General features: G+C 38.8%; 1 long non-coding RNA gene and 1 pseudogene across 3 annotated transcripts; one reads left to right on the top strand and one right to left on the bottom strand.

The window, feature by feature from the left end:
* The first annotated feature begins 6,664 nt into the window (after positions 1–6,664).
* LOC139016788 (thioredoxin-dependent peroxide reductase, mitochondrial pseudogene) lies at positions 6,665–7,443 on the top strand (annotated as a pseudogene).
* A 42,264-nt stretch (positions 7,444–49,707) lies between these two features.
* LOC139016789 (uncharacterized) lies at positions 49,708–121,970 on the bottom strand. 3 transcript variants are annotated; one of them, XR_011472727.1, is made up of 6 exons: positions 121,912–121,970; positions 120,698–120,736; positions 106,357–106,432; positions 93,650–93,789; positions 85,420–85,524; positions 49,708–50,046 (listed from the first exon to the last, which is right to left on the bottom strand). It is a non-coding gene; the product is annotated as an uncharacterized lncRNA (long non-coding RNA). The 3 variants fall into 3 exon arrangements; XR_011472726.1 differs by lacking the exon at positions 49,708–50,046 and adding an exon at positions 82,365–82,590; XR_011472725.1 differs by lacking the exon at positions 49,708–50,046 and having other exon boundaries at positions 84,475–85,524.
* Positions 121,971–144,179: the final 22,209 nt, after the last annotated feature.

The following is a 144,179-nucleotide window of genomic DNA, read 5'->3' as shown; positions in this document are numbered from 1 at the left end:
AAGGAGCTCAAGAGAGTGTACGGGTTTGGGACTGTTGGGTGTATATCCATAACTCTTTTATTTACTTCTCGGAGGTCCTGTACTGGCCTGTAGTCGTTTGTCTGTGGCTTTTTAACCGGCAGTAGGGGAGTGTTCCACGCGGACTGGCAGGGGACTAACACCCCCAAGCTCTTCAGTCTCCTGATATGAGGCTGAATTCCCTTTCGTGCCTCCTGAGGCATGGGGTACTGCTTGATTCTTACTGGACCTTCTCCTGGTTTTAGTTCTACCAGGACTGGGGCCCTGTGGGCAGCCAGCCCCACCCCCCCTGTCTCTGCCCAAGCTGTTGGGAATTCTTGTAGCCATTTGTCCATACTGCCCTCTACTGGGGAAGCCTTCTGGTGGAGGCGATACTCATCCTCTAGCCTCATGGTCAGGACCTGAATGGGGCGGCCCTCCCCATCGGTGACCTGAGGCCCCCCTTGTCTGAAAGTTATCTGAGCTCCAATTTTGGTCAGTAGGTCCCGTCCCAATAGTGGGTAGGGGCATTCCGGTATCACCATGAAAGAGTGGGATACCCGGCCCGTTCCTAAATCTACTGTTCTTCGGGTAGTCCATGAATATTGGCTTATACCAGTTGCCCCTTGCACCCAGGACTTTCTGTTTGCCAGTTTTCCTTGCGGGGTGCGGAGGACCGAATGTTGTGCCCCGGTGTCAACAAGGAAGTTAACAGGAGTCCCCTCCACTCTGAGAGTTATCCTGGGCTCGGGGAGGGGGTCCGAACCCTGACTCCCCTAATCACTCAGTTCACCCAGCTCTAAGACCTTAACTCGGTCGGTCCTGTCTCCCTTCTCACCGGCCTTCTCCGGACATTCTCGAGCCCAGTGCCCTATTCCCATGCAAAATCTACACTGATCCTTCCGAAGCCCCCGCCTCCCTTCTCGGGTGGTCTGCTTACCTCTTCCTTTATTGCTTGCAAGCTGTCGGAGGCGACAGTCTCGCTCCTTGGGGGAGTCCATGGTCGTAGCCAGCAGTACTCTAGCCAGGTCCCGAGTTTGCCTACTGCTAGTGGCAGCCACGACGCGAGCCTGCCTGTCTTCTGGAGACTCTCGGTTATTGTACACCTTCTCTGCCACTGCCAGTAAATCCTGTAAACTCTTCTCTCCCAACCTATCTACTTTTTGTAGTTTCCTTTTAATATCTGCGGCCGATTGGTTTACAAAGCTTATGATCACAGCTGCCTTGTTTTCAGGAGCTTCTGGATTCATGGGGGTGTAGGTGCGGTAAGCCTCCATGATCCGTTCTAAAAAGGCAGCTGGAGACTCATCCCTTTCCTGCTGAACATTCCCCACCTTGGCCAAATTAGTTGGCTTTCTAGCAGCCATTCTGAGACCCTTCATTAGGGTCTGACGGTAGACCGAAAGCCTCGCCTTACCCTCTGCCGTGTTGAAATCCCATTCAGGCCTAGTTAAGGGAAAAGAGACATCTATTTGGACCTGGTTGGCAGTTGGGTTTCCATCCACGCCTGGAACCACTTTCCGAGCCTCATTGAGGATCCTTTCTCTCTCTTCCGTCGTGAACAGAACCTGTAAAAGCTGCTGACAGTCGTCCCATGTGGGCTGATGGGTGAAAAGAACAGAATCCAGCAAGTCAATAAGCCCCCCCGGCTTTTCAGAAAACTTAGGGTTTTGTGCCCTCCAGTTATAGAGATCGCATGTTGAGAAAGGCCAGTAATGATGGGGCTGGTTGCCGTCCGCATCCGGGGGTCCAGCGGCCCGTAAGGGCAGGGTCTTGATGGTGGAGTCGGGTGCTGCAGCAGACAGTTCCCGCTGAGCTCTCTGCCGGGTGAGAGGCGGGCCTCCTACCGGAATCTCGGCCACTCCCAGAACTCCGCCCCCAGCCCCTCCCAGAACTCCGCCCCCAGCCCCTCCCAGAACTCCGCCCCCAGCCCCTCCCAGAACTCCGCCCCCAGCCCCTTCCAGAATTCCGCCCCCAGCCACTCCCGGCGTGGAAGGATCGCCCCATGGGCTATATGGGGGAGGAAAGATTAGTTCTTCTTCAGTCCCCCCTTGCAGGACAGGATACAGGGGGGCTGAAGGCTGGGTAAGATTCTTCTTTTTCTCCTCCTTTTCCGTTCTCTGCAAGGCAAGAATGGGCTTCGGCCCAGGAGAACGTGGAGGTAGGAAGGGCCTGAGCCAAGATGGTGGGTCTTCCACGAGGTCCTGCCAAGTAACAATGTAAGAGAGTTGACCAGGATGTCCCCCCCTAAGTCGGGAGACGACATCCCTGACCCGTCGGATGGTGGGGAGGTCGAAAGTCCCCTCCGGCGGCCACCCGACGTCAAAGGTCGGCCACTCCCTGGAACAAAAAGTCTGCCACCGGTCTTTCCGAACCTCCGCACTGAGGTCGCTGGCTCTTTCCCTTACCTCTTTAAAATGGTCGACCATAATGCTTAAAGGAGTAATTTGAGTCTGTCCCATAACGTCTGTCCAGTAAGTCCACAAAATAAAACCAAGAAAACACAAACACAAACAACAAACGGGCCCAGAAATGCAGTCTTCCAACTCCATGGACGCAGAACCAAAACAGGCTTCCAATTCCATGGAGGCCAAACCTGAAAGCTAGACAATGGCCTTATGCCAAACCGGCGGAAGCTACCCGCCTCGTCTCAAATCCGCCAGAGGAATACACATCTCTCATGAGGGGGATACACATCCCTCATGGGGAGCAGAACGTCTTCTAACTCTCCCCGGCCTGTGGTCGTACACGGCGCGTCCGCCAGACCCCTCAGGCACTTAGATTCCAGAAACGAGCTCACACAGATCACACAACGACACAGACACACGACACAGACACCTACCGCGGTCAGTCAGACTCACGGATGGGGAGTCCCTCGATGGTCTTGGGAACCCCGGACGAGCCCCCAAATGTTATGCCCAGATTTCAAGATTCCCAAGAAGCCACCAGGGAGCCAGCCAGTCCATGCAAAAGCAAAGAGTCTTTTATTTTAAGCCCGGGCTTAGCTCCTCTACCTTCCTTACTGACGCAGCAGCAGGTGGCAAAGAGAAAGCAGTCTGCTCGAACCAGGGGTTTTATAGAGGGTTGGAGTAGGGGCGGGAGAGGGGGCTGCGCCCCCCGCCGATTGGCCAGGTGCGAGCTGGTGACCCATTACACAGGATGTGGTCATAGCGATGGCGTGCACTTCCCTTGATTACCATTGGTTAGTCCAGAGAAATGGTGGGTGTGGCTAGCAGAGGCTCCTTCCGAGGGGGAAGGAGCCTTCGCTGAGCACATGGTTCCATACAAAATGGAGGTCCCTTAATGGATGGGAAGCCAGCCACTCGGCTCCCATGCAAGGCCTGCCGCCGTGGGCGTCACCGGGAGGCGGGCCGCCCACCACCCCGCCTGGCCCTTGGGTCTCCCGCTGCTCGGCCCGAAAGTGACTTGGAGGCCGAGGAGGGTGGCCCGGGTCCTTCTGGGCGTCCGCGGGCCTGCACCTATCTGGTCAGGCGCTGCCTCGGCCATGGCTGCCCGTCATCCTCCCTGCCGGATGCCTGCGGGGCCACGTGCCCCGCCGGCCCTTTCATATCCCATTCACTAATCCATTCAAATATATAAATATCCTCGAGTAGTATACTAGTTATAACAAGTTTTTGTTTTCTCAGATACAGTGTATCTCCTTTTGTGCCCTGTTCTCTGCCCCAGAAGGATCATCTGTTTTACCATATGAATGGCTTCTTCACCCCTGGCTTCCAATTGGATTCAATCTCAAGATGTGTTAAAAAAAAAAAAAAAAAAAAAAAAAGCAGGAGGAGGACAGTAAAGTTGAGGATCCCTTTCTGTTTGGTTTCCTTGGGATGACGATGTCCCTTGTAAGGAAGACACAGCTCTTCTCTTCTTCCAGGCTCCAGTAAATACTTTATCCTCTTGACCCTTTTGGTTTTAGGGTAAAAAATCTTCCGTGTTGCTAGACCTGGGGAACGAAAATATCCCTTAAGATCCCCCTACCTGATCAGACCTGTTAAGTTTGACCTTCATTAAACATTCCTTGAATTATCTTAAATAGAGTAGGCCATTCATTTCCTGTTGGGATCCTAACTGATCCAAGAGCATTTTAGTCACAAAACTCCACTGTAATTGCTGGAATACAGCAGAGGAAAAACCAACACAATAAAAATGTCACTGCTCCTTTAAAGAAAAGCCCAGCCCAGATGGCTTCACTGGTGAATTCTAGCAAGTACTTAAAGCAGAAAACAGAAAATATGAATAGACTTTTAATAAGTAAAAAGATAGTTTTATTAAAAAAAATGAATGGCTTAAAAGAAAAAAAATAGTTTGAGTTCTTTATATAATTTGGAAATTAACTCCTTATCAGATGTACTCATACAACTTAACAAAAGGAAGATAAACAACCCAATTAAAAAAATGGGCAAAGGACCTAGGTAGATACTTCTCCAAACAGGACATACAGATGGCCAAGACATATGAAAAAATGCTCAAAGTCACTAATCATCCAACAGATGCAAATTAAAATGACAATGAGGTATTCATTCACATCTGCCAGAATGGCTAGAATCAACAAATCAAAAACAAGTACTAGTGAAGATGTGGAGAAAAGGGAACCCTGGTACACTGCTGGTGGGAATGCAGACTGATGTAGCCATTATGGAAAACTGTGGTGTTTCCTCAAAAAATTGAAAATCGAACTGCCATTTGAGCCAGTGATCCCACTTCTAAGAATATATCCTAAGAATTCCTAAACACTAATCAGAAAGGATGTGTGCACCCCTGTATTCACAGAAGCACAATGTACAATAGCTAAGATCTGAAAACAGCCCAAGTGCCTATCAGTAGATGAGTGGATAAAAAGCTGTGGTACATCTACACCATGGAATACTATGCAGCTGTAAAAGAGAAGGATCTCTTACCTTTTGAGACAGCATGGAGGGACATGGAGAGTATTATGCTGAGCCAAATAAGCCAGTCAGAGAAAGACAAGTTTCACATGATCTCACTTATATGTGGAAACTAATGAACAAAATAAACTGATGAACAAAATAGATGCAGAGACATAGAAGTCTGAAACAGAGTGATGACTCTCAGAGGAAAAAGGGTGAGGTGGGAAGAGATTAACCAAAAAACTTATATGCATATACACACAACCCATGGTCACAGACAGTAGTGATGTGAAGGCCTGGGGTGGAGCAGGGGTGAGATGGGGTGGAAGGGGTCAATGGGGAAAGGGGGGGGGGGGGGCATTTGGAATACTTTCAGTAATAAAGATACTTAAAAAATTAGTTTATGAGTCTTAGTAAACTAGTTGTGCTGGGCTCTGATTGGGTTTTTAGTCTTGGCTGAGCTCACACATGCATATGCAGTCAGCTACTGGTGGGCAAAATTAGGCTGGTCTATGATGACCTCAACTGGGAAAGGTCATTTCTGCTCTACATGGTCTCTCAATCTCCAACAGGCTAGCCTGGGATTATGCACATGGCAATGAGGCAAGATTACATAAAAGAAACAAGCATGGTTCTCTGGTATGTGAACTTGGAAATGGCACATCAATTCTGCTGCAGTCTGTTGGCCAATAGAGGTTATATAACCACCAGTTCTCTTTGTTTCTGCTCTGGGTACAGGAATACATGCGGATCTCAGAGCTGGTTGCTGATGTCAACATATTGGATGCTTGGTGAGAATTCCATGTTAAAGTAGAAGTATAAATGATAACTCTGTTACCATATCTATTTATTTTTTAAAAAGCTTATTAAACAACCCCGATGTACCTGAGGAATATGGCTGATTGACATAGAATGAATCATTTTGTCCATGCAATTACTGAGAGATTCTAATCCAGAAAAGAAGTTGGTGAGTTTTAAATGAGACACAACCTTTCTTGCAGTGAGGACATATTTGTAGATAATATCATTTGCCCATATGCTTTCAATTTCTGAACATCTGGTCAAAATCGTAGCTATTGCCCATGAATGCATGCTCCTCTTTTTCTAGACTAAGTAGATCATGAGATATAAAGTTGAATTTATAACCACTGGCAGGATTTTCATTCTGCCCTAGTCTCAAATAAGGCTGTATAATTGCAGTAGTACCAACCCAGCCAATCTAAGCCTATCACAGGAACCATTTGTCAAACAAAACTTTAAAAAAAATTTTGCTGCATAAATATTGTAATAGGCAATGTCCATGAGACTATATATATGCTTTGAGGAAGGTGTGACAGTATATAGCACAAATGGGTTTATGGAAGTATAACTATATGCAAATGAAACTGTTTTTTGGGGGGGAGGGGGTGGCGTGTAAGTGTCAGGACTTGTTGAAGCCTAGTTCTATAAAGACTTCTTATATTTGATCAAGGAATGCTGTTGGGCACCCAGTTCATACTGAGCACAGGCCACATAAATGTCTCTGTTCCTTAGTGAACTGTCTCCTCAAACAATCTAAAAAATTATGGTTAATTTTCCATCTTTTGTCATCTTTGAAGCTTGACTTGAAATTCAGCTGTGAGGAAGAGCAAGTGGCCCCATGGAGAAGTTCCTGTGAAGAGACATAGCCATCAACTTGCTTCGTATGTGAGTGCACCATCTCGAAAGTGCGTTCAGACCCAGTCGTGCTGCTCCAGCAAATGCTGTGGAAGACAGAGTTGTCCAGGCCACTCCCACCGGCACTGAAGATGGTGGTCGGGGTGGGAAGGTTGCTCTGGTCTACGGTTGGCAGACATGTGCGAGCCATTCCTTGGGGCATCTCTGCCTCTGCAGCCCTTAAGCCTGCTGCTTCATGAAGAACAGGCTTGACAAATGTATTATGGTCTGCTTCCCGTCAAGCAAAATTTGCCTTTAGCACCAGTTCCTCATACAGTTCCCCATGCTCCTGCCACCACCCAGCATGCAGCCTATTTGAAGAGTACAGCCTTTGTTGAAAGAGAGTTCAAAGAACTAAGCCTTGGTGACGTTAAGGGGAAGTATTTGGTCTCTTCTTCTATCCTCTGGATTCCACCTTTGTGTGTCCTCCATAAATTACTGCTTTCAGGGACAAAGCCCATGAGTTTCATGCTGTGAACTGGGAAGTTGGGGCAGTTTCCGGGGATTCCCACTTCAGCCATCTCGGCTGGAGCAACACACAGAGGAAGAAGGGCGGTTTGGGCCACATGAACATCGCACTGTTGTCAGATTTGACTCAGTAGATTTCCCGAGACCACGGTGTGCTGCGAGAAGGTCCTGGTCTTGCACTAAGAGGTCTCTTCATCATTGACCCCAAGGAAGTCATCAAGCATATGAGTGGCAATGACCTCCCAGTGCGCAGAAGCGTGGAAGAGACCCTCCGCCTGGTGAAAGCATTCCGGTTTGTGGAAGAACATGGAGAATATGCCCAGCAAACTGGACCCTGGGTTCTCCTACGATCAAGCCTCATCCGACTGCTTCCAAAGAATACGTTGAGAGGGCAAAGCAGTAGATCATCTCACGTGCACCTGCAGCTTCTCAAAAGAACCACAGGCAAGCTCATTTTTGGCATTTCAAGACAATTATGTATAGAAGGCAAAAATCAATTATGTTTGCATTCATTAATATTTCTCTAAATGTTTTGGGAGTTTTTTGTTTTATAACATTGGCTAAGGGTTTCAAAACATGGTTAATTACTAACATGAACCCTTTATTTAACTTTTGATGGCTAGCTAGTTTAGAGACGGCCTAGTTGATCTGTTTCTTTGATCATGTCTTCAATGGGAAACACTTCTTAGCCTTACCTGAACCTCTGTGTACACCAGTGTAGGACAAGTACCAAAAGCCTCTGATAAGAATCCTGAAATTTTCTTTATGAACTTCTTTGTACTAAACTGAATTTTTTAAGGTAACAAAGATCATAGCCTTAAGTTTTTAGCATCAGCAGTCTACTTTAACTCTTGGAGTGGAGACGTATTTGATTAAAACAAGGTGAATCATGTATTTGAAAAAACAGAGTGGCAAAGTGACTTAACTGATCATGTATTCTCCTCATCCCCAATATTTGTAGCTTAGATAGTTATTTTGCCTATTTTATTTGTTAGCTGACTTAGTGTCCGCATACATTTCTAGACATTGATCGAAGGTAATGATAGAAACTATTTATTTAATGCAGGATTGCCCTTTGAAATCATTGTAATTATATTTTCTGAAGCGCTCAATGTAAAGCTTATAATGCAAAAATAAATATATTAAAAAAAAGAGTTGTCCAAGCAATCCCTGTAATCTCGTGAGTGGAGGGCTAAAACTAATTTTGCAATATGTTAATTATGTCCAATGCTATTTTGAATAGATTTTTAACCAAATATATATATTTAAATATTTTCACTGATCTATGATTCTTGGTTCTGAAATTCCTGCATGTCATCTGCATGATATACAATATCAGCCCCATAAGTGAAAAAACACTCCAATGAAGTAAACCTAAATAACAAGATTCAAACTAGAAAAAGTCATGTGCAAGCCAGGATTTTTCAAATATTTCTTGTCATGGTGATGCTCCCAGCTCCTTCCTTGTCCTGGAGACCCAAGGGTATATATAGTTCCTCTCTTGGGCATAAAAATATCTATAGGACATTATAGTACATTTAGGTACCAATGATGTATATTGAAGAGTGGATCCAGCTGGCATGCTCACAATGATCGAATTGTATTGCTCTTACTTTAATAAAATACATTGCTCCATTATTAACTAGCAATAAATAATGCATTTGCTTTCTAGACATGAATGAGAGTCCTTACAATTCATATTCCAGGAAGGCCTGAGAAATTGGCTTCTAATCCATATGGAATAACACACTGGTTAATAGCTTTCAGGATAAATCACAATTTACCTAGAATATAATCTTTATATATTTGGATGCTTCAAACTAGACCAAGGAGAAAATCTGAACTGTAAGTCTCAATTAGAAATATGGGATGGTGCTATGCTGAAAATGGTAGTCCTTGACCTACATCTGGCACTAGAAGCCAGTATGATTAATTTCTGAGTTGAATTAAGGACCTCTTATTGGGCAAGGCCTGCACTAATTTTAGGTATGGAACAGTGCCAAGTACCCTATGGACTACAAAGGAAGGAAGGAAGGAAGGAAGGAAGGAAGGAAGGAAGGAAGGTAGGAAGGAAGGAAGGAGAGAAAGGAAAGAAAGAAAGAAAGAAAGAAAGAAAGAAAGAAAGAAAGAAAGAAAGAAAGAGAGAAAGAAAGACATATGATGGATATACCATAAGGAAACTCCGCAGTCCAGAGCAGGAGCTCTGTGATCACAAACTGGGTTTGAGTCCTGACCAAGAAGCTACTAACTGTATGAGCTGAGGAACGGTCATAGGTTTAAAAGCTGTTTTACCAAGTTTCTAAAAAGAAGTAAAGAAATAACTTGCCTTCTAAGAAGGGCTGTCGTGGGATGCAGCACTCAGTCAGATCAGGGCTCCGTGTCTACTTCCCAGATGTTTTCATACCTGGTCGGTGAGGCTGGTGGCCAGGGCAGCCATGAAGAAAGTGCACTGGACTCCAGGCCTCACAGAGAAGCTGGAACGGTCCCCAAGGAGGTAGGCCACCACCGGGCAGGATCTGGGTGGCTCCAGCACTGGCTTTGAGCAGGCTCTGGCCTCCTGATCCCTGGGAAAGGCACCCACAGAGCCAAAGCCCAGACAGGGTGAGGTCTGGCAGATGGGGCCTCCTCCATGGTCTGGAACATACTCAACATGAAGGGACATCAGGTGCCACGCAGCTGCTACCCACAGCTGGAGGTCCAGATGCTGGGAAGTCATGAAGGGGTTGGCCAATAGTTGAGGCCCCGCCCCTTGCTCTTAGATCTCTCTCTTCCAAAGCAGGACTTTCCCTGTGCACCTTTCTCCATTGCCATTGCCATGGAGACATCAGAAGCTCCTGGCTGAAGTTAGTTCAGTGTGTGCCAGAGTGCCAGAGTGGGAAGCAAAGGAGAAGCTCTTCCAGTTTCTACTCTATTCTCGGGCTCCTTTGGTGCACAACTGGCACCAGATGGGCAATTGACTTTCTAAGTTTGTCTATCATTTCACCACCATTGTCCCTTGCCTGGTGGCTGTCATTCAGTGGTTTTCCCTGTTGGCTGTGATGGTGCCTGCCTGGCCGGTACCACCCCACTGCTCTGGCACCTGCCCTTGGTTCTGGTCACAGGTTATTCTGAAGCATAGTAATCCCTCCTTTGGAAAACTGCTATTTGAAACTGCTGTTTGAACTACTCTGTTATTTTTAGACAGTCTCTTATTCTGTAGGTCAACTCTGTTATTTTTAGATAGTCTCTTATTCTGTAAAATATAACTATGTTTTTAGCTTGAATAATAGAAAAGATAAACTTAATTGTCTGACCTTGCAAGCTAGCCATCTAACATAATGGACTAATACGCTGATACTGATGCCAAGGTTACAGGTATCTGTATAGATATGATATGTACTCAAGGTTACAAGTTGTCTGTATAGATGACAGGTGTTTGTTAGATATGATACATACTCAAGGTTACAAGCTATCTCCAAATTAACTTACACAAAGAACTAGAAGGATATAAAAAGGAAATACTCCTTCCTGTGTTTGTTCAGAATTTGACAGAGGTAATCTGCTCTGAACCTGCGTGCAATAAAGATGACTCCTAACTATTGGCTCATTAAGGCATCTTGTCCAGCTCCCTGATTTGCAATACAACAGTTCCACCAGGATCCTGCACCTTTACCATCTGGCCTTTACATCCAGCCGAAGAGACTGTGTCCTCTCCCGCAGCCCATGTGCTCTCTTCTGGGGACCCTCCCTTGGTGAATGGGAAGGACCCTTCAATGAAGCCTGCACTGTCTGCTCCTAGTGCCATGATGTTTGGACACTTGAGCACCATTAATATCCCTCCTCCAGGGCACAGATTTTCTCTCCCACTTTCACCACCTGAGCAGGTAGTCAAGACTGTGAAGCCTGTACCACCCCATTTCATTGCCCAAAGGAGATGGAGGTGAAAGTCCAAGAAGAGCCCTTAAAACAGATGGCAAAGAATGAAAAGGATCCCATAGAGACCATGGACAGGATGTTTGGAATAACCTTCAGAGCAGTGGGGAACTACCACTGGCTCCTGGAGAACAAGTCTTCACTTCCCATATGGGCAGTCCTGGGCCTCTGGACCTCAATGCTAAGTACCCCCAAGACAGCTTGAGATGTACCCACGTGCTTTTCCTCTGAAGGTCAGGTGGTCGCAAGCTCATAGAGCCCTATGGGAGATGTCCTGCCTCCTCTGAACCCTGACCCAACCCCACGCTGCTCCCTACAGTCAGAGAGATCCACAAAGAAAGTGCTGGGCGAAGACCATCCACCTAGCTTTCCAGCTTCACTAACGTTGGGTAAGGAGATGCTCCTCCACCAACGAGCAACTTTCCAGCAGGAAGCCCTGCAAATGCAAAATGTTCATGTCGCTTTGGCTACTGCTGCCACCGCTGCTGTGGGATCAAGGTGATCTTCCCCCACATCCTAAGGCGCCTTGCCTTGCTGTTGACAGAAACCTGGGCACCTTGGAGAACACTGTGTCAGAGTAAAAAGACCTTGGAGGACAAAACAGAGGTCATGGCCAACAGCAGTGCCACTCAGCCTGCCCTTCTTCCTCTCCATCTGGCTGAGTGGTTGCAAACACGCTGCCCCTGGCCACTAAGATTGGACAGGTCCCTGCTACGACTACCAGCTTGGATGACCAAGTTGTCTCTCCCCAGAACCTGTTTGTCCCTTTACCTTCTCTGACACCAAATATTGCATAGGAAACAGATAAAGCCTCTTACTCTGCTCTTACTGCTCACAGTGATTCTCTTCATTCTAATCATATTTTGGAAATTCTACTTCATGAGAATGCAGGTTAATCTTATTCCATTATAACTACAATATGTCCTATTTCTGACCTCCCCACACATCCTAGGACCTCAACCTTCTCCTTCCAGCTACCTTCCTGCCAAAAGAAATCACTGACATTTCTGAGATCGCCCCTTCTTTTGTCTTATCCATCCCTCTCCAAGTCCCTTCTACCAGTACCCCTGTTTCTACTGCCAGCATGACACCTCTGTAGCTGTCCCTTCCACTATCACAGCCAAGGTACCTGCCAATTTGGCATCTCAGGCTTCTTTAGATCTTGACATCAATAAAATAGACACTACTTGCTTGTCCTGTGCTGTAATAAGCGTATCTTCTCCCAACCCCAGTATGAGATTCCTGTTATTTTACCAAACCCAATATGGTGTGAAGCACCTCCACCAGCCCACCTGCATTGAAGAACCCCTGTTCAACCTCAATCCATTCCAGTGGTCCCAAACCATAGCTCAGCCCGCTTTAGGGAGCCCTGATGGTAAGCAGAAGAGAAACTCTTTCCACAGGGCTCCTGTTAGCACCGGACTGTCCCTTACGAGTTCTGCAGTCACCTGTGCTGCAGGAAACACCACCTCTGCAAACTTCAACCAGGCCATTGGCACAGAGGCTGTTGACACGACTCCTCTCTCCCAGGCTGTCCTTTACCATTCTTCCCTGGTATCCGGGGAGAATCACTCCTCATTGTCCACGGCACCTCCTAATTCTAGCAACACACCACCCAGGGGCAGCATTCCCTCAGCTGATATCTCTACCCATTTACCTAAAACATGAGTGAGCAGAGGGAAGTGAGTCTCCAATCCCTCCTTGGACTCAGGAGCAACCTCACAGCCCACCCCTGGGGCCAGTGCTGGGCAACAGACTAAAAACCCTTTAATGTTGGGAAAAGTGATCGCCTCAGCACAAGGTGTGGGCCCAACTTCTCCTGCTGGTCAGCCAGCCAGGGGCAGCACAGCACTCTCAGGGAGTGCAGGTTTACAATCGCCAGATACCACATTTGACACCACTGGCAATGCTCCGCTGGCCATTGGTGACAACCCAGGATTCTCCCCATTGACACGTCCATTACTGCTGGTGTTGGAGTTGCCACCAAGACTCCTAACCCTGGGGGCAGCAGCTCACTGTTTGCAGGACACGGGCAGGCCCACTCCTTGTTAAGGTTCCTGCAGCTCCCCTGGATGGTGGAGCTATGGGGCCAGTGTGTCCTCTCCAGGCCCCACTCACTCACAGGCATTCAGAGCCCTCACCTTCAGAGATGGACTTAGGAACTCATGACGCTGCGGGACATGGAAACTGACAAATGCCTGAATTAAATGACAAAGTGATCATTCTGTATCTGAAAAGTAGCATGTGGGATGTGGAATTTTATATTAGGTTTTTTGTGTGTGTTTTTTTACTTGCCTCTATTTCCCAAGTTTTCTATATTGAACATAAATTGCTTGTGTAATAAAAAGGTCATATTTTTCAGAAAGTGGCCAAAAAAACCCTAGTTTTTTTTATTTGCATTCATCAAAAGATAATATCCTGATCTAAGGAATTCTACTACTGGAAATAGTAGCCACACTCCAAACTTTCCTGATCAGCTTACCTCTACACATAGTCTGATAGCACACTTTAAGGCTGACTTTGATAAATTAGGGGGAGAGTGGGAATAGGAAAAAGGGTGTGACATCACCTTTTTAACAGTAGTAGTTGAAAGAGCTGAGATGTCTAGGCTGGATCAGAGTCTTTTTGTCCACCCCAGGCCCACTTATTCAGGGATACATAGCATCAACATTAGAGACGGACTTACGAAGCACCACTTCTATATCTCACGTTGGCCTCGTAACCAGGGACCCACACTGACGCAGCCTGGCTGCTGCAGGAGGAGGAGCATGCACCAGGCCAGTGCTTGGGTACACTGCTGGATCCACCTTAAAGACGGTCCCCTGGAAGCCACCTGTCCCGAACACAGGCGGTGTGGTGATGGGAGAGGATAACATCATTCCCATGCTTGGAGGTACTAGTGCTCACACTTGCCATCAGTGCACCTGCGGCCCACCTGGACATAGGAAACCTCCTACACTGGGAACAGCCACCACCGTGGAGAATACAGGTATGTCACAAGATATGTCTTTATCAGTCCACAGGGGGCTCTCCTGCCTACACCACATCCAGCACTGATGCAAGTCCTAGCACCATCCCCTGTGTTTAGACACACTTGTAGTTGTACTTTATTTCCCAGGCCCTGGAACCACCTGTGCAGCATCCAGATGATGCTATGGGAGGGTATAACATCCCTCCCACGATGGGAAGACCTGTTATTGCCACCTTCCATGTGATCTTTGTGTCAATATTTCAAATCTTCAAGACTTTGTAGTAATTGGGGTGCAATTTTACCCCCCAAAGAACACATACACACTCTCACTGGGATGTATTTGGGGTGTCTAGAAGAAAGAATGGTATACATTGTACTCAAAGAGGTCTAGAGTAGCATTTTGGTAACTGTGTCTCAATGTTAAGGCACTTAGATTTTACTGAAGAAATAGTGAAAATGCATATTTGCCAACTCTAGCCACAGAAGTCCAGATAAAATAGATCTGGAATAGAATCCAGTGTGTGTACCTTTAACAATAATCACAAATATCCATGAACCTTACTTAAGAGACACTATTATCAATTTAGGAGCAAAATAGCATACCTCCCAATCAAGCTTTTGTTAAATAGTATCTGTCTTGGAGTCTAAAACTTTACTCTCCAATAGCTACCTAAAAAGAACCCACAATGCAGTCATTATGAATTGGAACAATGTTGGACACCTGATTATTTTATGAAACCTAGTTTCATGAGAAATTATCTGTGGCCAAAAGCTAACCTAAAAGGGAAAAGGGAAAACAACATAATAATGGGGGAAGAATACCAAGTGCTGTGTGATTCTTGTCATTCTACCAACCAGATAAATCGCTCCTCCTGGGAAGGAGTCATTACAAGGGTGAAGCTAGAGGTAGAAATAGCATCTCCATTAATTCCCAAAGGGAAGAAGTTTGCAATATAATAATCCAAAAAATCTGAGAAGAAAATTATCCACAGCCCAACCCTCTAAGGTGTCTACCTGGATGACACACTTTTAGAATACCCACGGGGAAAAATATACTCTGTCCTTCATTCCAGAAATAGTTCTATTTTTCCTACACAGCCCCAAACTCTATTTGTCCAAAATGTACTCACCTCTTCTCCCTCAAAACACATTCCTCCTCCTGTTTCTTAATCTTGGAGAATGGTGCCATCTACCAAAGATGTGGTGTTCTTTTTTCTCAGTTCCTTCTTTTTCTTCATGTTTCATATACATTTTGTAAGTGCTACTTCTTTAATATCTCTCTATTCCCACTACAATTACCTTGGTTATCTTGATTATTCCAATAGCATTCCAGTGCATGCCACTGCTTCCTATGCTGTACTACACCAGGCCACATGTTTTGACCAACTTATCATAATATTTAAGCAGCAGATTGAAATTGCATACTTAAGCATTGATCTCACACATTGCACCGTAAGCACTGAGAAGGTAGGTACTTTGCCATGGACACTATTATTAACATAATTACTTTTCCTTCTTATGTTAGACATTTGTAAACTCATCTTAATTTTTATTTCAATTCTGAAAATGATATAGGATCTCATGAATTATTTTAAGTAATGACAGCTCCATGGATGTACCATATTTTGCCTGCTTATCGATATTAGCTAATTTACTCAATTATTCCTCTTGTAACTACTTTAAATCCAAATCACTTTAGTCATTAGGCAGGATATAAATAGATTAAATAATAGAAACATTAATTCAACAGAGAGACCTGGACTTCCAGACAGCCTGCAATACCTTTGGCAATGATCAGTTTCCTATAAGTAACATGTGGAGAATTGTTAATCCTGTTCAGTGTCTGTCTGTGAGGTTCTATGTCATTTTATACCTGTAGTTTCAGTGATAACGTGCTTCAATCCAATTCCACTCTTAATTCTAAGGTATTAACACATTTACCCATAGAATGCTATTTTATTTCAAGTTTTACGGGTTTGATCTTTTAAACATTATTAGTAAACATCAAAATTATTTTTGACCTCATCATCTTTAAGAGGCACTTCTAAAAGTACCGATGAGTCATAATATTAAAAAAAAGAATTTTAAAAAATTGCTTGAGATAAGCTTATAGGAATGTGACAATAAACTGAATACAGTAATAGATTTTTAATTCATGTTATTTAGCAATATTTCTGGGGCACTGCAAGGGGAAAAAGAGCAGATAATTGGCTGGAAGGATATTCTTATCTTTCTTGAGTTCCTGCTTCAGCCATAGTATTCTATTCTGTGAAGCTTTGTGGTGGAGAGTTGAAACTGTTTTTTAAAAGGACTATATGATTTCAGATCTATGTAATTGTTGATATAAGGAACATCCAAGCCTGTAGAGATTTTTTTTTATAAAAGGTTATTTGAGCCAAACAGACAATATATGCCAAGGAGCAAGATCTCAAATGCTCCATAAAAATAAGTTTTACAGCTTCTTTTATGCATTTGAAATTAAAGAGAGGGTGCAAGGAAGATTACATGGAGGTGGAAAGAAGCAAGATGGGGATGGGATTACAAACTAGTTAACAAGATTATGTGATCTTTTGAGGGTTGATGCCCCCTTTGAGGAGTATTACTTCTGGTGTTTCAAAGGTGTGTTCACTTAGTCAGCGGTTCTCAACCTGTGGGTTGCAACTCCTTTGGCGGTCGACCATCCTGCATATCAGATGTTTGCATTACGATTCATAACAGTAGCAACATTACAGTTATGAAGTAGCAACGAAAATAATTTTATGGTTGGGTCACAACATGAGGAACTGGATTTAAAGGGCCAGAAGGTTGAGAAGCACTGACTTAGATGCACAAGAATAACGGTCAGGGCTGGCTTGGAAAGTTTCCCTATAGACTTTATAGGTCATGACTAGCCACCACAATCTGCCCAGTTAGGCATTTATGATCAGGTCCCTCTGTGAGGGTCCTCCCCATAGAACCCCTTTTTCATCAACATAAGTGTTAGAAGCTTTTTATTTAATCCAGGGGATCGTTCCCAGTTTACTTTTCCTTAGCAATCTTATCCACATACACCCAATTCTCTAACTATAGTCTTTATTTTCTTCTTCAACACAAAGCCCTGATTCAAAGTATGCAGATGTTTTATATAATTACGAATATGCCTCTTGTTTTGTTTTGTTTTGTTAATCCTCACCCCAGGATAATTTTCCCATTGATTTCTTTTTAGACAGAGTGGAAAGGAGGGTGAGAGACAGAGAGAAATATCAATGTGAGAGAAACACATCGACTGGCTGCCTCCAACACGTGCCCCCACCTGGGCTGGGGATCAAGCCCGCAATCAAGGTATGTGCCTTTGACCGGAACCAAACCCAGGACATTTCAGTCCGAGGGCTGATGCTCCAACCACTGAGCCAAAGCTGCCAGGGCTGGGGCTCATTTTTTTTAACTGGAGTTTAGTATAATTAATCACTCCATTTGCAAATGTATTACTCATGCCTACAGAAGAGCCGGAACCTTGATACATAACTCTTTTTTAATGCATTTATTGCTATTTTATGATTCATATTTTTGATCTTTTATTATTTTTTCTTCTTCTTAAAGAAGACCATTTAACATTTCTTGTAATAATGGTGTGGTGGCGGTAAACTCCTTTAGCTGTTTTTTGTCTTGGAAGCTCTTTATCTGTCCTTTGATTCTAAATGATAGCTTTACTGTGTAAAGTAATCTTGGTTGTATGTTCTTGCTTTTCATCAGTTGTAATATTTTGTGCCAATCCCTTCTGGTCTGCAGTTTTCTGTTGAGAAATCTGCTGACAGTCTTATGGGAGCTCTCTTGTAGGTAACTAGCTGCATTTTTCTTGCTTCGTTTTAAAGATTCTGTCTTTGTCTTTAACCTTTGATATATTCATTATGATGTGTCTTGGAGTGGGCCTCTTTGGGTTCCTGTGTTTGGGATGCTGTATTTCCTGGACTTGTATGTCTATTTCCTTCATCAGGTTAGGGAAGTTTTCCGTCATTATTTCTGCAAATAGATTTTTAATTCTTTGGACTCTCTCTTCTCCTTCTGGCACCCTCATGATGTGAATGTTGGTGAGCCTGAAGTTGTCCCAGAAGCTCTCTAACTATCCTCACTATTTTGGAATTCTTCTCTTTTTGCTGTTCTGATTGTTTTCTTTTTCCTTATCTTCCAAACTGCAGGCCTGATCCTCTGCTTCATCTACTCTATTGTAATGTGTTCCTTATTTCAGTTAGTGTATCCTTCATTTCTGACTGGTTCTTTTTTATGTTTTCTACCTCCATTCTTATGTTTCCTACATCTTTGTTGAAATTTTCAGTGAAATCAATGAACATCCTTATAGCCAGTGTTTTGAACTCTGCATCTGGTAGATTGCTTGTCTCTATTTTGTTGAGGTCTTTTTCTGGAATTTTGTTCTATTCTTTCATTTTCAACATGATTCTTTGTCTCTTTATTTTGGTTGCCTCCGTGTATTTGTTATAGGTAGAGCTGCTACATCTCTCAGTCTTAGTAGAATGACCTTATGTAGTAAGTGTCTTACAAGGCCCAGTGGTGCGGCCTCCCCACTCACTGAGCTTGTAAATCTCAGCTGGGGGCCTGGTATGGGGCTGAGACCCCTCACTCTTCAGTGTGGACCTCTGCAGCTAAGCTAGCCCTCTTGATTTTTATCTACAACACATGGGTGTGGGACCAGCTGGTTCCACATCTCAGCCCCTTTTACCATTCTTGACGTGGCTTCTTCTCGATAGTCTTAGTTGTAGGACTTCTCCTCAGCTAGATTTCAGGCAGTTTCAGTGACGGTTGTTTTGTATCTTAGTTGTAATTCTGATGTGGTTGTGGGAGGTTCCAAGTGTCACCTTTAGCCACACTGCCATCTTGACCAGAACTTTCATATAACTCTTTTAAAAAGTTATGGAACATTCTTATGTCATTAGTTATCTATTTGCTGAATAGTATTGCAACAGAATAAAACCAAGTTACAGGGTGGGAATATCAAGTATACACAAAAATTTGAAAAAGATAGCATAAAAATGAAAATTTAGGAGTTAACTCTAATTTAATCTGTGCTGTGGATCAATCTGGAATGAAAGGCGTACAAATTGCATTCTAAGTACTTCTGATTCTCTTAATCAGGAAAACTTCAAGAAACAAATATCTCAAGATAAATTATACTAGAGAATAGTTGTTACCAAGCATCTGGCAAAATAACTAAAGAGGCTTATTATCATTAGCAAGATTTTTAAATCTACATTTTAAAGCCAATTAAATGAACTCAGTCTTAATCTGCATGATCACTACTACTCTATTATCTATTTAAGAAGATAAAATACAAGAACCAGTGTTTCCTGGATGAACCAGAACATTTCCAGAATGATAAAACGTATTCCAGCCCACTGAGTATAAAATTAGATTGCCGAGTGACTGTGGCTGGCTCAGATTCTAAGGTCATGATGATTCATAACTAAAGCCAGGCTTTACTTATGAATCTTAAATTAGGTGAGATAAAAAACCTTTTGTAGTACCATGTACTATGATTTAAGTTTTATCTCCTTATTCTTACCCAGAAATTTTTATTATATACCATGAAGACAGCTTGCTAGCTAAGCTGACTTTAACTGATCTTGTACTCACCCTATGAGACCAGGGAGGCATCTTCTCAGTGCCCTTAGTTCACAGTCATGGCCACGCTACTGAGTCACACCTTGTTTTACATTCTCTGTTAGTACTGTACTTCGTAGGCAGTAAAAAAAAAAAAGACAAAGCCCACTATGTCATTTTGTGCATATGTGCATAACTAACCACAATTTTATTTCAACTCCCCTATCTCCTCCCATGGCAAAATACGTTAAAGTACACTTTCCTCATTTTAGGCCCTCTTTATAGGGCAAAAATCTCTAAATATTTTAGTCAAGGCTACCACCATTATATCCTAAACATGTTTAGGTATGAGAAAGTATTACTATCATAGATCCTCCTGTTCTGCTAAGATTTTTCATCGATTGTGGCCCAGTGACATCACCTGTTCCTCAGGCTTCTGAAACTTGGAATATTAATATTTTAGTAGTACAAAACTTTGATTTAAAATTTTCCCTTGTCCGTGCCAAGGTCTGGGGATAGAGAACATGCTCTGCAGGACTGAGAACTTCAGAGCCCAAAGCAGCAAAAGCAAGCTCCTTCCAGATTTATCTCTTTATTTAGGTTTACCTGGAAGAAAATAAAAATCTAGGCTTTTCACATGCATAGCTTTCTTGTTTCCTCTCATTTTTCTCTCTCATTTTTCCTGTCATCCAAAATATTCCATCCCTTTAATCTGATGGAAAATATAGATGTCAACATGTAAATACACAGACACATATTGCTTATAACAATAAATAATATTTACACGAAAATTATAAGCCCCAGATTCGAATAATAAATTTATTTCATTAAACAGTCCAGGGTTAAATGCTGAGCTTTGCATTATATAAGATGGGCCAAGTGTGCTCTGAATAAGATTTTATATTAATAGAATGTTAAGTGTGATCCCTACTTCATTTTACATATCAACCTTCAATTATATTTTCTTAATTAATTTTAACCATTTTTTACTATGAGATTTTTTTCCCCGTGGAAAATGCTATATTTATGTACATAAGAATGACAGCTGCAAGCCCCTACCAAAGAATACTTCACCCCTAGGAAATAACTTAGTAGCAAACTCCTTCCTCCCTCGGCACTATCAGTGCAGGTTGAGGTGAAAGGTTGGGCTTCCTAGCTCTGGGTAACCTTTCTACTCTAGACTTCCAAATAAGTCACATAAAAGGAACTATTGCCAGAACTGAAGTCCAGTGGGAGCTGAGGTGCCTGGTCATTCCTAGAGAATCTATTATGAAGGTTAAACAGGAGCGATATGGGGTCCTAAGGACTACTATGTTGAAAGCTGGCATCACGGTGGGCACCCAGTCAGAGAACTGGATGTTAGTCATGTGTTTATGGGTGGCTGCATACAGGTTGTGCATTTTCTTCGTGATTGGTGCCCCATCTGTAGTCCAGCCCGTGATAGCAGCCTAATACGTTGCACTTACATCTTTTTCTGTGGTTATGGGTCCAGACATCAAATATTTTTCTAAAAGATTATCTGTGGTTCCACAAAGGGAACAGCTGTTCCCAGGGAGGTAAGACAGATGACTTTGCTCCAATCATATATCCTTGATTTTTTAAAAAGAATAACAAGCTAGTTACAAGTATGGTGGCTCGAGAGTAACATGTTTCCAATCCTGTTATTACCCAGAAAGAGGTCCCTTTGCTGACCTTGCAGACACAAACAAGTTCAGGTCCCCTTGCTGACCTCCCAGATACCAAGGGTTCAGCAGACAGAGGTCATACTTGCAGCTGTGACCTGTCTGTTATTTGCCTTCTTGTAAGGGCCTCACTGTCTCTCACACACCTACAGAGACTTCCCATTTCCAGGGTTCCTCTCAGACCTCGGCTGGACCTCATCTAAAGGGTCAAAGCAGCCCAAGGTGTTGAGCAGATAAACTGCCCAGCAGGGTGTCCAATGGACCAAACTGTAGTCATTGGATTTCGGGGCTGAGATGAGGAGAATCTGTTTTAGCTCTGTGTGCATGCACAGCTACTCACTGATGATAGCCATGAGCACAATGCACATGGCTGGACCAGCCACCAGGTCAGTACCAGGGGGACAGGGAGCTATAGAACCAGCAGCCCATGAGCAGAAGAATTGGACAGTGACAGGGACATCCAGACTCTGATTTCCTCACCAGATGAAGTCCAGCAAACTGGGGCACAGGTGAGGGAGATGAGAAAGAAGGACACCATGGAGAGCCGGCCTATAGAGGTGGAAAGCCCAGGATCTCAGTGTGGGACGTCTGGTCTAGCAAGGGTCTGCTGCACACCAGCTGGTCCACCAGAGCCAGCCCAGAGAGACATAACAGACATTTAGCATGAGGACAATCTGCGACAGGATCAGCAGCATGTGCCATACTAGCTGTGGAGCTGGCCCATCCAGGCCTGAGTCAGCAACGCTGCCCCAAAGGCTCTGGGGCACCTGATCACAGTGACTGCCTTGAGGATCAAAGCCTCACGGGCGGCCCTGGAAACAGTCCTGACACACAGGACCATGGAGGAGAGGCCCTACTGGCCTAGAGAGGCCAAGCTCCAGTGACTTTGGCTGTCACAGTGGCTGCTAAGAAGGAAACCATATGGAATTTTAATGTGTCTTTGGGTATTTCCTTCCTGCCAATGAATTGAATGGACTGCTCCTATCATTTTAAGGAAACTGATTCATACTTCCATGTATCATCTTTTGAAGGTCTTTCTAGAATTTTAAGAAATACCTTGATTCCAGTCAAATGTGACCCAATATGCTTTCTTGGGCTTGAGAAAGATGGATGATAACCAAAAGTTTGATTATAGTAGTGGGTGGGACAAAATTCTTGGAAGACTACGGAAAATAGATTATTCAAGGTCATTATAACTGCTTTTAAAGTGAGTTAAGCTGTATGTTAGGCACTAAAATAGGTGGAAAATAGAGAATTTTGAGTTGATAGCTCTATCCAAAAATAGTTTTTATTTTTTAGAAAATGTTCTAAAGAATCACCGGGCAGTGTTTTACGAATACGAGTTTGGATCAAAGGATTTCTGAGAGAGAGTTTTTAGGGGCCTGTTTTTCTAAGGAGCTTCCTGATGGTACTTACACAGCCATTCTGATTAAAAAAAGAAAAGAAAAAAGAATAGAGCAGGCATTTGGGAACCTCTAGTTAAGAAGGCTATATCTAAAAGCACTCAAGTATACTTTGAGTTTCATTCTTACATGTAAAGAGCTTGGAAATCATCACATAATCCTTTTAAGAAAAAGCCGGGAGAACTGAAAATCAGTGCTATCGAGGACACTTCAGAGCCCTGAGGTTGCAGAGCCCCAACTCTGTAGAAAGAGGTGCATCCAAGATCTTACCCAGAATAGAAGGCACTACAACACTTGTGGGGTAATTTTTATGGAAGGCTTGAATGCCAACTAGTGTGAGAGGGACAAAGTCCTCAAGACCACAGTCTTGGGAGAGTCTAATACTCCTGCGGGCTTTGCCTACAGGAATCCAACCAGCTCCTCACCATGAAGGTCCAACAAAGATGCTTTCACACTCTGGTAGGGAGTAATCAGTGTCGTATATGCCCACAGCCTTCACGATAGCAAAGGCATACTCTCCAGGGGAAAGGAGTTTAGCAGAGCTCAGTTCTGATCCAATCTCTGAGCCCTTAGAGCCTTGAGATTTTTAACTAAGAGGGGAAACAAAAACAGAGCCAGCAGTGACACCGTAGCTAGGGAAGGAAATAGGTGGCAGAGGGGAAAAGCTGTTCCACTGGAGAAAGATATGTGAAGATCACAGCTATAAAAAACAGGTCACTAAAATAATGAGATTTAATTAGAAGATTAGAGAATGCTCCCCCTCCTCACAATTTACTACCACGCCAAAGTGAAATACAAAGAGAAAAAATGAACGGGAAAAAATCAAATGGAGTATTGAAGGACTTTGGGACATTTTCAAAAATGTAAAATATGTATAATGAATACCAGAAGAGAAAAAGGAGAGAAAGGATCAGAAGAAACATTTGAAGTAATAATAACTGAGAAGTTTTCAAAACTGATGACATACACCAAACAGAATAAATACTAAAAACAACACAAACATAATAACAAAACAAAACCAAAACACTACAGTGAAACATTTCATATTAAGATGAAAACAAATTTTAAAATAGGTCAGAGGAATAAAGTCATCTTACCTTTGGATGAAGACATAAAAGATTCCAGTGGACTTATTAGAAATCATGAAAGAGAAGACAGAGTGGAATGAAATATTTAAGTATATGTAGTTATAGGTATTTAAAGTTTTGAAAACTGTCTATATGTATTGAAACTATCAAAAGAGAAGGAGAAATTTAAAAAAAAAAATGTTCTCATACAAACAAAAAACTGAGGGAATCTTTGCTAACCAAACTTGCCCTGAAAGTCTTAGGTGTTCTAAAAGCAGAAAGAAAGAAATATAGGTCAGAAACTTAGATCAGCCGAAACCGGTTTGGCTCAGTGGATAGAGCGTAGGTCTGCGGACTGAAAGGTCCCAGGTTTGATTCCGGTCAAGGGCATGTACCTGGGCTGCGGGCACATCCCCAGTAGGAGATGTGCAGGAGGCAGCTGGTCGATGTTTCTCTCTCATCGATGTTTCTAACTCTCTATCTCTCTCCCTTCCTCTCTGTAAAAAATCAATAAAATATATTTTTTTAAAAAAAGAAACTTAGATCAACATAAAGAGAAAGAACAGAAAGAAGTAAATGAATTAAAATAAAATACTTTTTATATTTCTATTAATTGATCTTAAAGTTAACTGCTTGCAGCAAAGGGATGAAGAAAAATATATTATGCTTACACTAAGTAAATCTGAATTAACTATATCAATTCAAGGCAAGCAGACTTATGAACAAGAAGGTTACCAGGGATAAAGAGGGGCTCTATCCAACAACTACAAAGTATACATTTACTTTATTCTTAAATTCACATGCAAATTCACCAATAGGGCCATAAAACATTGACAAATTTTAAAATAGACATTATACAAATTATGTTCTCAAAAAAATGGAATTAAAGTAGAGCTCAAAAACAGAAAGATAACTGGAAAATCTCCAAATAATTGGGAATTAACCAGCATACTAATAATAATGTATTGTCAAGGAAAAAATCATATAAATTAAAATATTTTGAAGTGAATATAAAAATACAATGAAAAAAATCTGAGATGCAGCAAGAGCCGTGGTTAAAAGAAAATTTATAGCATGAAATAAGTTGGAAACAAAGATGATATAAAATCAGCAATCAAAGCTTTCACCTTAGGAACTAGAGAAATGAAAATAATTTAAGCCCAAAACAAGTGGAAACAAAGAAACAATAAAAGAGTAGAAATCAGTGAAATTTAAAACAAGAAAATGTTAAAAAATTAACATAACTCAAAAGCTAATTCTTTGAAAATTTCAGTAAAATTGATAAACTAGCTGGGCTAACAAAAGATTAATCTTAAAAAATGTTTTAAAAATATATTTGTATTTACAAAATGTTTTGAAGATAGTACAGTTTCCATATGTGTTATGCCAGCCCAGGCTCCTCTACTATTAACAGTTTTCATTAATAAGAGCCATTTATTACAATTAATGAAACAATATAGACACATTATTATTAATTTAAGTTCATGCTTATATTAATACTGTCTTATTATTATCTAGGTTCTTTTTTTGTTGTTTCATGATCCAATCCATAATAACACATTTGTTTAACAAGAACAATTAGAGATTATGCAATTGTTATATTTCTCAAATTTAATGTCCATCTCAAATTTGATGAAAAACTTATACTTTCTTAATTAACTAGAAATGAATACTACTTTGAAGTATTCTACATATTATTTATTTAGAGATCTTTCTTAGTTTGCGACTCTGCTGGTAGATTTAGATATTTTAAGCACCCACATGTATATTTTGTTTCATCAAAAATTGCATTTTAGTTTGAAATATCAGTTGTTGTTTTTTTTAAAATAAGACAGTTATAACTGTGAACTCAAGCTAGCCCAGAGATTGTCCTTAGAAATTACACTTTTAGTTTATTTTGGGGAGATAATAAGACTGAAGACTTTCAGTAAAATCCTTGCCAGGATTGCAGAGCTAGTTAGTGGCAGAGCCCAGATCTCAGGACTCTCAGTTCTGTGCTTTTTTTCCTCTTCACAGCATTGCTAATTTTCCATCTTTATCTCTGGTCTTGTTTCTACATCCTTAGGTATAATTTAGAATAATTCCTCCATAACTTGTTCCTGCATAACTGGGAATAAATTAGAATAGCATTTGAATAATCTATAAATATAGAACTTTCTAAAAAATTTACAGCTGCAGAATAATTTTGAAATATAATACTTTTAAAGGTGTTTAGAAATTAAATATTTTTCAGAAATTTTACAAGTTTTCTTTGGAAAATGTATCATTTTATTTTTATGGCATCTTTTATAGTAAATCATTACAATACAGGCTTGATATTTTTATATTTGAATTATTATAAGCTATTTTAACCAAGAGATGGCCCATCTGGACTGACCTAATAGACAGTAATGGCTCATTTGTAAGTTTTATAACCTAAGGGTTTAATATTTCACGGCAAACACTCTAATAGACTTTGGCATAAGAAAAATATATGGAAGAGTCAGATGACTTTTTATAGATTTTTAAGTAAATAACACTAATGTAAAACAATATATACTTCAGTACCAAAAGATTATGTAAATGTTGGAGTTCTTTTTCAACGAACTGCTTGAATTCCTATCACACTTAGAGCTTCTATCACAGTTCCCGTTTAAAAGAAGCTGATATGTATATGGTAAATGATTGTTGAGCATATTTGCTGAAGGGAAAGATCATTTAAGCTCCATTATTTCATGAGTTTCCATTTCTTTTAAATTACACTCATTATAACAAATGTTTCATATAAAACATCTAATAGATTGTGTCAAATATTGTTTTCATAATTAGCATATTATAGCAAAGTGTTTACTTAATTTTAAATATTCTTTTTCCAATTACTTATTCTGGGATTTTGATAGCATACTCAAAGAAAGAGTGGGCTGATAGCACTGTTATACTTTGATGTTTTGGAGTGATGAGGAAAATAAGACATTTTTTTTTGGGGGGGGGGAGACCAGCAGCTTGACTCTGTACCTAGTTGATTAGTATCCCTAATGCCCATTCCTGTTAGCCTATAGTCTAGTCACTGCCACTTCCTTAATTATCTGGTCTTGCAAGACCTGTTTACCTAAATACTCACATTTTACAGAGGCCATAAATCATGAACAATACAAAACCCCTGGAGGGGGTTATCAGCGCTGGCACCAGGCCAGGCCTTTAGGGGTGGTCTCACAGCCCCCATCCCAACACACAGGGCTTTTTGCAAAGCCCACGGAAGGTCCAGAAATCTGATCCCTATTTGGGGGACAAAGAAAGCAAAGGGTATAAAGAGAAAGCTTCTTCCATATTGGTGGGCTCAGGATTTGGAAACAGGCTCCCCTGAGTCACGTTTCTAGTACATCTGGAAATAAATGGGTTTTTCCTGTATCTCTGAGTACTCCTGTGTGTGTGTTTTCCAGTCGCCTGATAAATTCTGTAACAGGAGTTCAACTATAATGTAAAAAATATTTATCAAAATTAAGATTTCATATACCCTCTAACAGCAAATATATTATTTGATTTGTTTCATTATGATAATTTACAATATCTAACTACGGTAGAGCTACACAGAGGTGTGTGTGCATGTGTGTGTGTGTGTGTGTGTGTGTGTGTATTAGTTTTAAACCAATATTAGTATTGGTTTAAAAGAATACAGAATATAAAATACAGAAACTCCACATCTATTTTTACATAATTTTACAAAATTTCAAGGTATATTGTTAATTAAATAAGTCAATATACAGACTACTGGTTATAGTGGGCTACTTTTGAGTGTATAAATTTGCATACGTATATAAATGTATATGCATATATGCTTATACACACCTAAATATTTTTGAAAGCACTATCAAGGACTGACAACAGTTTTTGCTTCTGGGAGAATAATGAGAAGCCAGGGTCAGAGTTACAGTAATGCATTCCATGCTGGATGCATTACTGTAACCAATGGACAAATAGATAAAATATAAATAAAATATAAAAAGTATTATACACTTTAATTGCTGTCATTATTATTTAATCTATTTCATTTACCTTCAAATAAAGTATTGAGGCTTTATTTTGTTTATCTCTTCATAAATGCAAAATATATATTAAAGGCATTTCTTCCATTTTCTATTCTAGGAGAAGTGCACATCTGAACTGCCTTTGTCCTAATTGTTCTTTTCCTATTTTCACGTTAGTGGATTTAAATTTCACATTATTATGTAGCTCTGAGTTTAGATGGCCTATTTTTCCCCCTTTACTCTGTAAACATTTGAAAATACAGCTGGAATTATTTCTGAAAGTGGCATTGTGATTTTCTGGACTCATTTACCTTTTGAACTTGCTTTTCTAAGAATGTTCTTATTTATTATTAGCAAAAATCAATTGTTTGAAGGTGATTTCTTTAAAAAATAATATAAATTTTCCCCTCTGCTTACATTTAGGGAATCCTCACTCCAACTTGCCTCTCCATTCTTGGAGTGCCTTGGGTGTCTTTAATTGTTATCTATACAACTTCTACTGTATATATAACATTTTTATTCTTATTTGATTCAGTGGGAAAGTATCAGTAGCCATTTCTAAAAGACATCTTGGTTAACTTATTTATCTAAAAAGCCAGGATTGTATGAAGATGTTGGTTTAATAGTAGGAAAACAATTTCTTTATTCTATTTGAAGCCTTCTTCTCTCTCTCTCTCTCTTTTTATCTGTCTCCTTGATATCTGAAGGAAGATTTAGTTATGTAAGCATAATTCCTACTGAAACAGGACTTTTAGGGGAACATAGGCAGGTTTAGGGAATTTTTAGAATTGGGGTCCATGGAAAAACACAGGGCTACAGACTGGGAGAAGGTACATTCCCATAAGACAAGGGAGCAGCAACAGGTACATTTCCATAACACAAGGAACTGGAAGTAGCCAAAAAAGGTCTATATTTAGAAAATAAAGAAGAAGGAAGAAAGCCCAGAAAGAATAGGAGGACGTGAGGGAGGAGGGCCTCAGGAGTTACTATACTAATAGTAACTAATTCCAAAGGGAATATTGACCAATCAGAGGGGTTATAAGGACACTGGAACTGCAGCCTTTATAAACCATGGAAACAGGAAGTCTGCGGTTCCCTTTCCCCCTCCCCATGTGGGAGTCCTGTTCTGTGGGACTCTTTCCCTCTCCCCACGAGGGAGTCTGTACCTGTCTGTCAATAAATCTCCACCTTTGCTATACCACTTTCTGTCCGTGGATTCATTGTTTGACTTCGGCGGACAAAGAATCCGGGTTCCAGTCCAAAAATTCCGTATCACTATCTCACAATTTTTAAAAGTACAATGCCAGTATTATCAAAGGCATGATTGATCTTCTATTTCTCTCTTTCATTTTTTTTACATGGGACATCACCTTCATTATATTTTATTCCCATTACTTCTCAAGCAGACTTTCATATTTTGCATTATCTATATATTTACTATAAGGTACTTGGTTTCTTGAACATTCCTTTTTACTTTATTGAAATACTAGGATGGAGGATATTTGAAGAATAGTGTTTGTCTCATTATTAAATATAGCTACTAACTTATATAGGTAGCTAGTTTGTACCCTAACTAATATAAGAAAGTGACTTTTTGAAGTGAGGTTCTGCCTCAGCAAAAAAAAACAAACAAAAAAAAACACAAAAATATGTGATGTTGATGGCAGAAAGTATATATATATATTATAACTAACACTGGTGATTTTTAAAATGACAATCTATGTTTGTAATGGCAAAGATTTACTAAATCATTGATGGCAATAATGGAGAAAATGTATTTGCTGGGTTAGCCACTTCAGGGGAGGAGACTAGAAAGAAGACTTAGAATAAAAACCTTGTTAGGGTGTGTTGGCCTCTATGGCCCTATTTAAAAACATGTTCCAAGAGGTAGTTTAACACATGAACAGAGGCCAGTTTGCAGTCAGAGATGAAAGGATAAAGGGTCTTCCAGATTCAAAGGCCACTAGTTCTAACTCCAGTAATGGGACATGAGAACTAAAGTTTTGGTAAAATATCTCAGTTGGACAATGTGTAAGAAAGAAAGCAAAGAGTGGGGGCGGGGGAGGGGGCCGAGTAGGAGAGAGGAGAAGAGAGCGATCATAATTGAGGATTGAGTTGAGGTGGGGCTCATGGCAGAAAAATAGTGCAGATCGGAGACCTGTGATTGGGAACAAACTTTTGGTATGGTTAGTGGTGAATGCAATACCAGTCATTTGTGAACATCTAAGTAAAGGAACCATAACTGAACTAAAAAAGTCTTTGACTGGGGACCTTTTCAAACTCTGTCCTCCCATTTAGAGGCAATTCAATCCCAAAGATGATGTCAGAAACAGCAAGAGCTCTGCACAGCACTGTGCTCTGAGTTACTCTGAGTCCATATATTCTTCTAAATTCTCCTCGACTATGTCAAGTACCAGAGCAGGTCCTTCTTGAACCCCGCCCACTGTACTAACTGCTGGTCTGAGCCCCTCTGCCTGGGCTGGACCTTCTTGGACGCCTGGTCTTAGATGAAGAAACCATGAGAAGTTGTGGGTGTATAAGACCAAGTCTATATTGCAGGAGCCAGTGGCCATATAGCCATCAGATAAAACAGTCCTTCACAGCAATCCCATATAGGCAGCTGTACACCGGCTGCTAAATACTTATCTTTCCCACAAGCAGCATCAGCCTCTGTACCCACAGTTATCATTTAAGCAGCCGCACGCTGCCTCCACACTCACCGCCTCACATTGTAGCGGTATCTGAGCTCTATGCTTCGGCAGCTTCTCTAGCCTCTCTGGCTCAGCAGCTTCTGTCTCCCCTGCCCGGCACACTGGCTGGTCTCTGTACCCCCACATAGTAACTACCTCTGAGCTTCTCTCTCAGCACATCGGCTGGTTAACATGGTAGCTACTAGTATATCTGAGCTCTCTATGAGCTCTTAGCCTTACAACGTAGCAGTACCAGGTCTCAGCTCCATCTCTCCAGCACACTGGCTAGTCAATAACATGTATCATACTCCAGCCAGTTGTGAACAATGACATCAATCATTTGGGTTATGGAAGTGCACAGTGACTGTGAGATTGTTGTGCTTGCTGTGCACCTGCACATAGTCCTTGGATGCCCTATGTATGGTATGTTGGCCTTGAACATTCTGATTATGAGTCCCAGGCTCAGAGTGTCCTTGACCATCCGGTGCACTCTAAACAGGGTCCCCGCAGAAGGCATGCTCAAAATATTCACTTGAGATATGGCCAAGGAGAATACTGGATAAGGAGGAATTTCCCGAAGTATAGAGCCAGGGATTGTGGCAAACAATGGGCAAGAGAATTTCCTCCAGAGGAAAGATTCAGGCCCTAGTAAATGTTGGTGTTCATTTTCATTGCTACAAACCTCAAAATGGGCTTTTTTTTTTTTTAAAAATATTTTATTGATTTTTTACAGAGAGGAAGGGAGAGAGATAGAGAGTTAGAAACATCGATGAGAGAGAAACATCGATCAGCTGCCTCCTGCACATCTCCTACTGGGGATGTGCCCGCAACCCAGGTACATGCCCTTGACCGGAATCAAACCTGGGACCTTTCAGTCCGCAAGCCGACGCTCTATCCACTGAGCCAAACCGGTTTCGGCAAAATGGGCTTTTGTTAAGAACTTGAGTTTTAATTATGGTCAAATTTAAAAAGTTGATTAATTTATATTTGACAAGGACAGTCATTTCAAAAATGGATCAAAAACTATATATTATTATTATTATTTCTTTATCATTTGCACTCCAAAGTGCCTGTATTATCTATTACAAAGCATGCCCTTTTCCCTTTTACACAATAATACACAATAATATGAATATTTTGATGCATAAACACACACATATGCACATATACATCCATATACATTTCTCTAAGAATATAGCTGCATCTATACATGTTGAGAATTGTAACATATGTGTACAAATACATGTTGGTCTCCTTTGTATAAGGTAGCATCAGAATATTTTGTCGACTTGTCATAGTGCTAAGTATGAGGAGAAAATTATCACTAACAAATAAGATCTCAGGGAACAAAGTTGGTGATCACATATGGATAAGATGGGAATTTACCAGTGAAATGGAAATGTACAAACATATGATACTTTTTCTATACTAGATACTCTGCTTTGTGTTGAGTAATTTTACACACAATAACTGAATCAATGAGATACACATTTAAATGAGCGAATAGAGACAAAATAAATTTCTTTCACTCTTGCACTGCTGATAAGTAATTGAGTGAGATTTAAATCTAATATTCAATTGGTGCAAGAGATACTGAATTGACCTAAAATAAAGATTGTACAGGATAAAAACCACCTTCAGGAAAACCAGGTTATTTGAATCAGGTACAGAAGTTACTTAACAATCATTATTTAAGTAAAAAGTTGAAGTTATTTTTATATTTCATCTTCTTATTACTATTTTTGTAGCCTGAAATTTAGATAAAAATACTGCGTACTAGCAACTATTATATTCATTTTTGAAATAAATTTACCTTTTTAAGCACCATGGGAATTGTGATTTAATATGCAGTATTTTATTTTGTTTGGAAAGATACTGAGGCATATGGCTGATTGTGGTAGCTTTTAAAACCCATCTATTACTAATCTAAAATTGGAACATTGGGCAAATTGTTAAAGGGATCCTTTATAGATGATGACTAATTCTGTGAATGATTTTGTAATTCATTAGTCTAAATTTTTTAAGCATTGCCTTCTAAAACATCATGTCTAGGTCAATTATTCTTGTGTGACTTTAATGAGATTATTACACTATGTGCAATTCAAACACCAGCTAACTTAGAAAGTATTTTTAAAAATTGGCTCAACCACTGATCCAAACCAATAACAAAATTTTCTTTTCATGAATCTAATGTGATATCCCAGACACATCTATTAGATGAAATAATACTTTAAAAAAATTACTTATCTATATGAAGATACTATAAAGTGTAGGGCAGCAATATAAATACATAATTATAAAAAGATAAATATTAAATGGATTATATATACAATGATTTTATTGCTACTTAAAATATTATTGTACTAAAGCAAAAATATAAAACCCTATTGTTTTAAAAATATTTTAATGACATATTTCTGTTAGTAGACATGAAAATTTAAATATCTGATTATATATAATCTTTTAGATTATTTCAAGTAAATTACTAATTGCATAAATTTCACTAAAATACCTAATATTCTAGCACATAAAATTAAGTTTAGAAAAAATATCTCTGCACTATAATATATCTCTCAGCACCTCTAGTGTATTATTTTATTTTCTAATGATAATTACTTTGTCTAAAAAATCAGGCTTCTAAATTTGAGAAGATAACTAAGACTTAGTTTTTAAGTAAATGTTTCCATTAAATCATTTTAAGTTTAAACACAGAATACCTAATGCTCATTGAAGACTTGAGATTATGCCTTAACATAAATTTTAGACTCAACCAAGCAACATTTGAGAAATATAATAGATGTGTATGAAGCAATAGTCATCCTATTTGCAAATATTTCTATTTATATTAAAAAGCATTAGACCATAAAAATGTATTTGCAATTATTATTTTTTATAATTATTATTTTTTATTGTCTAAAGTTTTACATATGTCTCCTTTTCTCCCAATTGATCCCCTCCCCCATCCTTTCCCAGTCCAGGCAAGCCCCTACCACCCCAGTGTCTGTTCTGTGTCCATTGTTTATGCTAATATGCATGCATATAACTCCTTTGGTTGCTCTCTAACTCATTTGTCTCTAGATTGATATATTCTTGTTCATCAAATTATATTGATCATTATATCCCACATATGAGTGAGATCATGTGATATTTATCTTTCTCCGACTGGCTTATTTCACTTAGCATAATGCTCTCTAGTTCCATCCATGCTGTTGCAAATGGTGAAAGTTCCTTCTTTTTAAGAGCGGCATAGTAATATTGTTGGGAAATAATGTACTTTCTAAGAAAACATTGTTAAAATAAAGTAAAAGTGATGATGATGCTAATAATGACATAGGAGTAACTAGGGAGGTTATCTGAGTATAACTCATCAGGTTTTGCTATGATAGCACTACCTAACAAATTCCCTTGAAATCCAGTGGGTTTTAGCAACTGACATTTGATAATTGTTCTCGATCTCTGCATTTTTGACTGTTTCTTTACTTAGCTATACTGTGATTTGTTAGGATTATTTCTCCTAGTTTCAGCTGGGATAGGCGATAAGCTGAGTGTTAGGATTGTCTGTCTGATGTATCTGCCCACTTTGGTAAACAAACTGAAGGAGCACCTCTCATCTGGGTCATGGGACTTTCATGAAAGAGGGAAAGAATGAAAGAGGAGAAATAGAAACATGCAATGACTCTATTTCTGCTCAGAACTAGCCCACATCACTCCAGATCAAGGGACTTCTGTGCCCTCATTAGGAACCTTTCTACCCTAAGTTATTGCCGGGTACAGTTTTGTCAAATTTTGTTATGTTATTATATACTAGAGGCCTAGTGTACAAAATTTGTGCACTGGGGATAGGGTTGTCCCTCAGCCCAGCCTGCACTCTCCAATCTGGGACCCCTTGGAGGATGTCCGACTGCCAGTTTAGGCCCGATCCCTGCAGGGTATATGACTGGCAGTCAGACATACCTCTCACAATCTGGGACTGATGGCTCCCAACCGCTCGCCTGCCTGCCTACCTGATTGCTCCTAACTGCTTCTGCCTGCCAGCCTGATAACCCCCTAACCACTCTGCTGACAGCCTGATCAACACCTAACTGCCCCCCTGCTGGCCTGGTCGCCCCCAATTGCCCTCCCCTGCAGACCATCTTGTGGCTGTGGGCACCGCCATCTTTGAGGGTGGACAGTCAATTAGCATATTCCCTCCTTATTGGCTGTGGGCACTGCTATCTTTGTGACAGTGTGAGGGTCAATTAGCATATTCCCTCTTTATTAGATAGGATGGGTTGAAAACTTTATCAACAGAAAGAGTCTAGTGCAGTGGTTCTCAACCTATGGGTCGCGACCCCTTTGGCGGTCCAACGACCCTTTCACAGGGGTCGCCTGAGACCATCCTGCATATCAGATATTTACATTAGGATTCATAACAGTAGCAACATTACAGTTATGAAGTAGCAACGAAAATAATTTTATGGTTGGGTCACAACATGAGGAACTGTATTTAAAGGGCCAGAAGGTTGAGAACCACTGGTCTAATGGCTGACCACCATGTATCTCCAACATCAGTGCCACATACTTTAGCTTTTGTTCCATAGCTGGAAACTATTTCTGTATTAGTCTGGTTTTGTTATACATAACATTCAACTGACAAGTTAGACATTTATAATAGCTTATATTTATATTTTGCTTCAATGTCTAACAATTTGTTGTTGTAGATCTCTACTGGGCTTCTCTCTGCTGGACTCTGCTGGACTTGGATATAGGTTGCAAATTAGGTAAAACTTTGCTCCACATGCTTCCTCGCTATGGGAACCAGGATGAAGGAGCATATCTTTTATGAGACATGTTCTCGTGGTAGAAGTAAAAAAAAATGGAATTGGGAATGAAAACACACACAGCCTCCAGAAACCTCTGCTTGGTACTGGCAAACTGTTCTGTCTGTATTTTACCAGTCAGAAAAAAGTATCTGGCCCAGGCAAAAGTTCCTGGAAAAGTATATTCCCACCCCTCCTACACACACACACACACACACACACACACACACACATTAAATCATGGCAAGAGGAAAGATGAAAAGAAGAATCATGAATAAATAATACAATCTACATACTGAATAAACTAGATAAATATCCTTGCATTTTTATGCCCATCCCATTAGTCTATTTCATTTAAAACAATAAGTATGACTGCAAAATTATTTCACTAATTTAGATGACTAATCAAGTTGACTCATGCTGGCTTTCCGTTTTATAAAATTAGTGTTATGCATGTAGTCTTGTACACAAATCAGCAAATCATAAATTTTAAACATAGTTTTTAATCTCCACATAATATAACAATGCAGAAAAGCTTGTTGTTTCTGAAACTTAAAGCTTAGCAATCATTATTAAATAACGATTATATTTATAGTGATACATATTAAAATGTATGAGAATACAAAGTTCAGGTAAATGTTTTTGTTTTTTTTAAAATATATTTTATTGATTTTTTACAGAGGAAGGGAGAGTTTTTTATAGAGAGTTAGAAATATCGATGAGAGAGAAACATCGATCAGCTGCCTCTTTCACATCCCCTACTGGGTATATGCCCTCAACCAAGGTACATGCCCTTGACCGGAATCAAACCTGGGACCCTTGAGTCTGCAGGCCGACACTCTAACCACTGAGCCAAACCAGTTAGGGCTAGGTAAATGTTTATAGCAATGTTCCTTGAGTGGCTGATCAGTTTCTCCAACTGTATAATATAATGTGTTGGAAGATAAAATTACTGATATTTTTAGCTTTTTAAGGGGTAGTAATAGGAGATTTGGGAATTTTTTTTTATTATGTTATTAGTGTATACATAAGTTCACTGAAAAATGAAGCTATCTTTGCCTACATACAAGTGTCATTGATTTTACCACCAGGGAAGAATGTGTGCAGTAATTTCACTTTTTATATTTCAGCTTTTGCAAAAATTTAGCAATGTTAGGAATCAGAGTAATTCTGAATAATTCTGAAACTAATCTATGCTTAAGAAGTTAGAGATGTCTACATGAGACGGTTTTCTAAACTAATTGCTTTACACTAATTTTGTGTGTGTCATAAATTAGATTTGATTTTGTTAGAAACTAAAATCCTTGTTCATAAGAGCAGCTCAACAACACTTATTAAGCAAACACAATGGGGATAAATACTATACTTACTGCCTTTTTAAAAAATATATTTTATTGATTTTTTACAGAGAGTAAGGTAGAGAGATAGAGAGCCAGAAACATCGATGAGAGAGAAACATCAATCAGCTGCCTCCTGCACACCCCCCACTGGGGATGTGTCCGCAACCAAGGTACATGCCCTTGACCGGAACCGAACTTGGGACCCTTCAGTCTGCAGGCTGACTTTCTATCCACTGAGCCAAACCAGTTAGGGCAATACTTACTGTCTTTTAAATGTATACCAATCTTAAGAATTCTAAAATTACATAGAATATTTTTATACCTATTAGTGACTAAGCCCTAACCATTTATTTAGGGAAGAGTTAAGTTAGTGATCCTCCAAAATGTGCTCTTACTTCTTTCTGATAATGTGAGTGGACTATAGCTCCCATTTCCCTTGCAATAAGATGTGACTGATTGTTGATGGAAGATGAGCAGAAGCGCTGAAAGCTCATGTAGAACAGAGTTGTCTTGTAAACATTAACTATTAACTTAGAGCTATTACATAAAAGTGAAATGAATTGTCTGTATTTCTCAAACTCTGTACTATGGGGTGTACATTAACACTGGTGAATCCATTATGATCACTTAATTTAGCAACAGAGTATGGTAATTTTGATAGTGCCTTCTTATAATAACATATATAGAGATGTTGAGATAGAAATCCCCTCATCAAATGTAGAACCTTTCTTTTTTACTTTTTCATCATATGGGTTAGCTAATAATATGTTTTTTATAATAAAAAGATGAATCTTTTTTTACATTATTTTGCAAAATTACGTAACATAAAAGTACCACTGCTAAGTTATATATGTGCAAAAACATATATTGGTTTTGCTATTTCTCATTTAAAGTTAAAATGAGTCATTCCAAATTTCTTTTCATTTTCATTTTTAAAGTTTATCTTTTCAGGGAGCCATGTTTCAAAAATAGAATTGAAAATTCAGTAGAAAACTAATAACATTCAAAATGATATTTGGAAGTTTTATATAAAAGTCTGAAGGTTCTTGTTGATAAGAAATGTACAAGATTAAGGACTTCATTCTTCCATGTTTAACTATGTCTTGAAATATAATTATTTAAACTCTGGGAAAGATAATTGTTAATTATGACTTAATATAATCTATGTTTTGCATAAAATGGGTTCTTCTCTATAATTTAAGTCCAGAAGGACATTTTGAAGTAGGAGGGTGATAGGCACTGACATAAAGCATAAGGATTGAGACAGATTTCTGCACAAAACATTTGAAATATATTAGTACTCTTTATTCAAGTATTGACTAAGTATATTTAATGTATAATTTTGATGACTCTTGATGTTTTCCTCTAGTTCAGATGTATACCAAAATATGCAAAGTTAATTCTTATACACTTGTTCATGAAGGTCAATTTGATGAAATGGTAATCATTGCCTAGAGGAAATATCACCATTGATTGTCCATAGCTTGGATTCTTCCAAGTGCAGTCCTGAGAAGCACAGGTAAAGAACTGGGGAAAGTGGGACAGAGAAAAGCCATTAAGGAAAGTATTAATGAGTTCGTTGCTCCTAAGGGCAGCTATGGCATAATCCTGCTGGGGTGTGGTGGCCAGCTGAAGAACATCTACACTAATAAAAGAGAAACATGCAAATTGACCATCCCTCCTCTACACCCACCAGCCAATCAGAGCGAGTATGCAAATTAACCCAACTAAGATGGTGGTTAATTTGCATACGCAGACGCAGAGCTAAGACTGAAGACAGCGTAGAAGGAAGCCAAGCGCTGCAGAAGGGAGTGAAGCTGCAGAGAAGCAAGCGGGGGAACGGAGATGGGAGGGAAGCAAGTGGGGTGGCAGAGACGGAAGGGAAGCCCACCGAGGCAGGCTTCTCACCCTTCTCTGCTTCGCTCCAGCCGCAGGGAGCCCTATTCTTTCAGGAATAGGCCCGAGGAAGCCCTATTCTTGCAGGAATCTTTCTGCAATAGGACTCTAGTTGTGAAATAAACTCCAGAACTGTCTTATCACAGGGTGGGTAGACACTAACATTTACCTATCAGCTCTCATCCTGCATTGGTAGAGAGTTGCTGCCAAGGGTGATACCTGCACGCTACCGAATTGCATCAGATGGTGGGGTATAAGCTCCGTGGGTGCTGGAGAAAGCCCTCAGGCAAAAAGGAGGGCAGATGTTAAGAAGCTTAACTGCTTCAAGTTAAGAAGCAGTCAGCATGGTGGAAACTGACTGTAGGGACAGGTGATATCAGGTAGCCCATGGCAAATGTCCTGGTTCAATAGCTTCTGCCACACTCTACTTTCTCTCTGTGTTTATGTATCTACTCATCCAATATTTATGGAACACCTTTTCTTAGAGAAAGATCTGCTCTAAATGCTTGGAAAACATCAGTCAACAAAATAAAATCCTCACTGTTATGAAAATTTTATTCTAGTGGGGAAGACAGAGAAAAAAAAAAACCCAATGATTATATAATTGTGTGATAGAGAGAGTGAAATTTTTAGGATTTATAGTAAAATTGCCAACTCCTGCCTACCCCTTCTCAACGCCTGCAAGCAACTGAGAGTAACAAACAGAAAGTTAGTGTTCATTATGTCAGAATTTTGCCTTGTAGATACCTGAAAATGATAAGAAAGATTGTATCTTGTATTAAAGAGTCGAATTTTTATATGTCAAGGATACTATAGAATGACTAGTGGATTCTCTGAGATGTTTGATTAAATAATTAAATTCTTATTTGACTTTGAAATAGTGATGGTATTTTAAATTTTATTTTGTTCTTGATTTAATCTACAAAAATTCTTAGCATTTTTGGAATGAATAATATTTGAAATATGTCAAGTCACTAGAGCATACTTGGATTAATGATATATCTTTTTTTCTCAGGAAATATCATAAACTATGTACAAATATACATGTTTATTTTTGTCTCTAGCCCATAGCATAACACCTATCATATAAGATGCACTACATTATCTATCCAAAATATATACACATGGATTTATTTTAAGCATTAACTTAATATTGTGAAATTGTTATTTGAGCATTTTAATTTTTATATTTGGCACCAAACCATCTCTGCATATGTTTTTATCCCCCCATGTATTTAAATTTTGAAAGTAAATTAGCAATAGAGTCCAAAGAGAGAAGAAATCATTCTAAAACTTAATTGAGAATGTTCTGCAGTAGGACTGTGTAAGTAAAACTTTGAATATAGTGGTTGGTAGTGGTAAGCAGGCCAAAAAAATAGGCAGTTTCTAAAATTTCCTACATAAAGTATATTTCTTATATACAAGTACCAGAAAATTTATGAGATTAATTTCTGAAATGTATGTGTGTTAAGTTGAAGGAGTTGCTGTCTTCTTTTGATTGTTTTTCTCCAAACTCCCCAAAAAGGAAGAATCATAAGCTTTCAAATATATAGTGAAGTAGAGACTGTTCCCTCTAGGAATAACTTTAATAAAATAGTGCTATATAAATATAGTCTCTAGTGTTTCTTCCTCTCTGAAATAAATGGTACAGATTGCTCTAAACATATTAAACCACTGATAAACACATAGTAGTGTATTAAATATGAATAAAGGTTCACGAATTCCAAAAGAAATTACTAAATCTACTACTACTACTACCTCCAACCACAATTGCTAGTACCACACACACACATAAAGAAGAAGCTATAGTTAAATTCTACAGCATAGGCGGATCTCAGAGACATTGCAGGTTTGGTTCCAGGCTTCCGGAAGCCGGTCCATCCTTGCTGCTTGACACAGTCGCTTCAGGGAAGAAACATCTGCACAGCATATGTTTCAAGGGACCTGGCATACTGTTCTTAATATGTTTGCTCCCCTTCTTAGCGCTATGTGTTCTAACCAGGGCCACCTCCCCGAGAAAGGTTGTTTCCCCAGGTAGGGATGTCTCCCTGGAGTTAGGAATTAACAGGAGTAAGGAAGGGAATAAATCAGTAAAACCCCTTAACTAAATCAGTAAAACCCCTTAACTAAGTGCCAGGTGGGTAGTTAATACCTTAACTATGAACAATCATGCTTAAGCTACATAATCTTTACTTAGGATAATCTCCTTCAGTTACTTCCTTGTAGCTTAACAGAACAGTAGAGTAGTGACCTTGGAATGGAGATAACAAACTAGCCCTAACCTTTGGAATAGAATGGATAGGATTAAAATCAACAGAACTAGATGGAGATGGGATTTTTGGCAAAGGTCAGATAAGAAACTATGGACATGAAACAAGGAACTGTAGAAGTTCAAGGGAAGACCCAAAACATATGATGATGTAACTATAGAGGCATGCTTATAGGATCAAATGGTAAACATACAGATGTAACAGGGGAATAATGAGAGAATATAGCTATGCTGATGATCTGAATGCTGTCTCCATGTCCTTCATTCTTTGCCGACTCCGTCCACACCTTTGGGAACCCCTGGACCGCTGGGGCTGGACCCTGGCACCAGGCCACAGAAGTAAAGTGAATATAGCAAAAAAGGAAGCCAGATGCATTGTTGGGTCTCCCAGTGCATATAAAAGTTATGTTTTCATTATACTGTAAGTCTATTAACTGCACAAGAGTATTTAAAAATCAATGCACACACCTCAGTTTAAAAACAGTTCATTGCTAAAAGTGCTAACCATCATCTCAGCCTTCAGCAAATCATAACATTTCGCTGGAAAGGGTCTTGTCTTGATGTTAACGGCTACTGATTGATCAGGGTAGTGTTTGCTAAAGGTTGGGGTGGCTGTTTGATAGCATTTTACCCACAGAACTTCTTTCAAAATTGGAGTCAGTCCTCTCAAATGCTGCTGTTTCTTTATCAAGTAAGTTTCTGGAATAGTCTAACCCAGTGGTTGGCAAACTGGGGCTTGCGGGCCACATGTGGCTCTTTGGCCCCTTCAGTGTTGCTCTTCCACAAAATACAGACTTCTGAACATGGGCCATGAAGTTTCAGTTGCACTGTACATGCGCGCCCGCATGTGGTATTTTGTGGAAGAGCCACACTCAAGGGGCCAAAGAGCCGCATGTGGCCGACCACTGGTCTAACCCCTTTGTTATCATTTCAACAATCTTCACAGCATCTGTAACAGTAGTAAATCCCATCTCAAGAAACACTTTTTTTTCTCCATAAAAAGGAACTTTTCAACCATTAAAGTTTTATCATGAGTCCCTGGTCAGGTGGCTCAGTGACTTGCAGTGCAGGCCCATATAGCAAAAAGGTTGTGGGTTCGATTCCTGGTCAGGTCACATAAGTTGTGGGCTTGATTCTGGTTGGGGCATGTATAGGAGGCAAATTATCAATGTTTCTTTCTCACATTGAGTTATCTATCTCTTTCTCTCTCTCTCTGTCCCCCTTCCTCTCTCTCTCTCTAAAATTAATAAACTTACCCTTGGGTGGGACTTTAAAAAAAGTTTTATCATGATATTGCATCTATTCAATCCCATCTTCAGGCTCCACTTCTAATTCTAGTTTTCTTGCTGTTTTCACCACATCTGCAGTTACTTCCTCAACTTCTTCCAAACTTCTGTTAATGCCGATATTTTGATATCTTTTCACAAATCACAAATGCCCTAAATGATATCTAAAAAGGTGAATTATTTGCTGAAGGTTTTCAATTAACTTTGCCTAGATCCATCCTGAGAATCACTATCTATGACAACTATAGTTTTACAAAATGTATTTCTTAAATAATAAGACTTGAAAGTTGAAATTTCTCTTTGATCCATGGGCTGCCGAATGGATATATTTTTTTTCACTGAGTAATATCTTTTTATTTTTTCTGATATTTTAAATCTTTTTTGTTGAAAGTATTACAGATGTCCCCTTTCCCCCCATTTCCCTCTTCTAGCCCACACCTGCCTCCCCCTACCCCAGGCCTTCACCACACTATTTTCTGTGTTCATGGGTTATGCATATATTGTATGCATACAAGTTCTTTGGTTAATCTCTTTCTATCCACCCACCCACCCTCAGATATTTTGTTAGCAGGCATGAAAACAACATTAATCTCATTGTAAATCTCCATCAGAGCTCTCAGGTGATCAGATGCATTGTCAATGAGCAGTAACACTTTGAAGGAAATATATATTTTTTTCTGAGCAATAGTTCTCAACAGTGGGTTTAAAATATTCATAAACTGTGTTGTGAACAGATGTGTTGTCCTGCAGGCTTTTATGTTCAATTTACAGAGCATAGGCATAATAGATTTAGAATACTTTCCCAAGGCCCTAAGATTTCTTGAATAATAAATGAGCATTGGTTTAAACTTAAAGTCACCAGTTTCATTAGCCCCTAACAAGAGAGGCAACCTATCCTTTGAAACTTTAAAGCCAAACATGACTTTTCCTGTCTAGTTATGAAAGTCCTAGATAGTATCTTCTTCCAAGATTCTGTTTTTTCAATATTGAAAATCTCTTGTTTAGTGTGGCCACGTTTATTATCTTAGCTAGATCATCTGGCTCCACCTTGCACTTTTATGTTATGAAGATGGCTTCTTTCCTTAAACCTCAGGAACCAATCTCTACTAGCTTTGAATTTTTCTTCTGTAGCTTCCTCAATTCTCTCAGCCTTCATAGAACTGAAAAGAGTTACCTTGCTCTGGATTAGGCTTTGGCTTACAAGAATGGTTAATCTTTTATCCAGATCACTAAAACTTTCTCCATATCAGCAATAAGGCTGTTTCACTTTCTTACCATTTATGTGCTCACTGAAGTAGGACTTTACTTTCAAGAACTTTTCCTTTGCATTCACAACTTGGCTACTGTTTGGCCCAAGAGACCTACATTTTTTTTGGCCTAACTCGGATTCTAACATGCCTTCCTCATTAAGCATATTTATTTCTGGCTTTTGATTTAAAGTGAGAGATATGCACTTTTTATTTCACTTGAACACTTAAAGACCATGGTAGGGTTATTTTGTTGTTCCAGTTTTAACATTGTTGTGGCTCAGAGGATAGGGAGGCCCAAATAGAGGGAGACAGATAGTGGACTGGCTGGTGGGTAGAGCCATCAGAATATACACAACATTTTTTAAGTTAACGTCTTACATGGTCGTAGTTCATGGTGCTCCAAAACAATTAAATCAGTAACATAAAAGATCACTGATTGCCGGAAACCAATTCCAGCATGCACAGCAGGGCTGAATCTGGGAATGGCTGATGGCATTTCCCCAAACCTGAAGAAGATACATTAAATTGATTTCTTGGCTGCCAGACAGCTCAGGGCATCTTAATCTACATGTTATTGCCTCCTACTGGCCAAACACCTGAACAGCCCTAGGCTAATTCTTCCATTTCTGACAATGGACTCTGTATGAAACCCTGACCCTTTGAATTGTATATCTCTGCCTCACCTCAGCACAAGTTGTGTTAATAAAAAGCACGGGGTCCTGGGACAAGGAGACCTTAGACCTTAGAACTTAGACCTGAGACATTAGAACTTAGAACTTAGTTTTCTTTAAGCTAAGCAACTCTGACCCCCAAATGCCTTTCCCTTTCAAAATTATGCTTCATCTCTGGACTCTAATTTAATCTATTCACAACCTTCTCCAGATTTCCTGAACCCTTCTTGATGCTGGAATAAGAACCCCATCAACTGATCACAGATCACCATAACAATGTAGTAATAATGAAAAAATTTGAAATACAGTTGCTAGAATCACCAAAATGTAACACAGACATGAAGTGAGCAAATGTGGTTGAAAATGGAAATTATAGACTTGCTCAGCAAAGAGTTGTCATAAACCTTCAATTTGTAAGGAAAAAAACCATATTTGTAAAGCAAAGTGAAGTGCAGTATGCTTGTTGTTAATGTTTTTATAAAGTAATTATAATTTGATAATTTCAAATGTGGATTATTTAAAATAGTTATATACTATTATAATTGATTTCAGAAACTACAACACAAGTACAAAATCATGGTCAAGTAAACATGATAACTACTTTCTAAAAATCATGTCTATTAGTTATATAATTTTACAATAATAATTGTTAAGATGTATTCTTATATTTGCATAACATTTTTATGTTTATGTTCCTAAAATGTATCTACACATATTTACATTATATGATACATTATAGAAAAAAATAGCACATAATTAGAGATAATGTGTTTCTTAAACTACACTCATGTTCATGTTCAATTGAAAATGCCTTTAGATCCTCAATATAGTTTTCTATAGATTCGTTTTTAATGACATAAGATTCTGAGAACAGCCTTCCTTCTAATGGTATTCTCACTCTAGATTCCCAAAATAGAGGCCTACAAGCAAGTTAAAATTTTGCTACACAAATGGGTAGCATTATCTTATAGGTCAATGATGGCTTCATTTGTTTCATAAGCACTGTGATAAATATGAGAAACTGCAGTGTGAAAAAAATGACTAATTCTAAATGTTAGTGTAATGTTTATTGGATATATTCTCACTTTCCTTTCTTAGATATATCCTCAACCAAGGTTGCAATCAGTTATCAAGAATGCAAAAAGGAACAGCTGATTTCCAAATCTATAATAATAAAAGGGTAATATGCTAATTAGACCTGACGTCTTCCAAACGTCATTCCAGATGTCCTTCCTGACAAAGTCGGGGCTGGAGGGAAGCCAGTGCTAGCAGCCGAGAGAAGGAAGAACTACTCTTGCAAGAATTTGCATGCATTAGGCCTCTAGTATTTAAATATTTTAATATTGTTTTCATCTCGTTGGTGAAATTTACAAAGGTGATATAAAATGGTACAATTAGTATAACAATAAAGTCTATATGAATGATCTTTTTATTATATCCCAACCTGGTCAAAAGTTTAGATTGAATTATTTTTTCTTTCATATAATCTGTGTTTACTATGATTATAGTTTCTAGCCTTGTGTCAAGTACTGAAAATGCCATGAAATAACAAAACAAATGATTCTTCCCTTTTAGTAGTTAATTCCAGCTTAAATTAATAAGGCTGGGCATAGCCATCATGGCACTAAAGCTTATTTTGTGTTGATGGATGCGTGGTAGAAAACACACTATTTGTGTCTGAGATGAAGAAGTAACCAGGAGAAGTTTCCTTTTTCTATTCTTTTTAAAATTTCTTTTGTATTTTTCTCTTCCCTTTTCTTCCACCCCTCCTCAGGCTTTTATCTTCCCCCTTCTTGACTCCCTCCTTACCTATCCCCTCCTTCCTTCTTACCTTTGCATAATTCTATTATATTACAGTCAGGTAAACAAGCTAGCTCTTGTTCTACTACCTTTGTCTCCTTCTTCTTCTTTTTTTAAAATTTAAATTCTTTAGTGTTTAAAGTATTACATAAGTCTTTTTTTTTCTCCCCATTGACTTCTCCCCGGCCACCCCCACACCCCAGCACGTGCATTCACCCCAAGCCCTCCCTACCCCCTCCCCTCCCCCCCCCCCCCCCCCCCCGTCTGTGTCCATTGGTTTTGCTCATATGCATACATACAAGTCCTTTGGTTGATCTCTTACCCCCTCACCCTCTGCCTTCCCTCATAGGTTGGACAGTCTGTCCGATGATTCTATGACTCTGGTTCTATTTCAGTTCCTCAGTTTCTATTGTTCATATCTTTGTCTTCTAAGAATAACACAGATAATGGGTTCAGAGAGGTTACACCCAGTTCATTATCCACTGGCAGTTTTTTAAATTTATCACTCTAAAATAGCACTGGGTCAGCCCACTGCTGAATATACATATATGCCACATTGTTAACTATACAGAAATAATCTTCAACTCCTACTAGATATCACTTAAAAATGCTTTGGTACTCAGGCTAGTGCCTCACATTCACTCCATAACATGATATGGAGAGGGGGCCGGGTAAAGGAGAGACCTGCTTCACACACACACAGAATAGGAATCACATAGTGACTATATTAAAATATGAGTTTCTGTCTGACAAGTGCAGCATTGCATTAGTAATTGGCATATGTACATTGAACCGAATTGAAGGGCATTAACTATCCCATAAATTGTTATTAAGCACTGAACGTATGTGGGGTCCTGAGATGGATAAAAGAATGTCATAAATTCTTTAATTCTCTTTTCATTGAAAGTTGGAGTGTATTCTTAGTCTCCTTGAATCTGCACTGGCTCAAGACTTTTTTGACCAATAAAAGTGACACTTTTTGCTTAAGTTCTGATACAACCAGCAACTTCTGTCTTAGCCTCTTGGAACACTGAGTCACCATGAAATATATCCAGCTACACAGCTGGGGAGACAATTCGGAGAGGCCTTAAAACTACACGGAAGAGGAATCCAGCTGAGCTCAGCCATCAGCTTTTCCTTCCCAAGTGCCAGCCCGATGAGTGAAGCTATCCTGAACCATCCGGATCAGCCAGGCTGCCTGCAAAATACTATTACTGGGGAGTGAGTGCCATGCAGAGAAGAATAATAAATCCATGAGCTGTGGCCATATGTATGACTCACAAAATAGTAAGACATATTAAAGTGGTTTAAACACCTATGTATTCAGTAGCCTGTTGTTTATAAGTAGATTAAGAAAGGATTATGCACTACTGACCTGAGAAAAATGTACATAAATCTTCTAATTTTTATATGACTACTGCACAGTTTCCAAATTATTAATAACATTTCATAGCTATCTATTGTGGTTGTGACTTGGACTGGGTATGAGTTGAGGAGAGGGAAGGGGATGGCACTGAATGGATTGTTCCCTTTCTTTGTAATTTTAGAAAGAGGAACAGGGTTAAGAAAGAAGTACACATCTATACTAATAAAAGGATAATATGCTAATTAGACTGGGAGACCTTCAGGAGACCTTCCGGATGTCCTTCTGGACAAAGCCATGGTGGTGGGGCTGAGGCAGAGGCGGTTAGGGTGATCAGGCCAACAGGGGAAGGCAGTTGGAAGCAATCAGGCTGGCAGGGGTTGCCAGTAGGGGGCAATCAGGCCGGTGGGGGTGGGGGGCAGCTAGAGGCAAGGAGGCCTGCAGGGGGTGGTAGTTGGGGGCAAGCAAGGGGGAGCAGTTGGGGTCAAGCAGGCCAGCAGGGGTGGGCAGTTAGGGGCGAGCAGGACAGCAGGGGGGACAGTTGGAGGCAAGTAGGCCAACAGGGGGGCAATTGGGGGTGATCAGGCTGGCAGACAGAGTGGTTAGAGGCGATTAGGCAGGCAGGCAGGTGAGCAGTTAGGAGCGAGTGGTCCCATATTGTGAGAGGGATGTCTGACTGCCCAGGGGGTCCCAGATTAGAGAGGGTGCAGGTCGGGCTGAGGGACACCTCCCCCCCCCCCCTCAGTGCATGAATTTCATGCACCGGGCCACTAGTATATAATAAATGAGGTGTCAGAGGAACCAAGATGGTGGCATGGGTAAACACCGGAGATTGCTGCCTCGCATAACCACTTCAAAAATACAACTAAAAGACAGAACGGACATCACCCAGAACCACAGGAGGGCTGGCTGAGGGGAAATTCTACAACTAGAAGGAAAGAGAAAAGCATACCGAGACTCAGAGGAGGCGCAGTGCAGAACTCAAATACTAAGGTGCGGAGGTGTGCACAGAGCGGGCTGGCGGCTGAGGGTGCGGTTGTCTGTTTCAATCAGGCGGGAGTCTCAGGCTCTGAGCTCCAGATCCGAGCTAGTCTCTAGGGACCCAGACTCAAACGGGAGAAGCGGGACTGTCTGGCATCAGTCGGAATTCAAGGGCAGCTTTCTCTCTGAGGTTTGCAGTGGTTGCTGGGACTCTGAGAGGCAGAGCCCCTGGGGACGGGACTGAGAGCAGCCATAACTGCTCGCTCCGCCCGCCCTGTAGATCCCCTGGGACCCGCCCCGCCCAAGCCCTGCACAGAAGCATTTGCCGGATAGCCTCAGGCACAGGCTAGATTAGCACAGCCCTAGGGATTCAGCACAGAAGCTCTCCCACTGCAGACACAGCTGACTCTCATAGCCAGTTAGCCTGGAGGGCAAATCACCCGACAACAATTAAGGCTTAACTACAACAAGACTGTGCACAAAGACCACAAGGGGGTGCACCAAGAAAGCATAAAAAAGGTGGAGACAAAAAAAAATGACAGAAATGGAGGATATAGAGCTAAAAAACGCACTTTTGAGGGCTTTCAATAATTTGCTAGAAACTGCCGATAAACTTGATGAGAGCCTCAAGAAATCTAATGAGACCCTCGATGTTGTGATAAAGAACCAACTAGAAATTAAGCATACACGGACTGAAATAAAGAATATTATACCCAATAGCAGACCAGAGGAGCGCAAGAATCAAGTCAAAAATTTGAAATACGAAGAAGAAAAAAACACCCAACCCGGAAAACAAAAAGAAAAAAGAATCCAAAAATATGAAGATAGTGTAAGGAGCCTCTGGGACAGCTTCAAACGTACCAACATCAGAATTATAGGGTTGCCAGAAGATGAGAGAGAGCAAGATATTGAAAACCTATTTGAAGAAATAATGACAGAAAACTTCCCCTACCTGGTGAAAGAAATAGACTTACAAGTCCAGGAAGAGCAGAGAACCCCAAACAAAAGGAATCCAAAGAGGACCACACCAAGACACATCATAATTAAAATGCCAAGAGCAAAAGACAAAGAGAGAATCTTAAAAGCAGCAAGAGAAAGACAGTCAGTTACCTGCAAGGGAATACCCATACGACTGTCAGCTGATTTCTCAACAGAAACTTTGCAGGCCAGAAGGGAGTGGCAAGAAATATTCAAAGTGATGAATACCAAGAACTTACAACCAAGATTACTTTATCCAGCAAAGCTATCATTCAGAATTGAAGGTCACATAAAGAGCTTCACAGATAAGGAAAAGCTAAAGGAGTTCATCACCACCAAACCAGTATTATATGAAATGCTGAAAGGTATCCTTTAAGAAGAGGAAGAAGAAGAAAAAGGTAAAAATACAAATTATGAACAACAAATACATATCTATCAACAAGTGAATCTAAGAATCAAGTGAATAAATAATCTGATGAACAGAATGAACTGGTGATTATAATAGAATCAGAGACATAGGAAGGGAATGGAGTGACTATTCTTGGGGGGGTAAGGGGTGTGGGAGATGCGGGAAGAGACTGGACAAAAATCGTGCACCTATGAATGAGGACAGTGGGTGGGGAGTGAGGGGGGAGGGTGGGGTGGGAAATGGGAGGAGGGGAGTTATGGGGGGAAAAAAGAGGAACAAATGTAATAATCTGAACAATAAATATTTAATTAAAAAAAATAAAATAAAATAATAAATGAGGTGTCTCTTAGAGGAAAGGGTCAAAAGGTCACCAATGTGATGCCAAATTCCTGTAGCACTGTACAATGGAGAGATACTTCTTTGACTAGGGTTTGAAGATGTGATTAAGTGAATGCACAGCTGCTTATAACTCTCCAAAACAGGTACTGAAGAAGTCCAGCTCCATTCAGGCAGCCTTCCATAAATCAGAACATCTTCTGTGTTTCAGCTGCTCTCAGCTTTGTGACATAGTTTCAGATTTGTTTCAGTTTTTCTTTGAAGCTCCCTCTGCCCCAGTATGCTTCTTTGAAGGGCCCTCCTTGAGCTTTAAAAAAGATAAAATAATGCAGGAAAGTCAATTATGTTCAAAAGAATAGGATGGAAAAATAATAGGAACTGAGAAGTGGGATGACTTGCTTAAAATAGGTCAAACACTTGAGAGTTCTTTTTTTAAAATATATTTTATTGATTTTTTACAGAGAGGGAGGGAGAGAGATAGAGAGTTAGAAACATCGATGAGAGAGAAACATTGATCAGCTGCCTCCTGCACATCTCCCACTGGGGATGTGCCCGCAACCCAGGTACATGCCGCCGACCGGAATCGAACCCGGGACCCTTCAGTCCGCAGGCCGACGCTCTACCCACTGAGCCAAACCGGTTTCGGCAACACTTGAGAGTTCTTAATGTCAACTGTTCAAAATGAATTTAATAACATAGTCTTCTAGTCTTCAGACATATAGAATTCTATTATGTGGTTGCACTGCACTTGGAAAACATCTGTGAATATTCACATCACTATGCCAGGTTATGTTGATTTATTACTGATGCATAACTATAAAAGATTTCTCCCCTTAAAAGTGTGACTGACACAACTGTATTTCAAAAATATCTTCTCTACATGGCCAAGTAATTTGAAAGTATACAGAAAGATTAGTTGGCTTATTTTATGACCATGAAAATGTAAAAAAAAATAAAATAAAAATCAGAATTTAAAATGTCCAGATGTTGCATTGCACAGTTTTCACAAAATATTTCAAATGCCTGATTAAATGCAAAATAATACTGAAATCTTCCATCACTGCACCTATTGAATATTGTGAGAGAGGTCCTAGTGAACACAGAAGTTAAAAAGTCAAGAGAAAAAAAGGGAAAGATTAATTAGAAGGAAACAAAACTGTCATAACTGCTGGCAAGATAATTACTTACAGATAAAATATAAGAGACTTTATAATTCATTTTATAATAAGAAGAGAGTTCTACAAGCTTTCTGAAATAATGAAAATGTCAATATATACAAATAAATTATATTCCTAACATGAGCATAAATAATTAGAAATGTTTAGCTTACTTCAGTCTACACATTGTCCAAAGATAAAGGAATTCAGAGCTGATCCTTTGTGTTTCCACTGTTATTTGGGGCCCTGACCTCAAATCAGGTTGCCTAAAAAAATGTATCTGAAGTGAAGTCTTGGCCGACACACCTGAATACAGCGGTGAGGTAGCTATAGCCCAGGCTCCCATTCATGGACACCTAGCATGTCACAAATGCTGTTCTATGTAATGTTTAACTTAAACTACAGCCCCTTTGGTAAATGAGAAACTGAGGCTCAGAGAGCTAAATCCTGCATGCATTCATTCAACTAAGCAAGTGACAGAGGGGATGTGACCCAGGGGTGCCTGAGCCTGAGCCCATGCTCTTTCTGCAATATTTCCTTGGTGAAGGTGGTGAGAAAAGGTCAAGTTCTGGACATATTTTAAAGGTGTTACAAAAAAATAGAAATATTGATCAGATTATTCTTAGATAAGTTGGCAGGTTCTGAATTTCAGGAGAAAAATCTGAGCTGGAGATACAAATGTTAGATTTCCTAGCACAGAAGTAGGACTTAAAGTTCTGGGAATGAAGGAGACCTTCAAGGAGAAATTGGGAAGAAATGTGCTCTGAGCTCTGAACCACTTCAACTCTGGGAAATGAGGAAGAAGAGGAGAAGCCAGCATGGGAAGCTGCAAAGGGTGAAAAGTGAGGCACAAAGGAATTGAGGAAAAGTGGAAGAATGTGGATGAAGGCGAAGAGGATGATCTGCTTTGACAAATGCTATTTCTAGTCAAGTGTATTGATGGTTTAACAAAATGGAAGTCATGAGTACAGTGTCTGTGGGATAAGTCATGGCATGGTTTGCTTACACACATTTCCTCTAGCTCTTGTGATTTGTAGAGATATATTGGGTTGGTATGAAAGATGATTTCAGAATTACTTCTATCCTTAAAGCAAAAGTAGTTGAAAAATGCTGAATGAGGATGAGATGGGTCATTAAGCTCTGAAATATGCACAGGATGTTCTAATGCATTTCTGCACTTGGATTATGTCATCCATAAAAATAATTTCTCAGTTATTTTAATTGTATTTTCAAAAACTACTTGATAGCTGCATGCTCTGTGATATAGTATATAAGTTCTTGGGAGCATGCATGTCTGTTGATTATCATGTAATAAAGTTAAGATCACCATATTAAATACTAATTAAACAGTTTACTGGGGTTCTAAATTGTTTGCATGAATTCATCTAATCTTCTAAAATGAATTGTTAATATTTTTAAGTTGAAATTAAAAATAAGAAAAGTAAATTGATTTTGCTTAAAATTTAAATTACTTAAAATGTATCACAAAACTGCTTTCTTTTTAAAATCTTTAACTTGAAATTTTATCTTGCCTATATTAATTCTTATTCCATCAACCTTAATTTAGCTAAAATATTGCACATATAGATCTATTACTTTAAGAGTCTTTTTAAGGACTCAGGAATATGAGTTTTGTGGAAAGACTACTAGTAAAAAGGAATTAACATATTTTTGTTTCAATATTGTTGATAATAATATTTTTTTAAAATATATTTTATTGATTTTTTCACAGAGAGGAAGGGAGAGAGATAGAGAGTTAGAAACATCGATGAGAGAGAAACATCGACCAGCTGCCTCCTGCACATCTCCTACTGGGGATGTGCCCGCAACCCAGGTACATGCCCTTGACCAGAATCGAACTTGGGACCTTTCAGTCCGCAGGCCGACGCTCTATCCACTGAACCAAACTGGTTTCGGCGTTGATAATAATATTTAGTAAACAATATGAGTTTATTAGAAATGTGGTAAATGCTTTTTAAGTATTTTTTCATTTAATCCTCATAGAATTTTGTGAGATAGGTACTGTACTATAATTAATATGATTGTGTGCATGTATTTGGGAAATAGGTATAAAGTAAAAATGTAATCTGCCAAAGCTGCAACAAGTAAGTGGCAGATCTGTGCTTTGAGCCCAATAGTGGGTGTGTCTTGCTAAGTAAATGGAGTCCATGAGGCATTTCAGTTACGTGGGGAGTAGAATAGGGAGCACATATAGTTCTACTTTCCTGCTGAAGACAGATTGGAAGCTGTGAAAATACAACTTTGGTTTAGTGTTTGATAGGAAAATCTTAGGTCTGGACTTTAAGGCGGCGGTGATACTGTATAAGTCTGAAAGGGACTGATAAGTTTGGACAGGAAACACAATATTGACTTTTTCTTATTAATTATATGTTCCAATGTTGTTTACACACCATTTTAAAAAGATTTTTTTTGGCTTTTAGAGAGAGAGGAAGGGAGAGGGAGAGGGAAAACAACAACAACAATTGGCTGCTTCTGGCCCCCTGCCAGGAAGCTAACAGGCAATCTCTCCGTGCACAGGATGGTGCCCAACCCACTCACTGAGCACACCAGCCAGCGTTATTTATACACTATTATGTAAAGTATCTTTTTTCCCTCTAGGTTCCTAGGATTCCAGGATTTAGGATGTAAATCTCAATCTCTCTCTCTCTCTCTCTCTCTCTCTCTCTCTCCTCTCTCATAGATGATAACATATATCTTCCATAAGCACACCTGGATAAATTGACTGCTATGATTGCTTGCTGTGGAATAACTATAATTTGTTATCTTGACTAAACATTATAATCAGAATGACATTTTGTACAGTGTGAGAAGAAAAAAAAAACTAGGCTATTGATGCTAAGTTTTAAACTGTATTGCACCTGACTTTTAAGTTATAATTACAGTAGCCAAATTCTATGCAACACTTACAAACCTTACAGAAAAAAAGTGAGAGCATTCAAAATAGTATTAACTGCTTCCACAGAACACCATGAATACTATGGCAATTTGGAAAAATTATATAACTGACCAAGAGTCTGTATAAAAGGGCATAATAGAACAGAGCTACTTGCCTATGATTGGTGCCTAAAGCTGGTTCATTCCAGTTGAAACATCGTCTTTTAACAGTTGCACATATCATCTCACACATAACATTTTCTGGTTAGCACTAAAGTGGTTTTTCTTTTTTCTTTTTTTTTTTTTAATATATTTTATTGATATTTTACAGAGAGGAAGGGAGAGAGATAGAGAGTTAGAAACATCGATGAGAGAGAAACATCAATCAGCTGCCTCCTACACATCTCCTACTGGGGATGTGCCCGCAACCAAGGTACATGCCCTTGACCGGAATCGAACCTGGGACCTTTCAGTCCGTAGGCCGACGCTCTATCCACTGAGCCAAACCGGTTCCGGCTAAAGTGGTTTTTCTTGTATGCTGCCTATTTTGCTTCTTTAATTTTTACAAGATACTTTTTTGGAAAAATATATTTTGCAAAAAGTATATACAGGTTTGATTGAAATAGAGTAGATCAGCATTTATCAGAAAAAAAGCTAAATTATATAAAGCAAAATGCTGTTTAGTGATATAGTTTTCTTAATTTTATTGAGATGCCAAAGCTATGATTAGATATAATGAGTACTTTTCAACATTACTCCATTTGAGAGTAAGAATATAGTCTTGATGAAATATTTAGGTCCTAAACAGTTTCAATTGTTCATGTGCCCAGCACATAGAGATGCTTTTTTAAAAACATAATCATGATTTTGGCTTAAGATTTGAATATACAACCGTTACTCAAGAGTGTAGTGTAACAAAATAATACTGAATTAACACAGCAGTAGAGTTTTTACTTCACTGGCCAGTTTACTTCAAAATTTCAGAAACCCTGTTCTATGCTTCCCCAAATAAATAATAGTATCTCTATATGTTTCCCCACATTAATATGCAAGTAAAAAGGGGAAAGGAAGAGCTGGAGGAGAACATAATGTATATGAAACAGCCCATATGCGAGGTCATTTTTATCCCATTTTATCACCAGTGAGGTGCTAGGTGCGCGAGAGGCTACACCACTCCCCCAAAGTCACACAGGTTTCATTATCCAGGGTAAACTGCCGTCCAAACATATTAAATAAAGAATTCCAGAAATCAGCAATTCATAAGTTTTACATTGCACAGTTCTGAGAAGCATGATAGAAATTTGCACCATCCCAACTCTGTCCTGGCTGGACACAAATCATCATCCCTTTGTCCAGCATATCCACGCAGGATATGCTACCCTCTCATTTCTCACTCAGTAACCACGTGTGTTATCAGATTGTTTATGAGAGAGAGAGAGAGAGACCATATTCAGTTCTCATTTCTATTGTGCTAGATCAACTGAAATAAAAAGTTTAGGAAACATTTGATTTTAAAAGGGGGACATATTTAATACCTTCAGCAATAAAGATAAACTTTTTAAAAAGTAAAATGAATCAGAATATCTTCAATTCTAAGTCCTGAGGATTTTCTGAAATTAGTTTAAGGACTCTAAGAAAAAAAAAATTGCTTCAGATGACTGGTCTACAGTTTAAGTACTGAATAATATATGTTATATATTGGAAAATATATAATAAAAATTTATTTATCCAGAAATACCAGCAACTGAATGCTAAAGGCCATGCTCTGTCTGCCTTGAGAAATATCCTGTAGTTACTCCAGCCCTGTCCTCGGGGAATTTACAATTTAATAGGGGAAGTCAGGCACTCACTGATTCACATAAGTGCAGTGACCGTCTCAAAGGGAAAGTCCAAATTGCTAAGGGAGCAGGAGCAGTCCCGGCTTGGGAGAGCTAATTCAGTCTAGGATGCTAAAAATCAAGAGTATCGAGGTCTAAAGAATGCAATTATCAGCTAAAATGATTTGAAGGACTGGTGACGCATGGGGAGGTTAAGGAGGAGAATGTTCCAAACAAGTGGTATAATACCTTCAAGAAGTGCAAAACTGAACAATGCAGATAGAAGACTCTTCGAAGTGTATGAGCAATCTTGAAAGGTAATCCAGAACTAGATGGCTAAGTGCTTAAGGGACTCTAATTGCGATTAGTCTGACATCTTTGTGCTTTATTGACACTCCTGCAAAGGACAGAGAAGGTTTAGAAGCGGGCCTGAAAAAGACATTGGCCACCAGAGAATGGAAGTTCTTTTGCCTGCTTCTACTCTAATTTCCCAGCAGCATTTTGTTGTTCCTACTGTTCCACCTCTTAAAGGAGCACTTTTTTGTCATAAGAGGGGACAGGTGTCTGAGCTGTTACTGCTCAATACAGCAAGAATGATTGAGTATGAGGCCAATTCTTTCTGCTGCCACAGCCAGCAGCCTCTCCCCACAGAAAGTCCCCGCCCCCCACCTCCATGTCTTTCCCTGGAATGATGCAGCACAGGTAACTGTTCAGGAGAAAAATCAAACTGGTGTCTCAGGATCAGAAGGGTTAGCTGTCAAGTTCTTCATTGTGCTTCTTCCAAGTGTGTGTGTGTGTGTGTGTGTGTGTGTGTGTGTGAGAGCTAAAAGGCTGCTCTCTGCTTAATGCATGTTGTGTAGTATTCTTAAAAGAAAGAACTGATCATGTTTATGAGGAACCTAAATAGTCTCCTAAAACATTTAGGGTCCTTGGGCATAAAGAACAACTTGAATCCAGAAATTAGTGATGATCTTTGGTTTGCATGGCAGAAGCTACCCGCAATCCACCAAAGTCTTTTCTCTGATTTTTCACCCGGGCACACTGCAAAAACTACTATTCTGACCTCTATTGCAGTTGAATGAAGTGGTAAAACTAAGTTATTATCTTTTTTTTTTAGACTCTACTTGTTTATTTCCAATCTGATCTTTATTATTTTCTTCTTTCTACTCACTTTGAACATTGTTTGTTGTTGTTGTTTGGTGGTGGTGATGGTGTGTGTGTGTGTGTGTGTGTGTGTGTGTGTGTGAGTGTGTTTAGTTTCTTTCTGTGTAAGGATAGATTGTTGATTTGAGATTTTTCTTGATTCTTGAGGTAGGCCTGTATTGCTATAAATTTGCCTCTTAGGACTGCTTTCACTGTGTCCCGTAGATTTTGTGTGGCTGTGTTCTCACTTTCATTTGTTTAAGGTGTCTTTTGATTTCTTCCTCAATCTCATTGTTAACCCATTCGTTGTTAAGTAACATGTTATTTAGCCTCCATGTGTTTGTGTGGAAGTCCAAGAGGACTTGCTGATTCACATAAGTGCAATGACTATCTTATGAGCTAAAATGATTTTCAGTTTTTATTTTCTTGTAATTGATTTCTATTACCATTGCGGTCAGAGAAGATGTTGAAAATATTGAGTGTAACCTATAATTTTAAACCCTAGCTGGTTTGGCTCAGTAGATAGAGCATCTGCCTGTAGACCAAAGGGTCCAGGGTTTGATTCGGTCAAGGGCATGTACCTTGGTTGCAGGCTCCTCACTGGTCCAGGCCTTGGTTGGGGGCCATGGAAGGGTAACCAATTGATGTGTTTCTCTCACATCACTGTTTTTCTCTGTCTTTCCCTCTCTCTTCTACTCTTCCTAGAAATCAATGGGAAAATATCTTTAAGTGAAGATTAACAAAACTAAAAAAATAATAATAATCTGTAATTTTAAAATAAAAAGAAAACAAAAATGTTTGGATAATTGATCCCAGTAAAGATGATTCAACTTATTCAAGTTCACATGATTATTAAATAAAGAGTGAAAGAAGGGGGGGGCACTAAGTTATAACCTAAGTACAGTAATATGAAGAATAATAATAGTTATGATATATGCTATCTTTAGGACAGACCCTTAAATTTTTCTGTGTACACTCCTCCATGCTCTTTCCCTGTTTGTTGCCTAGAATGAAAAAGCTATGTGTTGAAGACTTTAAGACCCTCACCCTCAGCCTTCCACCACAATCACCACACATACACATCTTTTCTTACTGACCTGGAAGACCAGCCTTAGCCTGTTATATAAGAGAGAAATATATTGTTTTTTGCTTGAGTCTTTAACCTCTGTACTAATAAAAGGGTAATATGCTAATTAGACTGGGAGACCTTCCAGATGTCCTTCCAAACAAAGCCATGGTGGTGGGGCTGAGGCAAAGGTGGTTAGGGGAGGGAAGTTGGAGGTTATCAGACTGGCGGGGTGGGGGGGGCAGTTGGGGGTGAGATCAGGCCAGCAGGGGGTGCCAGTTGGGGGCGAGCAGGCCTGTGGGGGGGAGGGGCTGGTAGTTGGGAGCATGCAGGCTGGCAGGCAGAGTGGTTATGGGTGATTAGGCAGGTAGGCAGGTGAGCAGTTAGGAGCCAGCAGTCCCAGATTGTGAGAGGGGTGTCTGACTGCCGGTACATCCTCCGAGGGGTCTCAGATTGGAAAGGGTGCAGGCCGGGCTGAGGGATACCCCCTCCCTTGTGCAAGAATTTTGTGCACTGGGCCACTAGTTTGTGTATATTTATTACTGAAGCTTAGGCTACCCCAACTGATGCAGACTCTCTAAATTCTCATTCTACATTTATGAAATACAGTATAATATAGGTAAATAAAATTTTTAGCCTGTTAATATCATTCACTTATCTCTTGATCAATGAAATTCCTTTGGTGCCTCCCTCACCAGTTTGGCTCAGTGGGTAGTGTCGGCCCATGCACTGAAGGGTTCTGGGTTTGATTCCACTCAAAGGCACATACCTCGGTTGCAGTACCTGGATTTCTAGCCCTGGTTGGGACCTGTGTGGGAGGCAACTTAATCAATGTGTCTCTCTCACATAGATGTTTTTCTCTCTCTGTCTCTTCTTCTCCCACTGTCTCTAACAATCAATGGAAAAATATCCTGGGGCCATGATTAACAACCCCCCCAAAACAAACAAACAAACAAACAAACAAACAACAAAAAGAACAACCAAAAAAACTCCTTTGGTGAGGTAAAAAAAATAATAATCCATTTTATATTTATTTTTGTTTTATAGCTTATAATACCTTTAACTTGTACAAGCAAAAATCTTGAAGTATTAATAATATCATTGTTACCCAAGGAAAATGTTCTATTTTAATGGAGAACTCTTTTAAAGTATCACTTTTTAGTTAAAGTGCCCTTCTACTCTTAATCATGTATTTCAAATATGTGAAATCAATGTCTTACAACACTTCTCTATAATGCTCAAACTAATGATTAAAAATGATAAAATCCTAACTTAAACCTGAAATTTTCTCTTTTACATTTCAATCCATATTATGTAAGTATGCTGGACTTTAGTGTGTTCTTCTGAAGCACAGTTATCAAAGTTTTTCACATAAAATTTTAAACATTTTAAAAATGTAAAATCTATTAATAAGCCATCATGCTGTATATTATTAAAATATCTTTGAACCTAATTGGAAAATTATTAATACCGGTCATGATTCTATAGTTATTAAAATTTCCCAAGATGTTCTGGAAGAGCTTTGATTTATCAAGCTGTATGTATTATGCCATGAACATTCAAGGTCAAGGTCTCCGTTAGCCTTTGGTCTGGAGCTAGGTATATGAAGGATTCCTGTAGGAATTCACTACATAAGCCAAGGCATTTTTTTCCTCCATTTCATTGTCTTACTTTTTGTATAGATAGGCCAAAAAATAAGTCTCACAAACATTCTTTCTTTGTTTATCCATAATCAAAATATTAAAATACCCAGGGAAATCTTCTATCAAACAGGAACTTTTTTTAAGTTTCATTTTTCCACAAAAAGAGTTTATGCATCATTGAGCTTGAAAGAAAATGTAAAAATTGGAAACAGATCTTCATATGAGTAAAATCCATTACTTTTCTCTTCAGTCAGTGGTTTCCTGTTTGTTTAGTGTAACTTGTTACAAGTCATCTTAGCCAACTTTAATGTCATCCAATCATCAATTTCTTCTTCTCTTGAATTGAGATTAGGACCAGAAGTGTTTTGGTGCCTTTTATATCCTCTTTGAGAACCCAGAATCAATTTTTTATTTTTTTATTCAGAAAAGGACTCTCGGGAAAGCAGAGAAGGCAGTGTATGTTCTCATAATCTGCTTATGGAATCGAGTACTCATCAATTCTTCATCAATAACTCTTTGTCAAAGACTACATCATTATGAAACTGCCCACTGAACTCCAACAAATATATATCTATACACACATTCATGAATATACACTTACAACCCAAAATGTTTCTATACAAAGAGTAAACCAATATTAGCAAATGGTTTAAATCAAATAATGTTGAGAATTTTTAAACATTTGTCTCATTTTCTTGTGTTAAAAGATAAAGAATAGTGAAAGTCATAGTACACATAATGATTTTTAGCTTCAGGAAGAGAATAAAAATGTGAGGAGATAATACAAAGAAGTTATATTTCTTTTTTTTAAGTATATTTTATTGATTTTTTACAGAGCGGAAGGGAAAGGAATAGAGTTAGAAACATCGATGAGAGAGAAACATCGATCAGTTTCTTCCTGCACACCCCCTACTGGGGATGTGCCCGCAACCAAGGTATATGCCCTTGACCAGAATCGAACCTGGGACCCTTGAGTCTGCAGGCCAATGCTCTATCCACTGAGCCAAACTGGTTAGGCAGAAGTTATATTTCTTATGATAAGTGAGGCTCACCATTTCCTCTTAATCAATGGATTTGTCTCATTCTATGTTAGTCTGTTTTATTATGGACTCTGGCACAAAATTAATGACAGGGATATTACGGAACCAGAGAATGTGGGGCTTTAGATGCCGTTTCCAGGTACACCATTCTGAATCTCATATCATGACTGAAATATGCAAATGGAAGAGACAAATGCCTGCTGACCATCTCTGAAACATTCCTCTGGTAACCTAACCTCACACTTACACTAATCCTAACGTGAGGAATCTCTGAGGATCGGTTTGCAGAGGTCTGGTTGATTACTGAGCCTTCTTCCCAGAAGCAATGCAAGAAACAGTCCTCCATCCTCAGGGAATAGTTAACAATGAGAGGATATGCAGACAAGTTTTGATGTTTGATAAGCAATTCTAAATCTTCTTCTACAAGGGATGGTGGCTGATTTTAATAACTAAGCCAGAATTAGCCCTATCTTGCCTATTCTCTAGCCAACATCTCTGTGTATCCAATCACAATGATTTATATCCATGATGGAGGGACTAAACTCAAAGGGATAAGATAATTTTATCAAGACAAAGCCAAATGCAAATAAGCTGATTATCATGGAGGGTTTGAATCAGAGAAACTGGACAGAGAACTCTAAACACTTCTTATTATCAGCAAACATGTACAGCAACTTCCGGTAATCACCAATCAAAACAAGCAAATAAACAGAAAAGGGGAAATTATCAATGCACCCAAATTCCAAGTCTTGGTGCCTAACTGAATTTAGCACAAAGCATCAGCATGAATTCAAATGCTTGTGAATCATAGAAATCATGTGAAATGTTAAATCATGCGTTTCATGATTTATCTAAGCTACCACAAGTTCTACTAAGCTTTTTAGGGTCAAAGCTCTAGAGTCACACCACACACACACACATACACACACACACACACACACACACACACACACACCCTTCCCAAGATCATGCTTTGTTACAGAATTATATACCAGTTATTATATCAAACAAAAACCAAATGCTTGAATATGTGAATCAAAAATACTGATAAGAACTTTCATAAAATTAATTTAACAAAACACCAATTCAAACAACTGTATACATCTATTTGTGTGCTCTATGTATATGTCTGTCTATCTATTCATCCACACACACAAACACACACATACATATATACGTGTAAATATCCAATCAGAATATTTAATATTCAATATTTATTAAACCTAGCAATAGCCTAGTGTCATGGAATTTAATATCCAATTAGGACAGTTTAAAATACAGAATATTAAAAATAATGGTCAACCTGAAGAATTCTTTTGGTGATAGAACTTTTGTATATTTTAACTATAGTGTGAAAGGGCGAGGGCTAGGTCCTCCATCTTGCCCCAGGGTAAGGACTACGTCCTCCATCTTACCTTGGCCACGTGCTTGGCAAGAAGGTTCTTCCCGGAAGTCTAAGACTCTGCTAGCCACACCCAGGAACAAGACACCAACTTGCGCTTGGCCAATCGGCAGAGCACAGTCCTTTCTCCTCCCCTTACTCCAACCCCCCCTTTAAAACCCATCTCTATGTGGGGTTCTCTCTCTTGGCCACTTGGCTTGCTGTTGTGTCGGTGAGTCTGGTGGACGGGGAGCTCAAGCTAGCTTGAAATACAGATTCTTATGCTTTTGCATCGAATTGGCTGGCTCCCTGATGTGGTTTCTTGGGGATCTTGAAATCTGGGCATAACATAGTAGTGATACACAAACCTACATTTGTGTTAAAATTGCATAGGACTACCCTCCCCCCCTTCTCCGCCCCCCCCCCCCCCCCCCCAACACACACAAGAGTACAAGTAGATCTGAGTAAGATAGGTAGATTATATCAATATCCTGTTTGTGACACTGTGTTTTGCAGATGTTACCATAAGGGGAAACTGGATAAAGGACACATGTATCTGTATTATTTCTTACCACTGCATGTGATTCTTCAATAGTCTCAAACTAAAAAGCTTAAAGTAAAATGTAAATGCAATGTGATAAATGCTAAGATGAAAGGAGTGATCTTAGCAGGGCTATATGGGCTATGTAATTTAGTTGTTCTGGAGTCACATAGTCGGGTTATATGGGCTATGTAACCTAGATTTATAGGTTAAGGAGATTGAATAGAAGAAGTTAGCCAACTTCAAAGTAAAGTTAAAGGAGTCCAGGCATAAACACCAGTTTATGCAAACAACATATTTAATCCAGGACATGAATTTCTGAGTTATGTTAAGTAATTTTGAATATTCTCCAGGCAAGAAAAAAAATTCTATTGAACAGAAAATTAGTGGCCAATTCTTTAGGGGAGTTGTGACTGCATTAATATTTATAAATCCAAGCCTTATAAGGTATCTGAAGCCCTTTAAACCTTGTGTCTAGAGATAACAAAGTCATCAAATGTCAGTGCAGCGAATGTCATAAACGAGACAAGGATGGAAGCATGAGCAACATAAATTGTTATAAAAATCCAGGTGAAATGTAAGGCAGTGCCTGTCACAAATTGGGAACTGGACAAATACTGTTGAGTATAACAGGAGACAGTGGTAGTAGAGATGATAAGGAGAGGATGCAGCATAGGCTTGATATAGATGGTGTAGTAGACAAAGTCATCACAATGACTCCCAGATTTCTTCTTAGGAAAATTCAGAAAGAGATGATGCTAGGGTTACAGGTATGGGACTTATGTGTTTAAATGCACCATTTATTTCTATATACACACAAATATGTATTAGGCTGCAACTCAATTTCTACTTTCTCCTTCTCTTTTTTCTAATGAAATACTGTAATCTACCTTGTGTTGGAAAAATCAAGTGGATATCAAAAATTACCAGGGGACAAGAGAAGCAATCCAGTTCTTTTTGTTTATAGTGTCTCAAACCATGTTAAGGACTTTAAACATAGTAAGATAGTATTATTTTTTAAATTTCACTTTGGAAATAAGTATACACTACATGTTCTGTTCCAAATATTCAAATAATATGTTCTTACTGGAAATCAAAAGTATAATAGTCACCTGGAATATAAAAGCAGTGACCCTCACTAATTTGCAATGCTTTGAAGGCTGCCAAGTAGGTGGCAAAACACTAATTTTAACTTTATGATAACATTTTGTATTTCTTTTTTGATACCCCTGCAGTGGTGAAAATGGAAATTATTGACTCTGGGAACTCGGCCTGCAGTGCTGTTAATCACTGTATTGCTATTAATTGATTTCCTTAGGAGTGAGCCAGACCCAAGACACTACCTATCAGTCTCTCCCACTCTTAATGCAGTGATTTTGATCCTGCTTCTAGTTTTTAGAGTGAAATGTCTGATTTTCAGAACAGAGATACCATTATGTGAACAAATATGAATTAAGCAGTTTAAACTATACAATGCTCGGTTGACTCTTCATACAAGATATACTCAAACTGTCCTTCCCTCCTCCTTGTCTGAATTATCATAAGTAAATAATTTGAAAGCCTACAAATACTCAGTTTAGTTACCATTCATTATGTGAAGAATCCTCAAGACATTTTGTTATTTTGAAATAACACTAGAAACCTTGTCCAATATACCTAGAGAAATCTTTACATTTGGTTAAAAAAAGAATACCCCAAATTTTTCATTTCTATAAGCTAGAAGCTAATAACCACAACTTTTTAAATAAAATACATAACTGGCAATGGAAAGTATGAGATAAGGTATTAAACAAAACTATAATTCAGTAGAAAAAAATTTATAATAACATAACACCTATCCTGACATGAATATATTTATGGATGTATTTAAACAATGAGCATATGTCTGTCTTAACTAAGCAACATTGGAGGACTATTATCCAACACATTGCAAAGTCTGATTGATTGGTCATTTTGCCCTTTTTCTTAATAGACTATTATAGTAATAGACAAAGGAAGAAATAAAGTGCTCAGCTAATCGATCTAAATCATACTGGAAAGGTCAAAATAGAATTGTACATTACTACTGTCAGAAATACATAAAACATTAACATTTCTATACCATGTACTCATCACCGAAATTGTAATGGGGATTGAAAAAGACACAATATTCATCCAAAATAGCTATTGAGTTGGAAATGGAATGGCCAAAATCTAATCTCAGGAGAGGTACTAGTGGGAAAAAAAGACTATGGATTCATCTTTTTTTTTTTTTTTTTTTTTTTTCAGGATCTTGAGTTCTCACTTTAGTCATCCTACATATACTAAGATTTTTTTTTTCACAAGAAACACTCAAATTGACGCATGTGTAGTGATGCCTTGTAAAATAACATCTCTGTTAGAAATAGATCAAGTCATAAAAGAATACCAAATAATTATATATGATAAAAAGATAATAAATATAATAAGGTGAGTTAAGAGGTATATTTTGCACTGTGTTGCAGTATAGGAACATGATGCATTATAAAAATTGACACAGGAACTTGACATAAATTATGCATAAATGTAAATAATCTATGAATAGTTTTAAATTAATATATTATGATATTTTTAACATTCTTTATAAGCCATGTAATTGTGTTATTCACAAAGAATTGTGAAAAATACCATGTTTGTTATTAAACTTTGTATTAATACAATATAGACTTTGTATCCTATATAATAAAAGGCTAATATGCAAATTGTCCCCAAGGGCAGAGTTCAACAGACCGAGAGTTAGACATGCGCTGACCACCAGGGGGCAGCAGCAGCATGCAGCCGGGGGAAGGGAGGCCCCGGTTGGCAGCCAGCAGCCTCTAGGGACCCTACCCATGCACAAATTTCGTGCACTCGGCCTCTAGTTTTATTATGTGAGATTAAAAGAAAACCTGTAGTGTGTGCATGAATTGTACACACCTGCACATATACCAAAAATCATGAATTGCATTAAACATTTAATATGCCAACAGGATAAAACTAGTGGCTTAGCAAAGCATATTTTTTAGAGATATGAATTCTAGGAAGCATTGAAAATTTGAGGCCCTTCTTAGTTTTGAAGACAACTTTTTTTTTTTTTTTTTCTGCCTCCTGGCAGTTCAGTTTAAGTTGAAATTTATGTAGCAAGCACCTTATCATAATTCCTACCTCTGAATGATACTTGCACTGGAGGCTTCATTGTTATTTTGAAATACCCTTATGTTGTAAATACAAAAAGATATTAAACTCAGCATAATGGCTGAAGTCACAATACTTACAGAAAAAAAAACTTCCAGCAAAGATTTTGTTTTGGAAGAAAAAATTATTATTATTAATTTGGCATCAAAAGTCAAATGCAAATCAATAAGTATTTAAATGCCTATAGAGTACAGCACAGTTTGATATGAACTACACAGATTATAAGTAATGAGGAAGACTCTTAAGGAGTTTATAATCCAGTATATATATAATAAAAGGCAGAATACCATAAATACTACAAAAGACATTAAAATATGTACTAGGGAAAGTGAGAGGGAAAAGAGATGATAAGGATAAAACTGTTGTTACCATGGACAGTCAGAGCACCAGGAGTCTTTACCATTGGCTAAGATTGTGGCAGGGGGAGGTCCTTACACTGAGCATGCCAAGTGCTAAAAGTATGAATGGGTAGGGCCTGAGTGTGCCAAAAGCTAGAACTATGAATGGACCAGACCCAAGCACACCAAATGCTCTAAAGATTTGTTAATATAAAAACATTCAAGCCTGTAAAGAATTTTTGTGAGTTTTATTTGAGCCCAACTGTCAACAACTGCAGGGAAGCAGAACCTCAATGGATGGGGATAATGCTCCAGAGAATGGCAGTTCTTCACCTTGTTTTATACATTACAATCGAAGGAGGAGACCTAAGTGGGCTACATGAAATCCATTGATGATAGGTTAGGGAGGCGGGAGAAAGCAAAGGGGTGTGTGTGGGGGGGAAACTCTGGATTGGACAAAAAGTAAAATGATAGACATATACTTCTTTTACTTAGGTGGGTGCAGGATAGTTAACAGTTAACAGTTAACATGATAACAATAACAATGAAGGAATTTATGGTCTCTGTCCTGGTGCCCAGATGCATTTGGCTGTGTCCCCAGGGGTCTGGAAAAAGGGAAGTTACAAGTTACCCTGACATTTCACAATAATATTATCCTAGATGCAAAAAGACAATAGGTTCAGTTAAGGTAAAGATTGACTTTTATCAGGGAAGATACTGGTCTGGGATGTGACTACCCATTTTAAACTGCTTTTAGATAAAGTTTTAATTTCAGACCATCCTTTGTGGTTACTTTAGGTCTTTGAGTTTGCAATACTGCCATGAAGGCCTTCCCTGAGTTAGTCAGGTGAGAATGTGCCCCCCCCCCCTTTTTTCTTCTTCCACAGATTAATCAATAGGGCCCTAAGTTCCTCAAAAGCCAGCAAGATAATTGGATAGACAAAAAGCCTTCCCTTCTCTATCACTATAAAAACTGTGGGTTTGAGCAGGAAGAAGAGATGATCTTGGAGATGGAGGGAGATTGTTCACGTGGTTTCTGAATAAAACCTCTTTCTTTTTGCACCAGCACCTGCCTCACAAGTTTGGATTTCCTTGTGGCAGGCAGCTGAACCTGCATTTTTTGGTTATAGTTTTGGTGATTCTGGTGGGACAGCATGGGTCTCAGTAAGTCCTGAAGGGCCCAGGCTTGGTTCCAAGCTGCTTGTGGCAGGCCAACCCTGGAGTGGGACTGTGGGATTTCCCAGCAGCTGCTGAGAGCGATTCTCAGAGAATTTCCCTTCATTTCTTTTCAAGGTGGAAGCCTCCTGAAATGCTTAGCTGGTGAAAGGAAATGGGTTTCTGGGGAGCGGAATGACTCCAAGACTGGATGCGTCGAACCTGTGTGCACTCTGGGGTCCTCTACCCCTCCTGCTTGGACCTCATTCCATTTGGGTCCCGTTAGGACTGCTTGCAGCATGGGTTGGCAGGAGATAAGACAATAAGACTTATTTGTGAGCACTTACTTGGAATAATGTAATTATGGATCTGAGTTTTATTTATATGTTTCCTCTTTGTCTGAAGTCTTGCTATAGTTAAGGCCTTGGGTTTGTACTTTCGTGCCATCAGGGGTTGTTCTGTTTTGACGCCTGAAGGGAGCTGACTGGGCCAAATTTTAGCAGATTGGTCCATGTATAACTATGATCCAAACACTAAAAAGGATTTGGTTTTCTGTTGTAACACTGCTTGGCCTATGTGTACTTCAGACCATGGGGGAAAATGGCCCTAAGTAGTTCCCAAAATTACTATACTATCATACAGCTGGAATTGTTTTGCCAAAGGTCAGGGAAATGGGACAAAATCCCTTATGTCCAGGCATTTATGTATTTACACAATAAGAATTCGGCAAAGAAAGGGAACTACCTAATGATGCAGAGAAGGGAATTGGCTTCAAAACCCCCTCCCTGATAGTAAGACACAGGAAGAAAAGGAAAATGAGGATATGAGTCTCTGTAATTCCCTGAACCTGGGGACCCAGGACAAGCAGCAGGAGGATTTCCCCTGCAACCCTCCCATCGCTAGATACCCCTGAAATAGGGCCCAGAGGGTGACAGCTCCACCCCTGTATAATGAACAGATAGTCTCTCCGTCGAAGACCCAGCAGGGCACCCAATTTGGCCAGGGCACCCAATTTGTATCCAGAACAGGACAATTCCCTTTGTGGCAATTCCCTATTGGTGGAATAAACCTAGGACAGCACCCTGGCTACTATTCAGCCCATGCTCCATTTTCCACTTCAGATTTACTGAATTAGAAGAATTCCAACCTCTCATGTCAGAAGAATTCTCGGAAAACATCATATCTTATCTTCTCCATTACTGCCACTTACCATCTAAACTGGGCTGATGTGCAGGCTCTCCTTAACTCCTGCTAATGGCAGATTAGAGGTGACTAGTTGTAAGTAAAGCTAATGGAGAGGCTCAATGCTTCCATCAAAAGAATCCCAATGTAAGCCCAATCCATCCAGGGAAATTCCCTTGACAGAGCCCAACTGGGGCCCAAATAGTGGGAATGTAGCCTTCCTAGGACATTACAAAAGGTGCATATTGGAAGGCTTAAGAAAGGGGTGCCTACACAAAAGAGCCTGAATATGACACAGGCCGTTCAACGGAAACCAAATGAAGATCCTTCTGAATTTTTAGAAAGGACCTACCAGGCCTAACAGAAACACACCGATGCTGACCCACAGGCACTGGAAAATGTCCCGAGGGTAAACATGACTTTTATTGGGCAAAGTGCCCGGATATCAGAACAAAGTTCAAATGTTTAGACAAGACACTGGGAATGAGTCCCTTCCAGATGGTGGACATAGCCTTTAACACAGCTGGTTTGGCTCAGTGGATAGAGTGTCGGCCTGTGGACCAAAGGGGCCTGGGTTCGATTCTAGTCAAGGGCACGTACTTTGGTTGCAGGCTTTTCCCCAGCCTGGGCCCTGGTCGGAGCTTGTGCAGGAGGCAATTGATGTGTTTCTCTTACAAAGACGTTTCTCTCTGTCTTTCCCTCTCTCTTTCACTCTCCCTAAAAAACCAATGGAAAAATATCCTTGGGTGAAGATTAACACAAAATAAAAGCAAAACACCTCACTCCGATGCATAAGATTTGTACAGATCCTTTGGGCTATAAAAGCTATTGTCCAGGGCTTTCATCCTATGGTGACCAAACCTTATAGGTTGTTGACCACATGCCCAGGGATATCAGATGGTTTTCAGTCCTAGGTTTGAAGGATGCTTTTTTCTGCATTCCGATAGATGAGCAGGCTCAACTGTTATTTGCCTTTGAATGGCAGGACCCAGAAATTAAAGCCATGCTCCAATACTGTTAGACTGTGTTGCCACAGGACTTAAGAATTCCTCAACCATATTTGGGGAAAGATTAGCAAAAGATTTCAGGGATGTGGATATAGCTCAATTGAAATTGGAAATTCTTCTGCAATATGTAGATGACTTACTAATAGCTAGCAATACTTATAAAGACTGTTTGCTCAACACCATCCATTCCTGAATCATTTGGCAAAAGAGGATATAAACTATTGCCTCACAAGGCCCAGATTTTCAAACAGGAGGTGGCACACCTGAGATTCCAACTGAAACAGGCACTAGGAGCCTGATGGTTGATAGAAAACAAGCCATTGCTACAATAAAAATCCCAGAGAACCAAAGGCAGCTTCGTGGATTCTTAGGGATTACTGTACAGAGTTTTTCCAAGTTTGGATTCCATATTTTGCACTTATAGCAAAACCATTGTATAACTCTTTGAAAGGACTAGACTCTGAACCTCTTGAATGAACAAGAGATGATCAGGCAACATTTTACACCTTGAAGGAAAAGCTAGTTTGGGGTCCCACACTGGGACTATCCAATTTACAGAAACTTTTCAAATTATAAATTCACAAAAGACAAGAAATTGGATGTAGGGTACTAACCCAGATCCTAGGAAATACCTTTCAACCCATAGCCTAGCTCTCAAAGAAACTAGATCACACTACTACAGATGGCCACATGCCTCCGAGCAATAGCAGCTAGTTGTGACATCTTAGAGGAAGCAGAGAAATTCACTCTGGGGCAACCTACTATGGCATTTGTACCACACCAGGTCCTAACCTTATTGGAACAGAAAGGAGGGTATTGGCTGACAGAAGGGAACATAGGAAAATATCAGGCAATTGTATTAGGCAACCTATGTTACCTTCCAAACCATCACTACCTTAAACCTGGCCACCTCACTCCCAGACTTAAAAGGAAGCTCAGACCTCCAACATGATTGCTTGGAAATCACTGACAAAGTTTATTCCAGCAGACCAGATCTATTCGATAAGCAGCTGGCAGACCCTAACTGGAAATTATATGAGAGCAACTTCATGGAGAATTGTCAACGACGAACCGTGTACCCAGTGGTCACCATAGAAAAGGTAACAGACTCCCAAGCCCTCGCCTAGAAACCTCGGCACAAAAGGCTGAATGGATAGCCCTCACCAGATCCTTAGAATTATCCCAGGGAAAAAAAATACTAACATCTACACTGATCCTAAATATCCCTTCTTTGCAGTCCATGCTTATAGGACATGTGGAAAGAAAGAGGGCTCTTCACCTGGGGAATAAGTGCACCAAACATGTAAAAGAGATTTTAAAATGCCAGAGGCAGTGAATCTACCAAACAGATTTCCATAACGCACTGCCCAGGACACCAGAAAGTTGGCTCCCAAACAAGCCAGGGAAACCAAACTGCTGATAACGCAGCAAGACAAGCCACCCAAGGGCTGCCACTTCTTGGGGCTTTAATTCCACACCTGGACTTTTCAGATTTTAAACTCCATTACACAGAATGATAGGAGAAGTGGGCCCGTGAACAGGGATTCTCTAACACTGAACCCAATTCTATATGCAAGTTCAACACTCATGAAAGATTACCTGAGTACACATTATTGCTTTAAAGATCTTGGTGAAAATTTGAGCCTGAACCAGATGTAAAATGGCAAAACTGAACTACATCACAGTATCATTGAAAAATATTAACATAAAAGAACACTAAAAATAAAATATTTTTAAAAAATGTCTGCTAAGCAAAATAATGTATAATTCCAGAAACTGGAAAAACTGCCAAGGGTATTGACAGTCATGATTATTGAAGCCTATAAATCCAGGGGGCATAAGATAGGCAAACAGAGGTCAGACAATTCTTAATAACAGCCTCAAATATGAAGAATACGGTAAAGATCTGAGGCTGTGCCCTTATACATGTTAAGACTGGTAAGTTCTACCAGGGCTGCCTACATGAGAGAGGGAAACATCTAAGGCACAATGTGTTTTTGTTTCTAAATATTTCTGCCCTTCATTCAAAGAGAAGTATATCCCTCTTTTCCACAGGTAGTGCTAGTACCTCCTCAAGGATAGCAGATATATTTCTTCCCCACTATCAGGCTCTGCCAGGTGCCTAGCTTGGGCTACTAAAATATTAGTGAATGCAACCGTGTGCCAGTTTTAGTTTTGCACAGCATTGCGTGAGTCTGCTCATTGAAGTGTGAATTTAAAGTTATGTCATTAATAGGGGAAACAGTCGGTAGCAGAAGAACAATAACATCCAATTATGTGACAGGCATTGTCATCTAAGATATCTATGTGTTATTTCACTCAATAATCACTTATTGAGCATCTATAATGTGCCAAGTTCTATGGCAGGCATTGAGAACACAGCGTGCAACATTTAACATCATTATAGAAACCAAAGCAGAGTTTGGATTGTTCTAGCAAGGATTGCATACTGCTTCACTCAAACTTTTTTTCTTTACCTGTCATGCTTCCAGGCTACAGAAATATGCATAAAACAACAAAAACTAACTTGGTATTAAATAGTAACAAAGCATGGAAAGCAAGCAATATAGATATATTGAGAACATGATCAAGATATGTCAAATAGCAAAGAAATGATCTGGACAAAGTTGTCTAAGAAGGAGAAAAATGAAAAGAAATAAAATAGCAACGATGCAAATGAATGCATGTAAATTAAAAGCCAGGATCATATTAGCCACAGTGCAGAGTAATTTAAGCTGCAAAAAAAGAGAAAATTTCTCACAAATGATTTAAATAATAAAAATAGCAGAAGATTTTTTAAATTTAATAAAGCAATATCTATAAGACAGAATATAAAGGGGAAAATGGAATGAAAATTTAGCTTGCAAACTTAAATAATAAAATCATGGGCAAAAATAACATGAGAAAATAAGAAAATTACTTCAAAATAGCAATAAACAGAATTGACAAGGTGTAAATAAAATCATATAGACTATGATTCTTTATTATAATAAAGAAACACGATAGAAATTCAAGTTTGAGGAAATAATTATTCTAGTAAACAAATGAGAGTAAAGCTTGTAAAAAGAGGAATCATTCAACATAGCCCCAAACTTTTCTCTAACACCATGACATGCTTGAAAACACTGCAGTGATGACTGAAAAACTGAATGATGGAAAGTGCAACCTAAGAATAGTGTACTCAACTTAAATCTTTTCCAACTATCTATATTAATAAAAGGGTAATATGCTAATTAGACTGGACATCTTCCGGACGTCCTTCCGGATGTCCTTTCAGACAAAGCCATGGTGGCGGGGACCGAGGCAGAGGCAATTAGGGGCAATCAGGCCAGCAGGGGAAATTAGTTAAGGGAGATCAGGCTAGCAGGGGAGAGCAGTTAGGGGCATGATCAGGCCAGCGTGGGGGAGCAAGCAGTTAGGGGGTGATCAGGCCGGCAGGGGAGGGCAGCTGGGGGTGATCAGGCTGGCAGGGGAGGGCAGTTGGGGGTGATCAGGCCGGCAAGGGAGGGAAGTTGGAGGTGATCAGCCTGGCAGGCAGGCAGGCAAGCAGTTAGGAGAAAGCAGTCTTGGATTGTGAGAGGGATGTCCTACCGATCTGATCAATTAATAAATGGCCTAGGTAAAGAACTAGGGAAGAGAAAAACTCATTGTCTAAGTCTATGTAAAATAAGATTAATATAAATATTTATCTAACAGATTGAAAATGTAATAAGATGTTATCATACTATAGTAATATTACCAACAAAAATATTAAATGAAGGAGAAGATAATTTCAATGACATTTAAGAGTCCTAGTAATTTAGTCAAGTGATGATTTTTAAAATTAAAAGTTAAAAATTACCTATGGATTACAGTCCTTATGTATTCCATCATTGCTTTTCTTATCCTTAGAATGATCTTTTTGAGATCAACATGTTTTTCAGTGGAGATTTTTAATTTAGAACATGTTCTAATTAAAATCTCTATTTTTACTTTAGTTTATTTTCTGATTTTAGATTAATGATTAATGATTAATGAATTTCTTTAAGTATAGCATGGGGATTTTGAACTATTTTAATAGCAATTTTTATATCCTTTGATCCTTTTCTATCCTTTGATCAATATATCAACAGGGATGATGTTTTTAATAAGTTAGTGATGAAATGTTAGCAAAATAAATTCATAAATATATAAAGTTATATAGAACAAATCAGAAGGATTTATTGAAGATGCACAATGCTGGTTCAACATTTGAAAATTAAATTATGAACTATAGGGACAGACCATATGATCATATCAATTAAAGCGGAAAATAAATATCCATGAGTGCATATTGTTATAAATAAATGATTGAATTTTAAAAATGGGAAGAAGAGGTCTTCCTTGCAGATGAATTCTAAGTCATTCATGTCTGTACTACATACCCAAGTAGTTTCAGCATAACTCTCCACTCAGATATTTGCCACCCAGAGTGACCTTCTTCCAAAGATTGTCATGTGAAACGGGGGAACAAAAGCAACACAACAGCGGAGAAACACTACCTCGGCAAGGTGATCAAGGTCAATGTTAACAGTGATAATTCATATTGATAATAAGTACACTTAATGTAATATAATGACAATGACACTTTACCTCTGTGACCTTTCTCCCCCCAAACATTACCATATTCTAATTATGAGAAAAACATTAAACAGATACTAGTAAAGGGATGTTCTAAAAAGTATCTGACTGGTAATAATTTAAAATTGTCAAGATCATCAAAAGCAAAGAAATCTGAGAAATGGTCACAGCTAAAAAAAAGCCTAAGGAGACACGGCAACTTATTATAATATGAGATCCTATATGGGATCCTGGAAAAGAAAAGGGATATTAGGAAACAGCTGAGGATGCCTGAGTGAAATATAGACTTTAGTTCATAGTAATGTATCAAAACTCATTCATAAAATATAATAAATATATCATACTAATAACAAGGGAACCTGAATGTAGGTTGTGTGAAAAATCCTTATTGCATCGTTTCAATTTTTCTGTAAATCTCAGCTATTCTACACATGATCTTAGCCAAAAGGCCGAGAAGCGATAATCTCAGCTATTCTAAACAATAAAGTATATTTAAAAGAAAATTAAGGATGGGTACAGGTGGGTGGTAGATTTGGGTAAACATTTCTCCATTAATGCTTTGCTAAGAGAATTTAACATATAAAAATAATAAAGTATTTTTTAAACAAAGACCCAACTTTAGAAATTGTAGATAATTTCATGACATTGTGTGCAGCTGCTCTCCTGATTCTGCCTTACATAGCTATGATTTATAAAAGATATAAATGTATTTTATAATGCTGTATTTTATCAATCACCACAACCTAACAAATCTTTTTATAAAAAAGGCATAATATATGTGAACACAAATAAGCATGTTATTTCTTTTATGAAGTATCTATTGAATACTTTCTTCTATATGAGTGTGGTTGTTGAGAATGTAGATGTTAAAAATATTGATAAGTTAACAAAGAAAAAGAAAAATTATTGTCCTTCTGATATGAAACATACCAGATGTTGCCCTTATCATGCATTCATCTAACCCCTTTTGAATTAAATTTGACTTTTATTTATAATAAATGTTTCTTATTTAAGGCATACAAATTAGATTTATCAAGAGATCACAACAATATGACAGAGCATTTATCTCACACACATACACACACACGAGTTTCTTAGGGTTCAGAAAAACCAGGGATTGCATATATCTATTTTAACAAGTTCTCTTCAAATGTCTTTTCTTCTACGACAACTTTAAGATGATTGGCAGTAATTTTAAGTCTGTGTGTTATCAGGTATTTTTCAAAATATGTTGGCATCTTTTTGTCTAATTATTAGTCTCTGGTATCAGATGTACCAGATCCTTTCCAAGCTGGACTATTTCTAAGAGTATACAGCTGATACTTAAACAATGTTTTTGTTAACAAGTTACTGAAAGCATGATTGTATAATGTTAATTGATTAACAATATAATGTTTCCGTAAAAGGCTGTTTTGCCTTAGGTATTTTTTGAGTCCATAAAATCATGTAGACTGCTTGTAATAAGTCAAATTTTTTTTGTTTATAGAAAAAAAATTGATTCAACTGTCATAAGCCTTGATCTGAGGTATATTTTAAAAATTAGAGAAAATAAATATATGCATCAGCCGGGTGATGTTTGCTGACAAAGATTAGCCAAGAAACCAAAATTTTTGTTAAATATTTTATTTTTGTTTTTTTTCTTTTCTATTTCTCTCTTAAATATGAACACACAGAATTTACAATGTAAAATCTCTCTCTCACACACACATCTGTTTCAAGTTTTAACATTTTCTTATACTCCAGAAATCTAGACTTATTAATCTTGTGAATTAATACAATATTTGAGAACAAATAACCTCCAATATAACATCTTCCACCACTCTACTAAAATAACTATAAATACATATAAAATAATGAAAACCCTAAATTCTAAAAATTAGAATAAGTAGAATGTCAGAATCTTGTAGTAACCCTGTGTTTTCTAAAAGAGTATAAATCAATCTTGTGCTCACACCTCTGGCCAAGTTCTCATTACAGCTGAGAGCAGCTTATTCTGGGGTAAAGGATCACTGGTGCCAGCCGTAAAACTGCAGGTGTCCACCATAAATCCATAGATGTTCTTTTCAAGAAAGATAAGATTAGAATGAAGGGAGTGAGTTTGAGAAGGAGCTGCACAACTTCCCTTCATTTCCCCCTCCCTTTACCTTTCTCAAAAGAAACAGCACATTTTCACTCCCACTAGGAATTTTTCCACCAATTTCCTATAAGAATTGCTGGCTCAGCCTGAGATGTTAAAAATGGGCTTTTGAGGACTGGAGTCCTCAAATCTTCTTGAGGTGCTGGCAACTTGAATAAACTACTTTTCCTCTTGCCAGCACCTGTCTCATCCAAGTTTGGCTTTCCTGGTGGTGGACAGACAAACCTGAAGGTCATTTCCCTTGTTTCAAATTTGGTGAGCCAACTAGGAGCAAGTGGCACTTCTACCCCTGTAATCTTTGGCCTTTGGAGAGGGTTCCCCTGCTAAGCCCGACTAGGGGAAGGAAAAGGGTTACTGTTGGGCTGATGATCCTAACACTGGGTAAGGCCCTGGTATGCATGACTAGAAGCCCTCTGCCCCTGCTATCTGGGTTTATTCGCTATCTGGGATTCCATAGGAATCAATTGGCAGCGCTCAGCAGATCAAGGCTTTGTGATGCAAAAATCCAGGTCCCCCTCCCCCTTATATTGGAATCTGTTAAAAGTACTTATTCTGGTCTGCTTGTCTGTGGATTTCTGAGTTCTGAATGCTTTTCTGATTGCATATAGCTTGTAGAGTTTTTTATCTTGTTAGTTTTTCGTTGTTGGTTTTCTGTATTTCCAGCACCAGTACAACATTACTCTGCAAAAATGGCACCCTTCCCATTTTACTGGTTCTGGCCTTGGCTAGCAACCATGGAAACAGTGCAGTCCATCCCAAAAGGCAGGCCCCTCAGCCGCATTTTAGTTGGTTGGTCCACCTATGGAAACCAGCCAATGACAAAAAAGAAAAAGATTTTCTATTGTAATACAGCCTGATCAATGTATGCTTTGGTGTCAGAAGAATGATGGCCCCTGAATGGTTCTCTGAATTACTATACTATCTTGAAGTTAGAATTATTCTGTCAAAGGTCTGGGAAATGGTATGAGATACCTTATATATAGGCTTTTATGTCTCTGCATAATAAAAATTAAGCCAAGAAAAACAATAAATTAATGGTTCACAAGGAAAGTGGTCTGAAACCTTTACTTACAGACAGTGAGACACAGGAGGAAAACTAAGATGAGGAAATGACTCTTTTGGCTTCCCTGAACCATGAGGCACTGAAGTAGGGAGGTGGAAATTATCTACCATTGCCACTCCCATCTCCCCAGTAGATCTTGGAAACCAGGGAACTGGGCCACCACAGCCCCTCCTTTATATGGTGAGGGGATGGTCTCCTCCTCTAGGACCCAATAGGGCACCTAATTTGGATCAGGGGATCCCCAGACCGAAGCAGGACAATATCCACTGAGACGATTCCCAATTGGAGGCATTCATCAACAGGGCCAGCCTATGGGGTATTATTGGGTCCATACCCCATTTTCAACTTCAGACTTACTTAACTGGAGGAATTTTAATGCCTCTTAATGAGAGAACCCTCAGAAAATGATTGATTTAATGACATATATTTTCACTACTCAGCACCTAACTAGCCTGAGGTACCAGTGCTCTTGAACATCCTACTAACAGGAGCCGAAAGACTAGTAATAGATAAGGCCGTAGGCATAGAGGAAGCCCATCAGCTTCATTAAGAGAATCCCAAATGGACTTCAAACCCAAAGGGGGCAGTGTCTCTCTTGGAGCCTGATTGGGATGCAAACAATGGAGGCCTAGTACACCTGGATCATGACAAGAGATGCATATTAAGAGGATTAAGGAAAGCAGTGCCTGAGCAAAATAACCTCATTATGGTTCAGGCAGCACAACAAAAGTTTGATGTAGATCCCTCTGCCTTTTTAGAGAGAATTTACCTAGTCTACTAAATACACAGATATAAACTCCCAGACCACTGAAAATGTGTGAATGGTCAGTGTGATCTTCACTAGCCAGAGTGCCTCAGATACTAAGAGAAAACTTCAAAGGCTGGATGGGGCAATGGGAATGAATCTATCATAGCTGGCTGATATTGCTTACCGAAGACGCAGAGGCAGGCTATGGTCTTCCTAGAGCAGTGGTTCTCAACCTTGGCTGCACATTAGAATCACCTGGGAATCTTTTTAAAATCCTGACTTCTGGGCCTCATCCTCCGGAAATTGTTTCTTTGTTATGGGGTGGGGCCACAACATTAGTAACAAAGAAACAGAATTTCCGGAAGATGAGGCCCAGAAATCATGATTTTAAAAAGATTCCCAGGTGATTCTAATGTGCAGCCAAGGTTGAGAACCACTGTCCTAGAGACAAGATAGCACAGGACAATCAGAGTAGAAAGCAAGGACCTGGAGGGAAAAGAAGGAGATGGCAAGAAGCAAAGCAACAAAGTCTCTAGGCACAAATCAGTGTGCTTATTGTGAGGAGAAACTGCACTGGAAAGGAGGATGCCCTAGAAATGGCGACAGAAATATTCTAAAGAAACAAAAAGGAAGCTACCTTGGAATGTAACGGTTGAATGGGATGGGGATTTGGATGAAGAATGACCGGGCCATGGTCTCCCTTGACCCATTGTTATTTCCCCAGAGGGGCCCTGGTTACAACTGACAGTGGGGAATAAACCGTACACTTTCTTGTCAATAATAAAGCAAACTATTTGGTTTTGAATACCCAACTAATGCAGCAAAGCTCTGCTTCAGTTGCAGTGATTGGGGGCTCAGGAAAACCACAACAGCAAGCTTTCCTCAAGCCATTACAGTGCCAACTGGGAGGCCTTAAACTGACACAGAGCTTCCTTTATATGTCAGACTGCCCAGTTCCACTACTGGGCTGAGACTTGCTTTGCAAGGTACATGCTCAAGTGACTATTTCCCCAGGAAAGCAGCAACTCCAAGTACAAGTGCCCCTGAAACATGCACTGAAGTCCCAGATGTTCCTTGTTGAAACCAGAGGATCTATGGAGGAAATGTTCCCACTAAAGATCTACAAGCAAATAAGTAAAGCTGCATGGGCCAATGGGACGCAGGGGTGGGCAGTCTTTTTCCAGTATCCAATCAGCTGAAGGAAAAGGCAATTGTGCTTAGGTGGAAAAAATATCTGCTAAAAAAAGAAACTTTAGAAAGGATACAACCCATCCTGCACACATTTCTAAAACCTGGACTAATTGGGCCTTGCAGATTATCACATAACACACCAAGTCTGCTCATTAGAAAACCAAATCTGGATGAATACTGTTTTGTTCACGACCTATCGCTATTAATGAGATTACTCAGGACATCCATTCAACTGTGCCTGACCCTTACACAGTGCCGACAGCCATGCAAGGGGGCAGCACCTGGTTCCCTGCTTTACATTTAAAGGATACTTATTTTGTATTCCAAATGACGAGCAGGTTCAATTGTTATTTGCTTTTGAATGACAGGATCCAACAAATAAGACTACTACCCAATATTGTTGGGTTGTATTGCCACAAAGATTTAAGAATTTCCTCATGGTTTTCGGAGAACTGCTTGCCAAGGACTTGAGAGATCTACAGTTGGATTCTGGAAACATTTACAGTATGCTGATGACCTATTCATAACTGGTAGTTCTTATAAGACCTGTTTGGAAAATACCATCAAAGTTCTTAAGCATCTTGCATCCTGTGGATATAATATGTCTCATCACCGGGCTCAAAATTGCAAACAGGAGCTATCTTATTTGAAAACTTGAAACCAGGGGAGGGAAGTCTATGGCAGACCAAAAGCAAGCCATGGCTGCTGTTAACACCCATAAGCACCAGAGACAAGTCTGGCGGTTTCTCAGAATGGCAGGATTCTTCCACATTGGGATCCCTGACTTTGGGCTAATAGTTAAGCCACTCTATGATTCTTTGAAAGAACTCGACACAGAGCCCTTGAAATGGGATGCAGGATGCCTGAGGGCTTCTGAAACTCTAAAGGAAACACGAACCTCAGCCCCTGCGTTATGATTGCCCAATCCTTAGAAGCCTTTCAAGTTGTATGTACATGAGAGGCAGGGAATTGGGCTTGGAATGCTTATCCAGATATTGAGAGATTCCCCATAGCTCATAGCGTATTTCCCTAAGATCCTACTACCAAAGGATGGCTTCCCTGCCTTAGAGCAGTGGTAGCAACCTGAATTGTCCTCCAGGGAGCAGAACAGTTTACCCTGGGATGGTCCATCACAGTGTTTGTGCCCTACCAGGTGCTCACCCTGCTAGAGCAGAAAGGGCGTTACTGGTTAACAGTTGGACAAATGGGCAAACATCAGGCCATCCTGTTATACAACCTAAATTTTATTTTGCAGACAAGTGCTATGTTAAACCCAGCCACTGTTCTTCCAATCACAGAGGCAGGCTCAGACCCCCAACATAATTGTTTAGAAATTATTGACCAGGTTAACTCCAAATGACAAACCTGTCAGATCAGCCACCGATAGTTATCGACTGGCAGTTATACACTGATGGAAGCAGCTTTATGGAAACTGGACAAAGAAAAGCCGGGTATTCAGTGGTGACCACTGACAAGGTAATAGAGGCATCTGCCCTACTCACAGGCACCTCAGTGCTAAAAGCTGAGCTGATTGCCCTCACCCGGGCATCAGAAGGACAATTCCCAAATAACCAGAGGGAAACAAGAAGCCAATAAGACAGCAAATCAAGCAGCCTGGGAAACTTTATTGATAGGGGTTCTAATAGCCCTCTTAGACTTGTCAGAATTCAAACCTCACTACACAGAGCGGGGCAAAGAGTGAGCCCATGAATGAGGGTTTTCTAATACTGGCTCTAGCTCCTTGTGGAAAATCAATGGCCATGGAATGCATGATTCTCCTCCCCAAGGTTCTGGTATACCCAGTCCTGACACATCTGCATGAAGGAACACACTATGGGCAGGATATACTAGCTAACTTAATTTGGCCTTACTTAAAGGGACCACTGTGGGGCGCGGGTACAGTGTTTTGGCCAGGTTCAAGCCTCGGACTAATGAAAGGACAGGGTCCTCTCATTGCCACGTGCAAGTCCCAGCTGGAAGGCAGGGCCCTCCCAGCACAATAGCCAACGGCTGTGGCTGTAAGCTTGAACCTATGGTCCATGCCTCATGGCATCTGCTATAAAATAAAGACACGGCTTGTGGGCGCTGTTGTTGTCTCCTCATCAGGGAGGCAGCGTCCCACCGAGACCCAGCTATTATCTCTTGTCTGTCTTTCCTTAATCCTTTCACCTCCCCCACTCGGGATCATCCTTGGTCGTGCCGGTGTGGCACAGACCACATTTGCAGAAGACTACTCAAAAAATAACACAGGGCTGCCAATTATGTGATATAAATAATATCAAGATGGAATGAAAGCCAGCCAAAAAGGGGGCACAGCACAAAGGAATATTTCTCTTCGAAGACTGGCAAATTGACTTCACCCCAATGCCTAAAACCACTGGGAGTTTCAAGTACCTGTTGGTTTTTGTAGATACCTTTTCAGAATGGGTTGAGGCATACCCAACTAGAACTGAACAGGAAACGGAGGTGGTAAAAATTCTACTTAAAGAAATAATTCCTAGATTTGGATTCCCCAACATTATTCAGAGTAACAGTGGACCATCATTTATATCTGATATTACTGAGAAAGTGAGTCAAGAGCTGTGGATCTGATGGAAAATGCAAGCATTTTGGAGACCTCAGTCTGTAGGGAGCGGCTCTCGGGTCAAGCCTCAGGCTGACCTGTGGCAGGGCCACAAACCAGTCCCTGCCTGGAGGGCAGAGCTCTCCTAGCATAATTAAGCCTGACCTTGTAGCCCTCCCTAATTCCTTCCAAAGTAGCTAATGGGCTGTGGGAGGGGCAGCAAGTGTTGCCAAAACAGGAACATTTGTATACATGTTCATCTACCCTTGTTTTGATCAGGCTATAAAACAAAGCATCGGTTTGCAGGCTGGGTATTTTGTGTCCTCATCCAGGCATGGGAGATCCACCGAGCCCCAGCTATATTCTCTTGTCTGTCTTTTCTTCAATCATTTACCACCCCTCCTCGTGTTCATCCTTGGCCGTGCTGATGAGGCACATCAGTCTACTAGAAAAAATGAACCATACCTTGAAGAAACTTTTCTAGAACTGTGTCAGGAGAGACATTTGAAATGGGACCAGATGATTCCTATTGCCCTACTCTGAATTAGGGTAGCTCCTAGAAGTGGGCTCAAATTGAGCCCTTTTAAAATTGTACTTGGGAGACCCTTCCAAACCTCTGTTGTAGGGACTCCACCCATTGAGTTGAAACAGGAAATAAAAAATAAACACTATGTACAATACCTAGGGCAAGTTTTGTTAACCTTACATAAGTTTGCTCTTTCCAGGTCTTCTTTCCCCACAGAGCAACCACTACACCCATTCCAGCCGGGTGACAGAGTTCCACTGAAAACTTGGATGACCTGCACTGGCTGGCGTGTCTCAGTGGTTTGAGCATCCATTGTCCCATGCACCAAGGTTGCCAGTTGGATTCCCAGTCAGGACACATGCCTGGGTTGTGGGCTTGATTCCTGGTAGGGGGCATGTAGGAAGCAGCCAATTGATGTATCACTCTCACATCAGTGTTTCTTTCTCTTCCTCTTCCTTTCCCTCTCTCTAAAATCAATAAAAACACATAAAAAATCTTGGAAGACCCAAGGTTCAGAACAACAACTAGCAGAAGAGTGGGCTGGTCCCTGGAACATACTGGACACCCCTCATATATCTCTGAAGCTGGCAGGCATGAAATCCTGGGTGCACTATACTCAGGTGAAAAAAGCCCCTCTAGAGGAGGACTCAAGTTCCAGGCTAGAGAGGTGGATTTTCACTCCTGAAGGGGAGCTAAAATCCTTTTTAAGAAACAGAGCTCAGCTAAAGCTAAGTAACAGTGCTACTCTTCCTATTCCTTGTATGCTCTCTAATTCCACAGACATCCACTTGGACAGACAATGTATTTGTACTCTTATCCCAAGTTATGGCTTCCTCAGCTAATCTATCTCTCTGTTGGATCAGTCATCCTAAACCTAGTTCTGACTTAGATCATGGTGACCCATTAGTTTTTTCTGTCTGGGATTTTCCCTCCATCCCACCTTGTACTCTTAATGCAGTGAAATCTTACCATGCCCAGCGAATTAGCTACTGGGTACAAGTAGCAAGAAGCCACTCTCTTTCACAACTCCTTTCTTGTTTTGTCACATCTTTAAACACTACAGAATAGCCTGGATATGATACCCTAATATGCAAATAGACTGAAAGGTGGAACAACCGAACAACTGATTGCTATGATGTGCACTGACCACCAGGGGGTGCACACGGAACATAGTGGGTGTTGGCAGCAGGTGGCAGAGCGCAGAATGTGGCGGGCATCAGCCACAATGGGGTGGTGGAGCATGTGAGCAGGGGTGTCAGACCAAGGCGGGGCGCCAGTCACTGTCATCTGGGTGAGCCTCTTTGGTGGTTACTGAAAATTCTTTGCTCCCATGTGCCGCAGTCCCACTGGGCGCTCACACTTGCTGCTGGTGCCAGCCCCACTTGCACCTGAAGCTGGCGCCAGAGCTGCCCTAGCTCCCACTGGCAGCTCCCAGTGCCAGTCCTGATCGCTTGGCACTGTCAGTGGGTATGAGTGGCACCTTCCAGCCCTGATAGCTCCTTAGGGCTTCTCCACCTCCCCCTGCTCCTGAGGGGTGACCAGGGCAGCAGCCTCCGCTTGCACCCACTGACAGCACGGCCCCAATTGCTCCGCACCATCAGCGGGTGAGAGTGAGGCAGGCACTGTCAATGCATGGGAGCGGTGGCAGCGGGAGCGGGGCTGCAGGCAGAGAGGGGACCAGTGGCCACTGTGGGAGGGGATGGGTGGGGGTGCAGAGGATGGGCAGAGATCAACCCCTGTGCCCATTGCAGCCTTGCGGCCCACAGTTCCTTTCAAGGTGCATGAATTCATGCACTGGGCCCCTAGTAGCTTCTATAATTCCTAATGAAGAAGGAATTCTGCCCCCATGCAATAATGCAAGTGTTTGGTTTCCCCTTCAGATAACCTCATCCACTTAAGTAGATAAGTATATCCCATCCTTAAGATTCCAGAAAGGGAAAATACACCTTTAGAAATATGGGCTTTCTTTCAAAAAACAAACACTGGATACTATTCAGATTGGCTGTCTAAGATTATACTAGTATAATACTAGTATTTTCTCTAGCAGTAGTGATGCACTACTGAGGGATATATATTTGTTTGTGGCTACAAAAAAAAACCCACCAAAAAACCCAAAAAACAACAAAAACAAACAAACAAACAAAAACAACCCTTGGGCTTAGCACTGCCTATGGAACAAAAAAGACTTTTACCAATGTTTTGCTGGAACTTTAGTTACACCTTTGACTGTTCACCCACAGAATGAAGCACAACATTGGACCAGCACTCTCAAATTATTTGAACAAATTAAGAGAGAACTCCTAGGAAACATATTGAATGGAGATTAATATTTCTTTGGATATATACTTTTATGCTGGTGGGGAATAGCAGCCCAAAACATGTTCCACAGAATCTCTCTAAAGAATGAATAATTTTAGCTAATGAAACTGCTAGTTCAACTGCCAATTTACAGAAATCTTTAGATTCCTTAGCTAAAGTAGTATTAAGTAATCATATAGAATTAGATCATATCTTAGCCAAACAGGAATGTGTTTGCATGACTATTAACTCATTTTGTTGTACCTTATGGTAATGCCTCTTCCCAGGCAGAAACCAGTGTTGCCAAGATTCGTCAACAATCTACATGGTTACAACAAACGTCAGACCACCGTACCCCTCTAGGTGAAGGGATGGGTAAAGGAATTACAAATACATTTTCTTCGTCTTTTAGGGTAGTCTAAAACTCAGATAAACTGTATTATTTATCAACCTTTTGATATATTGTGTATTCAAAGTGATGGCCTGCTGTTTTAGCAAATGTGGAAAAACATTGCCTAAGCCTCTAGAGATGCCTTTGTTTGACGCTAAAAGTTTTGCTTTTAATCATGAGTGCTTATTCCATAACAAAGTGAAACAATCTAACCCTTAAAAGGCACCATAACCCTGGATGGGTGGCTCAGTTGTTTGGAGTGTCTTCCCATCCTCCAAAACATTGTGGTTCAATTCCTGGTTAGGGCAGATTGTGGGTAAAATCCCCAATCAGGGTGAGTATCAGAGGCAACCAATCAATGTTGCTCTCTCCCTCTCTCTTCCTCTCTCTAAAATCAATAAAAAGATATCCTTGGGTGAGCATTTAAAAAAAAAAAAAAAGGCACCATAGGAATGGAGCTAGAATTGACAGTCAGGAGTAATACTATGATTTAGCATTTTAACATTAACCAATTCAGTGATCAAATTTATGTATTCTGTATTTTTGCAAAGTATATTATCAACCCTATTTTTTTCTTAAAGAGTGTAAATCAATCCTTTACTTTCACCTCTGGCCAAGTTCTCGTTACAGCTGAGAGCAGCCTGTTCCAGGGAAAGGAGCATTGGTGCCAGCTATAAAACTGCAGGTGTCCACCATTAATCCACAGATGTCCCTTTGAAGAAAGATAACATCAGAATGAGGACAGTGAGCTTGAGAAGGATTTTCACAACAGCCCCTTCATTTCCCCCTGCTGTTACCTTTCTCAAGAGAAATGATATGTCCATATGTTCCCTAGGAATTCTCCCTCTCCTGAGTTTCCACTAATTCCCTATAAGAATCGCTGGCTTGACCAGAGATGTTAAGATTGGTTTTTGAGAACAGAAGTCCCCTCCCCCATCGTCTTGAGTTGCTGGCATCTTGAATATACCACCTTCCTTCATGCCAGTGCCTTTATCATGAGTTTGGCTTTCAGGGTGGTGGGCAGCCAGACCTGCAGGTCATTTCCCCAGTTTCACCACATCCAAGTCTTAGCAATTTTATTGTGAAAATTTACCACATTTGTCTTCACTACATAGTGTGTTTCTTTTTACTTCTCTCTCTCTCTCTCACTTTCCCTTCTTGTCCCCCTCCCCACCCCTCATCTCTCATTACATGGAGGCTGCTGCAGAAAAGGGAGAAAATGCTTACAAATTTTCTTATAGCCTATCCAGTGAGTCAGTGAATCAGTCTTCTTTGACATGAAAACTGAGCAACCAAATTTGTTTTGGCTGCTTGCTGATCCTTTTCTTCCAGACAAAGTATTGACCTTTCAGTTACCTACCATTTTCCACATTTATTCAAAGGGAGCAATTCTTAGGAGAGAGAAGAAAACATGGAAGAAAAGAGAAATGTGTGTATATGTGTGTATGTATATGTTGAGGGAGATGCTAATGATGTCGTTTTAAAATTCTTAACTATATAGTCCCCACAAATAAAGCATAAGAAAGGAGTAGAGGAGGAAAACAATAATAGGATATGCTTGTTTTGAAAAGCTTTCCTCATGTCAGATGTACAGATAATCAAATAGCATAGTAGGGTAGCAAAAGGATGCTGCCTCATTAGAGGAGACGTACAAGGTAAAAATTTGTGGGAAATTGTAGATTGTGCTTAGAAGTCTGAGTGATAATTGCCCTTTATATGTGATACCTAGAAAGAAAATGTATGAGTGAACAAAAAGCAAATTAAAACAACAGTGATTATTAGTAATTATATAATGTATTTATATTTATGTAAAGGTATTGTTTGTATAATCTATAAATATAAAAATATCAATTATTATATACTAGAGGCCTGGTGCACAAAATTAATCCATGGTTGGGGGGTCTCCTCAGCCCAACCTGCACCCCCTCCAATCCAGGACCCCTCAGGACTGGGCTTAACCCAGCAGTCGGACATCCCTCTCACAATCCTGGACTGCTGGCTTTTAATCGCTCACCTGCCTGCCTGCTTGGTCACCCCTAACGGCCCCCTCTGTCAGCCTGATCACCCCTCACTGCTTCTGTGTGCTGGCCTGATCACCTCTAACTGCCCCCCCTGCCAGACTGGTCGCCCCTAACTGCCCCCTGCTGCTGACCAGGTTGCCCCCAACTGCCCCCCTGCCAGCCTGGTCACTCCTAACTGTCCCCCTCTGCCAGCCTGGTCACCCCTAATTGCCCCACTTACTGGCCTGGTCGCCCCCAACTGACCCTCTGCCGGCTTGGTCGCCCCACACAGCCTGTTGTTCAGTTGTTTGGTCATCCCTCCCTAACTCCCCTGCTGGCCTGGTTGCCCCAGGCAGCCTGCTGTTTATTTGTTTGGTTGTCCCTCACTCACCCCCTGCAGGCAGCCATCTTGTGAGGGTGTGAGGGTTAATTTGCATATTACCTTTTTATTATATAGGAATGTATAATTATTATAACAGTATCAACAAAAGCTACCTCTAAAATTACCAAATATTTCTCAAATCCCAAGTACTGTTTTAAGGACTTTGTACATATATTATTTAATTCTCAAAATAACCAAGAAGCAGTTACTATTACTAACCTCATTCTATAAATCAGGAAACAGAAGTGCAGTGTTAAATTAATTCACCTGGGTCATTCAACTGGTAAACAGTACTTGAAGTGTTACCATAGTATCTAGGGTTTGCATTTGCTGCAGAGTCCTCAAACTGCAACCAATTCTGGATTATTAATGGAAGACGTGATTTTGATTTTTAAAAACCCACTGTACATAATATAAATATTTTTATTAAGAATTGTACTACAGCCAAAACCAGTTTGGCTCAGTGGATAGAGCGTCGGCCTGCGGACTGGGGGGTCCCGGGTTCGATTCCGGTCAAGGGCATGTACCTGGGTTGCGGGCACATCCCCAGTAGGAGATGTGCAGGAGGCAGCTGATTGATGTTTCTCTCTCATCTGGCTCTCTGTCTCTCTCCCTTCCTCTCTGTGAAAAATCAATAAAATATATTTAAAAAAAAAAGAATTGTACTACACAGCCATGTATTGTTTAGATATAAACTACATTCAAACCATGAATACTGCAGAACTTTGTTTTATATTCTTATTTTGGGAGAAAAGATAAGATTTTGTATCCCTTTTCTTAATATTTTATTAAAATGTTCTAAGAAATTATAAAAATCTTTATAATCCTAGGTCTCAATTTATTTCATCTTTAAATAGAAAACTGTTAATGAACCTTCTGTCCCCTGAGAGTTATCTAACCTGAAACCCAAGAATGCCATAACCTTTCTGAAAGTGTTTCTAATTGATTAGCAATTACAAGTAATTCAATTAAATGAGCTCATTTTTATTTTTAATGAAGTTGTTACTGTAATAATTATTTTCCGAGCACTGTACTTGAAGCCTCTAAGCATACTTCTACTTGCCTAAATGCTTCCTCTTGAAAATTAAAACAATGCCTCTTTTCAATGTTTAATCTTTCCTTCACCACAAAGACATCAATAAATTATTTTGGTAACACTGCAATATTCAGACACTGTCGCAGTATTTTCAGATAAAAACAGTCATTGCTAGTACATGGTTTTATTATTTTGAGTAAAAATAAGATAGTTTTTCACAGATATAGAGGATTATATGGTTGAATAGGGGAGCAAAATTTGTCACCCTAAAACCTGTCTCTTTGGCATGAGGATTAATTTAGGCTGATTTTTTTATTTTGAAACAGAAGACTCAGGAAGTTTTCCTTGTTACCTGCCTAAAAGAATTTAGATAAAGGGCTTGTTCCCAGAACAGAGCAATCACCAGAAATGTCTACAAGAATCTGGGCTAGGTGTGATGGGGGAGCCTCCACAGGGTCTAGAGTAGAGTCTACTCTGTGTCCCACTGTATATTCATGGACCAGAAAATATTTGCTTACCAAACACTTTCTTTTCCATCTCAATGTGAATTGCCTTCCTCATCTTCCAAGTCCCAAACCACAAACACCCTTTCTCCTCAGCTCACGATGGCATATAAGCCCTACCTGCCAGATGTGTCCTTGGCCCCATATTCTTATGGGACCCCCATAATACATGTACACGAAATTATATTTATTAGAGTTGGTTATTGTCTCCTCTTAATCTGTTTTATGTCAATCTAATTCTTAGGCCAGCAGAAAAACCTAGAAGGGTAAAAAAAAAATGTACTTTTCCCAGACAATTGCTATTGCCTCTTACATTGCTGTCATGCTCCGTTTCATCACAGGGATATGTTCTGACAGAAGCATTACTAGGCAATTTTGTCATTGTGTGAAGATCATAGCTTGTACTTATGCAAACCTAGATGGTATGGCTTACTGCTGCAATTGTACTATGCTTGTATGTGACTGGCAGCACACTACGTTTGTTTATAACAGCATCACCACAAACAAGTGAGGAATGCCTTCCACTATGATATTACAATGGCTCTGATATCACTAAGTAATGGGAATTTTCAGCTCCATTGTAATCTTATGAGGTTATCTGTTTGGGATGCAGTTTATCCTTAACAAAAACATTGGTATGTGGCACATGAAATATATTGAAAAATTATCTGTGTTGATAACTCTAGCCACAAAAAAAAAAAGGCTTGGAAGAAGTTGAAATGTTAATTAGCTTTCTTGTTTCCTACATAAAGTTGTGAAGAACTGAAAGAAGAAAGAAAAGCATGCCTTGAATAATTTTTTTATTAAAAATTATCAATATGAAGAGGCAAGGAAAAAGTGGAGAAGTGAACCAGGAAATTTTAAAATTCAGAATATCTCAAAGTTGAAAATGTATAGTTAATGAATGATTTTACTTACATGCTTTCTCTGAGAGGGGGTGATTTATAATTAAGGAAAAGAAATTAAGGAAATCTGAGAGTTAGAACAGAGATTAGGACTTTTAGGATATGCATAACATTTCCTATATATCTGTATCTCTCAAATATATAATCACATAGAATACTAATATACTGAGCAATGCATGCTAATTACATATAGAGATTCAATATGAAGAGAATAAAGAAGATACACATATGAACGTCCAGCTGGTGTGGCTCAGTGTTTGATCATCGACCTATGAACCAAGAGGTCACTGTTCAATTCCTGGTCAGGGCACATGCCCCATTTGTGGGCTTGACCCCCAGTAGGGGGTGTGCAGGAGGCAGCCGATCAATGATTCTCATTATTGATGTTTCTATCTCTCTCTCCCTCTCCCTTCCTCTCTGAACTCAATAAAAATATATTAAAAGAAGAAGATACCATATGAAATAAGAGAAGCAAGTTAAAGAACTGAATAACAAGCTTATCCTTGACCAAAGAAAAGTCTTAAAATAGCTTTAGATATTTTTAAGGAATTTAAGATGAATTGGTGATTTAGGTGATTGAAACAAGGTCAATTTCCTCCATTTGATACGTTGATAAGACACAGTGACTTAATGGACTGACCTTTGCAGACAAAGCAAGCTGAGGAGTCTTATTCATGATGGGACTAGGGGTAGGGAGGTGATTAAACTCTTTCCTCAACTTATGTTTTTAGGGGATGAAGACAGAGAAGTTATCTTTCAAGAAAGGACACTAAGTCTCTGAAGAATCATTTCCTGACCCTTTAACTCTTTCATAGCAAAGATCCCATATTACCTTCTCTTAATATTTTCCTAAAATACGAATGCCAAAATACTTTCTTGAAATATTCTCAATTCTTTAGCTGACTTCAAAAACAAAGACAACTTCTGTCATAAAGGAAGTATTTGTGCTTAAATATTGGGATAGAGACATATTGCATTTGAAAATAAGAATAAGCTGAAACCGGTTTGGCTTGGTGGATGGAGTGTCAGCCTGCAGACTGTAGGATCCCAGGTTCGGTTCCGGTCAAGGGCATGTGCCTGGGGATGTGCAGGAGGCAGCTGATTGATGTTTCTCTCTCATCGATGTTTCTGACTCTCTATCTCTCTCCCTTCCTCTCTGTAAAAAATAAATAAAATATATTAAAAATAAAAAAAAGAAAATAAGAATAAAAATTCTTCATGGACCAGAAAAGAAAAGATCTCCCAACAGTCTGTCATTCATTAGAAAAATAAATATATTTTGATTTATCTGAGAGTACATGGACTTTCAGAGGATGAATAGATTCCAGAAAGGAAATCAGAAAGCACCATAGAATAAAGAATTGGGCTACAAGGAGAATAGGGAAGCAAGCAAATTAGTAAAGTACATAAGTAATTCATATAACTATATTTTTAAAAGATTGTAATTAGAATAATACAATTTAGTATATTTAAAGGCAAAGCAAAATTAAAATTTTAGATATTAGTAGTATAAACTTTATCAAAGAGAAAGTTGAAAGAAAATTATAGCAAGCTTTTAATTTACTGAAAATATGCACATATATATTTTTGTTGTGAAATTTAGGGGAAAAAACTTGCTCTGTGTAGATGTATATATTATCTAAACCAATAGAGTAAGAAAAATGAAATTCAAAGAAATTCAATTAGTGTGAGAAGCCAAGGAAGGTTAATGAAGGAAGAACAAAAGAGGAATGTTATGTTTCAAGTAATTTCAAATAAATCAGCAATTATAATGAATATGAATAAATTTAACACTCTCTTAAAAAGCAGAGACTTCTTTTGGAAAACAAAATGCATCCTATCAAGTGATTCCAAATAAATCAGTAATTATAAAAAATGTGAATAAGCACAGGCTCCTTGTGATTAGAAAAAACTTCTTAGAAATAGACCAAATGCTTTGTAATGAATATGAATACTAATATCATTAGTATTATCATGAATAGGATAAATTGAATCAAAAAGAGAAACTGAAGAAAATAAGTATAATCCTCTTCAAAGGAATTTGGGGGCAAGGTAGAGGAAAGAAGTAACATTGTAGCTTGTGTGAAAAGTAGGGATAAGAAGTCTTTTTTTTTCAGAATGAAGAAAAGTAGGATTATGTGTTCATGGAAATGATACAACAAAAAGTGAAAAAATTTGAGGATGAAGGAAAAAGTGTGGATAATTACTGGAGCAATGTTTGACATAGGCAAGAGGGCCTGGTTATAATTTATAAATCAAGGAATAGTATCTATATATATAAAAGCCTAAGTAACCATTATGACCGGCTGACTAGCCGATCAACCAGTAGGTAGCTGTGATGCGCACTGACTACCAGGGGCCAGATATTCAATGCAGGAGCTGCCTCCTGGTGCAGTGTGCTCCCACAGCCAACCTCCCACAGCTGGCCAATCTCCTGTGGTCCCTCCCCCGAGCTGGCCAGCCCCGATTGGCCCTGATCAGGACTGGGAGAGATGGCCACCATCGACCCCCATCTCCAGCCAGGCCTAGGGACCCCACCCATGCAGGAATTCATGCTCCGGGCCTCTAGTTTTAACCTAATAGTCAAATCATGAAAGTAAGCTTTTTAAGAGGCAATTATAGTTAAGACACAAGTGTTCTGCCTGGCTGGTTTGGCTCAGTTGGTGGAGCATCATCCCATGTACTGGAAGGTCACCAGTTCAATTTTCAATCAAGACACATGCCTGTGTTGCAGGCTCAATGCCCAGTGTGCAGAAGGCAGTCAGTTGATGTTTCTCTTTCATTAATGTTTCTTTCTTTCACTCTCGCTTCCTCTCTTTGAAATTAATATCTTATATAATAAAAGTCTAATATACTAAGTATCCAGTCATCCAGTTGGCCATTCAACCAATCAAAACATAATATGCTAATGATATGCTAAGGCTGCTCAACACCTACTATGATATGCACTGATCACCAGGGGGGCAGACGTTCTGACAGATAGGTTAGCTTACTGCTGGGGTCTGGCCAATCGGGACTGAGCGAGATGGGCTGGACATGCCCTGGAGCCCTCCCATGGTCCCTCCCTGGCTGGCCAACCTCCCATGTCCCTCCCCAGCCCCAATCGTGCACTGGTGGAGTCCTTCGGCCTAGCCTGTGCCCTCTTGTAATCCAAGCTGAGGGAACCTCCTACCGAGTGCACAAATTTTGTGCACCAGGCCTCTAGTAAACATATAAAAAGATACAAGTGTTCTAATGTTTGATGGTACAACAAATATTCTTAAATATTAATAAATTAACAGGCAGGCTCAAGATAGATATAAATATTTTATACATATATACACAAATATATGATTGATATAAACATTAGTAGGTTTTAAAACAGAAAAATGAAGGCTTTATTTTGACTTCTATATTCTTTAGAAATATTTTTTCAAATATTTGAATATTTCAAATTTTCAGACCATTTGAAAATTATTACTATGTATACATCATCACTATATTAGAAAAAAATGAGCTTATTTTTATGGCAATGAATTATAGTACATTTTATCAATGGAATGTAAGGATGAAATTACATAGAACAAGAAAAATTTATACATGTTGACAAAGAAAGTTGTTCCAATATATTATTAGGTGAAAAATATGTATTAAATTCTAAATACATACCTTTGGGTATAGGACTGAATTGGGAAGGTGAGAAAAAAATCAATTATCAAGTATCATTTTTAAAAATCACAAATATTAATTACAATATAATTATATTCTTAAGTAATAAGGCTTCATATAAGTAATAAAAATTCTAGAAGTTAGAGGTTTCTGAGAACTATTTGAATCACAGGATAAGGATATATGCCATTTTAGAAGATAAAAAGCTTTTTTCTTTTGAAGCTGGAATAAGGTCATGGAACCTCCATTAACTTATAGCAATTTGAACACTTTCAGTGACATCTATTACTGACCATTGAGGAATGAGAACTTACCTTTCATTTAGAATTTCTGAAGATTTTTGAACAGTAGGTCAGATCTTACCTTTCTGCACTCATTTCCTGTGCGTTTCTGTATTGACTTTCTGTGCAGCATTTGCTATGACCCTGAATCCCTCCATGTGAATTATGAGAGTAGCTTTGATCATTTGACAGGGCCATCGCATGTATTTAAATTCCATTAGTCTGTAAATTAAATATAAGTTGACAATTTTTATTTTAAAAGAGAAATGTTTTAGACGTTTCAGATTGAAATTATAATAATTACCACAGTGTTATAAAGCTGCCCCATCTATGTTTTGAAGCTACGTCTAGCTGTATAACATAGAATTGAAACCCAGACTCAGGTGGTAGAGGTTAATTAAATCTTCCTGGTTTAATTTAATATTTATCATCTGTGTGGTTTATAAAAATAATAACACATGTGTGCTTCCGTTTCCTCACCAGTACTAGTAAGTAGGAATAAAAATAACACTTAATTTATAAGGTTATTTTTAAATCAAATTAGTTGATATTTGTAAAGTGCTTCAAAAAGATCTTGGCAGATAGTAAATGCTACATAAAGTGCAAAATCAACCTACTAAAATATGAATTGATAGAAAAAGTAATAGTTAATGTTAGGCAATGTAATACGTTACATTAGACATGGTCCAAATTTACTTTAGTCCATTTCCAATCGCAAACTTCAAATTTTTAAGAAGTCAAATTAATTTTATGAAAGTAGATATTGATTGAATGGAAATACACACAGATATCCACATGCACACACACACATGTATTTCCATGTGTTTTTATTAAATTAAACAGCCATCCTCCCATCTCATGTTATCACAATGCTGATAAGCTCATGCTGCAGGACAATTTCTGCAAATGAGAAAAGAAATCTAGCATGTTCTAAATATCAAACACATATTTGGATGAACTAAAGCATCAGGTAACTAGTTATGAGTTCATTTTAAAATATGGTTCCAAACCTAGTTATAAGGATCATATGAGGATTTTTAAAAGCTCAGCTATTCAGACCCTACCACACATTATGGTCCAGAATCTCTAGATCTCTAGGGGTGGGGGCCCTAGAATCCCTTTCTGATGAATGAATGAATGAATGAATAAATGAATGAATAAATAAATAAAACCTAACAAAAACAAACAAAGAAAACCTTCTACACACCATAAAATTAAAGCACATGTAGGCACCTGCGGCTAACAGAATTTTTAAGAACTCTTTCAAATGCTTCCTTTTATAATTGTTTATACAGGAGTGTGAATCTCTGTGTAAACTAACAACCAAGTATTATTGTGGAGGCGAAACGTAATGCTGTCCATCTCACCTATGTTTCCCGTTCCATCCTTAATGATCCAAACACTACCAACTTCAAATCCTTGTCTACAGTGGCCATCGGTCCCCCTGTGCTCAATTTGTATGGTATGAGTAATATGACTCCTATGGCTACAATGGCCTTCAGAGAAACAGTTTTCATTGTAGCAACAAACTAAAATTATAGCTGCTACCAAAATAGTATCTTGAGTTCAAAAATCAACATCAGATGATTAGGTCATTGCCCAGTGATCTGTTGCATTTGAATATAGCAATTAAGCTATAGAAGATTGAATTTTTTAAAATATATTTTTATTGATTTCAGAGAGGAAGGGAGAGAGAGAGAGAGAGAGAGAGAGAGAGAAATATCAATGATGAGAGAGAATCACTGATTGGCTGCCTCCTGCACGCCCCCTACTGGGGATCGAGCCCACAACCCAGGCATGTGCTCTTGACCGGAATTGAACCCCGGGACCCTTCAGTCTGCAGGCCGACACTCTATCCACTGAGCCAAATCAGCTAGGGCTTGATTTTTTTTTTAAGGGAAACATGTAGGGGGATTGCCCTTGTAGTTCAAAATGGGCTAGTGACAAAGCTCATTTTTTTGGGGGGGTGGGGGAGGGATACAGTGAAAGGAGGAAAGAATGTACACTTTTACATGATTTGGCAAATAATGATTTCACACTCTTGTCCTATTATTTATTTTCTAGCTTAAAAAGACACAGCTACATCATTAATAAAAAACAAGGTATGTGACTATTAAGAGGTATTTTGTTTAAGAAATATGAGATACAATATCTCAGTAGGCAGATCACATAAATCTTCCTGCTTGCTGCACGGATTTTGTACAAGTTGCTGTTAATGCAATTCAAGTAAGTTATATGCAGGTGGCTTATTGGGAGGAGTTCCCACTGAAGTGCCGACAGACATTTCAGAAATTCTGCCACGGGTACCATTCATAGTCCAATCAACTATAAATATCTTTCTTTAACCAGTAATAGGGTCTAATTGGTTTTAGATGATCATGTCTTTTATCTCTTTTCCACAAAACTTCTGGAAATATCCTGGAAAGGGATCTTCAGTCTTCCTTCACAGAATAATAACTCTACTGGCTTCTATGGGAATAACATTGTTTTCACACAAAAGGATTTGGAGCCTTGAACATTTTCATTCTTGTTCTAAGATATGTGTCAAGAAACAGAAATGAGTTTGTATTTACATGATATTTTACTAGTACTTCCTTCTATGGCTTAGTAATCTTTCCCATTGGGGTTCACAAAAATTTATTTTTCTTTAGCTATATATACAATTTCCTTGACTCTCATTTAACTGTTCTGTTTAGAAAATATATTTTTAAGCCAACGTGGTGCTCTTTTTAGATGGTATTTTACAAAATCACCAAGTTAATTCAATAAGAAAATTAAAGAGATTCAAACAAATTGTTTCCTCTCGTGCATCAAAACAATGATGTGATCAGACAGCACACACTTTATATTGACTGTATATCGGCATGGCAAAGGCAAACTTGACATGGTACTTTATTTTATTGTAGCCTAATTCGCTTGTTTTCATACTTAGTTTTGATACTACCCTACTCATAGAGCAGCATAAAAAAGTGCTATTCTAATCTTAAGCGAGCTCCCTGCTGGGCTTTTCCAAACTTGATGTTCAAGCTAAACAAAAGTCTGGTGGTCTCAATTAGGCAGATGGGGATCTGGTGCCAATAGGCTCTCAAAAATCACTCATAAAATAAAATTTTATATTTTTATTAACTAAGTGCTTAAATAGTACAATTTTGGAAGACAATTAAGAACCACTTATGCTGATGTAGTGCCATTTGTTTATTTTCTCCTTCGTTTCCCTTGCCCTAGGAGATGTATCAGCGAACATATTGCTATGAGAAATGTCTGAGATTTTGTTGCCTGTGTTTTCTTCTAGGATTTTTATGGTTTCACAACTTATACTTAAGTCTTTTATCCAATTTGAGTTTCTTCTTGTGTGTTGTATAAATTGGTGGTCTAGTTTAATTTTTTTGCATACACCAAAAAAATTTTCCCAACACTATTTATTGAAGAGTCTGTCTTTTCTCCACTGTATGCTTTTGCCTCCTTTGTCAAATATTAATTGAGGGTAATGGCTCGGGTTGATTTCTGGGTTCTTTGTTCTGTTCCATTGATCTATATGCCTGTTCTTATGCCAGCATAAGACTGTTTAAAAAGACAAAAATGGGGAAAGGACCTAAATAGAGACTAAAAAAGTGGACATACAGATGGTCAAGAAACATGAAAAAATGCTCAAAGTCACTAATCATCAGAGAGATGCAAATTAAAAGGACAATGAGGTATTATCTCATACCTTTCAGAATGGCTACCATCAATAAATCAACAAATGACAAGTGCTGGCGAGGGAGGCTGTGGAGAAAAGGAAACCCTTGTATATTGCTGGTGAGAATGCAGACTGGTACAGCCACTGTGGAAAACAGTATGGAGTTTCCTCAAGAATGTCAAGGGGGGATAAAAAAGGAGACATATGTAATACTCTTTGTAATACTTTAAGCAATAAAACAAAATTAAATATTGAACTGTCATTTGACCCAGTGATCCCACTGCTAAGAATATATCCTAAGAACCCTGAAACTCTAATTAGAAAGAATATATGCACCCCGATGTTCACAGCAGTGCTATTTACAATAGCTAAGATCTGGAAATAGCCCAAGTGCCCATCAGTAGATAGGTAGATAAAAAATCCTGTGGTACATTTACACCATGGAATACTATGCAGCTATAAAAAAGCAGGATCTCTTACTATTTGAGGTGGTATGGAGGGACCTGAATAGCATTATGCTAAGAGAAATAAGCCAGTTAGAGAAAGACAAGTATCACATGATCTTATTCATATGTAGAATATAATGAACAAAATAAATTGATGAACAAAATAGTTCCAGAGACATAGAAGCATAGGACAGACTGATGAATCTCAGAGGGAAGTCAGGGGTGGGTGGGTGGGTGGGGAGATATTAAGCGGGGAACTTTTATTCATATATGCATACCCATAGACATAGACAATAGCGTGGTGAAGGCTTTGGAAGAGCAGGTGAGGGGGGGAGGGGGTAAATGTGAAAAAAAAGGGGGCCATCTGTAGTACTTTTCACAACAAATATCATTTTTTTAATAAAAAGAACCACTTGTGATTGTCAAGTCTGTCATAGCAGAACAATGTATCTGTCCAACCCTAGATGTACTGTGATGGTGGACACACTTACTCTTTGCAAAATCAGAAAATAGTGATTATTTGATTCATGAAAGGGCAAACTTGACATGATTCTACACCTGTTGTAAGAGCAAATAGGTCCTGCAGAGAAACCCTAGGCAATACTCTGCTTTTAAATCTCCTGTTATTTGAGCACTGGATAGAAATTTGAGTTCATTAAATCTCTGTTTTCTATCTGGCATTTGCTGAAAATATGTTTCAAAATTTTTTATTTTGAATTAACTACTAGCTTCATTAAATAAAATAGTCAATAGTATATCCAGTATTTTAATAATCTGAAAGGATTTTATAATTATACTACAGGCCCGGTGCATGAAATTGTGCACTGGTGGGGTCCCTCAGCCTGGCCTGCACCCTCTCGCAATCCAGGACCCCTCAGAGGATATCTGAGAGCTGGTTTCAGCCCAATCCCTGCAGGCCAGGCCGAGGGACCCCACAGGTGCATGAATCCATGCACCGGGCTTCTGGTATGCATATAAGATCTTTGGTTAATCTCTTCCCGCCCTCCCCCCTCACCCCTTCCCTCTGAGATTCATCAGTCTGTTCCATGTTTCCTTGCCTGTGGTTTCCGCTCCTGCATTGAGTGTTTGCCCGTTGGTGGTCAGTGTGCATCATAGCTACTGGCCTGTCGGCTGGTTGGCCAATTAGTTGGTTGCTTAGACTTTTATATATATATAAATATTTTTGTTGTAATTACATATGTCATTAATGTAATATCCTTGTAGATTTTCTACGACCTGCATGAAAAATAGTGCAATAGACCCTCCACTCAGTATTTATTTATTTATTTGGGGATCTTTAATACTTTTCCAGAAATGGATTAGTCAGTGTGTGATAATTTTATAATTTCTTGCAGTGGAATTGTAATTCTCATGCTTTTAAAAACGTATGTGGTTACTACGTACTCTATACCGTACACATAGGAAGAGGAATGACACTGTGGAACACTGTAAATTATACTGGCTGAGCTTTAAATGCTGTACAAATCTACCTTGGCTGAACCCCCACCTGCTGTGGAGGACAATACTAGATATGAAAACTGTTCTGGAATTCCAACAATGAACAAACTCAGAAAGAATATAGAACATCAGCTAAAAAAGAACTGAAGAAAGCACATCTCCCCTTTCCCCCAAATAGCTTAAATGCAATCATTCAAAGACATCTATGAATATTAACACATAAATATTTTAAATAATAATTAAGGAGAATAATAAAAATTCAATTAATTATATTTATATAACTAAAGACAGTTTCCTTGTAGAAATGCCCAAATCCCTGTGATCTCACAAGTATATAAATTGAAATCTAATATTTCTTCACATTTACCATAATTTAAGATGTCCTGGAGAAATAATTTGAGCACTCTATGTAAATGAAAACCATATTCCAAAGTAAAACACGTATATGCAAAAGAGTGACTAAATATGCAAAGAGAAGGCAATAAATTGAATGTTATAAAAATTAATGTTTTACAATAAGTAGCATAAGAACTTACCAGTAAGTGTTTGAAAACAGAGTTTTCATCTCAATAAAGAAAACCCCATAACACTTTCTTTGGAAAGAATAAGGTATCTAGAATATGGGAGAAGTAGGTGGTAATGGAATATAGTGTATATTTTCTTGTTATGGATAAATACAAAATGTGAAAATTGACTAGTAGACAGAGGTATATCCAATTCACCTTGGCCCAAATCCCTAGAAATAACTGAAGGATGTAAAATAAAATAAAAAGCTGAACTTATAGATTTGAATAAAAAAGGAAACCACAGGTCCAAACGGACAGGAGCAGACCAATGGGGAAGATAATGGATATGATTGGCCAGAGTTATCCCTGAGCCAACAGTGGAGTGTTGCCTAAATTCACTAAGCAAATCAACATTAAAAATATTGCCCTAACCGGTTTAACTCAGTGGATAGAGTGTTGGCCTGTGGACTGAAGGGTCCCGGGTTCGATTCCGGTCAAGGGCATGTACCTTGGTTGCGGGGACATCCCCAAGAGGGGGTGTGCAGGAGGCAGCTGATTGATGTTTCTCTCTCATCAATGTTTCTAACTCTCTATCCCTCTCCTTTCTCTCTGTAAAAAATCAATAAAATATATATATATATTTTTTAAAAAAATATCAAGCAGAGTGGATGAGATACTGGTTCTCAAAAGTAGGATTAGTGAGTGTGAGACTCAGAGAAAGAGACAGAGCTCCTGAATGGGTGACGAGGGTAGGTGAATGGAGAAGCGTCTCAGCCAGAGAATACTAGTACTCACTATCTGTCTTAGGGGCCTAACAGTATGAGGCACATCATAGAAAAACAAACACTAAAGAGAAACATTAGTGAGCCCAAGACTTCGTTCAAATTAGTGTACATTCTTCTTTGACTATTGGTGTTTTGTTTTTGTTTTTTTTTGTTTGTTTGTTTGTTTTTTGTTGTTTGTTTTTTTTTAGGTGAAGAGCATATGAGTTTATTGTACTTTAATGGCTAAATGAAGAGGAAAAAATAATAAATACTGCTCTCTGATGGAGCAGGACATGGAAAGTGCGTCTGTCCTCTGGCTTTCAGGTTTAGTGACAAAGAGAGAGAGAGAGAGAGATAAAGGAGAACCCAGACAAAGCAGCCAGTCACTGGGCCTGACTCTCTCTAGGCCAAAGTTGGATATGAGTGTATCCATTTTGAATTGTGGCTGGAACAAATTACCGAAAATGCAGTGGCTTAAAACAACATAAATGCACTACCTCACAGGTCTGCAGGTTAGAACTGTGTTACTGGGCTAAAATGATGGTGACGGTAGGGCTGTGTTCATTTCTGGAGGCTATCAAGAGAGAATCTACTTCCTTGCCTTTCAAGCCACCCACTTTCCTTGGCTCACAGCCCCCTTACTCCATCCTCAAGACCAACTTTGTATCTCTCTAACCATGATTCCATAGTCACATCTCCCTTTGACTTCTTGTTTTTGTTTTCAAACCAGCACTCAGACCCTCTACTGACTATGGTAACATCTTATTTTTCTTTGGAAAATCCTCCTTTCTTTCTCTCTCAGTTTCTCTGTTTCCTAAGGTCTCTAAAGCTACAGCTGCTGCCCTCTTGAGCCCACGAGGAAGAATATTTCTGCTAAGGAAGACATGCTCAGAAAAGCTTAGCTAAGACATATTAAGAACAAGTTCTGGTGCTTTGAAAGGGCATCAGGTCCATCTGAGTCGTCAGCAGTACTCTTGACATTCCATTTAGATGGATTTATAAATTGCTTTTTAGACCGAGGCAGTGTGAGCGAATTATTTGCAGCAGACATATTCTGACTAATACATAGCATAAAGGCAATAGATAAAAGTAAGGAAGAAAAAAGTTCAAGGGACATGAAAATACAAAATTTCTAACATATTTTCTAATAGAAACTCCAGGCAAACATTTTTTTAATGCAGAAAAGAAAAAAATCAATATTAGCAGAATACAAAAAGAAAAAAGAAATCAGGATCAACGAGGCACTAAGCCAGATGAATGAATGAAGACACAACACCCAGATGTGCCATTATAAATTTTAAACTGGATAGGATTAAAATATTCTAAATTCCAAACATGGACATTTGTTTGCTCTGTCTGACTTCATTTTTCAAACCCATTATTTACTCTGAAAGATACTTCTGTTTGGCTTCTAAGCCCAATAATGTAATACCTGCCCTAGTCCTCTCCAAAATTCTCTAAGGATTTTTGTTGAATATCCTTGCCTTCTATGCATCTCTCTGCCTCAAATATTTGTGAAGTTAGGATTCAAGCTCTAAATATTTACCACATTCAGTTTGATTCACTTGTTTAGATTAACCTCAGTTCATTCAATTTCTATCTGTCACCTCCTATTAGTTTCGGCCACTCACAGCTTAGGTAATCCCCACATTTCATTCAAATTTCTCAGACCATACAATAGGAACTATACTGTTGTCAGTACATTCTCTTGATGTGGATAATTAAGTTTTCTAAGAAATTCAACTTATTGTCTGGTTTAATCATTTTGAGCTACTGGAATCTATAACAACTGGCTTCTGAATCCTATATAATAAAAGCATAATATGCTAAGTGTCTTACTGATCAAGATCGACCACTTGACCAGTCACTATGATGCACACTGACCACGAGGGGGCAGATGCTCTGACCAGTAGATTAGCTTGCTGCTGGGGTCTGGCCGATCAGGACTGGGTGAGAGGGCCAGACATGCCCTGGAGCCCTCCTGTGGTCTCTCCCCAGCCAGGCCCATCGGCCCTAATCGGGACTGGGCGAGATGGTCCCAATCGGCCCCCATAGCCAGCCAGGCTGAGGGAACTCACCCGTGCACAAATTTGTGCACTGGGCCTTTAATGTCAGAATAATAAAGTTATTATAGTTTCCTAGTTTACTGGCAACATGTACATTAAATGTGTTTATGATCATTTTAAGAAATTCTGAAGTTATAATGTTATAGTTATATTCTATAAGAAAACTCTAGGCATTCTGCCAAATATTCTATGATTTGGCTGATATTCAAGAAGAGCTTTTTGGGGCACGATTTTATTACTCTATTCTACATGACATTGATTTGCCTTTGAACCCAACTAAAAGTCCATCATTCCATAACTCAAATTAATGGGTATAAAGATAAGAAATTTCCTTACCATAGCAGTATGTCCCTCAATATTTTTATTTATAAATTTGTTGAATGCTCAAAACTCATCAATGTCTCTGAGCATTTAAAGGAATAATAAGAGCCCTAGCCAGTTTGGTTCAGTGGCTAGAACGTCAGCCTGGGGACTGAAGGGTCCCAGGTTTGATTCTGATCAAGGGCACACGCCGGGGTTGTGGGCTTGATCCCCAGTAGGAGGCGTCTGGTAGGCAGCCAATCAATGATTCTCTCTCATCATTGATGTTTCTATCTCTCTCTCCCTCTCCCTTTCTCTCTGTACTCAATGAAAATATATTTACAAATAAAAATAAATAAAAGAATAACACAGGATGGTACAAAAATGTGTACATAAAGGCAAACTTAATATAAATAGACTATCAGGGGAGTTTCCCATAGAATATAAACCACAGGTTTCTTTTCATTTTAATCTTGCTTATCTGGATTGCATAACTTCTTAATTACTTAGGATAGTATTTTGTTCAAAAAGTTCAACAATTTAAAAATATAGTCATAATAGGTAACTGGACTGTACATGTCTGAATACCTTAGATTTCATATGCACATATATTTGGTCAAGATTGTTTATGATGCCACTTGTTTTCAATTAACCACCTAGAAGCAATACATGTAAAAACAACAAAAAAAGACATAACCCTAGGTAGCTGAGCAATGCTGACAATAATTGAGAGTTTTAAATTGGTTCCTCTTGCCCAGGCTGGTGTGGTTCAATTGGGTGGGCATCATTCTGTGCATCCAAAGGTTGCTGGTTTGATCCCCCTTCAGGGTATATGCCTGGGTTGTGAGGCTTGATCCCCAGTAGGGGGTGTGGAGGAGGCAGAAGATCAATGTTCTACTCTCACATTGATGTTTCTCTTTCCCTCTCTCTCTCTCTTTCTCTCTTTCTCCCTTTCCTTCTAAAAATCAATTTAAACATCTTTAAAATGATTTCTCTCCCTCGAATATCCATTTTTGAATGCTGAGCTATTCATCAAACAAGTGCTCTGAGGATAAACTGAATTACATAAGACAGTCACCGTTGGCGGTCACCTAAGAGTCTACTACCGCCCACTAATCAGTGTCTAGATAATGTGGCTAAGGTCTAAATTCTCTCTAACAAATATAAATTGCATTTTTTCTATACTGCACAGTACATTACATTTTAGTAGACAGAAGAAGTTGAAGGAGGAGAAAGAGAAAAAAGAGATGAGTTTTCACAACTAAACACACCCATGTAATCATTCCTTACATGAATAAAAAGAACATTTCTATCACTCAAGAAAAACCTTCAATGCCTCCTTCACTCACTGCCACCCACAAGGATAACCACTATGCTGACCTCTAACAGCACAGATTAGTTTTACCTGTTTTTGTCCTTCGTATAAATGAAATCAGAAGATATTGAACTGTGTCTGGATTCTTTCAATCAACATTATGTTTATGAGATTCAGTTCTATTGCTACACATAATGGATCTTCCATTCTATTTGCCATATATCATTCTATTATGTGGATATGCTAGGATTTAATTTTCCATTTTACTGTTGATAGCTTTTTTGATTATTACAAGGAGTGTTGCTGTAAAGATTCTGATATTTTACTATATTATTCTATTTTTATTTTGGCATGTCCTTTGAGTATATACCTAGAGTAAAAATTTTAGGCTATGGAGTGTGCGTATGTTCAGCACTACCAAATATTGACCCAAAATTATACAAAGAATTTTATACTCTCACCAGCAGTATATGATAATTTGGATTGTTCATCACCAGCAACATTTGTACTTTACTGTCCATTTTTAAATTTCACTGACTTGGTGGGTATTTAATGATATTACCACAAAGTTTTGATTTCTTCCAGGACTATGTTCAGTGGAGTATTTTTGCATCTTTTTGTCTGCTTGGAATATTCTTTAGCATGAAAACTTTATAACAATCATATCTTTTGCCCATATTTCTATTGTGTCTTTTCTCTGACAGAGATTTATGAGAGTTTCTAAAATATATTACAGATACTAGTTTCTGTTATATTATGAAAATATCTTCTCTCAGCCCTGCCAGCGTGGTTCAGTGGTTGAGTGTCTGACCTATGAACCTGGAGGTCACGGTTGGATTCCCAGTAGGGGCACATGCCTGGGTTGTGGGCTTCATCCCCAGTGTGGGGCGTGCAGGAGGCAGCCCATCAAGATTTCTCTCTCTTCTCTCTCTCTCTCAAATCAATAAAAAATATTCATCATTATGCTAAGTGAAATAAGTCAGAAAAATACAAGTATCACATGATCTCACTCATATTAGAATCTAAAGAATAAAATAAGCCCTAGCCAGTTTTCCTCAGTGGTTAGAGCAATGACCTGAGGACTGAAGGGTTTCTGATTAAGTTTCAGTCAAAGGCATGTATCTCGGTTGCTGGCTTGATCCCTGGCCCCAGTTGGGGTGTGTGCTGGAGGCAACCCATCGATGTTTCTCTCAATCTGTCTCTTCCACTCTCTAATTTTTTTAAATTGATTTCAGAGAGGAAAGGAGAGGGAGAGAGAGATAGAAACATCAATGATGAGAAAGAATCATTGATTGGCTGCCTCCTGCACGTCCCCTACGGGGAATGAAGCCCACAACCCCAGCATATGCCCTTGACTGGAATTGAACCCGGGACTCCTTGGTCTGCAAGCTGACACTCTATCCATTGAGCCAAACCAGCCAGGGCTCTTCCACTCTCTAAAAATCAATGTAAAAAATATCCTTGAGTGAAAATTAACAAAAAAGTAAAATAAAAATAAACAAACAAAAAAACAACAACTGATGAACAAAATAGACCCAGAGACAGAAACATGGAACAGCCTGATGGATCTCAGAGGGAAGGCATTAAGTTGTTTAATGCAATGTGCCTCAGTGCAGTTTCTTCTTGTTTCATGTGCATATTTACTAAAATTCTTGGTTTTGAGTTTAGAATTTTTGTCAATTTTTGAAAATTACAGGAATTAGTTCTTTTTTTCTGCTGCCTTCATTCCCAAATTTCTCTTTCTGGGACTTATACAAATATTAAGGTGCTTAACATTGATCTACAGCTCACTGATGGAACATAGTTCAGTTTGTTTTTCTTTAGTTTGGATAGCTTGTTTGAATACAATATCTAAATGTGTTTTTATTTTATTAATATCATTTGGTGTTGTTTTTAAATATCATTCAGTGTTTCCTATGTGTAAATAGATATTCTTTGCCATATATAAATTTAAAAAGCAATTTTGTATTTTTAAAATTAAAGCTGTCTCCTAAATTGACCAAGTTTAATCTCCCACAAAACTTGGAACTACCACTTTGTGGAAGGAACATATAAATAAATAAACTGCCACTTGTGGAACATAAACTCTGAAAGAAAATGTTATCTGTGCCATGATGTTAATGTAAAGTTTGTGTGTGTTTGGTATCTTGTCTCAATTATAATTATATCACACTTGAGTTGGTTTCCTCTCTTCCCACTTTCTTTCAAATATCAGAAAATGTCCACCCAAAGTATATTCTCTTCTTTGTCTTTACCTTCAAAAGTTACTGGTGCTCTTTCACCTTGAACAAGAAACCATCAACAGGTGTGAGGTGTGTTTTTAAATATTTCCTTGAAATAAAGAGAGACAAAACATTTTCATCACTATAAAATAAACAAAAATAAGCTTGACATAGGTTTGTTAAAAACAAGAATATCTTCAGCTCTATGAAGTTACATAATATAAAGATTTCCTCAAGCCCTTTTACAAATTCCTTCATGATTTGTGTAGAAATATCATTATCAATCCATTAACCATGTCATTTTTAAACAATAAAAATGATACTCTTAAACATAAAACCAATGCTATCTTTTCTCTATCTAGGCCATTTCCCAAACTGAAAGAACCTTGTCCATAAGAATGTAGCATATCTTGTGACTAATGATTTCAATGAGTCCTAATAATTTTTATAAATGTTGAAGCTTATATTCCTGTGCAAAGTCACCAAAAATTTTTCTTGTTCTATTCAAAAGTTCCATTATTACTATATGAGATTCTGTGTTATTTATTTCTGATTGTTGGGCTTTGTTAAAAAACAACCACTAGCTTTGCAGGTTCTCATCTATAATAATAAAATCATAATATTCTAATTAGACCAAATGTCCTTCCGGACAAAGCTGAGGCTGCGAGGGAAGCCTGGGTCCCGGGTGCCAGAGGGAAGCCAGTGTCGGCAGCCGGGGGAAGGAAGGCCTACTCTTGCACGAACTTCATGCATCAGACCTCTAGTAGACAATAATTTTTGCTGTCTTGCTAGTCTTTCAATCCCCTCAGCCAAACTGTGTTCCTTCAACACATCTTAAAATATATCAGTGAGTCTATAAACATAACTCCTCTTCACCGCTTAAATTATCATACTTGGATGGTTTATATCCTCTACTTAACTCCTCCTATATATATATTTGTTGTTCCCCACATGTAATCTAAAATAAATGCATGGCCCCAAATGATACAGGCATCCATTTGAATTGCTCTATGGTTCTGGCACCATAAGATGCAGAATCTGGTGTGTTAAATAATTTGAAGACATTGATCAAACTATATTTCCACATGGAGATTGAGCAATGCTAGGGACTAATTAATGGATAAAAAAGTACTCAAACATGTATTAACGAAACCTGAACAAATTAGAATCAAAGGTTGAAATAATGAACAGACCTGTGTGTGTCTGAATTAGATTGTACCACAAGAAATTACCAAAAAAAAGTCACTATTGGTACTTAAGCTAACAATTCCTTTATTCCTCTCACCTACTTTATTATGTAGTCCTATGAATTCTTTACCTCCAAATAAGTCTTAAATCTTTCAATTTATTTCTATCTATACTACTCCAATAAAAAATTATTCAAACATAAATGATTATGAAAGCCTTGTAAACAATCTGAAATAATATAAAAGGATAATCATGAGAGTCTTGAAAAGTGAAATAAAGTAATGATTTAAGCATAATAGAACACAGAGTAAGCTTTAAGAGCCAGATAATATTCCCACTTTACATGTTTGTCTTAGAGTATATTTTAGTTTGAGACTATGGTAGATTTAAACAAAAACACACAAATTTTTTCAACTCTCCTTTTTAATGGGAGATGGAGAGCTAGAAGATCTAAAACATTGTAAGGCAGAACAATAGAGAGGAAGAAGAACATCTAAAGTAGCACTGATGATAAAAGCAAATTGAGAATGAAATAAATGGTCACTTTTTTTTTTTTTAAATATATTTTATTGATTTTTTACAGAGAAGAAGGGAGAGGGATAGAGAGTTAGAAACATCGATGAGAGAGACCGATCAGCTGCCTCCTGCACACCCCCCATTGGGGATGTGCCCGCAACCAAGGTACATGCCCTTGACCGGAATCGAACCCGGGACCCTTCAGTCCGCAGGCCGACACTCTATCCACTGAGCCAAACCGGTTCGGCTAAATGGTCACTTTTTGTCGTATTCTAGACTTTATATTTTAATTTTATTTCACCATTCTTTCTGGAAATAGACTATACCTTCTTGTCATTGCAACCATTAAAAACGAAGTGATGTATTTAGATAGAGATTTTAAAGATAGATTTATAATAAAGTAATTAAATAAAATAAACGGTATAGTAAAAAAATTGAATCTTCTAAAAGATCATCTTAGAAAGATTTTTGTTTTTTAAAGATTCTTGTTGAAGAATAAGCAATAGTGTATACATAAGGAAGTAGCAAAGTAGAGTGGAGAGTCAGTAGGTCTTCCCTTGGTCTCACTTTATCTTCTTTCTCACAGTTTTGCACTTGCACCCTTTAATAAGATATTATCACCTAAACTCCTGTCTCCAGTTTTGTTTCCTAGAGGACCAAAGTTAAGAAAATAACCTTTCTGAATTGTAAAGAATATTTTTTTAAAAAAGAGAAAATTTAATTCTTGTGTCCTGCAATTCAAGGTTACTTAATTCAACTTAGAAACGGATCCATTTTCCTGGATTTATTTAATACAACTTCTCTCATGAGCTCTCTGCTAACACCACAGGAGACATGCAGCCTGTGCCGCCTAACCCACCAGGCCATCTTTTGAATTTCACAGGACAGAGATTAAAATTCATGGTTTCCAAATGGAAACCGTAACCTGAATTCTAATCGGATAAACAGAGCACAGAAGCCTATTGATTAGAGATAGAAATTTCTAGACAGAAAATTAGGTCCAAGGTGTATAATTGGGCATGATTGCCAGCATTGCTTAATAGACTTTGGATTTCAATCAAAACAAATAAACTAAGAAGCTGATAAAAAACTTCAAAGTTATATTTTTGACAAAAGTTTAAGGAAATTGTATTTTTAACTTCTTCTACACAACATCTTTCCTTACAAAGCAGTTAGGCTATATCTGCCTGCCCAACTGAACCATGCTTACAAGATATCGCTACTGAGAATTACACCTTGCAAAATAGAAGGCCATCTGCATGTTTACCTCCGGTATGTTCAAGATGGGTAAGAACAAATAGGGCATACAGATTATGTAAAAATACAAAACAATAACAAAAGCAACAAAAACAAAATTTAATTTTGTTAGTTTAAGAATTCCTTTCTTTTCTATATTTTAGGATAATGTGCTATGCATGAGTGATGCCATGTAGATTATATTTTGAGGCTGAAAAGAAATACAATTTAACTATAAGTTATCAGTTGCATATGACTTACATATGTGCTTAACATCACCCCCAAAATTCTGAATTTGAATTTAAATGTTATAACTAAATGACACTATGATCAGTCCTTTGGAACCAAATATATACAGGGGTAGGCAAAAGTAGGTTTACAGTTGTGAATACACTACAGTTTATTCTTATACTAGAGGCCCAGTGCACAAAAATTTGTGCACTTGGTGGGGAAAAGGGGGGGCCCTCGGCCCGGCCTGTGCCCTCTCGCAGTCTGGGACCCCTCGGGAGATAACGACTTGCTGGCTTAGGCCTTCTCCTGGGTGACAGAGGGCAGGCCCAATCCCTAGGTACAGCCCCTGGTCGGGCTCAGAGCAGGGCGGATTGGGAGGTTACGATGCCACCCTCAGTCATGCTAAGGGTAGGGCCGATTGGGGGGTTGGGGCACCGCCCCCTGTCACACTCAAGGCAGGGTTGATGGGGAGGTTGAGGCGCTACCCCCTGTCACGCACAGAGCAGGGCCTATCAGGGGGGTTGGGGCACTGCCCCCTGTCACACACAGAGCAGGGCCCATCAGGGGGTTGGGGAGCTCCCCCCTGTCATGCACAGAGCAGGGGCGATCAGGGGGTTGAGGATCTCCCCCCTGTCACTCACAGAGTAGGGCCGATAGAGAAGTTAGGGCACCGCCCCCTGTCACACACAGAGCAGGGCAGATCAGGGGGTTGGGGCACCGCCCTCTATCACCTGCAGAGCAGGGCCGATCAGGGGGTTGGGGCGCCGCCACTGTCACACTCAGGGCAGGGCCAATGGGGAGGTTATGGCTCTACCCCATCACACACAGAGCAGGGCCCGTGGGGGGGGGGGGGGTTGGGGCGCTACCCTCTATCACCCACAGAGCAGGGCCGATCAGGGGGTTAGGGCGCCGCCACTGTCACACTCAGGGCAGGGCCGATGGGGAGGTTATGGCTCTACCCCGTCACACACAGAGCAGGGCCTGTGGGCGGGGGGGTTGGGGCGCCGCACCCTGTCACACACAGAGTCACAGGGCGATCAGGGGGTTTGGGCGCTGCCCCCTGTCACGCTGATCTGGTGCCAGGAGGCCTCGAGGCTTCGCTGATCCCAGTGCTGGGAGGCATATTACCCTTTTACTATATAGGATAGAGGCCTGGGGGCAGGCTGGTTTGCCCTGAAGGGTGTCCTGGATCAGGGTGGGGGTCCCCACTGGGGTGCCTGGCCAGCCTGGGCGAGGGTCTGATGGCTGTTTGCAGCTGGTCACACACCCTTCAGGGTGGAGGTCCCCACTGGAGTGCCTGGCCAGTCTGGGTGAGGGGCTGAGGGCTGCTTTCAGGCTGGTGGTTGTTGACTGAAGTTCCCAACTGCTCCTTTTTTTTTCTCTTTTTTAAATTTTATTCTGGGCCAGCTTTAGCTCTGGCTCTAGCTCTGAGGCTTCCGCTGGTTTGTTTGGGTTTTATAATCGAAACAATGTATAACTCCAGCTCTGAGATCCCGGGGTTTTGTTTAGCTTCTATATTTGTTACAAAGTTTCTTAGAGTTGCAGCTCAGAGGCCGGCAGCACAGGCGGGGAACGTTGGAGTCCTCCTTCACTGCAGCAAGCAAGCCTCATGTTCACTTCCAGCTGCCTGGCTGCTGGCCGCCATCTTGGCTGACAGTTAATTTGCATATACTCACTGATTAGCCAATGAAAAGGGTAGCGGTCGTACACTAATTACCACGTTTCTCTTTTATTAGTGTAGATATTAAACTTTTTTTCCACACAAATAACTATAAACTTACTTTGGCCTGCTCCTGTATAAGTCATACACACACACACACACACACACACACACACGTATAGATGTGTGTGTGTTTGTGAATGTGGTCAATCAATAAGTATAAACTATAAGTAGTTCTTTGTTTTTGTTGTTAAAGTGCTCTTTGTTGGTTGCATTGAGGGTTATAAAAATGGAGGCTAGCCCTAGCTGGTTTGGCTCGATGGATAGAGCGTCAGCCTATGGACCAAAGGGTCCTGGGTTCGATTATAGTCAAAGGCATGTACCTTGGTTGCAAGCTCCTCCCTGGCCTGGGCTCTGGTTGTGGCTCATGCAGGAGGCAACCAATCGATGTGCTTCTCTCACATTGATGTTTCCCTCTGTCTTTCCCTCTCCTTACACTCTCCCTAAAAAAAAAATCAATGGGAAAATATCCTTGGGTGAGGATTAACAAAAAAAATAAAATAAAAATAAAAATGAAGGCTATCTTCTAGAATCTGAGAGTCAAGCCAGTTGAACAGAAATGTCAAAGAATCAAGAAAACTGTCATCAAGTATTATTTGCACCAAAAACTCAGCTATACTTGAACCAGTACTGCCTCTAAATTTCTTAGGTAAGAAAGGTAATGAATTCTATTATTGATCTAGCTGATGTGAACTGAATGCCCTAAAACTGGGAAGTAGAAGGATTTAACTCATAAAAAAAACCCCACACAAAAACACCAAGATAAGTAATTTGGTACATTAAGTTAATTTGCTATGTTGGCGATTAATCTCTTTAGTCACTGGGACTTCTAAAGAGCAGTGTATTACAATAAGCCAGAAATATCCTCATTTTCCTGTGGTCTCATCCATCACTTCAATAGTAAACAACCATATACCATGGTTCTTCAAAATATTTAATTAACATATTAATTCTCGATGGCATTGTAAAAGTCACAAAGATGTTTTGCTCTCCTCTTATTATGTAGAATAAATACTCAATGAAGGCAAACTATATATATATATATATTTTTTTTAACTTTCACAGAGGACTTATGATAATAATGTGCTTATTTGAATATTTAATATATTCAAATGATTATCTTTTACACTAGAACAGAGGGTTCTTTTAAATAGTAGCTGTTGAATGACAAAAAAAATAATAAAAACAAAAATCAACTATTTCAGACATGTTTATTATAACGGAGTCCTCTCCCCATTATGGCTACAGCTGAATCTCCAAACTCACTGGGTTTGGTTTACTTTACCTTCAAACTCACTGGGTTTTGGTTTACTTTACAATGAATGTAGTTTCAATATCTTCATGTTTATAAAAAACAACTTGCAATACATTCTATAATTTGGGGATTATCCTAGGCCCATGAGCCAGAAATATTATACTTGGGCAGTTTTATAGCCCCTGGGAGTATAGATAAATAAGAAATGGCTTGAAAGAATATCGAATTCTAGACTGAAAAAGTCTAAGAATTTAAATGGCTTGCTTCCTTCAAATGCATTCTCTGGTAAAACTGGAAGAATGAAAATTCAATTTTTGTTTTTTGAGCACATCTACTGAACTAGCTATCACACACATACATATACATAATTTTATAACAATTTATCACTTTAATGGCTACCAGTTCCACTACAACTGGTCTCCTCATGATGTACTGTGAAGACCTTATTTTTATTTATTTATCCTTAAATATCACACTGTGTATAAGGTAAGGGCATGGTTGCTGTTGTCAACTGGAAAATCTGGTGGGGAAGAAAGTGGTAAGTAGGAGGGAAATAAGAGTTCTACTCTGGCAACTAGTTCAGAAACTCATCAGTCAGGAGGCCAAGATTATTGTTATCATCTACTATTTGAGGACATTTGTTTCTTATTTAATTAATGAGTTTCTTATTTAATTAATGAGAAATATCTGTATGCTATTTGGTTGTGGTAGTTCTTTAACTTTAGAGAGGAAATGACACATAGATTGCCAGAGCAAACAGAATATATTTGATTTTTTCTTTATTGAAGAGTAGATATTCTTCCTAAAATTTAATTATCTAACATATAATAGATTCTATATTTTCTAGTAAAATTCGATATATGCAGACATTTAAATAAAACTTCATGTTGAGAAAAATCTATAAAAAATATGACAGTTATACACATTCCAGGTAATACTAATTAGAAATTATTAAACACACACACACACACACCCACACACACCCACACACACCTGAGCTTCCTCTTTGCTTTAAATAAAATTTTTCATGATTTGAGAACCTGAAAAATGTAGTGGAATTTCTATTTGTAACATTAAGTTAGTAAATTATACCTGTGATTTACTTAAATATAATTAAATGGAATGATCTTAGTGCATCCATAAGAACTGAATTCTAGTATTAAATGACATATTGGGGGTTTTTAATTCATTGTTGGAAAGAACAGATTTTTAAAATTAATATAAAATAAATATTTACAAACATTTTCACATATAATAAAAATGACTTAACATGTATTAGTTATACAAATGAATACATACATACATACATGTGTAAACAAGACAAGCAAAGTAGAGTATGAGTTAGCTACTTGCTTGAAATGTTCTAGCCATGTGCCTCTACTTAAGTGGAGCTTTATCAGGAAGCTTTATCAGGAAGCATTGACAGTCATGGCTATGTATTGTTTCTGTTTTCCTTTTGTGCCTTTAAAATGATATATTAATCTTCGGCACAAATATTACAATACTCATTTTAGCATTATAAAACTTCAATATTCAAATTAAGTCAAAATAACTAATTGCTTTATATTTATATTAATCATAATTAATTTGGGCTGAGGGAAAATTGTAAATGATAGCATATATGACTTAAGAAGACTTTCCTCCTGACTTATATAGCTTTTTAGCCATAGCAAATCACTTAACTTCTCTGATTTTCAGTTTCCTCACTTGTAAATCTGGAATTAAAATGTCTTTCCTGCATCTTTCTTAGAATTTTCTGTGAAGCTTGCATGAAAATATGAGAGTGAGAACACTTTATACACTGAAAATATCATGTAGATGTGAGGTGCTGACATAGAGCAAAATGCTGTACTAGACAATAAGTACTAGGCATTAGTAAGTCCTCAGAACACTTTTTATATTAATAAGATTCTAGACTTGTATGTCTATTTATTTCACCAGGTAGGGTAAATTTTCTGTCATTATTTCTTCAAATAGGTTTTCAGTTTCTTGCTCTCTCTCTTCTCCTCCAGGTACCCCCATGATGCAAATGTTGGTAACATTTGAAGTTGTCCCAGAGGTTCCTTACACTATCTTCATATTTTTGGATTCTGTTTTCTTTTTGCTCTTCAGATTGGGTGGTTTTTTTTTCCTCCCTCATATTCCAAATAACTGATTTGATTCTCAGCTTCCTCTACTCTACTGTTGATTCTCTGTAAATTATTCTTCATTTCAGTTAGTGTATCCTTCATTTATGATTGGTCATTTTTTCATGTCTTTGATGTTCTCACTAATTTCCTTAAAATTCTCATTAAGTTCAAAGAAATACAGAGAATCCCAAACAAGAGGAACCCAAAGAGGCCCACACCAAGACACATCATAATTAAAATACCAAAGGTTAAAGACAAAGAGAGAATCTTAAATGCAGCAAGAGAATAGCACTTAGTTGCCTATTAGGGAGTGCCCATATGACTGTCAGATGATTTCTCAACAGAAACTTTGCAGGCCAGAAGGGAGTGGCAAGAAATATTCAAAGTGATGAACAGCAAGGACCTCCAATCAAGATTACCATACCCAGCAAAGCTTTCATTTAGAATTGAAGGTCAGATAAAGAGCTTCAAAAACAAGAAAAGGTATTACAAGAAATGTTAAAGGGTATTCTTTAATAATAAGAAGAAAAATATTAAAAATAAAAAAAATTAAATGGTAATAAATACATATCTATCTACAATTGAATCTAAAAATAAATGCACAAGGAATCTAATGAACAAAATAAACTGATGAATAAAATAGAACCAGAAGCATGGAAACATAGAACAGACTGAGAATCTCAAAGGGAAGGAGGGGAGGGAAGAGATTAATCAAAGAACTTACATGCATACATGCATTTCCCATGGACACAGACAATAGGTGGTGAAGGCCTGGGGAGGGGGCAGGATCCAAGTGGAGGAGGGAAATTGGGTGGGGGAGTGAGGGAACATATGTTATACTCTCAACAATCTAATCTAATAAAAGACAAACATGCAAATTGAGCATACCTTCACCATGCCTTAAGCCACTCCCACCAGCCAATCAGAGCAACTATATGCAAATTAACCCAACCAAGATGGCGGCCGGCAGCCATGGAGCTGAAGCAAGCAGTAGGCTTGCTTGCTCCAGTGATGGAGGAAGCCAAGCTCCTGGACAGCTCTGAGCTCCACTGAAGGCAACAAAGTTTCAATTATAGAAGATAAATAAACCCCAGATACCTGCTTTCAGCCAGCCGTGGCCACAGAGCTGGAGCGAGCAGGAGCCGGCACTGAGCTCCACAGAAAGCAACAAAGTTTCAATTATAGAAGGTAAATAAATCCCAGAATTTAAAAAAAAAAGAAAAAAGGAGAGGCTGGGAGCTTCCATCGCCAGGGGGCTTGGCCAGCCTGAAAACGGCCCTCAGTCCCTCACCCAGACTGACCAGGCACTCCAGTGGGGACTCTCTACCCTAAAGAGGGTGTGGCCAGGCTGAAAACAGCCATCAGCCCCTCACCCAGGCTGGCCAAACCTCCATGGGGTGAGGGTCTCCACTGGGAGGGGGGGCTTGACCAGCTTGCAAACAGCTATCAGCCCCTCACCCAGGCTGGCCAGGCACCCAAGTGGGACCCCCACCCTGATCCGGGACACCCTTCAGGGCAAACCAGCCAGCCCCCACCTGTGCACCAGGCCTCTATCCTATAAAATAAAAGGGTAATATGCAAACTGACCCTAACAGCAGAAAGACTGGGAGTGACTGGTCACTATGAGACACATTGACCACCAGGGAGCAGACGCTCAATGCAGGAGCTGCCCCCTGGTAGTCAGTGCGCTCCCACAGGGGGAGCTCTGCTCAGCCACAAGCCAGGCTGATGGCTGCCAGTACAGCGGTGGTGGTGGGAGCCTCTCCTGCCTCCTCAGCAGCACTAAGGATGTCTGACTGCAGCTTAGGCCTGCTCCCCGCTGGCAAGTGGACATCCCCTGAGGGCTCCTGGGCTGCCAGAGTGATGTCTGACTGCCAGCTTAGGCCCAATTCCCCAGGGAGCAGGCCTAAACCAGCAGGTGGTCATCGCCCAAGGGGTCCCAGACTGCGAGAGGGCCCAGGCCAGGCTGAGGGACCCCCCCGAGTACACAAATTTTTGTGTACCGGGCCTCTAGTCTCTATATATAAAAGGCTAATATGCTAAGGGTCCCTCTGCCCATCCGACTGGTTGCTATGACATGCGCTGACCACCTGGGGCAGACGCTCAACGCAGGAGCTGCTGAGCTGCAGTGACTTGGAACGTCAGTTCTCAGGTGATGCACCCCAAAACCAGAGAGGAGGGAGCCCAATTCCTCACAGGGTTGTGTGATTCCACCTTTGCCTGTGGGTTATGTTGTTGCTGGGGCCCTGTCAGCCTTGAATCTGGTTTAGTGCACACTTGCATTTGTGTTTCACACCTTATACGACAGCAACTTTGCAGAGTGCCCACTCGCACTCTGGGACCCCTTGGGGGATGTCAGAGAGCCGGTTTCGGCCCGATCCCCGAAATGCCAGGCTGAGGGACCTCATGTGCCAGAGGGACTCTGCTCACTTCGCTGGCATGAGGGCGTGTCCTGCCTGTCTCACCCAGTCCCGCCCCACTGTCCACCTTCTAATTACTTTCCTTTCAATGTGCATGAATCTGTGCACCGGGCCACTATTAAAGTTATAAAGAAAAAAAAGATCATGCATATGCTGAAATAGGAATATTAATTAACATTGAGAGTATTATATTATTCTTCCTTCCTATTTGAAAAAACTTTGTTTTTCCTTTCCCTTCCCATCACCTCACCTTAAGTGAAGTAATTAGTCTTTCCTTCCCAAGTTACCTCATGAGGATGAGTTCACAAAAATTGTTCATGGATTTTGAGGATACACACAAATGGTAGGCATCTCAGTCTGGTCCATAGGGTTACTGTGAAGCTATCATGGGAATTGAGCTAAGAGATTTCTTCAGAGAGCTTAACATGCTCCTGGGAGATTGGATAATACACAGGGAAAAGAGGGAACCGAAGATGAAGCCACTGGGCCTCCCTTTGGACTAGCCAGTGGACATGACTATGCCTTGGATTGTATGGATGCCACAGAAAGTAGCTGCGCTTGATCTCTTTTGCTAATGCTCCATCCCCAATGGCTGTCACCAGGCAAAGTGTGCTCTTTAGACAGAGGCTGTGGCTTATACTGTAGAGCGTGAAATCTGGAGGTTGTGCACAGTAAGCAATCAAAACTAGGGGGAGCTTTCAGACCAAGAAATTCTTCAATGGGGAAGTTACTCCAGAGTCTCTAGAAAAAAATAATATACTTATGTTCCATGAGGTAGCAAAATTGAAATGGCTACCAGAAAAAAAAAAAAAAGATTCAGTCTTCTTAATCTCCTTTTACCTTATTTTCTCTTTAGCAGATGAATAAAACAAAGTGGTGGAGGGTAGGACAAGGGGAGTGAAAAATAAGGAGTGAAAGAACAAGCAAACGAGGCCTCTTTCCTGTTGCTGGTATATTGGCCACTTATCAAATCTCTGATAAAGCGAGGGACTAAAAACTGAGTTGGGTATACACTGAGTGGCCAGATTATTATGACCACCTGACGTTTGTAGGCAAATTAGCTATAATTTTGCGCTGAAGTTGCGAGAGGGCCAGACCATTATAAATAGGGAAGCAGGTTGTTTACCATGACAGTAGAAGTGATTTTTTTCTTAAGATATGGGTAAACAACACGATTTAACAGTCTTTGAACGTGGGATATATTTGAACGTGAGTGGCCAGATTATTATGACCACCCCATCAGTACTACATTGGGTCACCTTTTGCCTTCAATACTGCGGCGATTCTTCTTGGCATTGACTCCACGAGATGTTGAAAGGTGATGTGAGGAATCTGACACCATGCCTGATGAATAGCACTGTCCAGTTCTGTGAGATTTGATGGTTGTGGAACCAGCTGCTTTATGGCTCTTTTAACTTCGTCCCACAAATGCTCAATTGGATTGAGATCTGGTGATTGTGGGGGCCACCTAAGCAAGGTAAAGCCTCCCTCATGTTCTTGAAACCACTCCTGCACAATACGAGCACCGTGGCATGGTGCATTGTCTTGTTGGAAGAAGCTATCTCTATTGGGATACACCATCAACATGATAGGATGAACTTGATCAGCAATGATACTTAGGTATGTTGTGCTATTCAGATGTTGTTCCACATGAATTAAAGGGCCCAAATCATGCCAGGAAAACATGCCCCAAACCATAACACTGCCCCCACCAGCCTGAAGGGTTATATTCATGCATGTGGGGTGCATGCTTTCATGCTGTTTCCACCAAATTCTCACTCTGCCATCTGCATGATGCAACTGAAAACATGATTCATTGGACTACATGACTTTTTTCCAATGCTCGACGTCCAATCCTTGTGTTGCTGTGCGAATTGGAGACGTTTTATCTTGGTAACTGCAGACAGCAAAGGTGTTTGAACAGGCCTTCGGCTGTTTTGCTGATACTCGCTCCATGGCTCTGAGCGCCAACAATCACCCCACGTTCAAAGGCTGTTAAATCGCATTGTTTACCCATATCTTCAGAAAAAAAGTCACTTCTGTCGTGGTAAACAACCTGCTTCCCTATTTATAATGGTCTCGCCTCTAGCACCTTCAGCGTGAAATTATAGCTAATTTGCCTACAAATGTCAGGTGGTCATAAAAATCTGGCCACTCAGTGTACAATAAACTAATTTCAATCGTTTTAATTACAGAGTGAGTCTTAATTACTACATTTATATTGTTCTTATTAGTGAACTTATATAGAATAAGAACAGCTGTAGACTAATCTTCAAATGTCAACAAGAGACACAAAATAGATATGCAAGGAAGCTTATTTGAAGGGGCAAAAAATATAGTTGTTTATTCTATAGTTTAAATTATTCATCATACTAGTTACCCTCATATATTAGGTTTTGTTTTTCTTATTTTGCTTTGCTTTTTCATTTCAGGGTTTTTTTTTCTTTCAGTTTGACTTCAACATTACTGATTCTGTTTTCTCAGATGCAAAATCTTCTATTATTTAAAAGCATTGATTAATTTCAAACCATAAACTTATCATCTCATATACCTATTTTTATCATATCTTAGTGTTTTTGTTTCTGTTTTTCATTTTAATCTCCTACCTTGTTTTAAAATCTTACTTTTAATTTGCTTCTGATGATTTTAAGAATGGTCTTAATTTTTGGTATATTGCAATTCATTTAAAAGTCTTTTGTTATAAGTTCCTATGTTTGCTATATTTTGTTTTATAAAACCTCATTATAATAACAATTCTAATTGCCAATTTCAACTCATCCAGATACTTTATAAACAGAAACTTACAAAACAAACAAACATACATACAAGTCATTCTTGCTGGGGCAGATGAAAGTTAAAAATGACATATTTTGTAAGGTACATTAATTTATAAAATTATTGTAATGTTAATGTATTCTAATCCATTATCCAGGCTGAAGAAGAAAAAAAAAAGAATCTTTAAATTAGTTAGAATAAGTGAAATGGATAAAAAATGATTATGTTCAGTTTAAGTATTTAAACATTCAACTAAGTTAACAGGTTGTTATATTTGTTAAGCTATAAAAAGCAATAAAGCATATTAGTAAAAAAATAATTTATCAGATGCCCAATCACAGCCATATTATTTATGTGCTATATATTGATCAACTTTCACTGGTAATTTTTCGAGACTCATAAATGAATTAATTTATATCTTTTTCAATTTGTTATTGTACAAATATTTATATTTACATTTCAAATTTTATTAATATATCAATAAAATAATAGCCATTTTTATAATCAAAACATGCAAAAACTATTTTCCTTACTTATAGAAAACCACAAAATCTAGAATTTTTCAAAATGATTATAAGTATATACTTTATTAATATTACATGTCCAATAATTTATTGATAAAATATTTGTAATTTGAAACAATATAACATGATTCTGAATTGAATAATATGAAAATTAATATTTTGTGAATGTAAAATGCTCAAAATTAACTGTATTAAAAAGATATATAAATAAGTAGAAATATTATATTTGAAAAATGCTGTTTTAGGTAAAGATCAGATGCTGGGAAAATATTAAAAGTATGAAATTTTACATCTAAAAATACCTCAACAGAGAAAATTAAAACATCCAAGCAAGGAACACAACTTAGTGATCAAAAGTTATATCTCATAAGCAGTCTTACCTGGCCTTCCCACATGTTTTCTTCTTCCATGTGCTTTTGCTATATTTCATGGAAGTATTTGAAGAAGAAAGAGCTCAGAGATGGGATTATTAGTATATAAAATAATGGAAGTAGTTATTGCATTAAAATAAGTTATTCTAAATATGTTTCTTGAACTAAATGAAAGAAAATACAGTTTAACAAGTTAAATGAACATTAGAAAATAAAACTTTATTTTTATAAAACAAGTTATTAAAACTATAGGATATAGACTTTAGAAAAATGACATTTACATTTAAAAGTTCTTAGAAAAACTCATGTAGTATTGATTTTTTAAATTAATAATGATATATCCCTTTTTTATTATTAGACAAGCATGAAATTATGTAAAGAGATGATATCTGGAAAGCTGACATTTTTTCAAGTACATACATTTATTTTTCTTTAAAGTAACCTTAGCCAGGAAACAGTGAAAATATATACATGAAAAGCTCTTATCTCTATCCACACATTTTATTTAATTCTGAGACTGTATAAAAGGGATTTGAGAATAGCAGCATAAATGGTAACATTATAAGTCACCGAAGATCTGGGGGAAGTACAGAGGATTTTAGAAAAATGTTTGGTTTTCCAATTAATTTCATTTCCATAAATATCTAACTCCATATTCTGTCAGCATGATAAACAGGTGTGATAAGAAAATGGGTCTGTTATTGCTTTATTTCAGGGAAACACTTGTGGTTCTTTACAGTAGATATTTGTAGCTATCCCTTCTGAATCTAAACATAAAGAATTAACTAAAGGTAATAAAGTCAAGATTTTTTTTTCAAATTTTAAAAGTTCATTGTTCACAGAAAAAAAATAGAAGATTACGTTATTGTTAGCCATGTGGATGTAGTGTTTGCAACTTTGACATGGAAAGAAAAAGACAAAAACAAGCACCCTGATGAGAATTCAAATGCTATTCAGTTTGACTTCCAGACACATCGCTCTGAATGCTGGGCACCTGGCACATAACAGGCACTATGCAAATTTTCAATGGCTGAACAACTCAATGCCAAACCCACCCCTCTCTCTTTCTTCTTACGGACTTTAATTCCCATTTCTTGCTTAGTAACTGTGCAAGCAGAGGAAAAACTCCACATTTCTTTTCATTCCCAGAATTCAGTTCATTCACTATTTATTAGCCACTTAAAGTGTGCCAGCTTGCCAATAATGTTTTGAAGTCTACGTACCGAATAAAGGTTTGAAGTCCACACATCCCTTCAGGAGGCTGTAGACTCGAACTTTGAAAACTTGTGCAGGAGTTGCTACAGTAGTTGGCCAATTCCACAAAATCAGACCTCATTTCCCAACACATCAAAAATCCTTATGCTTTTGAAATTCACATTCAAAAGGATGAATATTATTTTTGAAACTTGTTTAGTACAAAGTTATTTCAGCAACATTCCCACATCCAGAGGATTTCAACAAATGGTATTCTAGTTTCAAAGTTTGATTCCTTTAGGTTTCAAATGTTTTCTCCACTATTACATGACACAGATGAATAAATCCATATTTGTGCTATAAATGTTTCTTTATAATTATATCATCTAAAATAATTTTACTTTAGATTGAATAAACTATTTTTCTATGCCAATTTGCTCACAAATAATCATTAGTAATTTCATGTCTTTGTAAGTACAGTAAAACTTCGATATAACATATTCATTCAGGTGAAGGGGTATCTGTTAAAGCCAAAAGTCCATTATATAATAAAGTAGGTTTTCTGAATGTGTAGGTTAATAAATTCACAAATTAGTTTACTTGTTTTTACTTATGTAGACATGTTGGTATAATTAAAACTAAGTATGTATGAAAAGTTTAATTTCACAGAAAAGTTTTCTATATGTATTACTGTAATTTTAAATTTATATTGAATATATTTAGTAAATGCTTTCATTCACAAGTCACAAAATACATCCTGCATGTCAGATATTTACATTACAATTCATAACAGTAGCAAAATTACAGTTATGAAGTTGCAACAAAAATAATTTTATGGTTGGGGGTCACCACAACATGAGGAACTGTATTAAAGGGTTGAGGCATTAGGAAGGTTAAGAACCACTGTCTTAAAGGGTCAACTCACAAAATTTTGTGTGCAACCATTCACCTTGGGCTCCAGCAGAGATAAGGCAGAGTGGACTGGAGCTGTGTGAGCATTAGCCAGGGTTGGGGGCTCTCAGCTTTGAGCTTGAATAAATCTATATTTGTGCTATAAATGTTTCTTCTTTATAAATGTGCTATAAATGTCTGGAGGGTAGACAACCTGCTGAGTCATTCCCTCACAATGCAGAGGTCATCTTTCTCAGGCAGATCTTTGCTATTCAGGCAGTTTTTGCCTGGGGGTAAGACAGTTGACCAAACCCTATTGGAAAACCCCTTGTGCCAACCTGTGGAGTTTCTGAGGCCCATTAAGAGACTGAGAATAACAACTAGTCTCCAGGCAGAAGCAATTGCCCCACCCTATTTGAAAAGGTCACACCCCACCTGTGGATGATTGCCTGAGGCTACTCAGACTGAATCCAATCAATCTGAAGGCAGAGCCCGGTCTTTGAAGGCTTTGAGGCTTTGCCAGACCTAATTAGTCAAAAATAGCCTGCCACAGAGACCACCCCAGAGGGTGCAGGGAGGCAAAAGCCAGCAGGACCCCAAGCGCCTGCAGCTGACACCTGTGAGACCAGCTCTAGGGGGAAGGGAGCACACCTCAGAACAGGGACAATCAAGGTGTGAGACTCAAGGCAGACCCAGTTTACCTTTCATCAGAACACATGAGTTTCTGCTTGGGCTTTAATCAAACACATATTTTTAAAAATTTATCTTCATTATAAAAGTATAACAGATGTACCCTTTGTTGTTTTTTTGCTCATTGATCCACTCCACCTGCACTTGCCCCTCCCAGGCCTTCAGCACACTATGTCTGTGTCCATGGGCTATGCATATATGCATTTAATGGTCTTTAAGCATCTTCTTGGTTTTATGTTTAGAATCACTTTTCTTCCATAAAGCATACTTGTTAAAATATGTGTATACATGTCTTTTTAAAGAAATTATGGCAATACATGTGTACAAATATCTAAATATTATAGATATATTTATTTCATTTTTTAAAAAATCTTTACTTTTGAAAGTATTACATATGTCCCCTTCTTTCCCCATTGACCTCACCCAGCCCACCCCTGCCCCCCACCCTGGCCTTCACCACCCTATTGTCTGTGTCCATGGGTTATGCATCTATACATACAAGTTCATGGTTGATCTCTTCCCACCCACCCACCCTCCCCTACCTTTCCTCTGTGATTTGAGACTCTGTTTGATGCTTCTATATCTCTGGATCTATTTTAGTTCATCAGTGTATAAAAAAGACTTGTATTAAAGAGATTTAAATTATTTTAAAATTGTCATATTTTCTAGAAATGTTGATTATTAACAGAATCTGTAATATTTTCAGATTAATGCAAATAATATAGTTTTTCAGGTATAATATGCATTTATAGTACATAAAAATATAGTACATAAAGACTCTTCTGTGTAGATATTGAATGTCATGTGCATGAGTTATATATTTAATATCATGACATATAGGTATTATTTTTTATTGAAAATAATATGTTCTTATAAGTGGCATTTTTCCAAGATTCTTATTCATTTTTTCATTTCTAATCATGCTTGAATTATTATTTATAAAAATTATGGATTATATTCAAATGTTATTTTGAACTAAAATATTAACAATAAAGGGTGTATCATTCACATTTAAACAGATTATTTTGGTCTCACAATATTGGATTGGTACTTGTTCAAAATTATTATGTTCTTTTCTCCCATTAAAACTGGTTACTGATGGAGAGATAGGCATGGGATGGAGGTAGTCAATGAGGGGAAAAAAAACGGGACATCTGTAATACTTTCAACAATAACAATAAATTAAAAAAACTGATTACTTTGAAATTGAGCATTTGAAGACATAAAAAGGAAGGGTAACAATACTCTTGATTATGTCTCAGGGTCAGGGTTCAACCCTGGAGGAAAAAACTGAGGTTTCTCTACAGGTTCATAGTGAAAAGTAAAAGCACTTGAATTTTTTAGAACTGGATGTAGAAACACACAAAACACTTGGCAAAGACACAAGCAGAGCTTATTACAAGGTTGAGTTCATTGATAGGACTCACAGTAATTTCTACAGCAGAAAATAAGTGGCCTGAAAACAAAGGTAAAGTTGCTGCATAAGGAGTTTTCCTTTTATTGTGTGAAAACTGTTTCAATACTCAAAGCTTAAGGGCATTTTACCCTGGCATCACATTGAAAATGCTTCCTTCTGCTTCATATAACAGAGGAAGTCTAAGCTGATCTTAAAAGTATTTAGAGCCCTAGCTGGTTTGGCTCAGTGGATAGAGCATCAGCCTGTGGACTAAACGGTCAGTGCCTTGTTCAATTCCAGTCTAGGGCACATGCCCAGGTTGTGGGCTTGATCCCCAGTAGGGAGTGTGCAGGAGGCGGCCTATCAATGATTCTTTCTCATTATTGATGTTTCTATCTCTCTCTCCCTCTCCCTTCCTCTCTGAAGTCAATAAAAATCTATTTTTTTTAAGTATTTAGAGACATTGTCCTTATGTTTATAACCTATCAAATGCTCTTGGTGCATCATTACAGATCTAGTTAATCTCTTAATGCAAAAAGACCATGGAACTACATTTTCAAACTAAGTTTTCATTATTTTTATTTAATACTAGAGGCCCAGTGCACAAAAATTTGTGCACTTGGGGGGGTGTTCCTCAGCCCGGCCTGTGCCCTCTTGCAGTCTGGGACCCCTCGGGGAATGACCACCTGCTGGCTTAGGCCTGCTCCCTGGGGGATTGGGCCTAAGCTGGCAATCAGACATCTCTCTGGCAGCCCAGGAGCCCTCGGGGGATGTCCACTTGCCAGCAGAGAGCAGGCCTAAACTGCAGTCGGACATCCTTAGCTCTGCTGAGGAGACAGGAGAGGCTCCCACCACCACCGCTGTACTGGCAGCCATCGGCCTGGCTTGTGGCTGAGCAGAGCTCCCCCATGTGGGAGTGCACTGACCACCAGAGGGCAGCTCCTGCATTGAGCGTCTGCCCCCTGGTGGTCAATGTGTCTCATAGTGACCAGTCATTCCCAGTCTTTCTGCTGTTAGGGTCAGTTTGCATATTACCCTTTTACTATATAGGATAGAGGCCTAGTGCACGGGTGGGGGCCGGTTGGTTTGCCCTGAAGGGTGTCCCAGATCAGGGTGGGGGTCCTGCTGGGGTGCCTGGCCAGCCAGGGTGAGGGGCTGATGGCTGTTTGCAGCTGGTCACACCTCCTTCAGGGTAGGGGTCCCCACTGGGGTGCCTGGCCAGTCTGGGTGAGGGCTGAGGGCCGTTTTCAGGCTGGCCTGCGACTGAAGCTCCCAGCCTCTCCTTTTTTTCTTTTTCCTTTTTTTATTCTGGGATTTATTTGCCTTCTATAATTGAAACTTTGTTGCTATCCTGCTCGCTCTGGCTCTGAGGCCGGGGCTGGCTGAAAGCAGGTATCTGGGGTTTGTTTAGCTTCTATAATTGAAACTTTGTTGCTTTTGGAGCTGTTGCTTTTGGAGGTCAGAGCAGGCCACTGCAGGCAGGGAACCTTGGCTTCCTCCATCACTGGAGCAAGCAAACCTCCTGCTTGCTTCAGCTGTGTGGCTGCTGGCCGCCATCTTTGTTGGCAGTTAATTTGCATATCTCGCTGATTAGACAATGGGAAGTGTAGTGGATGTACGGCTAATTACCCTTTTTGTCTTTTATTAGATAGGATATATGTAGCAAAAAAACTTTAAAATAAACCACAAAGTAATGTAAATTATCATTTAAATTAATATGTCAGATCTTATAGATTCAAGTGGAGATTGTGATTTTGCCAGAAACTTGTGAAAAACGTTTGAAGTGATCTTTACATCAAGTTGAATAACCTTTTACCAATCTTCAGCAGATAAATCACTTTGCTTATTGGAACTGAGCTTAATTTGAAATCAAACTAGTAAATAAGAAATCAATTAAACTAAATCATCATATTTCCATAATAAATGAAATAGGCCAGAGATTTTCAACCTTTTTCATCTCATGGCACACACAAACTAATAATTGCTGTGTTGGCTGTTGAAATTATTTATTGGATAATCTAAGGGAAAAGAGGTCAGTGCCTCTGATGTTTTAAAATTCTTGTGGAACACCATTAAAAATTGCTGACATAGACTGTTAGCTAAAACTTGTTCCTCACCATTAGTTGTATATCTGTATTCTGTGGCTAGAGAGTAAGGAAAATTTAAATGATTCTGGAGATTCAAACAATTCCACTATGTCAAAATAAAAACACATCCCCTGGAACTTAATAATCCAAATCATCACACCAATTAAACCTGGCTCCATCAAAAGCCAAAGAAAACCAGAGTAGCCACTATCCCTCCCCCCACCCCCGCCTCCCCCACACACTTTTTTTTGCCAAGTAATGTGTAAACTTACATAAAATAAACTCAGTAAATAGTTGTTTTACTGAAATAAATTGTACTGAGAGGATGATTAAATTTCTCCTTTAATTATTTCACATTAAGAACATAAAGGCAAATAAGTAAGATATACTATCTTTTCTGCTCTGAAATATTACATTATAACTCTACACCTAGATGATACTAAGGACATATTTCATAATTAATAAGATAAGGTCAATTTTATTCTCTAGGTTCATTCTAGGGTACTCACTGGAGTCTATTTAAAAGTCTACAACAAATGACTCTTAGAGGTACTATGAAGAACACCACAAGATGGCAGTATTTCAGAAATTAATACATGGAGAGAGCAATTAATTCTATATAGTACCTAAAACAATATAAAACATTTGGCTATATTTTTAGAGACTAAAAATAAAGTCATTGCTACAAGTGATTAAGAATTACTGATACCAGGATGTCTGTTTGGTAATAAACAAGTTATTTCCTTTAAGTAATATAACTGTCAGTGTGATTGTTCCAAAACATTAGCAAGCTTCACACATATAAATGAGTTGATGCTAACGGATTGTCAGTAGATTAATAAATCTTATAATTGCTTATGTATTGATCTATAACTATAACCATATTTCAAAAATTGTTTGAAACAATAATTCATTCTAATAAAGCATCAATTATATTGTATTCCTATATGATTGTTTAATAATCATTTTTAGAATAAGAAACAGAAATTAACAATTACACATATTAAATACATCACTTATCGTTTTCAAACTATTTTGAATTGAAGATCAGAAAGCTTTTTTATTGTAACTACTATCATAAAATTCTCCATTATGACATATAAAACAGAATATGAACACTCTTCCCCCAAAGAAAACCTGTCTAGAAAATTATGTCAAATATTTTCTCATGTGAATTACATATTTCCACCATTACCCTGCTTGTACAGAGGGACTGCTCTAGGCTATCATTCATCTAGAAGTCACATGTAGTTTTTGTCCTCTAATTCTCAATTTATCGATATGTAGTAGACCTAATGCTATTGCAATTAGCTAGTTATTAATAGGAAAGGATCAAGGTGGGAGGCCAGCCATTACAGGCATATCATTTTGACAGATTCACCAGGAAGCTGTAAGTTTGTACTCCAGGAGCCACCAGCCTATTCCCAGGACAACAATGAGGGAAGGGATCCAACAAAGGGAAAACAAATGCATGCCCAATAAAGTTGGGGTGACATAGGAAAGGTACTTGCCTGTCAGCCCCACATGGGAAGAAAGATCATTGTCCAGAATGGGGGTGGCCAGGGCAAGCACATGAAAACTTGGGAATACTTAATATCCTAAACGAACAAGTTTTCTCTCTTATACTCTTGGCTCACTCTTAGCTTCCTTGAACCCACCTGTGTTTCCTCCATAGCTATGTGGACCCATGGACCTCACATGCAATGGACTGTTGGACTGCAGCGGGAAACACAAGCTAAGCTAGCCTGATGCTGGACTGTGCAGGCATGGAAAGGAAATGCTAGATCCTGGCTCTGATTTTAGCCCCGATAAAGGCAAAATGGGACTTCCTCCTCCCTGGCAGGACTGAGGAAAATGAAACCTCTGAAACGCAGGGGTTTGGTTCCACAGAAATAAGGCTTTCCACAACATTGCATCCTCCTGTGCCACTCTCAGAAAATTATTTTACTCAAGATATTGCAAGAAATCCACCCCCTTCCTCTGGCTAGGGGAGATGAGGACCTCTCCCCTCTATTAACAGACCTAATTCTACCTTTGTAGGTGGAGTTATTATAGCAAGATATGAGAAATAGGTGTCTATATTAGAGAAGATAATACATCTTCTTATGATTTTTTTAACCTGTTGAAATCTGGCAGTACTTATATTAATTTTATATTAATTTATTTTAAAGACTAGAGGCCTGTTGCACAAAGAGATTTGTGCAATAGGCCTTCCCCTCCCTTGGCTGCTGGCACCAGTTTGCCTCTGGCACCAGGGACCCCGGCCTTTGCTCTGGTTGGGCTCCAGCTGGAGCCGGCCCCGGAGCCATCCGGCTTCACTGCTCTGGCCCCGGAGCTGTCCGGCTTCGCTGCTCCGGCCCCGGGGCCATCTGGCTTTGCTCCACCACTTGGAGCCTACATATGCAAATTAACCTCCATCTTTGTTGGGTTAATTTGCATACTCTCCTGATTGGCTGGTTAGCTTAGCAAAGGTACGATCAATTTACATGTTTGTCTATTATTAGGTAAGATACTTTTTTCTTTATATCTATTTTTAATAGTCCATTCTACTTCTCTATTATTTGCTTTGAGATTAGAGGTTAGGTACAAGTTCTATATGGTGATGAAACACAGTCCTAAAACTGAAACCAGATCCCCAGACCCTAATACTTTTTTCTCTCTCCTAGTTCATTTTGCCTTTAAGGAGATAAAGCAGTCAGGTCTCCTCACAATGCCTCTGACATCACCAGACCTCGCCAGACACACGGGACCCAGAGGCTTGTGTAGGCACAGAGAGACCCTAAATGAACTCCAACTAACCCTTAGAATGGTAGAAACTAAAATTCTCCTTTAGCAGGAACCTCTGGGCCCAGAACCGGTCCTCAAAGACAGTACTGTATTCAGAAATAAGGGGTACCTTAGTAATTTGTGCTTAGCTGGGCAGCTAGATCTCTGCCAATCAGTCCATGCCAACTTGAAATTCCATTATACTTCCCCTCATCTTTCCCTTTCCTTACCTTAGATGACATACTCAGATTGTCTAATCAGGACTCCTGGATTAGAACTAATAAATATACATATAGATATAGTTTGTTCTAAATTTTACCCTTTACATTTGCTCCATCTTTATTTAGAAAGACTGACCTGAGCCTTGAATCTGGCCTCCTTATTTGAAGCTGGACAAATAAACATTTTCTCTACAAAATCCTGTTGCCTCAGACATTGGCTTCTCTGAGCACGGCAGGCATCTAACTCGCCAAGTTTGGTAACAACAATGCCTTTCACTATATCTTTATTTTACCCCTTTGGTGACACCATAAAAACCCAGTCAAACATCTTCCTAAGACAAAGGCTGTGACATAGGCAACAAGCAGAGGAAAGGGGCTTTCTCTGCTTGCATGCAAGAGAAAGAGGCAGCTGCCTCCTGGGCACCTCCTGAAAAGAGAGAAGAAAAAAACCTTTGGTCTTTGGAGACAATTTGGGTAGCATCTTCACTCTAATCTTTGAGAATATAAATAAATAAATCTCTCTAAGGACAAGATAATTCTGGGCGTATCCAGGCTTTAAGACCTAGGAATGGATGTCTTCTAAGTTCTGCCCTCATTTTCCCTTGAAATGGAAACACATACAGGTACAACTAAGTACATTCTAAATTCTCTATCTAAGCTGTTGTAAGTTATCTTGCCAAGGCTTGATATTCACACTTTAATCAGATTTTGTGCCACTTTTACTTACATTTGTACTGATCAGTATCTTCTATTTTGTAGCCAGGCCATTAGTATCTATTTCTCAATTACCCATTACTATTTTCTCCTCTTGATCATGATATCATCAATAAAATATTCTGCTATTAATCGTTTGAAGACAGCAGAATTTTCTACCCCAGATGTGCCTCTTTGGAATAAGAATTAATTTAGGCTGATTATTTTTAAGAAACCGCAGACATAGGGAAAGCTCTGAAAATCCAACAGAAGTTACCTTTTTGCAAGAGACATTTCTATTTATAAAGAAAGCCTCCATCTGTAAGGGTGTCTTCTTCCCTGAACCGGAAAGAGAAGGATGACTAAATCTCTAGAAACTCTTATCAATGGAGAAGGCAAGGATCTAAATCTGAATAATAACTATACTCTTATCTACTGAGTTTTTTCTGACAGCCTCCCAGAACTGGCTGCTCAGGCTCTGAAGACTTCTTTTGTCCTTAGTTGGAGATGGTATTTAAGAAGGTGACTTGGGCCCAGCCGGCGCGGCTCAGTGGTTGAGCATCAACCTATGAACCAGGAGGTCACGGTTTGATTCCCGATCAGGGTATATGCTGGGGTTTCAGGCTCAATATCCAGTGGGGGACATGCAGGGGGCAACCAATAAATGTTTCTCTCTCATCATTGATGTTTCTATCACTCTCTCCCTCTCCTTCCTCTCTGAAATTAATATATATATATATATATATATGAAGGTGGTAGCTTGGGCCATTTCAAGGAGTTACTCAATTTTCCTGGGTTTGTCCCCTGTATACAGTAGGTACACATGTTATCAAACTGCTGTTTGTTTTTCTCCTATTAAGATGGGTTTTTATTACAGAGTATACTTTCCTTTAAATTCAACTTAAATTCTCTCTATATAGATTATTTGCAGACAATGTATATTCTTTTTTATCAATTTATATTCTTACGTTAATCTAGTAATTATGTATAATGCCCCTTTTTCTGTGAAGGCAAAATGGGTATAATTTTCTTATGCTACTAGTATTGAAAAATCTATATTGCCCAAATGTATGATTGACATGCATTGTTAGGGGCTGTTTGAAATCTCATCTAATAATTATCTTTTGTTGTGAAATGAGCCTGCTATTTCAGTGACATTTTCTATTTAATTCCCCAAGTCAATACAAATCTCCTCCTCTCCTTTCTCTCCAATTTGAACCATGAAATTTCCAGTACTTTTCTGAGCTTTTCCCCTTCACATGATTGTCTTGGTCAATCCCCCTCCCTCTCTATTTCCCGAAGTGTTTCTTTATTGTCACAGAGTAAAATACTCTGACCCCTCCTTGTTCAAGGCTACTTTGCTCCCTTGGCCTTCAGGCTAATAGCTTCTACTTAGTCTTGCATGCAGACATATTAATCATTAGTGGAATGCTGACCTCCCAAGGATATAACAGAAATATGTACAAAAATAATGATTACTTATCAAAGATTTGCAGGAACCTCCTGAGATTCACATCAACTAGCACAACCTTCCTTGGACCCCTGCTGGTGCCCAGATGTCTGCAGTGATCAATCACCTCTTGCCCCTTCCCTTGACATAAAAGATGCCTGAGCTCTGTACTTTGGTAAGATGGATTTGAGGAACCACTACGTCTCCCATCTTCTTAGTTGTACCTTCTCAATCAATAACCTTTTCCTTAATCCAACTCTGACATTTTGGCCTTTCCGAGTACTGGCCACACAGACTTTATTTTAGTAACATTACTAGCCACGTATTATTTGATTAATCAGAAATTTTTCTAAAAGATATTGAAATATTTCATGGTATCTTCCAATCCTCCTCTGATATTATATTGATGGGTATCTACAGTTTGGTCTGATGTAGGTATATAAAGATTGCATTTAGTTTTATCTCTTTTATGTGCTGTTAAATATTTGTTATCAAATTTTTCTGAGTTTCCCTCCCCCAAATAATATCTATCTTTATTAAATATCCACAAATTGGTGCTTTTACAACTTTATATTTTTTAAGGGCCATCCTGAAAACTGTCTTCATTGTCCATTTACTTAATTTGGATATTGCTCTTCTAAAAACCTTATTTTTACCTTTTCTTTTCACTCCCAATGACCAACCTCATAGACACAGGCAACAACATAGTGATTTCCAGAGGGAAAGCGGGGTGGAGGGAGGTAGAAGTGGGCCGATGGGGGATAATGGTGATGGAAGACTTGACTTGGGGTGGTGGACACACAGTACATTATATCATGATCAATCATAGATTTGTATACCTGAAACCTACATAATTTTATTAACCATATCACTAAATAAATTAAATAAAATACAATCTATGCATAGTTGCAATACAAGACTTGGTTTTCCTGTCAGGGCGTTCATAGCTTTTTCTGATTATTTGGATTACACCGGTGTTTATGCATTGCTGGTATGTCATGTTTTCAGTTAGGGTACTTTGTTGCTTTCATTTCCCCTGTCGTGGAGTGAATTTTCACTTTCTATTATATCCAAATATTCTCTCAAGTTATCTATACATAGTACACACATTTTGTCATGAGGGGTATTTCTATTTATTATGAATTTCATAATATTTTTTGCAACGTTTCCTCATATATAATGACTGAACACATGTGCACATACATACTTACACATGTGTGTATATATATGTAGTATTTTCATTTTATATTTCATTTTTAAAGCATAATTTTATATTTAATTTTTAAAGCAAAATACTTATACTATGGATTTTCTCAGTCATTTTTAAGGCATCTATCAGTCCCTCTTTTTTTTTCTATAGAAGCTATCATGTGATATAATTTAGTTTTTTGGTGTGTTTTTTTGTTGTTGTTGTTGGTGGTGGTACAAATATCATTAGTTTCTTTTTTATTTGTTGTATTCCTTCTATATACAGAGATCAGTCTTCTATACCTTTCTGGTTGTGATTAGTATGTTTATTTAATTCTTACAATAATGTTACTAATTCAATGGCTGCAGTTATAGTTTTTGATGGCTTTATTAGGCTTAGGCCATCAATGTTACATTATTTGAATACCCATCTCAGGAGAGACTTAGTAATATTTTTAAGCACAACTATTGCTTTTAATTTTTATTTATTTTTATTAATTTCAGAGAGAGGGAGAGAGGGATGAGAGACAATCATTTATCTGCTGCCTCCTACACCCCCCACCCCCACCCGGGGATTAAGCCCACAACCCAGGAATGTGCCTTGACTGGGAATCGAACTATAACCTTCAGGTATATAGGTTGATGTTCAACCACATGCTGACTGGGTTGCTTTTAATTTTTAAATTATTTCTGTCATCTCTAGCTTTATTTCTTGATCTGCTAGAAAACAGATGTCTTCTTTTGTCTTTTAATATTTACTGCTGAAAGTATTACATATGTATTAGAGCCATGGAGCTTCTGATTTTCCTGACTCACAGCAGAATCCCTCCTCACATTTTGTAGGTCTGCCTAATGTAGTGATGGCGAACCTATGACACGCGTGTCAGAGGTGACATGCGAACTCATTTTTTTGGTTGATTTTTCTTTGTTATATGGCATTTTAATATATAAAATAAATATCAAAAATATAAGTCTTTGTTTTACTATGGTTGCAAATATAAAAAAATTTCTATATGTGACACGGCACCAGAGTTAAGTTAGGGTTTTTCAAAATGCTGACACGCCGAGCTCAAAAGATTCGCCATCACTGGCCTAATGTATGCTCTAGTTTCTATGACTTCTATTTCTGATGTTCTTTCTGCTTTAGAAATTTTACTTAAAATCATTTGCTCTAGCTTCTAGAGACCCATCACCATCATCATCATTATTCTTTATCCCAGGTAGACAATCTATATACACAGTACAAACCATATGGGTTATCATCTGTTAGACAGTTACACTTTTACAGTTTAGCTACATTTTATGCCCTAACTTTCTGTCTCTCAAAACTGCATACGGTTTCTAAGTTTAAATTTAGGACACAAAACAACAGATAATCTGGAGAGATGTCACTGATGATAAGCACACCCTTCTTTAGTGTAATATTTACAATTACTTTTGTTCAACTAGCTGAGGTAGTGAACAAAGAAGGCAAGAGGGCATTAGGGACACATTGCTTTATCAGAAATGGTCAACCTCTCAGTGTCTGGGTCACAGCCGCCTTTGAGTCACAACTCTACTAGCAAGATTTTCATTTTTCATCCTGAAAAGGACATTGGAATTGTGTCACAGTTAGCATTTCGCCATCTGCAGAATATCTAATTCTCCACGACAGGCTCAGGGAGATGAATGTTTTGTGCTCAAAGCTCAATGACAGTGTGACTGGGCAGGCCATAGCGCTAGAACTTTTACTAAGGGGATGGGGAGTTATAAGATCCAGGCATCATAGCTTAGGAAATGCAGAAATCAAACAGAAACATGTGGTTTTCCTCTGGGCAGGATGCAAAGGTGATTTCTTTCCCAGGTCCTTGTCCAGATGGATTCGAAGAATGAAGCCACGGACAAAAGGTGGAAATTTATTGGGAAGCAAGCACAGACTCCCACATGGGGAGGGGGTCCCAAAGGGGTAGCCCACTAAGCCTCTCTTTCCTAAGGTTTATAAAGGCTGCAGTTCTTTGTGTCTTGATATCCCCTCTGACTGGTCACTATAGCAGCTTCAGAGCTCAAACCCCATGTGGGGTCCCCCTCTTCTTCTCCTGTGGTAGAATTGTCTAATCCCTGTGAAAACCCGTTTTCCTCTTTCTCCCTTTTGTTTATCTACTCCCTGGGGCTTTTCCCTGTCTTCTGTAAAAGGGTATCTTTCTCTCCCCTTATCCGGTGGCATCTCTTTTCTCTCTCTGTGAATGTGTGCCTTTTGGCAGCTCCCAGACCCCAGCTTTGCAGTCCTCCCCCATGGACCCTCTTTATTTCTAAAACTCCCTAAACCTGCCTATTTTACCCTTAAAAACTCTTTTCACTTAGATCCCTATTACGGTATCCCCATGCTTTCTTTCCATTGCAAACATCTTCTTTACATTATACACTTTCCAGGTAAAAAAGTGTTCTCCACTTTGTAACTTTTACAAAAACAACACCTTCAAACCAAGCTTTAAATAAACATGTTTATCACTTTTCCTAAGAAGAACATGTTTTGCCGAAACCAGTTTGGCTCAGTGGATGGAGCGTCGGCCTGCGGACTGAAGGGTCCCGGGTTCGATTCCGGCCAAGGGCATGTACCTGGGTTGCGGGTACATCCCCAGTAGGAGGTGTGCAGGAGGCAGCTTATCGATGTTTCTCTCTCATCGATGTTTCTAGCTCTCTATCTCTCTCCCTTCCTCTCTGTGAAAAATCAAAAAAATATATTTAAAAAAAAAAAAAGAAGAACATGTTTTCACTTTGCAAAGTAAGGTAGAAACACTACCAAAACTAGCTCACATTTTATGGCAAAGATGAACCATCTCTTACTGATTTGCATGCAAATTATGCATAATCATATATGCAGATGTTAGCTATGCTAAATAATTAGTTTATATATTTAATTTCTAAAATTAGTGGAATGTATTCTAGATTTTTTTACAGTTTTTTTTTTAAGAAATCAAAGACACATGTAAAAATATTGATCAACTTAGTAGAAGTCATGGGCTCTGTTTTTATTCTCTATTTAAATATCAGCAATTCTCCAATATAGAAATTCAAGTTGGATGATAATTGTAATTACCTCATAGTTCAAGATTTGGGAACACAGAGTATAGCCCAACTAGAAATATTTATGCTACTGTTCTTTTCTTAATTCCCAATAATTTATTATTCTGATGATCTTATTTCACTTATTTCCCAATCTATGCTTTATTTAAACTTATGAATGATTTAACTCATTAGATGAATTTCAGTTAGGAACTAAAGATATTTAAGATTTTGCCTAAATTTAAATCCCATTTTCCTCACTCATTATAGGCAAGTTACATAACCTTGAATGCCTTTGTTTTTCATCTTGAAAATAAAGATAGTAATATGTATTAGTTTGCTTTTCTTCTGAGGAATAAATTGGGAGGTATGTGATTAAAATGTATATAAATATTGTTTTTGTCATTTTCAAATGCAAAAGGAAGACTTAGAGAATTTAAGAGACTTTCCCAAGGATATCCAAGTCAGTAGTTGAAAACACACATAAAAAAATCAAGTTTTGTATATTGATGAATATTTAGACATAATAACTAGCTGGTTATATTTGTAAAATAGACAGCATGTTTTTTATTGATAAATATTGGGATGAGATAAATGATTTCTACTTTTCTATTTGTTAGGGAATATGAAAAAAACACATTTTTATTTATCCAGTTTGGGTTACACAGTTTGTTAACAAGACTAAAGACTTCTGATCAAAGAGCTATTAAGTAGTGGAGCCAGTAACTGAATGTAGAAAAAAATATTGACTTTCAATACTAAATTGTTTCTGATACCTCACGAGGTTCTATATTATATAATATAGTGCATTCTATTTAGAAATGACTTAGTTTATTTAGGAAAAGCAGAATAAAAATAAGTATACAGCCCGTGCCGATGTAGATCAGTTGGTTGGGCTTTACCCTGTGCACCAAAAGGTTGCCAGTCTGATCCCCATTCAGGGCACACACCCAGGCTGAAGGCTCTATCCCAGTAGAGGGTATGCAGGAGGAAGCTGATCAATGTTTCACTCTCACATTGAATGCCCCTCTCACTCTCCTCTCTCTCCTTATCCTTTCCTGTCTCCCTAAAAATCAATAAAAATATCTTTTAAAATGAACAATACATGTTGTAAATGACATCTAAAGACAATACATCCTGTGCTCACAAAACAGCACAGGATGAATTGACTAGTGAATGGTACATATAATGTAAATGGAAGGAATTTAAATGAGGGAAACACCTCTTAGTCTTGGTTTTCTGAACTCAGCTAGCAGTTGAAATGGATCTTTGGATAGGCTCATACCAGTTCCCCATCCAGATTTAATGTTTCATATTAGCCATTAACTTCACCTACCCCCCTTTGATAATTTTTCCTATGTTTCCAAGAAAATGTTAAATGTACTGTCCTAGATTTCAATTTTGATTATGTGCTGTCCAGTGGATGCAGTATGTTTTTTGAGCATATGCTATGTCAATGTTCATTTCCTTTCTCTCAGAACATTTCCTGAATTGAATGTAGTCATTGACTGGTTGAACTGTGTACACTATCTTGTTTGTTAAGAATTGCACTGATTGGCTTTATAATATTCTTTGATTCTTGGATGAGATAAAACTTGGCTTAAATGCTAACAAACTATGAGAAAGAGAAATGAAGAAAACAATACCATTAACTATTACATCAAAAAGAATAAAACACCTAGGAATAAATTTAACCAAGGAGGGGAGCGGAAATATCTGTATACTGAGAACAATAAGATATTGATGAAAGAAATTAAAGAAGACATGAATAAATGGAAAGATAATTTGTTATCATGAATTAGAAGAATTAATGTTAAAATGTCAATACTACGAAAAAGCCATCTACAGATTCAATACAATCCCTGTCAGAAATTCCATGGCAATTTTTCAGAAATAGAACAAATAATCTTAAATTTGTATGGAACCACAAAATAACCTAAATAGCTGGAGTAATCTTGCGTAGCACCTGAATAGACATTTTTCCAGAGAAGACATACAAAAGCTAACAGGTACATTAAAAGTTGCTCAACATTACTAATGACCAGGGAAATGAAAACTGAAATCACAATGTGCTATCACCTTACACATGTTAGAATGGCTATCATAAAAAAGACTAGAGGCCTGGTGCACAGATTTGTGCACCAGTGGGGTCCCTCGGCATGGCCTGCAGGGATCAGGCCGAAACCAGCAGCCCAACACCGCCTGCGGCTCCTGCCTGCCGCTCCTGCTCATTCTGGCCCCACTGCACCTGCCACTGCTACTTGGTAGGCTCCCTGCCACTCCACTGTGGTCTCTGGGTGGCGGCAGCCAGCCGTGAGCTTTATGTCTGGTGTCTGGCGGTGGGAGTGCACTGACGATGAGGGGCCAGCTCCTATGTTGAGCATCTGCCCCCTAGTGGTCAGCGCGTGTTATAGTGACCTGTCGACCAGTTGTTTGGCCATTTGGTTGCTTAGGCTTTTATATATAGATAGATAAGAAGTAACAAGTGTTGGTAAGAATGTGGAGAAAAGGGAACCCTTATGTGCTGTTGATGGGAATATAAGTTGGTGCAGCCACTGTGGAAAAGTGTATGGAAGTTAATAATAGAACTACCATATGATATAGCAATTCTACTTCTGGGTATTTATCTCAAAAAATGAAAACACTAATTAAAAAAGATATCTGCACCCTCATTTTCATTTCAGCACTATTTACAATAGCCAAGGCACGGAAACAGTTTAAGTGTCCTTCAATGGGTGCATGGAGATTATATATATATATATATATATATATATATATATATATATTAAATAATTATACACACTTTGCATAATTATAAAGCAGTATTTATTAAAATACATTGTGTGTATGCATTTTGGGGGAACATGCTGTATACACACATACACACACAATGGAATATTATTCAGCCATAAAAAAGAAGAAAATATCCTCATTTGTGACAACATGGATGAACTTTGAGGACATCATGTTAAATGGAATAACTCGGACAGGGAAGGACAAATATTATATGATCTCACTTATATGTAGCATCTAAGCTTACCCCCTAAAAAACAAAACAAACAAACAAACAAAAAAAAACAAGCTCATAGGTACAGGCAACAAATTGGTGGTTGCCAGAGGTAGGGAGTGGGTGAAATGGGTGGTGAGCATCTAAGGAAAAAACTTGCAGTTATAAAATAAATACATCATAGAGATGTATTTACAGCATGTACAGCATGGTGACTATTGTTAATAATACTGCACTGTGCTATTTGAAAGCTCCTAAGAGACTAAACCTTAAAAATCCTCATTACATGGAAAACAAGGAGAAACATCATAATCTAGAAATCATGAAGGGAAAGTGTGAATGCACTGGACTCTGGCCAATACAGAGGCAACGCCCTATCCCTGCAATGCTTAGGTTTGGATTTGCTCAAGAGCGAAAATTGTTTCAGTCACTACTTATTTGGGCTTACTCTTGTAAATAGCCGAACCTAATTCTTACTGATATACGTAGTTTATTTATTAGGTAGATGTTTTGCATGGAGTTATCACTGATTCGTGAAAATTGTTCAACTAAATGATCAATATAGTCACATTTCACACAGCATAATCACTTACAGGTTGACTTTTTGATTCAGTCTGTCTGAGTTCAAGTCCTGATTCCAGCATCTACTAGCTTTCTGGCTTTAAACAAGTTACTAAGACCTTTGAGGGCTCACTTCCTCAGTTTGTAAATTGATGCTAGCTATAGCGTTTGCCCCACAGGTTTGTTGGAGGCATTGAAAGTGGTAATATATATCAAATATTGAACACTAGGCATAGCACATATTAAAAACTCATAATGTTAGTTATTATTGATTTTCTTATCATATACTTACATAACAATAAACTATGTTCAAAATAAATGATGGCCCATTTTTGGTATAGGCAAAGAATAAAACGAAATAAATGTATCCTTTGAAAGATGTAGCCATAAACCTATATAGTACCAATACTTTTAAATCATATGGGAACAAATGATCTATATGCCTAAAATTAGACTGTATACAGTTCATGCATTTTTAAAATCTCTCTTCTCTCTAGCTATGATCGATTTCTCTAGCTATGATCAGTTAAAAAAAAACTATACTCACAGAGATAGTATATCTTCTTTAGTACTCATAGAAACAGGGCCCTTGCTATGGGCAAGAAAAAAAAAAATGAGTTGACTCCATAGGGAACACAAAGGCCTTCAAAGATTTCCTGATAGATCTTCACATTTACTTTAATATCCATGAATATATGCAATGGGGATTCAGTTCTTTCTATAATTTAAGTGTGACTAAACTTGAAGAAATTAATTCTGTTCTCTGAATGCTGAGCTTCTTGTCTGTTGTTCTGAGTGAAAAAAAATCTCCTTTGTAGAATACCCCTCTCTCATTTTACTCTTAGAAATTTGACACATAAAATTTGAAGTGATTCAGCCAAACATGTGTAGTGTAATGTTGGTAGAATCATGACTCCCAGTATATTGCTTATTATGCACATCAAATAGCAGGGAATGACCCGAATTCACCCTTGATTGTATATGCAAAGAGAAAGTTTAGCTTATAGTAATTTAGAGCCTTAAAAGAATTAAGCATTTCAATAAGATTATGTCTAATAAAATCTGTTAAATAAAAATACATAAAGTTTAAATCAAAACTATAGGGCACATATGTCCTATTGAAGAGACAGAAGAAGAAGTCTAGGTAGTCAAGGACAAGACCATGTGGGGAGGAAGTAGAACTGGGGAACCTAACCTACCAGGGAGTGTTGCTAAGGCAACCCAGCTGGCAGCTGGCTGGGGAAAGAAGGGCGAGCTGAGCGTAGGAGACATGAACTTTAAAATGTATGGATGTTGCTAAGACAGGCAACTTGCATATAACCAATCACAAAGCAGTGAAGCCTATAACCAATCCCAAAGATGTTACTAAGGCAGAATTATTTGAAAGAACCAATCAGAAGCTAGGGAGCATACGATGAGTGGTCAGATTATTATGGCCACCCCATTAGTACTTCATTGACACTTCCAAAAATACTGAATATTGAAAACTTCCTAAGTAAATACTCTCAAGTTTTATTATTATTATTATTATTATTATTTGCATAACTAATTCACTTCATTGTACTGATGGGGTGGTCATAATAATCTAGCTGGTCATAATAATCTGGCCACTCAGTGTATATCTACCCACTAGACAAAGAAGCACCACTCTCCCTCCTTCTCTCTCGGGCACACGGGGTTCCTGGCTCTCCTGTGGCAGGAGATATGCTCCCCTGCACTCATGTGGCTTATGGCCATGTAGGATTCCACACATGGACTAACGGACTTTAATTAGCTTGTCTGCTGACCTACACCCGGCTGTAACATGGAATGGAAGCTCTAGACCAGTGGTTCTCAACCTGTGGGTCGAGACCCCTTTGGCGGTTGAACGACCCTTTCACAGGGGTCGCCTAAGACCATCCTGCATATCAGATATTTACATTATGATTCATAACAGTAGCAATATTACAGTTATGAAGTAGCAACAGAAATAATTTTATGGTTGGGTCACAACATGAGGAACTGTATTAAAAGGGCCAGAAGGTTGAGAACCACTGCTCTAGACACTGGCCAGCTTTTGGAACCCCAGCTGTACTTTTTCCAGCACTGGCTTCTCTCAATAAATGTTTCTTCTGTTAACCATTTTTGTCTGTGACTTCATTCTTTGATTTTGTCAGACAACAAACTCAGACCTGACCCCCACATTTGGGTTTCAATATGTGACATAGGGTAAAGAGGGAGTACTATATCTAAGGGAAAGTGGTAAAAATTGGCTTAAAAAATCTATTTTACCAATATAGAATGTGAACAATCTAGGGATTTTTTCACCCAGAACAACAGACAAGAAACTCAGCATTCAGATCTATTAATTTATTTATTACATGATCTACCAAATATGGATCATCTACATTTTTTTCCTAAATGACTGGTGTAATGAATGCTAGGTAACAAAATATTAATTTTAGCATAATGAAAATAAATCTTTAATAATTAAATAACTGCAGGGCTCTAAGTGTAAGATTACTATCAATTTGAGCAAAACAATTTAAACACAGCATTTTTACACATGGACTAGTTAGTCCCTTGTGTGAAGGGATCAGAGAAGGGAATTAAAATTTTGACCCCAGTATTAACATTTGCTGCATGGTTGAGACTCATTTCTTAAGTTTCATTCAAGTAGTTTCCTGAAAGTAAAACATGTTCATAGAGTCAACATTATCCAAATCTGGATTATCAGAAATATATGGGATTCATAACCCCAGCACTAAAATAATGGGTTTGTTTACTTAGAGACTTATAATACATTTCTAGGTCAATCAGTTCCTCTTTATAATGAGTCATCATAATGAAATATTATAATATATGCAAAAATATTCACTCTATAGGCACTTAGAAATTTAGAAAATGATTCATATGCATAAAAATCTATAAATCTATTATAAAAATGTGATTATATTTTTAATAGTTCAGCAGTTTTTAAAAACATGAGGTTACTATAACACCAACATGATCACCTCAGAATAAATGAATTCATTGTTTCATTACCTCCTGCTATGACTGTGTGTCAAGTTTGAGGATTAATATTTGCATATCATTTAACATTTCAGCTCCTTGACATGGATGTTTTTTTAGATTAGAAACCAAAAGCAAACACAAACAAGTTGGACAGCATCCAATTAAATAGCTTCTGCACAACAAAGAAAACGATCAGCAAAATAAAAAGGCAACCTAACAAATGAGTGAAAATATTTGAAAATCATCTATCTGATAAGGGGCTAATATCCAAATAAAAAGAACTAATACAACTCAATAGCAAAAAACAAACAAACAAGCAATTCACTTTAAAAATGGGGATAAGACCTGATTAGACATTTTTCCAAAGATGACATGCAGATGGCTAACGTGTATATAAAAAGGTCCTCAATGTCACTAATCATCTGGAAAATGCAAATCAAAATCACAATGAGATATTACCTCACACCTGTCAGGTGACTACTATCAATAGCCCATGGACACAGACAATAGTGTGGTGAAGGCCTGGGATGGGTGGGTGCAAGGGGGATGGGGTTAATGGGGGAAAAATAGGAGACATCTGTAATACTTTCAATGATAAAGGTACTTTTTTTTTTTTAAATGACAAGACATAACAAGTGTTGGTGAGGTTGTGAAGAAAAGTGTAAAATAACCTTATGCACTGTTGGTGGGAATATAAATTAGTGCAGCCACTGAAAAAAGCAGCATGAAGGCTCTTCAAAAAGTTAAAAGTTAGAACTTCCATATGACCTAGCAATTACACTTCTGGGCATCTATCCGAAGGAAATGAAAATACTAACTAGAGCTGAAACCGGTTTGGCTCAGTGGATAGAGCGTCGACCTGCGGACTGAAAGGTCCCAGGTTTGATTCCGGCCAAGGGCACATATCTGGGTTGCGGGCACATCCCCAGTAGGAGGTGTGCAGGAGGCAGCTGATCGATGTTTCTCTCTCATCGATGTTTCTAACTCTCTATCTCTCTACCTTCCTCTCTGTAAAAAATCAATAAAATATATATATAAAAAAAAGAAAATACTAACTAGAAAAGATATCTACATGCCTACATTAATTGCAGTATCATTTACAATAGCCAAGGCATGGAAGAAACCTAAATGTCTATCAATGGATAAATAAAGACATTTTCCATGTATATATAATGGTATATTGTTCAGCCATAAAAAAGAAAGAAATCCTTCCATATGCTAACACATGGATGAACCTGGAGGATACAATGCTAAGTGAAATAAGCCAGACACAGAAACAAATACTATATAATCTCGTTTGCATGTGGAATA

This window comes from Myotis yumanensis, unplaced genomic scaffold (genome assembly GCF_028538775.1).
Source record: "Myotis yumanensis isolate MYYU_CA2020_CCGP unplaced genomic scaffold, mMyoYum1.0.hap1 SCAF_9, whole genome shotgun sequence".
Taxonomy (NCBI): domain Eukaryota; kingdom Metazoa; phylum Chordata; class Mammalia; order Chiroptera; family Vespertilionidae; genus Myotis; species Myotis yumanensis.
This window is presented reverse-complemented; position numbering and strand designations above follow the sequence as displayed.